This window comes from Chelon labrosus (genome assembly GCF_963514085.1).
Source record: "Chelon labrosus genome assembly, chromosome: 21".
In the NCBI taxonomy this organism is placed as follows: Eukaryota; Metazoa; Chordata; class Actinopteri; order Mugiliformes; family Mugilidae; genus Chelon; species Chelon labrosus.
The window spans coordinates 7,436,409-7,546,142 of NC_140354.1; the positions used below are offsets into that span (position 1 = coordinate 7,436,409).

At 43.4% G+C, this 109,734-nt stretch overlaps 5 protein-coding genes across 6 annotated transcripts; 3 read left to right on the forward strand and 2 right to left on the reverse strand.

Annotated features, from left to right (window-relative positions):
- Positions 1-25,493: 25,493 nt before the first annotated feature.
- On the forward strand, positions 25,494-52,094 carry notch3 (notch receptor 3). Its single transcript, XM_084571065.1, has 33 exons — positions 25,494-25,775; positions 26,617-26,683; positions 36,162-36,304; positions 36,405-36,740; positions 37,375-37,497; positions 37,607-37,840; positions 37,940-38,095; positions 38,199-38,384; positions 39,573-39,686; positions 40,735-40,848; positions 41,747-41,980; positions 42,082-42,192; positions 42,301-42,493; positions 42,654-42,799; positions 42,997-43,230; positions 43,341-43,493; positions 43,613-43,841; positions 43,935-44,136; positions 44,253-44,409; positions 44,502-44,686; positions 44,782-44,914; positions 45,014-45,271; positions 45,383-45,495; positions 45,601-46,130; positions 46,221-46,547; positions 46,638-46,780; positions 46,869-47,091; positions 47,198-47,288; positions 47,381-47,549; positions 47,649-47,953; positions 48,070-48,217; positions 48,324-48,421; positions 48,534-52,094. The coding sequence occupies exons 1-33, from the start codon at positions 25,715-25,717 to the stop codon at positions 50,040-50,042; spliced, it is 7,425 nt and encodes a 2,474-aa protein (XP_084427191.1). The 5' UTR covers positions 25,494-25,714; the 3' UTR covers positions 50,043-52,094.
- Positions 52,095-52,239: 145 nt separating this feature from the next.
- Positions 52,240-56,678, reverse strand: LOC311506921 (retinol dehydrogenase 8). Its single transcript, XM_084571066.1, has 7 exons — positions 56,455-56,678; positions 55,107-55,243; positions 54,844-55,005; positions 54,581-54,760; positions 54,384-54,477; positions 54,069-54,252; positions 52,240-53,977 (listed from the first exon to the last, which is right to left on the reverse strand). Exons 2-7 carry the CDS (start codon positions 55,201-55,203, stop codon positions 53,768-53,770), a joined length of 927 nt encoding a protein of 308 aa, XP_084427192.1. The 5' UTR covers positions 55,204-55,243; positions 56,455-56,678; the 3' UTR covers positions 52,240-53,767.
- Positions 56,679-57,400: 722 nt separating this feature from the next.
- LOC311506348 (uncharacterized protein) lies at positions 57,401-76,961 on the forward strand. Its single transcript, XM_084570267.1, has 22 exons — positions 57,401-57,598; positions 60,015-60,092; positions 60,202-60,267; positions 60,600-60,751; positions 60,844-60,928; positions 61,343-61,484; positions 63,081-63,270; positions 64,949-65,060; positions 68,312-68,410; positions 69,324-69,380; positions 69,513-69,581; positions 69,666-69,755; positions 69,847-69,956; positions 70,161-70,674; positions 71,192-71,284; positions 71,396-73,525; positions 73,987-74,134; positions 74,244-74,343; positions 74,617-74,776; positions 75,420-75,521; positions 75,911-75,997; positions 76,079-76,961. Exons 1-22 carry the CDS (start codon positions 57,473-57,475, stop codon positions 76,217-76,219), a joined length of 4,851 nt encoding a protein of 1,616 aa, XP_084426393.1. The 5' UTR covers positions 57,401-57,472; the 3' UTR covers positions 76,220-76,961.
- A 1,015-nt stretch (positions 76,962-77,976) lies between these two features.
- Positions 77,977-82,132, forward strand: LOC311507280 (uncharacterized protein). Of its 2 annotated transcripts, XM_084571572.1 has the most exons (5): positions 77,977-80,121; positions 80,332-80,425; positions 80,510-80,559; positions 81,413-81,475; positions 82,044-82,132. In XM_084571572.1, the coding sequence occupies exons 1-4, from the start codon at positions 78,169-78,171 to the stop codon at positions 81,446-81,448; spliced, it is 2,133 nt and encodes a 710-aa protein (XP_084427698.1). In that variant the 5' UTR covers positions 77,977-78,168; the 3' UTR covers positions 81,449-81,475; positions 82,044-82,132. The 2 variants fall into 2 exon arrangements, with proteins under 2 accessions (XP_084427698.1, XP_084427697.1); XM_084571571.1 differs by having other exon boundaries at positions 80,510-82,104.
- An 8,527-nt stretch (positions 82,133-90,659) lies between these two features.
- Positions 90,660-104,309, reverse strand: unm_sa1261 (un-named sa1261). Its single transcript, XM_084570628.1, has 4 exons — positions 104,174-104,309; positions 96,400-96,626; positions 93,387-93,589; positions 90,660-92,745 (listed from the first exon to the last, which is right to left on the reverse strand). Exons 2-4 carry the CDS (start codon positions 96,569-96,571, stop codon positions 91,924-91,926), a joined length of 1,197 nt encoding a protein of 398 aa, XP_084426754.1. The 5' UTR covers positions 96,572-96,626; positions 104,174-104,309; the 3' UTR covers positions 90,660-91,923.
- Between the last annotated feature and the right edge of the window lie 5,425 nt (positions 104,310-109,734).

Genomic DNA, 109,734 nt, shown 5'->3' on the forward strand with positions numbered 1-109,734 from the left:
TGCTGATACACAGTTTGCTCACAGTTTCTTGAGAAGAAAAAAAAAATACACCAGCGGCTGTTATTGCTTGAGCAGGGCGACAGGGTTTTTATTTGTTGTCATTTGTTATCATTTATTAACCCATTAAGTAAATTTGTTCACCGCGTGCAATCTGAGCAGTGCGAAGCCACATGTGCGGCGCCTGGGGAGCAGTTTAGGGTGTTTAGACGCTTCGTCAAGGTACCTCAGCCGCAAGCATTTACCTTCAAACCAATGAACGTAATCTGGTCCGAAAGCTGCCTCTCTAACCAAGTGTCCATAAGGTTTAAAATTATTTATACAAACAGGATGTGTCCATTTTTTTAATCATTTTTTAATTTATGATTTGCATTCAGAAGGTCAGAAACAGAATGCTGAATGCTTCAAAGCATTTCTCTGACTTATTTGTGAAGGCTCAGGGTGGAATGGAAGAGAAATGATCTCCAAATTAGCCATGCTATCTGCACTTTATTGTATATGTGTTGAAAGATATCCTCTATAACCTATTTATGCTGCACATGCAGTACAAATAGACCATACAGTACATTCTTTGCAGGTTCTGAGTTGAGACCCATCCCGAGACAATTGGGGTCTTTCTGTGTGGGGTATTCATGTTTCCTCTGTGTTCTCCCCGCTTTTTTTTTTTTCCTCTGGGCGCTCCGGTTTCCCACCACCCTCAAAAGATGTGTGTTAGGTAATATGAACACCACTGCCACTGGCAAGAGAACAGAAAGTGGTCCCTGGGCACTTTATAATAGCCGAAATGGGATAGATCCAATGCAGGGGGCAAACACGGCCAATAAAGTATAGATCATATAAGCAATGTAGCAAAGTGTAATAAAGTATAGCATCATATAAGCAATGTTTTTATTACGGTATTTATATAATTTATTATATTTTACAAAAACTAGCAAAAGAACATATGTTTTGGTCTTGTTTTCTTAAGGGTTAAGGGTTCATAATAGAAAGAAATCCAAAAGAATACACTACACATCTATAAATCTAAATTTACACTTGTAAATCTGGATCTTGAAATCGGCCACATCATAACTCGCTAATGTTAGTGTTGAAGTATGACTTGTCAAAAATGAAAATGTTATTGATGAAATGTGAACCGGTTGTATCTATGCCATGTCAACGAGGGCCAGACCTTTCTCCCAAATGGAGGCCCTCCCCATATTTCCCCTGACCTGTGGAGAATTGCCTGACTGTGGCGTCTGCTGAAGGTCAGGTCTGCCATGAGCGCAGGGCAGGTCCCCACTCATGTGATCGCCCACTTCCCTGGCTATTTGCCAGGAAAGAACAGAGTGATGTGTTTGGGTCGGGGTGGGAAAAGCATCCCTCGGAATGTGACTTTGAGAGGACTGTGTGGGACCGGCGAGAAGGTCTTCCCCTTTCTCAGTGAAAAGGCCTCTCCTCCTGAGGCTATGGGAAGGTCAGAGGTCAGATGTACCCTGTGCCCACTCTCTGCGGCGCACAGAACCCACAGCTGATTGTGCAGCTCCATCTAGAAACCCTCGGGGCAGCGATGGAAACAAGTGACCACACAGCTTTGGCCAAACAGTTCTTCTCGCTCTCAGTCTAAAAAAACATAAATGCACGTCTGTTTGAGTCCGTCACATGGAGCATTAGTGTGGGTATTACACAATCATCTTGACTGTAATGTGATAGCTCAACAATCAATAATGTCTGTCAATCACGTGAAACTTGGTGTTGGGACAACGCTGCTCTGATGACCAAGTAGGACATGATGTAAACTGGGAAATTTTTGCATGTCCATCTTTTGTCAGTGTGTCTTGCACTTCTCTTTTCAGTCCCTTGCTGCCTAGGTTTTATTTTTGCTTGCAACTAACCTTAAACCCCCCCCCCCCCCCGTATTGCAAGAGTCTTGACCGAAATTTGCTCCAGAGCATGTACTGTATGTTTCCCAATTCCCGACTGATCTATTTATGACTTGTCCACATTCAAAATCAAATCGCCCCACTCTCTAGAGGTATTGTCAATGAAAAATGGCAGAACTTTCCCTCCGACTTGACCTCCACCGCTCCCCCTTTCTCCTCTTACAACACAAGCCCTCACAGGAAAATAATAAACAGATGAGTAGGATGGGAACAGCTCCCAGTGAGAGCAGCCAGGCACTTAGGCAAGCAGGCATCGCAGCTCTGGTTCCCAGGCTGGAGGACAGAGGGCAGGCCTCGGCTTGACTGCTGTAGTCATTAAGGAGAACCTGAAAAACCTGACAGAATTCACCGTTATCTGTCACTGTCATCCCCCAATTTACTGGCGCTACACACCCCCTTGCACAAGTCTGGACACACAAACTGAGGCTGAGGGTTAAACTGTTATTTCCATATATCAAAAACTTCCTTGAGGATTTGTTGTTCTGTCGTGTGCACTAGGTGCAGTTTTTTGACAAGTAGCTCCAGATGATTGGATACTACGGTTGTTCCTAATGGGTTGTGCCCACAGTTGCTCGATTCTCCCAGGCTTGCGGGCACAGACCCATGCCAGCATAATCTGCAGACAAACACATACTATTAACCACTCAGTTTTGCCGTAACTCCCGCCAACACACCCACAGACAGAAACATACAACCACTCGCGCAGCTCTTTCAACCGTGTCGCTAAAAGTCTGAGACGGATCTGCCTGCCACAAACACGCATCGGAGAGATCTCCAGCCTCAGCTTCATCAGAGTTCAGAAACACATTCAGAAACACACAGACGTCCCTTCAACACTCGAGCGCACAGACAAAAGTTCTGGCTTCGTTTCCCTCACTTCCCTCTCCTTCATTCTCCCTCTGTATTCTGGCAAGGCCCTCTTTTGAAAATTAAACACAGATCTCCCATAGATGTTGGGCTGACAGTTCCAGCTACGTGCCAACACTGCTAAACGTCTGGAGGTCAGAGGGTCTAGAAACAGCGGATCCCCGCTGACTCTCTCGAGCCAGATGAGTATTTCAGTTGGCTCTGCGACTACACATACTTTTGTGTCTCTTGGATGTTTCTGTGGGCCACTGACAGATGAACGTGGCAGTCGTAGTCGGGTGGTGATGTTTGCGTAAGCGCTGCAGCAATAGAAATACTGAGCGAGTGACACAGTGCCTCATGGACATGCACGCACACGTACACACACTGTATGCACACAAAGTCAAACAGGTGGTAATACGGGTGGGTGAAATATCACCACGGCAAGACTGAAGTGATGAAAGCAAGGACGTCTGAACATGATCAGCGTGTACTTGTTTGTGTGACTATGAGTCAATCTATTGTCTCAAACGTCTGATTTGTGGGAGATGTAAAGTGCTCTTTCACTTCTGCTTTTGCAATGTTGAACAACTCCTCAAGTTACTCCTTAATCACTGACTCGTGGTATCACAAAACTAATGCCGTGTGCAACCTGCTGCTGCTCGTGTTTTTTTTTTTTTCTCTGTGTCTGTGTGCATGTGGAAAGAGGGACATCCCTCATCACAGCCAGTCCACCAGGAGCCACTTCAATCAGTGGAACCCGGGACTGTATAGCCCATATTGAATGCAGATACATGCATTTGAGGGAGCAGAAGAAACCTCTGAAGCCCCCTTAAATGTGGCTGCATGCGCGTTACGTATCCCCACAAACAAAGGAGAATGCAAAGGAACAAAGGCACAAAGAAAATGTGCAGCGGCGGCCTGGTTACCGTGGCGAGTGTGGTGCAGGGTTTCGGCGGGGATTTGGGTACAGAGAACAGGCCCATGTATGGTAAAAAAAAAACTTGCAGACCCTCATTCCTCCGGCGTTACAGGAGACTATTTTGGGGCATTTTGGAGTCTCCCACGCAAGCACAACAATTTTGGGGTTAGTTCATTTATTTATCTTTTATGTTTTTCCATCTAATGAAGCCCGAGAGACGGCCCCGTATAGTTGTTTTTGGCCTTTAAGTGAGGGAGAAGAGGAGGAGGAGGGGTGTGAGCGCGTCTGCATGCCTGAGTGTGTGACTGTACTCTGAACAACCGCTGCTGCTGCATTCTGCATTTTTTGAGCCTAACTCCAAACCATCACTGTGGCCGTGACTCAGTTTCATATCTACAACGTATTGCAAAAGGTGTGTCTCTTCTGCAATACCGCTGAGATGAGCCCAGCTAGACACGGAATGAGGCTAGCGAGGGAGCTGGTCAAAGCTGTGATTTATGGTTATTCTCATATACAGAGGAGGAACAGGGGGGAATGGGGGAGATGGCGTGGGAGAGACCCGGGGGAAAGAAACTTCGCTCTCACAACCCCACCGCACAGGGCCAAGAATGGGGTTATAACCTGAGTTTCTGTTCAGACTTTCTCTTTTTTATCTGAATGTGGGTGTGTTGCAAACACACACACGCACGCATGCAGACACAAGTACAGCATGAAAGGAATGGACCATAAAAACAAAAGCTGTTTTGCTTTTGCAAATCTTTGGACTTATCGCGGACATTAGTCTACTTTTTCAGACACGAGGAGCGCGCTATTATTCTTTAAGCATGGTCATACAGCTCCTCTCATCGAATGTATTGGCTGTCTTCAGACCGCGTGCCAGTTGTGGACGGTTTCAGTCTGACTCACCATCACTATACAGTTACTATAGCAGTGCATTTATGCGTAAGGTAAAGAGAAGAAAGGGTCACTAAGCGCCATTATGAACCATGAGAGACTTTATTGAATATTTCAGTTTGACCGAGACCCTCGTGGCGTTGCTGTGTTTTTTTTAACAGTCAGCTTGATGAAAGCAAGGGCTTTCCGCAGCAGTGGTGTGTCATATACCATTTTTAGTGCTGATGACAGTTCCGTGAAATCTACAGAAACTCATATCCCAGAATATATTATTAATTTGACTGGTAAACTTAAATGCCATGTCACTTTCATACATTTAGTGTAGTTAGATTCACAGAGGGTAAAATTGGATTATTCATATAACTAGCTTATAAGTTAAATTAAGCTATTCATTGTTGGTTTTGTGCCACTTTTACACCCATCTCCTCTTTATATTGTAGAAAACACAAGAACCAGTTATTTAAGTAAGACCGGCGTGCACTTTGGAGCATCTGACAACATTTAGAACATGGAATTATTTCAGTGGTGGAGAATGTATGAATTGTTGACTCACTTCCTTGTGAATTATAATAGAAGAATATTTGAGTGCTCTGAATACTTGAATCAAGTAAAAGAAGAAAGTATTTGAGTAAATGTGCATTCTTTTCTGACTACAACAATTATCCAGATGCACATTGACCTTGATATTAACCATGTAACCCTCCTCAGCTATGTAGTGTCTATACCACGGATGAGTACTCGTCCCCCCTCTCCCAGCCCGGCGTTTCTCGCGTGAAAGCTTGTACACACTTCCATGAACCCTGATGTGGGCCTACTACTACACAGTCCACATGAAGAGACTTTCGCTGCAGTGTACTCCTCCTGATGGCAGCTTTATCAGAGAGGCCCTATGAATGAGCCAGCATGGCTTTGCTGAAAGTGCAACAATAACACAGCGATCGGCACTCCGTTCCCCCTCTTTCTCTGCTGGGATGAGTGTGAAGGATAAACTGTCAGACTATCTCACAGAGATCAAGTTCCATACCTCGCCATCGAGCCTAAAAAGAAACCCTCTTTGCAAGATAAAGCTTGCGCTGTGGATACGTTTACAGAAGGGCAATAAAAAACGAGTCCATAATATTTGTGCAAAGTGCATTGACACACCAAGATTTACTGCTGTGGAAATAATAGACAATCTTTGCAAAATGTTTATTCAATCTTTGTATCACAAGCCACATACATAAAATCTCTCTCCTGCTGTGCCATGTTACTCAAGTTTTTACCACCATATAAACTGTCAAGAAGTGTTTTCGCTAAGTAGATCTATCTGATTTTGTGCAGGAGTCAGACTCAAGCATCCTCAAGGAACAGACTTTTGTGCAATCAGCCGGCATGTTCCGCATTTCCTCCTCCCTACACATTTTTTTTCACCGGAAGCTCAAACCCAGTATGCATCCCACAGAAAATCACTCATAGTTTAAAGTGTTACAGTGTTGCCAGTGGAGAGAGCTAATTTTTTCACTCGAGAAGTGAATTTCCCCTGTGTTTGGGACCCTCATCAGGATGTTAAGAACATGTGTGTGGGAGGAGGAGAAGAGAGACAGCTTATGGTTGCAATTTGAAGATGCTTTTTTTAGGCACCCTTAAATGTGGGAAGTCAAAGTCACTGAGCCCGGGGCGTCTGTGGGAAGGCAAGCTCGAGATCTGGGAGAGAGGGAAGTATAGAACTCCTGGAGGAATTCTCTCACTCTCAACCAAGTGGGGCTTTTGGTTTTTCGGGGGGCCATAGGTTTGTTGAAAGTTAGGAATGTTTATTTACATGAGATTGATTCAGTATGTCACAGTAAAGAGGGACCCATACAAAGTTAATCTACAGGAAACGGAACATGCAGCCCACACCACATGCAGTTCTCTGTAATGTGGGAATCTTAAACCACATGACGCTGTAAATGCTGGAAGGAGGCCTGGAACAGAACCACAGATTATAGTTTAACCAGGGGGTAAAAGTCAAGAAACTTTGGTGCGATCACGCTGTTTTTTGTCTGTGTCAGAGAAAAGCGAAAGAGAAAAGAGATGAAGAGAGGAGTGGGCATTAAAAGAAAATCCAGAGACCAGGACAGAGACCGTGCTCGCTTAATGGTAATGGTGTAAAGTGTATCTTAGCCTTTCTTGCTGGTTCCCAGAGTCTGAGCCAGCTGGATGGAAGCTGTCAAGCCTTTGCTACACAGCTGCCCTCCAAACTGATTAGAGAGAGCTGGCGCACTTCACCAGCAACCATTGTGCGCTTTTATCCAATCTGAACTTGAAGAAAAAAAAAAATGAAAACACAAGAAGGATTACTTTGGTGTTGTTTTCCACTCTCTGTTGTAACCTGAGGACATCGGATGTGGCCAGACACTCTGCCCTTGACATATGTGCGAGCGACTGAACTCTGTAAACAGAGTAGTTGATGTTCAAAATAATTCTGAAAGATAGGTTTTTAAACAGTCGCATTCTTTAAAAAAAAAAAAAAAAAAAAAAAAAAAAACTTCAAACAATGGTCGCGGACAGATGTGACAGCTGACCAATGGCACCGCTGAAAACATATCCGTTATGCGCATGGCTTTTTAAAAAGTGGCTGAAACGCAATCTGCCCATCTGCACGGGGACCGAGCAGTCTGTCCACGCTGGAGCACGGCACAATGAAAAAGAGCATCAAATCAGCGTGCTAATTCACAGTAAATCCTCTTAAAAGACTCTGTTCCTTCCTGTCACTCATGCGCGTACAGAGGTCACGACCTCCAGATGTATGGCTACAGAAGTTTAAAAAACCAGAATGAAAAAAAAAGAAAAATCGCAGTCCAGCCACGGGCCCCTGGCTGCAGCACAAGAAATAAGATACCCACAAAACCTGCCGCAGTAAAAAAAAATATATAAAAAAGGCAAGAAAAAGGGGGGCTTCAAAGACAAAGGCATGCAGATGAGGAGACTGAGAGGAGTCGCGTTGAGCGGGGAACATAAGATATGCTGATGTGGAGGTTGGACGGGCTTTGTCTTAGAGAGCAAACGTGGGCACAGCTGGGATGCAGCAGGTGGCTTGTAGATTTTGTTACCTGGTACAGAAAGTGGTCATGATTTCAAAGTGCAGTGGGGTCGTTGCCTCACTAAACAATAAAAAGAGTTCTCCCTTGCAAATAAACTATTAAATCCGCGAGGCTTTGTTTGTAATAACATGCGATTTTCTGTCTAGTGATAAAAGGAAACACAACAACAAATTTCAGGGACCACGCAACAGAAGGCCGTGCTGGGAAGTCAAATAGAAGATTGTGCTACTTTTTCGCGTTGCCCTTTGTTATGTAGCAAGAAAGTAAACACATTTTCTGTGCGTCATTATCTAATTTTAACCCGATGCCTTGAGTCTTTGCATGATTCTGTCCAGCGCTGCCACTATCAGCGCGCATGGTTGGTTTCAAGTTGGCTAATCAGATTCAGTATTGGTGGAGTTGTGTTATCTGGGCTGCTACGGTCCACCAGTCCGCCCATTCTGTGAGCTCTTAGCGGGAGTGCAGTTTCCATGCAGTCATGAACTATAAAGGAGAAGTCGTGTCGTCCCCCTGCTCTACTGTGGGAAAGTACAGCTCTCGCTTCCCCCTGCTTATTTGGACCAATCCTGTTATAAATGGACATTCACAAGCAGGCAGCGCTAGAAGGACAGCCCAGTGCCTTATAGCCACATTAGCCTCTTTAGTATTCCCTATCTCAAGAGACCGGAGTTCTGAGAAAGAGGTCCTGTAGGTCAGGATTTTTCCATTCAAAAGAATGGAAACAAATCCACTGGTATGTTTTGAGTGGTTTTTAACTTGGGCTGTTTACAATAATAATTCAGAGTCACTGTCTGAAACACTGTCCCAAGTCCCCAGAGACATGTGATTTATTGTGTTTTGTTTTTTTTAAGCAAATTGTCACCTTTGTGATAGTCTGTCTCCATTTTTATGTCTGCTACATGAAGAAAAGGAAGGTTGTGATAGAAACACATCAAAACAATCAGAAAGCGCTTACAACATGTGAGTGTTTTGACACATATCCTGCTTGGAACACACTTGCACAGCCTCAATCTGCAACTCCAGGAGACCTTTTTCGAAACCGAGCGCTCTTGTGCAAGTTGCATTCCGGGGCCTACTAGATCACCACAGACATATTCCATATCATTAGATTACAGGCCTGCCGAGGTCAAAGCACCCACAGAGTAGTTTCATTGTTATGCGCGGCGTTAGATCAGAAGCCAATCTGAGGGGAAGGAGAGGGTTCTGGCCTCCGTTACTGGCTGAGGTTCAGACTGGACCCACAGCTGCACGGTCAGGGCCCTGCAGAATCCCGGGCCGAAGCTGAGCACCAACAGGTGCTGCGTTAAAACCGCCCTGAAACCCCTAGATTAAGGTTGATCCACTCTTGCAGACGCCCAAGGAATGGCACTTTCTTTGGCATGCTGTTAAAACTCAATGCTGATCTGTGACCAAAGCAAAGGCCAGCGTAAGATCAGGCCTCCAGTGGGCCACTAAGGGAAAGAAGATTATACTGCAGAGGAAGAGAAGTGATAAATTGAAAAGAATAACACAACAGAAAAGAAGAAGAGCCATCCTACATTTTATTTTCGGATTCCAAATACACTATTTTATACCCATCTGATCTCTACTCTACGATTGTTCACAGTCTGATTCACTCATTCAATCACAAATCAACCAAGCAGCATTACAGCTTTGAAATGAGAAAAAGAACAAAGTACAGCTGCCCGGTCTTCTGGAGGATGTTTACCGTGTTCCTAGAATCCCTCGGTCGGGTGCAGCAGCAGCAGCTGCCAGTGTCGCTCCATCTAGCTGGCGTAGAGCAGCATTATACTTTTAATGGATGATTAGTGTCAGATATCTGGCTTTTGCTGCCTGGGCCTCGACTGTGGGAAATAGGCATGCTGGTTACACCTGATCCAGGGCCCAGTTTAGAGTTTCCTCCTGTCCAAAGAGCAATGAGCGGACCTAGCAAACACAAAAACCAAGTTAGAGTAGAAAACCGTCCCAAAAAAAATATTTCATTAAGGTAAGTAGAGCTCTGACATTCAACGGGAGCTTCTTCAAGGTGAAAAGACAGCTGTTAACCTGAACTAGCAAGACCTCTGTGAAACTGAAAAAGCAAGCTGAGAGTGATTGTGCAAATGTTTTTTTTTTGTTTTTTTTTTCTTGTCTGGGTGTGTGTATGAGAAGTCTGACCAAAAGAACAATGGCTCAATAATTCTGGTTCCACTTATGTCCCATGTAAGTTTACAGGATTTGGCTTTTTTTTTTTTTCCTTTTCTGTATTTTGCAAGGGTTTGCAAACTCAGTTTCCCCAGTGTCTCCCCCGCAGCAAAAGGCTGAGTCAATCGCATCGTTGGCGAGAGCCATGTGCAATCTGGAAAAGAATCAGCGCAGAATCACCTAAATGTTGCACAATATCCTCGTGCAGCTGTTTGGAGAACCCTGGCTGATGGAAACAAACACAGACATTAGCAGTTGGTCGCACAATGAAACCCTGTGCATGCGGATTGTTTTCTGCACTTATTCCTCTCTCAGTGTTTTCTCTTTCCCTGAGTCTGGCACGGCAGCATGTGAACGATGCCTCTCACCGCAGCTAGGAGCAGCGGGTAGACAGCAGTCTGTGTGACGGCTGTGGTGTCCTCTCTAAGACAAAAGCAACTTGGCAGGCTGCTGGGCTGCGGCTGGATCAAACGGGCCTTGTTTATTGGACCTCTCCCTCTTTGCGCTCATCAGTGGCTGAGTGTAGTCTGAAGTGTCTGAGGGATCGGTTCACTCCTCGAAGACGGGAACCACTCAGACCACACACAGGGCCTCTTCAGCCGCCACAAAGGAGGATCAGAACAGACGCTGACACACTCACTGCGCTTATGCTCTTATTGTGACTTTTTTCAAGTCGCTCAGTTTGTATCTGTATTGATTTAAAACCGCCTTAAGAAAGTATTTTCTTTTTTTTTTTCGGTTTTGACATGTTCATTACTTTTAGCCTAGTCTCGTTTTTTTCTCTCTCTGCTCCCTTTCTTTCTTTCTGTTAATATGCTCACTCTGAGAACAATGTACTGATCCTACTCTGAGCTTTCCCATGGTGCTAGCACTGGAATGTGCTCCTGTTAAAGGTGATATATATTTGCTTTTCGGCAGAGGAGAGAAGACCTTCATTAGCCTACTGCAGATAGAAGAGAAAAGCCAAGGCTGAAAACCTGTTCCCAGAGTCATTATTCAACCGGCTCTGCTCTGCATGCACCGATGACATCTGAGATTCAGACAGTTAAGATTCATAGTGGTAAATCTTATTACAACATGACACCAGCACGCAGTGGGTAGTGAGCAAGAGAGGGTTTGGGCATTTTGGCGAAAGTGATAAGCGAGAGATAATCATCAGTGTGATAAGTTTAAGTGTAAGATGCGAATAGAAGGTCGTGTATAGACAGGTTGCTATCTTATCTTCACATCAACCGTTGGGTTCCCAGAGACTGATTGGCACTCAAATCGTACACATGTACAGCGCACAAGATTTGTGAGTAAAGTTATGACCTTGGAGAAGAGAAAGAAGACGTTGGGATGTCTTCCCTATCTGAACCCCTTTCCTCTAGATGTTATGCGTATGGCTTGCAGAGAGTTCTTATTCTCCCACATCCTCCTATCTCTGCCCTTGATTCCCACGCTGAGCACCAGCGATTGTGGGAAAGCTCTAAAAAAACAGAATTCTTGTGGCGTGCACCCATCTGCCATGGCTTTTAAAAAAGAAAAGAAAGATGGTCAGAATTACAAACTTGCAACTGCTAATTTTTCTGTCTAAATATTTACTTTGATTTACTTTCAGAGAGTAAAATCTGACACGGCATCTCCGCAGTGTTGATATATGCCAAGTACAAGTTGTAAATTAGCAAATGTCTTTTAAAGGATGGAAATTTGTGTTGTTAATAACATGTACACCCTTAAAGAACTGCTATCATGGAATACCATCAAACTGGTATCCACATAAGAAAAGAATTTTCATGCATGTTCACCCAAGGCCACTAACCACTCTTATCTCGCCCTCATCGATCCGACCATGGAAAGCAGTTTTTCCCACACGCAGTCTCTGCACCCTGCAGCCTAAACAAACACACACAGCCCGCCATCTGCGAGTGGAACAGCAAATCTAAGATGTTACACACTGAGAGGTCATTCGCTGAAACATCACAACTACCGAAACCTCCATATACTGGCGTAGCCGTGAAACTGCACGCCTGGTGAGGAAAGAAAGTAGTAGTCGAGGGAAGATGGAGAGAGTTGGACGTGACTAAATGGCGGAAAATATTAGAGTGTGGTGGGTACCAGGCTGAGTCACTCAGCCATAAAGCCAGTCATTGGTCCCACAGAGCATGTGTTTCTGTCATCAGGAGGATTGTGTGTCCTGAGTGCCTGTCACTTTAGGAGTTCTTGTTGCTTTGAACATAACAGCGTTTAAGCCACAACCCTCATCAGAACAGAAAGATGAAACAGGTTTTAGCCTTGTTAAAGCAGGGGCACACACATGTGTGTAGAAAAGACCAAACATCCAAATAACTCAGTCCATAGTGTGTAACAATGAAACCCTCACCTGTCCCAAGGCTTCAGCTAACTTGGTCAAGGTCAAATATATTCCTTCCAAATACCACTGATCTTAAAAACTGACAGCAATTCTTGTGAACATTCAAATGCCAGGCTTGATGTTCCACCCAACCTTGCTTTGCTTCACATGAGCCATGAGATCATGGAAAATGTATTTGTGCCGAAAAGGAAATCCAGGTATTAGTCACCCAGCCTTCTTAAGTGCTGTCGCAGGAAGCCACATTTTGCCATCCTCTGATGTCTCTTTACTGAGTGTCAGATGTGACCATGATTTAAACAGTGCTTTGCATTCATTCAGTTAGTCTTGATTTTGTCAACCACAGGAGTGGTGGTGCCTGATTGTGGTGAGTGGAAAGTGATTGGTTTTGCTGGGGGATTTCACCAGCTCCGGAAACTGAGATCAGTGCATCTGTATATTATTCTTTATTGTGTTTGACGTTAAACTGACTCTGCTTCTTCAAGATCACTCCTACACACTGTCACTGGGATCAGTATCACACACGGAAACTAAAATTGTGGGTAAAACCAGTATGTTCTGAAGAATGTGATCTTAATCAGGGATTCAGGTTTCAGAGGAACTTCAAATGGCCTAGGCCTGAAGGCCAGTTTGTGTAAAACCACATAAAGAGGAGACCCCATGTGAAGGACAGAAATTCACTATATGAGGGCGTGGGCTACCCACTTCCCTTATTTGCAACCCCCTCACTCCTGCGCCTCCAGCCCACTGTGATTCCATTGACCCGCTTCCTCCTCGTGCCACCTGAGGCTGTTCTTATTGTAGCGATCTGGGGCTTCAGTGCTTCCTCGCTGCTAGTCCTGCAGGAGACAGGGGAATTAGAACAAGCTGTCGAAACAGCACTTCCATGGGAGTACAGGTCAAAAAGACTCCCAAGATGGCCCTTCTCATATGTGTGGGAAATCTACCTCCAAAGCCTACTGGTAAGCAGGAAGGAGTCTGTCCCATCTATTCAGTTTCTAAAAAGGAAAAGCAAAATAAATTATTGAATGAGTGAAACAATCTGTGCTGTTTACATTATGCTCATTTTTTTTACAGTAGCATGCCGGAATGCATGAATATGTAGGAGTGCATGCATGCCCATTGGGAACAAGGATAAGGAAAATAAATCAGCTGGCATCCACAAGTTGGTATCACAGACATATTCCTAGTAATTATGTCCCGTAAAGGAGCCAATAGTGTAATTAGAGGTTAGTACAGAGCAGAGTGTGGACCACATCTGGGATGCCCCGGGGACTTCATGTCTCAGCATGTTCACCAGAGTGTGAGAACCTCAGCCTATAAGCACACCTAAACACACAGCATTGCTCCAAAAACAGGACTGCATCATGATCTTACATCACATTACATCTGCAACAAATGATCCATTTTTTTTTTCTAAGTTTAAATCTTTAATCTAATTTTCTCTCATATACAATAAAAAAATCTCAGAAAGACTTTGACTATGTCTGGAGGACGCCATGGCAGTGTGAGAACCCTCTAAAGATGTGAGATCTCATGGCACACGGTGTAATCATCACTCTTTGCTTTGACTAAGGGAATAGCAAATTTAATCAACAGATTCCAAACCAAGGTCTCCCTGCAAAGAGCAGCAAGTCCCTGCTTTAGCCCCAACAACCTAGGAGGAGCCTAATGTGGCCCCTGAGCCATATATTGTTCGGTAATCTGTTTAAGTTTCTTGTATGCTGTCCGTATTGTTGCCATTGCCAGGCATATATTATTTTTTCTTAGATAGCAGTTATGGCATTAATGTTGTGTTAATCCCTTTTTTTCTGAGAACTATTTCATTGTTGCTCCCCTCATCCAGTGGACTGAACTGGGGGACATAACAAAGCCTTTAGGATCCAAGCAGCCATGAAACCTACACCACTTTCAAATCCTGCACTCTCTGTATTAGTTTGTTCATTCCTACAGTAATGCTGAGGTATTTGAAAGCGCTTTTCGGAAGACGTGTACTGTATTTCAAACACAAATGTTATTTACACCATGACTAAACCGTAATTTCTGTTTCTGTTCTGTTGTTGTTTCTGGAACAAATGTGAAAAAGTGGTAGTGATTGAAATCCTGCAAGTTGGACAAAAGGTCACAATTTTAGACATTATATTTGTTTTCTTGTTGATAAATCCTGCACGCATTCTGGTTCATAATTAAATGGAAAGAATAAGAAAGGTGGTGTCTAAAAGATACACTGTAGGCGCTTTTCCCTTTTAGGTACTATCAGCTAAATGACTTCTGTTTTCACTAGTGGGGCCTGCAGTGATACTACCCTATACTGTAATCTAGGGTCAACCTTAGTCAATGCCACAACCTAGGAAAGTGTGATAGGGGGCATCATCGCTCCTCCCACCCCACCCCCACCTCTTCACCCAGCTTTGATGGTGGTGGGTTTGCAGGGCCCGACAGCTGCTCCTAAATTAGAGAGTATGAGAGGACACAACAGGACCCAGGAATGTCTGGATTGCCTTTCTCTTCCGCAGAGTCCTGGGAAGATGGCTGCAGCTATGTCTAAGTTTTGTCAGAATGCTGGATTATCCAGTGCATCATATCAATGCATGATGCATTCCTGACCTCATTACATTCCTCTGGAAATGCCAGCTGGCTGAGAAACATCAGGAGGCACGTATGAAGGCGATGAATATTCTGAGATTAATATAAATGAACAGCGGGGACAGAGGAATTGAACGTGTCAGTTATTGTGACAAGCTGATGGTGTCTGCCCTGGGTCCATTAGTCAGGCCATCCTGAGGTGAAACCTCCTCTCTCATGCATTATCACACTTCCTTCATTAGTTGCTGGGGAGACAGTGACCAGGTCACTGGGGTTAGTGCGGCCAGGGGCATAGTTGTTAAATTGCCCAGACAATAAAGTCAGCCTCAATAATGGTGTAGTGGCCATTCAGCGGAGATTAGCACTACACAGCTTGGATCCACCCAGGAACACAACCTTTACCTAAAGCTGCAGGACACAAAGCAAAAAATAACAAAAAAGAAACGAAGGGGCGGAGGTTTTCCAGACCACAAAATATATGTGTGTCCCAGACTTGTGAAGGGCTCGCAAGACATGGTTGAGCATAGATAGCAAGTCTACGAGAGAGGAAATAGAGATGGAGGGAAAGAGAGAGAGGCAGAGTTGGCGATAGAGGATGGGTGTGTTAGGACAAGCGGAGGAAGACAGATTAAAGGAGAGGGCTGATTAGTGTTGGCTGGACAGCTGTTTGAAAAACAGTAGACGGAGGTGGAGAAGGAGGATGAGAAGAAAGGATGAAAAACAGGAGTGGGAATGACGGCACCAAGAGGAAAAGATGAAACGTTCATGGAAGCTTAGAGGCACATGCTTCCAGATTGCGAGAGGAGGCTGGATCCAGCCGTCATGCTGATTTCCTTCTCCTCCTGCCATAGACCAGCATGTTGTTTTTCTTCAGTATGTTTTAATAAAAGTGGACTTACTGCAAGCCCTCCTCTCCCCTCTGCCCCTGGGTGGTTTGGTGTGGAATGTCTGCTGCTATCAGCCACTCCTTCCACCCACTCTGAACCGCAGCCTAGCTTTTCTGAAAATGGCTACTTGTTGCGTCACACACTTGACCTGAGTGACCCCTGTCAAAGGAGCTCAATAATAACAGTAACAGGATAACAGTAAGCCGGACTTAAAATTTCCTTTCCTGACGTTTCATCTCGTCATATGAAAACAAATGCAATTACATTTTAATCCACTTATAAACAAAGAAGGATAAGAAGGCCCTGTCTCAACGATGTTCCGATGGGATGATCTATCAGGGCAGCTTCTGCCTGAGTGGGCATGCTTTGATTAAACTACAGTGTAGAACAATCCTCAGAGAGATTCTTTCTTAAAGCAGGACAGTTAGCCCTCGGGCACAGAGCACTCAAGCCACACCGACCCTCAACACTTAACTCCAGTCCCACCCCGTCTTATTTCAGTCATGCCTTCCTTATCATTCAAGTGTGTCCCCAGGCCAGCCACAGAGTGGGGAAGGAATGTGCGTGCACCTTTAAATGTCCGTCCAGTAAACCTGCCAACTTCCCAACTTCATCCCTTTTTCTTGACTTGGCCCTTCCTTTCACTCCCTAAGGCGATCTAAGAGAAGCAGCCGTCAGCTACTCTGCATGTGTAGAATAACATATTTGTTTGGAAGTGATTGAGCTGAGGATAGTGATGGTGCAGTAATGATGACACATGTAATCTCACACAGCTTCAGTGGGCTTAGACAAAAGGATCGAGGTCCTCCGTGAAGGACTTTGCGACATGAGTCGAACCGGTTAAAACCCAGCAAAGCTCATCATAACAAATAATTCTATTGTTTGGCTTCGTAAAGCAAAGCAGCAGCAGATGTGCCGCCTTAAAAAACAGAAAAAACATTTCAGATAAAGTTGTTTTTCTACTTGTGGTAAAAGCTCTTGTTTCAAACAATGTGTTTTTGTGTATGTATATGGTAGTGGTGAGGGGTCGGGAGGTGCACTGGGTGGGCAAGCTGGGTACAGGCTAATTATCCCATTCGTGGTCGCTTTGGTAGTAATTATACCTTAGTGGTAAACTAGCATTGTTACTCACTGGCTGTTTTGATTGCACACTAGACAGGTTTAGTGTTTTCTCCCTGTTCTTTTCTTAAGACAGATCCTGGCTCAGGAAGGCTCTGCTGGAACATGAAGAGGCACAGGTGGGGCCATGGGTGCAGCCTCTCTCACCTCACTGCGCGAGTGTGGGAACCACTCAGCTTCCAGTAGTGCATGAGTAACAAGGATCCTGAGGGAGTGTGGCGTAATCTCGCCTAACACTCTGGTCTCTTGCTTTCTCTCGCACGCTGGAACACACACATGGGCACACTCGTGCACTTATCACAGTATGCACACATTGGCAAACAGCAATCTTCAAATGAAAGCCCGTTCTGAAATCACCTACACACAGACATATTTGTATTGTAAATAGCGTTTCAAGAGGGTAAATATCACCTTGCATGGATTCCATTGTTGGAGAGAAATGAGCGAACTTTTCTGCAAATCGCCTCATACGATTGGCTGGTGAAATAAATACGTGATTTAACCCTTGTGTAGCGTTGGGGATGAAAACAGCCACTTGGAGTCACTTTTTGCTCTTAATTTGACCATAACTTTCACTCTATTGAAGCAAATGGAATGATTTTTGGCGAGGAACCTTAAGGAGGGTTCAGGGTTAAGGTAGTGACTGCAGGGAGTTCAAATTATGTGTGTGACCGTTGTGCACTGACATGATATAGCCAAAAAAAACTGCTCTCAGGACCTGTCCAGGGTGTGCCCCGCCTCTCACCCAATGTAAGCTGGGATAGGCTCCAGCCGACCACGTGACCCTTCACAGTAACAAGCGGTTACAGAAGATGAATGAATGAATGAAAACAGCTCTCAGAACAGAGTCTACATAAAGTAAACAAAAACAAAGTGTAAGTGTTTTTATGCACCTGCAGTCCTGCTGACCTTTTGATCTTGAGAAGAGTAGTCCTCGCACTCAGAACTACAGAGAGTCTACATAGAGTAAACGCAAACTAAGTAAGACTATATAAGGTCCCAGTGGCCATTTGCTCATGAGAAGAGCAAGAGGAAACATGAAGAGTCACTTCAGCGTCAGAGAAGCTCTCGAAATTATTGTGGAGACTGAATCCCCTTCCAGTGAGCTGCAGGATCCATCATCCTCTTCCGACTTCACCACCTCAGGAGAGTCTAATCCAGGCCAGCGTGTTGTCCTGGAGAAGACCGAGGGACTCCAGGGCGTGACTGTCACGTGTGACAGTTTTTTTACCGCCTACTTGCTCAGGAGTTCCTGAAGAGGAAAGTCGCCTTGGTTGGAACAGTCGGAAAGAATAAGCCGGAGCTGCCACCAACCCTTGTGCAAGATAAAGGCCGAGCTGCCCTCTCTTCCATATTTGCCTTCACCCGGAACACCACGGCTGCGAGCTATATTCCGAAACGGGGAAGGAATGTCATCCTGCTTAGCACGAGGCATGAGGCTGGCGTCTCCAGCAATTCTAAGGAGAAAGCGCCATCCTCGTGCACCAGTTGCTGCTGCACTGGTGAGAGAGATGCGGGCTGCTGCAACTTCCAGAGCCAGAGTCAAAGCCTGCAGCAGCCACTAGCAGCTCAGGAGGTAAGAGGGGAACCTGCACGTTGTGCAAATGACTGGAAAGGAGAACGGTCGCCACTTGCATCCGTTTTGGAGAACACACATGCAAAGCAAAGTGCACCAAAAGTTGATAATATACAATTACATGTTTCAGTAATATCCTGCAGGCCGTTGACAGTAATAACAGGCAAACTCCATTGGCTGCAGATGAACAGCATGTGATTAAAAACAAAAAACAATTAGATTAAACTTTCTTATCATTGGACATGTTCAGGTATAATGTTACAAAATGCAGTTAGCGTCCAACCAGCAGTGCAGAAGCAGTATGTATATATGTGCAATATGGATATAATAGATGGGAAGATTGAAATGAAACTTGATGGCTACGCATAAATAAATGATTACATACACAGCTCACCACACAAACCATGGTCTGCTAATCCTTGGTCATGCCACCCTCAGTGTATCCTTTACTCAACAAAGATTTGCCAGAGAGTTGAAGAAATTGGATGGAAAGAAAAACAGTGGGTCATGAAGCTTTGATTTCATCCAGTGAGGTTACTCAAGCAACTTCAGCTCTGGGAAGAGTACGGCAACATAACATCAAAACTACTAAAAAAAACAGCCACACACTTAAAGCAAAAATGCATAATTGATAGTTCAAGGCCTTGACAAAAATGGTTGACGATTCCCTAAATGAATAACATTTGCAAAACCATGTTCCACAGAAAATTACATACAAAATGTTTACCAAAGCATAAGTGAAAAGAAGTGAATACAATGTACAATGTGGCCATCTCTGTGTAGGAATGTGAAGGAATGACAATAAATTTCTGTTCTAATACAGATTTTATAGAGCTGTGTCGGAGGGGTGGTTGGGGGCAGTGGGCTGGCAGCTGTTGCTGCTGTGCGGGGGCCCTCAGGTCTCGGCCTACCCCTAATGGCCAGACCAGCTGTCGTAGTTCTGTCTGTAGGGGCGCGGGGCTTCAGGAGGCGGGGAGGGCATGAGAACTTCCACCCCCCTGTCCTGGGGGGCGGGTCCCCGCCTTGTCTGCCCTCCTCTGAAAGGGGGTGATTGATGGCGCAGGGTTGACACCATGCTTCCCCAACAATTGACTCAGGAGGGATAGAGGATGAACAGAGAGCAGGGGACCCCTCCTTGTCTTTCTCCTCCGGTTTTCAGAGGCAAATGTGGGATCAATCGCAGTTATAATTCAGTCATTTTTCTCAATATGTCTTTTATTTGACATTTTAGTGCAGCATATGCCACTCGAAACACTTTTCAAGGCCGTTACTGAGATAATTCTGTGCACCAACTCAAGCTGTTTTCTCGTTTTTATGTCAGATTACATAGGTGTAAACATTTGTTTATATATATGTATGTATATATATTGCTTTTTTGACCCTCTGCCTTGCCTCTGCTTTTCCACCAGTTCAATTAATCCTGATTCATGGTGACTCCGGGGTGGACGTCATCCTTGTCTTAAGCGTGTGTGTCAGGTCATCAGTGGGTATCAGCCCAGAGTCTCGGCACCAGGGCCTGCTAACACAGGCCTGACCTTTTGCACTAAACCCCAGTATCCTCCCTGGATCCCTTTCAGCAAGTAGCTAACACCTCCGTTCTCCTTTAAGATTTACAGCCTCATGGAGGGATAGAGGAGCTGGAAGAGGGGGTGGAAGAGAGGGGGAAGAGGGGCACTGTCCAGCAGCTGTTCACAGTGGTCTTAAGTAGCCATTTCACACGGAAACAAAGTCATAGCTCTCTGAATTCCTCCAGCTGGCCAGTCTCCAGCGTTGTCTGAAATACATTCCTGCACACAGATATCTGTTGCACTCTCTCACTACCGTGTGGATGCACATGCCTCCAGACCTTCCACTGAGTCTCGATCCTCTGTCCACCCTCCTGTAAATTTATATCCCAAAGGGAAGTGACAAAGCCACCCCCATCTTGATTAGTATCAGAGGATCCTGATGTTGGAGAGGATATTATTCCGATCAAATAAATCAAATAACACCTCGTCCCTCTACTTTCTGGGACAACAATTTAGCAAAAAATACAGGATTCAGGCTCATTCCTTCAGTCTGCCCTAGTGCTCTGCTGAAACAGGACATGTGTACACATACAGGATTTAATAGCCGTTTAGAGAGCTTGTGTGAAAGTCAAACACTTTTTCCCACAACCCAAAGAAAGATCCATCATCCACGTGTTTACTTTGGGCAAAAAGCTTCAGTCACTCTGTGTGTATATGTCAGAGAGTGGGTGGAAGGAAAAAGAAGAAAAGAATCACAGTGAATGAGGATACAGAAAGTATGAATACAAACACAGCCCCAGAAACCTTTTTTTTTTTTTTTTTTTTCATAGTGCCTGATGACAAATGATTTAATCGTGGAGGAAAGTTTAGTGTAAGCAAGCAGCATGTAGTGTACATGAAGCGAGCGCAACAACAAAACCGCACGGATGTGAAACTGTTTAAAATACGTTACATTAAAGCGGAGCGTCGTCGTCGAACGGTTTACTCAAAATGGTTTGATTTGACATCTCAATAAACACAACCAGGAGAAATATCAGATGATGTTTTTTTTACATAAATACATTTCACACTTTTCATAGAGGACGTAAATCCAAATACTGTACACTCTTGGGGCATTCAATCAGTCTCAAAAGATAAAAAAAGAGATGCTGCATGCTATTTATTTGCTGTGAAATCTCAGAATTTCCCGTGTAAGATCTTGGGAAAAGCAGAGGTGTTTCTTCCCCTGACCACATGAGAAACAAAGAGCGTTTATCTTATCACGCTAGGCTACATTGCTCATGGGGGCTGCTTGTGCCTTTGTCACACAGAGAGAGAAACACCAGGAGTGTCTTAACTATCTCTTCAAACCCCAGAAGCTTCAAGGTGGAGTGTTGCAAACCCTAAATGATAAAAGAGATCATTCAATTATGACAAAGTGATGAAATTTAAAAAAGAAAAAAGAAAAAAAAAACAGATCAACGGACTAAACGGTGTACTACAATTGGCCCCAACGTCTGCCCATAGGGGGTCTCTTCTGCTGATTGGCCGTGACCAGTTTTGTAGAGGGACTTCTAATCCTCTCCACACTCTCCGTTGGTGCTCTTCGGGCTTTTCCCACATAAATCAGTCTGGCCTGGGTGGTAAAGTCATCACGTCCGCTGTGTCCACACACACTGCCTGTTAGCACCCCTATCACACGGAGCGTGCTAGCCCTGAAAAGCCACCAAGCATGAAAAGAGGGTGCTGGCTGACCACAGCGCACCATGGCCAGAACAAGTCTCAAGTATAGACGATGAATAAATCCTCTAACCTTTCACTGCAGTGCAGGAAAGTGGACCTGTGGATTTAATAACCTGACCAAACCTGCTTTGGTTGCAATAACTTTAGACTCTCATATGTGTGAGTGGCTCTCTAGAAGTAATTCCACAGTGCTTCTGTTGCGTTAATGTCTGGGCTCTGGCTGGACCACTCCAGGTGAATTTACTTTAGTCATTCTGAGATGCCTCGACAAACCTTAAAATTAATTTCCTCCTCAGTGAAGGGGAGTTTAAGCAGAGTAGCCTCAGAGCAGCCCCAAATAATGGTGCTAAGTCTCCACTGAAGTTTATGGACACTATGTTTTTATACTGGTTTGCATGTCCTTTTGTAGACCATACAAGACTCAATCAAATGAGATTCGCTGTTCATTGTTTCACGAAGCATTTTTGCAGAAGGGTTATGGAGCCAGGGCGCTCTTTGTTGTGTTATCATTAGAAAGCAGCAGTGTCATCTTTGGGGCGTGTACCATGAACACTGTGCCCTGTGAAATTATGCACCAAGACTGAGTTTCATAGACGCATGAACGGAGATGTTAAGAGAGAGTAGCCAGGACGCTAAATCGTTTTCTGCGACCTGTTTATCGAGATTCTTTCAGATTACTGCCTCAGCCTTTCCACCTTTATGCAGCTTATCTTGACCGTATGCTAAAGTCTGCTGAGATCTCTTTAAAAAAATACAATGTTTTTTGGTGCAACCAACATCTCCAATAACAACTATTACTGAAACTCACACTATTGCATAGGTTTGCAAAACTACCACTGCATAATATTGCACAATCTTTTAAACAGCTGCAGTAATCCACCTTTACACTCCTTCTTGTGCTGTGTTTCTGTATTTCAAATGTTGTTAAATTATCATGTTTCTTTGTCTTTTATGGCTTTTAGTGCACTTTGTGCACCGATTGTCAAAACCCCAGGGTTTCAGGGTTTTATGCAGTGACAGTAAAGGAAAATCCATTTTGCTTCACTGATTGGACTACAATTATACAATGAACTGATATTCATTTAAATAAATTCTGGCTGTTCATTCGTATAACTCTGACGAAAATGTGGCCACATTTTAAGAGCTGCCACTATAAATGCAGGGTCTTATTGGCTACTCCACATCACGCTATTGTTAAAAAAAAACAAGCTGAAAGCCACCACAATCTTTGTCGCTCTCAAGAAAACTCTTTGCATTTGTCCACCTGATTTGTACGGACACACTCGCCTGCTGTGAGCAGAGCGCGGTTAAGAAAGGCGAAGCCAGCTTGAGAATATCATTTTACTTTTTTTTTTCTTTTTTTTTTTTTACACATGGGTGGTCTTCACTTAGCAGGCTTTGGTCAGCTTTCAGCTTTCCTGATACAGCAAACATACAGTATCATTCAGATGCATCTCTGAATAAAAGCTTCTCTGTTAGCAATGCGGCTGTTTCACAATAGTGCATGGTTACTCAAGCTGTTAGATGCTCAAAGTGAGGCGTAACTACAGAGTGGTGTGTACAGCTGGGTACACGCAAGCAGAAAGGTGCTGCTGAAGGCAGATTCTACAATAAACGTGTGTATTAATCCAGTATATCCCAAGTTCTTCAAATGTACCTCTGTCAACCATGAGCAACACTGTTCAAAGGGAGTGCTGCTCTCTTTCCAGCAGAGAACAGAGTTGTAAATCCTGACCTGTCAGATCTTTGTTTGTGTGATTGGAGAATCCCCCTGAGTCCTGCGCGAGAACTTTGTCGCCAGGCCTTCCACTCTCACAGTTTCCCTCCAGTGCAAACACAACACCAACTTGTTTGTTCTGCGTGTGTTTGTGGAGAGAGAGAGAGAGAGAGAGAGAGAGAGAGAGAGAGACAGACAGAAGAGATAACGAGACAAAGACGCAGCCTTACTAAGAATTCATTCAAATTACCGTTTGTAGAGCACCGCCAAGAAACCAAAGACTGTCAAGTTACAAATTGCTCAGATGAGAGTTAAATTATTGTCTTCTTTCATTTCTGAAATAATCAAGCCGAGGTCATATTTCCAGAGGGAGGGACAGGGGGATCCACTTCCATTAATTAGATGAGAGTGAGAAGATACATTTTCTTAATACATGCAATAAAATTCTTCAAAGCAAAGTTTCGGTACAGTAATATTCAAACTGATATGCTATCATATACCAATATGTGCGATGTATTTTGTAGCAAAAATATTGGTAGACATGAGGAAGCCAGCGGCTATTTCTCCCTGGAATGACCGAGGCCTTTGGTTCTTCCGAGGTATGAAACATCCGAGGTATTTGTAGACTTAGATAGCAGATAGCAACATGCTGTAAATACAACCGTCTGACCCTGAGCACAATGAGGAATCTCTCCCTGGGATGCCTTCCAACTAGAAGCCAGTCAAAATACTGCCAACACCTGCTACGGTGAGATGGGAGTGTGTCTACTACAAAACCCTAGGGGTGAAAGGCATAAATCACAGCCAGATGAAACACAACGGCATACCTTTTAATTTTTAACACCTACTTGTAATTTGCAAACTCTGTTATACCTTTCTCTGTGCTGCTGTCTAGTTTGCAAAAACTGCGCAAGCTTTCAATCAGTTGCAGTAATATGCAATTGCTAACAAAGAATACAGGACTAAGCACCCCGTGCTATTATGCACAAAAAGCTGAATCCAAGCTTTTGAAAACTTTGCACTGCCAAACTTTCATCACACGGTGGGTGCCAAATGAAGCAGGTGCCTGCGAGGCCTAACAAGCTCTTTTCACTGACCCCTATAGATGACGTCACACGCGCTAACGAACCTCACTCCAAACCAGCCTGCTACATTCATGGCCCTGCCCAGGCCTGTAATTTATTCAAGGCTAGGACCAGGAATAGTGTGATGGAGAGGAGGGAGGGGGGGCGACACTGGTGCAGGGGCAGTGTCCTTGAATATTAGTGTGCTGCCCTCCCCTGCCGAGAGAAACTGTGTCATAATGCTGGCCTGCTTTTATGATTCAAATCAAGGCTATTGTCTCTGGAAGCGACCGGCTCCGCTCTGTGCCACAGAACAACCGAGGTACTATACGGCGGCTGCAGAAAACGAGTCCGCAGCGATAGGCTGAGGAGCTGCCGGCTGAATTGAGGCTCCAGTTCGGCACACGGGCCGTGTGGGGGGGAAAAAAAACAGGGATGACTACTGTCTGGCCCTCTGCTACCGTGTAAACACACTCTCCTATCTGCAATTCATCAACTGTAAACACACAAACAAGCAATTAAGCGTGCATGGGATTGGACGCATTCCAGTCTGCCACCATAATACATAATAAACCTGAAAGATTTTTGTTGTTGTTGTTTAGATTTAGGATTCAGAGTAAATGACTGAATTAAAGTGTCAGTGCATTAACACCAGTTCCACAGTGCATCTCCCTAAGTGTGGTTGTAGGAAATGCACAAAGCAGCCAAACTTTCCAGCAGAGTCCATCAAAGAAGCTCACATGTGGTTTCGGATTTGCAGAAAAGAGTTAGAAATTAACACTTTTCCCACCAAATACTATCGTTTTTAAGTTTCTTTTTTATTTTCTGGGCTAATTTTTTGAACTTGTTGTTGCCTTCTTGGGTCCTTTGCATTTGCAAAACAGTGCTGTTGAAGTAATAGGCCGCACAACAAAAGCAACTTTTCAATTAGTGTCTCAGCAAAGTTCTTATTACGTTTTGTGGAACATGTCAAGAACTGAGCAGCTCTGATCAGCGTTTCCCTGCTTCCATACTCTCAGTGCGTGCGCGTGTGTGTGTGTGGGTGTGTGTGTGTGTGTGTGTGAGAGAGAGAGAGAGAGAGAGAGAGAGAGAGAGAGAGAGAGAGGACGGGGGAGGCGGAGTAACACCAGACGCTGGGACAGATCGGGAAGGAAAAGTTTTTCAAAAGTTTCTGGAGGTGAGAGGAGAATCACAGCAGCCGTGGCCGTGCTGCGGAGGATAATACGGGATTTGGGACCTAACGCTACGCTTTCCGGCTTACCCATCGACTTTGGAGGCTTTATTTTTGTGTGAACTCAACAAAGGATGTATTTTTACTAAAAAACCCAACTTGATACGCTGGAAACTTTTCCACCGAGATGGAAGGGAATATTCCATGGATTATTTTGTCATTTTTATTGTTTATGCACATTTGCGAAGGTAAGCCTGAGTGAACAACTGACACTAGATGTGTAGAAGTCTGCTTCGCATCCAAGGCATGTCTGGACAGACGACTTAAAAGAAGAAAAAAAAAAAAGAAAAAAATTAAGACTCATTTACTATCAAGACTACCATTGACTACTGTTGTCTGCAAAAGCTTTTATCTACTTAACTTTAATTTGCTCAATATATTTTGAAGTTTAAGTTGCAGGCATAAACGGGCAACCACTTTCCACATCCCTTTGTAGTAATTAGAGAGCAACAGTTAGTCTAATGGGAACAGATTCGAGTCTGCGCATCACGTGTCAAAATCTCACACGCATTGTTTTTTAGGAATGATTCTTCCTCTGCTGTATTTTTTTATTTTTTGTTTAATTTCATTTTTTGCTCCTAATGCACCATTTGCATCTCCAAGTTACCACAAGTGCAGGGGAGGATCTTTAAAGGCCGTTTTAATGACTTTTTAAATGGTCAGAACTGTGGAGTATCAGATAATGATGGATTATTGTCTCTGGGAAAACACCTTTCTTAACAGAGAGAATCACCTTAAATCAACATCTGCCTCTGTATCAGAGAAACACAAAAGTTTATCTGCTTTCGACAAAGTAAACACCAATCATGCGGGTGTGTCTGTAAGATATGCCACAAGTAGCAATCTAGACTTCACTATCAGTGAATTTGGATGAGATGTGTCGGATTGGCTATCTCCATGATATTTTTGCAAGTTTATACACACATACTTCCTCATTTCTGATGTTGCTGTATTGTTCTTAGTGGATGACATAAAGTTGTGTGATAAAATTGTGTGGTCCTCTTCACTGATCTCTTCAATTCCCCACAGGGTTCCGCTGCCTGGATAAATACAGACCCTGTGAAAATGGAGGGACTTGCTTAGATTCATCATGCATGTAAGTGCAACCTATGTTCAGATAAATGTGAGGAGCAGAGTTTCAGCAAAACCCCCAGCCTCCCTCTCGCTCGACACTTTCCAAGCTCTGCTCCTGAAATGCATTCAGAGTGCAGGCTTTGTGTGTAAATCGATTCACACACAACTTTTATCTGTCACTTGGTTCTTCTGAGGTTCAGGGAAAACACTGGTTTCTACTCTGATACTCTAACAATGAACTGAATGTGCCCTTGTTATATCCGGCTGCCTGTTAATTTTTAACATTCACTCTCGAGGCGGTGAAAGATAGGACAAATTGATTAGGCCCACACAGATGCCTCAAAAATGTTTGGCCGCCACACTCATCTCTTGCACCTGCTGAAGAGCTTAGTCAAACATAAATCACAGCATTCTATGAGTACTTTTTTCCTTTTCCATTTTTCTTTTTTCTTTTGTTATTTTCAGTGTGTACATTTTTTTCATTGTGTGGCGTACCTTTCATTAACAGTCAGTTTATTTCAAGCTTTTAAACAACTCTCTTTGTTTCCCGCCTGTGCCTGCATTTTTGAGCTCTTGCATCTTTTGACAATGATAAGGCTTTTGTTTTTCAAATTGGTGGGGGGGGGGGGGGGGGGGGCTGTGTGGGAGCCTATTACAATGGCCACGTTAAATTGCCTACAGTGTCTTGCCCGGGGGTCATTTGCCCTTTTTAAAAACTCTTTGGTTTAGGAAACATGCCTGAGTGTCTCCGATGGAGAACACAGATACAAAACCCTGTGGCTGCAAGCTGCTCCCCTCCAGAACAATAAATTTGTTATTTTATTGGTGAAGGCAGTTCACCCCACAGCTCAGGTCAGTGTGGAGCCAATACCACACATATACAGACTTTGTGTGTGTTGATGTGTATTTGCTTACAGTTCTGTAAGGGTGGTAGCCACCACACACTAAGCCAATGTGTAACTTGACTGCATGTCAAGCAAGTAACCACCACCCACATTTTTTCAATCATTACCTGTGGCTGAGATGGTTGTCATTAAGCGGGTAAATGTATAATTTGATGCAGCCAGATCTTTTTTTTTTTTCAACATATCTTACAGCGTTTCATGAGCAAATTACTTATTTTCAGCTCGCCACAGAAATCGCTCTACCTACCACGAGTGATAATTAACATAACTCTCTCAGTGTTTGATCTAGTGTGTACTTTCATCTCCACATTTATTTAGTGTAATCACATCACAGGGAATGTGTCATCATTTTTCTTCCGCTAGTCCTTTGTGCTGCGTACATGTACGCGTGCATGTGTTTGGGTTGTAGGGCTCAGGCATGTGCGATCACTAGTGATTGGAAAAGTGCCAAGGAAAAGAAGCAGTCAGAGTGCAAACGGAAAGGACTTTTAACGGAGGGGGACATCAAATGTCATACCACACAGTGTGGGAAGAGTCCCTTAGCAGGGCAGAGCGGTGGAACGGAGTGTGGCCGCATTAGAGTGGTCAGACCAGTCCTATGACTAGTGGAGCTACCCCACCCCTTCCCCTGGGAGCCGACAGAAACGGGAGATCCAAAACAGCAGAAAAGATCCTTTCTTCCACCAGATACCTGGCTGTAACCTGGCACCGCAGAACAGGTTGTGGGGAAGGAGAGAAGAAAGGCCACGGCAAAGTGAATGCAATATGGAGAAGAAAGAAAGGGCATACAGATACATGCTTTGGCGCTGGAAAAGAAATTGGAAAACCGGTGGATATCAGCCTTGTTAGAAAACATAACTGTTCCACGGACATTGTTTTATGGAAATAAGTCCATAGCAGCTTCATCTGTTCCTGCTTGTTGTCTAGCCACTCTGTTATTTCACTTTTCTAACAGGAAGGAGCTTCTCAAGTGACAGGAATAGTGTGTGTTTGGTAGGTGCCATTGTTAATGTCCCAGATACCTAAGTATCCTCTGTCCTATTGGCCCAAACCACATTATAACTCATAACTTCTAACTGTGGTGGCTTCCTGTTTGGTAAAGATTTCAGGCCATCTTCTTTATGATTGTTGATGTAGTGTTGACAAAGCTCTTAAAAACACCACTTAAGATGAAGAATCTAGTGTGTATGCGAATCATTTGCGGTGTTTTGACACACTTTTCAAATATGTCAGGCGCATTCTATATATGACATGGCCGAGAGGTTTGAACTTGACAGTGAAGGGCTGATAGTGTCACAGAGAGTGCGTCCTTCTAGGTGAGCAGTCAGGAAGTCCAGCTGAAGAGCCTGTGGCCCCTCGGCTCCGCCCTGCCGGCAGAATGTGCTGCGTGGCGAGGGCCACATCGCCACGGCCAGAGGAGAGATAATTAGGCAGATTGAGAGGGTGTCATTCAGAGAGGATCCAGCTGGAGGAATTGGACTGGGGGTAGGGAATGGGTAGAGGGAGGCTGGGTAGGAGGGAGGGAGTGTGTGTGTGTGTGTGTGGAGGGGGGGCTGCGTATAGGACAGCTGGTGGATGTTGTGATGGTAATCCAGTGAAGTCAGATCTTGACAAAGGGAAAGCATAGGGCCAGGTGCTGCCATTGAGCAGTCAGTCGCCCCCATACTGTGAGAGACAAGCTTGTGGAGGAATGAAGCCGGTAGCCCACAGTCCCTCTAGCACATGTTGCCTCTCTCACAGTGCAGCAGCGAGCGGGTCCAGCTCTTTCTCACAGCTCCCACAGCTCGTCGTCTGTCTTTTGACACAGTGGCAAATCGCAGATTACAACCAGCACTTTCCTCTCAGCTGAATGGAAATAAATGGTGGACCTTCTGGATACAGTGGTCCTCTTTAGGTTATAAATGCTTTGACTTTGGCCCCAGTAGCAGAGTTAGCATATAAATTGTGAGTGTTTTGTTATGACCCCGTGGCAACTCCCAGGCCCTTAAAACATGATGAAAGAGGACATCTTTGACTTTGATAGGGAGCAGGCTGTCCAGAGAGTGTGGGGTGCAGTATCTCTAGTAAAAACCTTCTTTTTAGAACCGCACATGTGCTTCAGAACAGACCATATAGAATCTCTTTCAAGGAATAAACTAGTCAGTTTTCAATCTCTTTCAAATAAGAACTGTGGCAGATACAAGGTTTAAAATATGTTTTTCCCCACTGGACAAGGCATATTTACTGACAGACTATAGTAAAGGGACAGATTATATTGTTGACTTAGTTCAGGGCACCTCGGGGCTAATGTTTTCTTTGGCATCTTTATGGTGGATTAGAAAGGAATGCTTAGTAAGATTCCTCGTCTCCCTCTGGTGCTTTCAGGTTATTGTCTCTACCTCCCATCCATTCACCCTGTTAGCCCCTCCAGGAATGCCTTTAACACAACTGTCAGACCAGCCATTGGAAGTTTGGAATGACTTGTTTGATTTGCAATTAGTTTCTTTGCAACTGTTTATTCTTTGTGCGCAACATACTGCCCATATCACTCATTCTGGCCTGACGGGCGGAGGGAGCCATTATCATGTCATTATCCGGGAAAACTGACGCACTGCAGGCCCAGTAGATTCAAATAACAGCTTTCGTGTCCATTAGGAGACGAGCACTGCCCGACAGAGATGTTACACCGCCACAGGGAGGAAGATTTGGGTTTGTTGCCTCTTCTTTTCTCCGGGTCAGGACTGGAGACTGGGAGCTGTGGTTCCCAGGCCCCGTCAAAGGAAGTGGTGCCTTCTGACCTCCCTGCTACACACATCCTGTCTTATCGGCTTACTCAGTGCACCCAGGTCTCCATGTTGGAAACTGTTCACCTCTTTTGTCTCATTTGTCTCATCATATGGCCCCATGGTAAATTGTGCAAACCTTCTAAAAACCGGCAAGTGCAAGTCCTTGCATATCATACATATACAGAAAAATCCGTTTTGTCATTGGTATAAGCAGCCACAGGATGATCCTTTTGGAATTTCTGTATTATTCCTCTTTGGAGTTGATATATGTCTGAACCCCATGCTTATGTGGGGATAAGCCTGCTTCTGAAGTCTCATCCCCTGGCTGTTTGTTCCTATCCAGTAGACAATAACTTCTGAGGAGACAATCAGGCACATCTGATTGGAATAGCTGAAGTCCGCCCAGCCAAATGTCCCTAGTCACTCCCTCCCTTTTCAGAAGAGGAAGGGATGGGTCCACCATTAAATGATTCAGGAAAAGGCATTCACTTTTCCACCAAGTAGAGCGAGCATTTTGGCAGTGTTTACCTTTTCCCAACAGGTTTTCGGATCTTTAATGCTTTCCCACATCGAAAGGAATCAAGCTTGCTTCTGTGCCGTAATTTGTTTCTGTTTTATGAAATAGTCTCATTAGGCATCACTGGCTCACACCCTTCGGGTTGGCAGAAGTTGAGATAATAAACAGAGTCTGTTTCCTATCATTCTCCTTAGCTTTTCGCTGCAAACATTTGCCATTATCCCCAAATCTTATTCTTTCGGGATTGTACACATGTGAGAGATGATGCTGGTCTCAGTCAATCTGTGGGACAGTTTCTGTCAACAATTTAAAGTGTGGAGAGTAGTTTATCAGATGACGTAGGTGGTTTAATTAACATTCATTATGCAAGAAGGTCTGCCAAGGAATGAATTGCAATACAGGTCATTAGTATGTTTAACATATCTAATTGTGTTGTGATTATGTTATCATGTTGTAGTTTTTTATTTGTTTTTTGTTAAACTTAAGAGAAAGCTCTGGATCTTTCATGCTCGGTTGGGGATGGGGTCTTTTCAGTTTCAAAGTTTTACAAAAATCTGGTTCAGTTTAGGTGATTGGGTGGGGTTTTGTGGTTGAGTTCAGTAGAGGCTGCTTTGAAAGACCTCGACTCTGGGATTCATGCAATGTGGTTATGGGCAAATGCATTGCTATTTGAAAAATGTGAGGGTGTATTCCTCCAGATTGACACTGGAAGCGAGTTTATTCAGATAGTGTGTGAACTGCAGGGAAAGTAGTAAAAAAAACTGTGAGCATGTGCCTGGCTCTTTTTATTGCAGCATTACTGAGAAGAGAACTAAGTAACAAGAGCACATTGGCAGTAGAACTGCACGGTTCCTACTGCCAAGGAAATGTCAGGTATTTCCTTCAGGATTTACATTCTTATACATGCAGATCGAAGCACTGAGAGCTATTGGAAGTGGGAAGCATTCACTTGCAGTCATCCAAGCTTTGTCAGATTTATAACTCATCTTTGTGATAAGTTAAATGTGCATTTCATCAGATGTTTAATATTCATGTTCAGGAGGTGCTCTGGAAAGCTTCTGGAGCTTTCAAAACTTTCTTTCTCCACCAAAATGCAATTAATCTGCGAAACACGCATCATTTGGACGTGGCTGTACTTAATTAACAGACTGAATTGGCCCAGCACAGCGGTCACAGCTACCTGCATATGTCGGGGGATCAGTCCGCTGAAGCGCTCCAACTGTCCTTATGAAACCCTGTCTCTCATCACCCCCTTTTTCTCACTCTGGCTCCGTCTCACCCTGGGTTACTGTTGCCAGGCTACAGCCCATGCCTGAAAGACTAGCTGTTTGGGTCACTGCTCCCCCCCGAACACTTTCATACAAAGGAGTTCTGACTACTTTAGCTCTTTTATTTGGGCCACAAAACATTCCCCAACCCCCAATCTGCCTCTTTGCTGAAAAAGAGAGCCGAGCCGAGGAGAGCAGAGCAGAAGAGTTCGCTGGAGGGAGGGGGTGTGTGGATAGGCTCCTGTTGGCAGTGTGGTGTCAGTAGGAGAAGAGCTGGTTCCTGCTTACTTGTGGAAAGAGGGGGGAGGGAAGGACGGCTCTGATGAGAAAATGAGACACTGTTTTCCAAAACAGGTTTTGAGCAACTATGGGTATAAAACCATTTCATTAGCCAATTTTTTAAGCGTCATAGAAGTTGAAATCTTGCCCCAAGGGAAATGCAGTGGTTCTGTTGTTGCCTTTCATCTCTGTTTGTCTTAGGAAATGCCATCTGAGATAGGAAGACTCCTTTATACTTGTTGCTTTGTGGAGCATGACTGTGTGTATGAACCGTGTCAGAGATTACAGCCTCTTTGTTCACAGGTGAGCCGCCCTCTGACCTCTGGCAGAGTAGCTGCTATTGTACTGAAGAGGATGAGCTCAGGTTACCCTGCTTCAGTGACCTAGAAAGCAGGAAAACTGGCATTGTGTTACACAAGTATAGATGACAGAACTTACTTACATAAATCAAACGGATCACACTTGAGAAATGACAGTGGAACTTCTACTTTAAATTATGAAATGTAGTATATTCTAATGATTTTAAAACTTATTTTCATAAAATGTTTGACAAAATTGCCATTTCCCTTTCTTTTTCTTTTATAATCTTCTCAGTGGATCCTCTCTTTTAAGCATATGGTTCATCAGAGGATGATGCTGGTTGTAAGTTTCTTTTCTTTGTGCTTGGGCGTGTAGTGATCGTTGCATGTGTTTGCTTTGTTGCTGTGGTGTCTTTGTGTAACGGCTTTAAAAGTGTGTGTGTGTGTGTGTGTGAAGAGGAGCAGCAGCTAATGCATGTGTTTGAAAAGGGTGACTGCATCTTTAGAGTTATGTGAAATCGTCCATGTGTGGGAGTGCGTATGTCAGTTACTGGGCTTATCCCATGGGCAAAACAGCGCAGTTGTTTTGGCTTAAAGTCTGGCAGGAGAGGTAAATGCCAACCACCCAGAGGTGCACTGACGGATGCGGACAGATGCGTCGCGGCAGGACGGCAGCTGGCAAAATCCCTCATATGTGTTGACATGGAGAGATTACCCAGTCTGGCTGTCCTTCGGCTTGCACTCCAAGACCTCATACTCATCTGCTGTACTCTCTTCCTCAAAGGTCAGAAGTCGACACTCACCAAGTATGACTCAGGGGCCCGTTGCACAATAGCGCCCTGCACCTGCTTTTCACATCCGCCACAAACAAAGTTGAGCTCAGGCAAAGGCACAGATCGTGCCCTGCTGTTCCCATAGGCAGTAAAATGCACAAGATTATAAAATGGCACCTGATAAGGAGACTTTCAGGAGAAGCGGGACAAAATTGCGTGTCTCACAGACTCCACACTGATAGCACTCTGATTTGTGTGTTATGGGAGTAGCACGTTGGCAATGAGTCAGGTCTAGACAAAAGAATGTGTGTTTTGGTTGCTCAGTCCACTGCACATTTGTAAGGGAGGACAATTAATTTATCAGGCACTACTACTATCGCTATTGTTACAAACCTAGCCGCGCATGGACGCTAATGCACAGAAAAATAAACACGTAGCTGACCACGCCTTTATTCCAAATACCTGATGTTTCGGTCTCTAAATTCACATGAATTTAGAGACGGAATGAGCTGTTAACTTATTTTCTGTCCACAGGGGGAGATAATGGCCTTTTGGAAAACAACAGACTGGTTTTGGTTTCTGTCTCAAGTAGCTCCAGATGAATGTTACTGTCATTCTGTTGGAATTTTCAGCTTTCCAAGCAACTTTCTTCGCGTGTCCGTTCAAAGACCTCTTTGTGCCGCATTTTCGTTTCATTTTTAGTGACACCCCAGATTCCAGACATAGTTAATTTGCCTCTAAATAAACCCAGCCAAGCCATGACAAATAGCCATGGGGACCAAGGGTGGGGTTAGGGCTGATTGCTTGGGTGTTGGGCTTACTTGTTCGTCTGTGAAGTTGCTATGGCAACAGGAATTGTGCAACAGGAGTGAGTGCTATGTTTTCAAAGCAAGGGACCGGGGGATTACAGGAAATATGACATGACATTCTTGCTGGACCAGACCCCTCTCTTCTCCTGTTTTTCCCCCTCTCCGCCAATTGCACCTTCTAAAGACATTCTCTCGTGCAGACCAGCCCCACCCCACCTCACACACTGCAGCCTGAGTGACATTATCATCACAATCAGACAGGGGACCTCTGACATCTGACCTCTCAGCGCGTGAGAGGAGGGAGTTGTTAGGGGAAAGCCAAGCTGGGAAGGCTGGCGTTCAGGGGGGCTTCAAGAGTAACTGTTGTACTGACTCTGTCTTTTAAAATGGGCAACCGGCTTTCCCTTTAACTTCCTAACCAGGGAACTCGGCGCCTTAATTCTGAGCTTGTATTGTTTGTCATAAATTCACTATTGTATTTATTATTTAGTAGTTTTACTACTACTTTAGCCAGAGCAGAACAGTTTGAAAATACAGCATATTTCAGTAAAAAAAAAATATATATATATATATATATATATATATATATATATATATATATATATATATATATATTGGTAGGTAAAAGTTGAACAAACACCAATATAGTGGTGATGCTCCTGTAAAAATGAACAAATGAAAACCCATTGTCAATCCTGGCCGGGGGTTCCTCTCCAGTGAAAGATAAGACAGAGCCCAAGGGCGGGCCAGAACCCAGCTGTCACTGCCCTGCCATCAGCATCAAAGTCTGTTTGAAGAGGGGGCTAGTCCCCAGCCAAGGGCTCCGCTGTGGGTGTAGAGTTACCAGCTTTCCAAACCTCGTCTGAACTCCCACAGGACCAGCGCAGAGAGCTATAGGAAACCCTGAAGATATATCTATATCTCAGCTTTGTGCATTGTTTAGGTCAGGTTTACACAATGTCTACTCAGCGTGCACAGTAAAAGCAGAGCTCCAGCAGAGCAGGGGCAGCTTCGGCCCTCCTCTGTCTACACAGAATGTGTTTAGGCGTACTATAGGTCACCCATGTTTTGGCAGCACTAAGAGCCCTATGCTCTGTGTAGCTGTGCGCATGAAACAAAAGAAAATGCACTTGGATCGTAAAAATACAGTTAGGGAATGATGAAGTGAGCAGTTACATAGTTTGTTCAGCTAAAATAAAAACATATTTAATTCATCAGAAGAACAACTGAAAAACTTGGCCGAGCAGTTTGATCAAATAGCGCACTGTTGCATCAGAATACCGGGAGGATGATGTGTGTTTTTCATTTAAACACCACAGCTGCTTCTATTCAGCTTATGTGTGCTGTGTGTAGATCTTGTTTTTCCTTATAACGTGATTCTCTTTGCAGTTGTTCAGTTTCCAGGCGGCTGCCTCTGGGTGTGTTCTTTCTCATATATACTGGAACCGAAACAAGAGTTAAAGTGCCGAAACACTGTGGAGGAATGTTAAATGTCAAGGAGAAAATAATTCTTTGGAGCTGGAAATAATAGTGTGTGCCTGGTAAAGCCTATATGACACAAAGGGATGGCTTTTCTCCATTTCTATGTTTTAATTTCTGTTTGTGGACGTATGTAAGCAATTGACTGAACAATGTATTGAATTTTCTTAATACTAATTCATTCCAGGCCCCAGAAGCATTACTCAAAGTGCTATGAGTCAGGCAGTAAGCCTTGGCAAGGTTTCACTTGGTCCTGATCGCCAAACCCAATGCATGATGGAAACTGGGCTACAATTCCCAACATTTAGCAACTCTGTCTTAAATACCTTAGCCTGTCAAGCTTGTGACCACTTGACCTGTTGTCCACATCCTATTGTATGTGTGATTATTTATTTTCTTTATCCAGATGTCGCCCTGGATTCATTGGACCTCTCTGTCAGCAACTGGATCCATGTCATAGATCACCGTGTCTCAATGGAGCAGCTTGCAAGGGCCATGTGATCAATAATATCCCGCAATTCAGCTGTGTGTGCCAGAGAGGGTTCAGAGGTATGTCCAGAGGAAGAATTCATTGGAATGGTCAGATAGAGACGTTAGATTGATTGTTTCAAGTGTTTTAACTTCATGCAATTCCCATTTTAATCCCCAGGCCAAGACTGCTCCCTCATTGATGCCTGTGCCACCAGTCCATGTGCCAATGGGGCCCGTTGTGTCAATTGGAATAACCACTACAACTGTTCCTGTCCACCTGGCTTCCAAGGAAAGAACTGCCGCAACGACATTGACGAGTGCCGCAAGCCTGGCGTGTGCCTCAATGCTGGCCTCTGCATTAACACCCATGGGTCCTTCCGTTGCCAGTGCCAGCCTGGATACACTGGGCGCACATGTGAGGTGTCCACCCTGCCCTGTGCCCCATCTCAGTGCCTTAATGGAGGAACTTGCCGGCAGACCAGTGACCATTCCTACGAGTGTGCTTGCCTACCAGGTGGAATAACTCTCCATTGGCATAGTAGAACACACACATAGTACTATTTTCCCAGGCCCCCACAGTGTTACAGGCTAATAGATATCCCCAGCATGATGACGTAGCTGTTAGTGCTTTTGCTGGGATTTTGTCCTGCGTCTTAGGTCAGCTTCCTGTCTGCTATTAATAGCTACTGGTGGGAGATGGGATGGTGGGAGAGTTGACGAGGCACTCAGGCTGCACTCTTCTCCACTCTGCTCTTCTCACAACAGAAGGAATTTACTTTATGAGCCTTCTGGTTTCCCACTGGGGAGCTGACAGGAAATGTCTCTTGCCAGAGAGGAAGTCATTGAAACTGTGAGAGATTATAAAACAAGCAAACATTGAGGGGAGTTCTGACCTCTGAAGCAGGCAGGAGTCACGGCTGTTGCTGGCACCGTGTGGGAACCCTCATATGAAGATGTAAACAGTCGGACACCTTCTGAACCTTTTTACTGCCCACGTTACCCCACACCGACTTTGCGTGGGAAGTATGACGAGGTGATGAGTAGACATGTTTAGGGTCTGGGATAAGGAGAGCTAAATATATAATAAAATCGTAGTAGTCTACTACCATGTTTGTGTATTGTAACTCATTCCTCTCTCTTCGTTTCAGGTTTTGAAGGTCACAACTGTGAAAATAATGTGGACGACTGTCCAGGCCACAAGTGTATGAATGGAGGAATATGTGTTGATGGAGTCAATACCTATAATTGCCAGTGCGCACCAGAATGGACAGGTACAGCTCTCAAAATAAATATATATATATGTGAATGTTCAACAAAATATTTATGTACTGCATATGATGGTGATTATGCATGAAACAATGTGTCATGTAACCACCCCAGGGCAATACTGTGCTGAGGATGTCAATGAGTGCCTCATGCAACCCAACGCCTGTCACAATGGAGGAACATGCTTCAACACCATCGGTGGCCACACCTGTGTCTGCGTTAACGGTTGGACCGGAGATGACTGTAGTGAGAACATCGATGACTGTGCAATAGCAGTCTGCTTCAATGGCGCCACCTGTCATGACCGTGTGGCTTCCTTCTTCTGCGAGTGTCCAGTTGGAAAGACTGGTAAGTGGGTTATGTCAAACTCCTTCAATGCCTCTCTTAACCCTGGCTGTTAAACTGTTAATAAGTGGCATATCTTTTCCTTCTGCGATATTGCAACAGGTTTGTTGTGCCACCTTGATGATGCGTGTGTGAGTAACCCCTGCAATGAGGGCGCAGTGTGTGACACCAACCCTCTCAATGGTCGCGCCATTTGCACCTGTCCTGCTGGCTTTGTAGGAGGCGCATGCAACCAAGACATGGATGAATGTTCCATTGGTGAGTCCTGTCTTGTTTTAAAAGTTTGTCAGCTTTGAGGTCATATACTTTCCGATTTCCTTGAGTATGGTCCCTATACTGATCCTCAGTCTTCTGCCGACAGGTGCAAATCCGTGTGAGCATTTTGGAAAATGTGTGAACACAGAGGGCTCCTTCCAGTGCCAGTGCGGGCGAGGGTATGCAGGCCCGAGATGTGAGATTGACATCAACGAATGCCTCTCGATGCCCTGCCAGAATGACGCCACTTGCCTGGACCGCATCGGAGAGTTCACCTGTATCTGCATGCCAGGTATGTGGGACTGTGAAAGGGCCTCTTCATTGAAAACCCCATGAGAAAAATTCTATCCTGCTTTTCTTTTGAAAGATTATTCTTTATATATAAGTGCAACGTGCAACGTAGGCTTTGTGGTAGTGCATCATATTTATTGTGTATGTTGGTTGCTGCTGTTACTGGCTTACAGTCTAGTTGTGGTGTTACAAATATTGCTTGCCGATACAAATCCTAAATAACTCTCTAGTGAACAAACATATTCCTGGACAGTGTCTATCAAATATAAACCAATAGAGAGTGGGACAACTGATTAAGAAACATTGTCTACAGTGCTGCCACACTGACTGCCAGTGTAGACTCTTATGTAATACATTCCCAGTAACATTGGGGGTATGGAGGCACCTCTCTACTCTCAGTGAACTATACAGCCAGACGGGGAATTAGTTTGGACAAAGTGATAGTTTGGACACTCACTGACAAAACCACAGTGAAACTCTCACACACAGTTCTACATGCATCCTGGGGTTTTGGGAGCTATACAAATTAGAGCTGGGAGTTGGGTCTATAGGGCTGGATGTGAGAGAGGGCGAGCAGTTAGCGGGAGGAGTGTGCTGTGAATACTAATGAGTGATAGAGTGGTGGGAATGGAGCAGAACAATAGGGCCCCTCTGTGCTCCACTTTGCACCCCTCATACACACAGAGAGGGAAAGAGGCTTTTTCCCAGAGCCTCTCCCCCTCCCCCTTCATTTCCAGAGACAGGCCCTTCCTCTTCACCCTCCTCATCATCAGTCAGCCTGGCAAAGCTCATGTGGAGCTGCTGATTATTACTGATTCCACGCTAGCCTCTCCCTCGGGGCAACGCTCTGATGCACATTCGGTCTCACCTCAATGAAGGAGTATTCCAAAGCTTGCTAACACAGAATGTATAACATGCATCTGGTGAGTGGGATACTGACCCAAGGAAGGCAGTAGGGTGTGGTGATTTCAGATCTGTAGAGTGGGAACACTGGCGATACTCTAGGGGTATTTTATTACATCTTGTGGTTCAGCAGTGACGAACGACAAAAAGTTAAAAGTTTCCCACAGATCCTCTTCCCGTTGCAAAGACTACACATGCATACCATGCTGACATATTCATTCATACAAAGTGAGCCTAGTGAATCAGCATTAGCTGTGGGAGTTCAGTTTGAACTTCTGTCTTTCAGGCTACATGGGGACCTATTGCGAAATTGACGTGGACGACTGTGAGAGCAACCCGTGCGTGAATGACGGCATCTGTCGGGACATGGTCAATGGCTTCACATGCACCTGTCAGCCAGGTAAGGCCTTTCGGAGTTACCTTTGTTCCTGTTCCCTGTGTTCACATCTGTGTGGCTTGTTAACAAATACAGTCAGAGGAGTAGTAAATATCGAAAGCCAAAGTTTAAATGTCCCCAGAACCAGAGGAGGGAGGGTCAGCCTCTCTACTTCTTCTGCCTGCTGGTGTGTAGAGCCACCACTCGTATAAAAAGGCAGGCCCTAAAGGCTGCCTATCCTCTTGCCTGAACAAAGGCACTATTGTGACCCCCGCTTCCCTCCTCTGTGGAATGTGGAAGGGACAGCAGTCTCCCTCATCCTGCCCTGGCGGTGGCGGTGGAGGGTGTGGAGGGTACAGCAGTCTGCTAATGAGATTCTTTTCCAGGTCCGCAATTTACATCTGGGACAGACGTCCTCCCTCCACCCCCCATCTAGCTATTGAGCCGGTGGAGCTGATGCAGGCTGCGGAGGAGGGGGGGTCCCCAAAAGAGAAAACAATCCCACAGTCTCCTCCGGCCCCCCCTTTAGCAGCCCAAGCACCAACACACAGACCATCCTGACACTGTTAATCAACTGAGCAGTGTGCTACCAATGCACCAATTCACCCCTGTCTGGGCACTGTGCCCATGATTTCAAGCCTGCTCAGTTTCACAAACTTCTCAAGCTTGTTTGCAAAAATTAGCTTTTTCTCCATTCATTAGAAATAACTACATCCTGTATACTACAGTATACTTCTAGTGTAGAACCACAACCAGATGGCCCTGTCCAGATATTCAATACCTCCTGATAGCAACTTTCAGATGTGTCTTAACTGTAAGTCCTTCCACTAAAACACTATAAAGGTCGCAGGCTTTCCATCTGATTTTGCAGTGGTCATCATCGGTCCAAGTGCACAGATGACATGTCCTTAACCAGCCGAGACGATCTTAAATGCTACCTTAGCCAGACGTCAGTAACCTAGCCAAAGACCTCTGCCTTTCTAAGAAGAGCAGAACTGCCCTCTGACCTCAACATGGACCCTACCACTGGACCTTCTTTCTGACCCTTAACCTCTGTGTTTGCATGTCCCAGGGTTTACTGGCACCATGTGTCAAATCGACATCGATGAGTGCGCCAGCACGCCGTGCCAGAACGGAGCAAAATGTTACGACCGACCCAATGGCTTTGAGTGCCGCTGTGCTGAAGGTAAGTGCTTCTGTATTTAATAGTTGTCAGTGGTTAGCTGTCGCACATCCCAAGCTGTCTCCCCAGACAGAAAACCAGATGAGCCTTTATCACTTGTTTTGGTCTTTGTTAAGCACTCGGTATTTTTGGGGGTGAGCTGTTTCTCTCTCAGTCTGCTGGCCAAGCAGACTGACTTGAGGCCCCTAATCCCCCTATTTCCCTCACTGGCTCTCAGGATCATGGGGTCACTGAGGACCAGCAGTTGCTAAGAATGGACCCTTGGTCATCACCCCGACATCTGTTCATCTTAAACCCCCATAGAACACCTTATGCCGCATCTTAACTTTCTTTAACTTTCATTCCTTCACATTCAGTCATGTGCACGTTTGAAAACAAAACTGCATACAGTTACCTATAAAGTTTTCTCACAAGGGCCGCATGCATATACTAGCTCCATGTGTACATAGATATTTAACAAGTTTATTTCGACCAATGCCTACAGAGGAGCCTGCTTCATTGTTTCAGTGGCCAGCTGCTTGGTATTCCCTGTGTTTGTGGGCCCCTTCTGTTGAGTGAAGTGGCCCTGTTTGACGTGGCGCAGTCTATTGTTCCTTCCACCACTGAGAACAAAAGCAAGACTGGGAGGCCTGTGTAGGGCCCTTCTTTACTGCTTTGCCCAACTCAGCATTGCGCTACACACATACCACACAAACCAACAGTTGCTTGCCTGACACACAGACACAGTTGGCATGGAAACCACAGTGGTCAAAATCTACATTTGTAGAAGCCTTTATGAAGAAAAGGGGGAAATAAATTTAGTCAATATAAGGGCAGGGGGTTCTGCTAGATTTACTAGAATGAGAGTCTTGTGTCTAGATGACCTTATCACTAATCTCTATTTCTGTTTTTTCCTGTTTAGGTTATGAAGGGACACTCTGCGAGAGCAATATAAACAACTGTCAGCCCGACCCATGCCACCATGGTACTTGCATGGATGGCATTGCCAGCTACACATGTAACTGTGATGCCGGTTACACCGGTTATCGCTGTGAGAATCAGCTCAACGAGTGCCACAGCAACCCCTGCCAGAACGGTGGCAAGTGTGTGGACCTGGTCAATAAGTACATCTGTCAGTGCCAACATGGAACCTCAGGTAAGAGGAAGGTTTCAATGCACATATTCTCTCCGGGCTCTGCTGAATTGCTTAGAATATTACTACAGGGCTAATTTAACCACTCTTTCTTTGTAACCCAGGCACCAACTGTGAGATAAACTTCGATGACTGTGCCAGCAACCCGTGTGACTATGGCGTCTGTAAAGATGGCATCAACCGTTATGACTGTGTTTGCAAACCTGGCTTCACCGGTAAGGCCTTTCGAAAATAAAAAGCACAATATTGAGCTGACAAATTAATCCACACTGGAAATGTTGCCAAACACGTTTTTTGACCATGTCTGTTGTCTGTCCCGCCAGGTCCCAAATGCAATGTTGAAATAGACGAGTGTGCGTCCAGCCCGTGTAGGAATGGAGGAACATGTGTGGATAAAGAGAACGGATTTCAGTGCCAGTGTCCAGAGGGCTTCAAGCCTCCTTACTGTTACTCTCAGGTGGATGAGTGCGGCAGCAGCCCATGTATCCATGGCTCATGCAGGGATGATATCAACGGGTATGACCAGTTATAGCTTTTGTCACAGTTTAAAGTGAGCCAATTTGCTATATAACAAGGAGAAACTTGACATGGCCGCCTTGCACAGGTCTACAAGTTTTAACTTGTATGACACAAACTGGTTTCTTTTGTTTTGTTAACTATATTCATGTATTTCCAGTTACCGCTGTGACTGTGAGCCTGGATGGGTGGGGAAGAACTGTGACTTGGACAGGAACGACTGTTTGCCAAGCCCCTGCCAGAACGCAGGCACATGCATCGACCAGCTCAATGGTTTCACCTGCAAGTGTCGTCAAGGCTTCAGAGGTGAGAGGGTGGTGTAGCAGGAAATACACATCTTAATGATCCCTCGGATGTCTTCTATCGTTTTCCTCCTCCTGAATGAGTGTCTGTCTCCCCCTAGTGCTGAAATAAAATATGCGGACTCATTCCCCAGTCACATTTTACTCCTTATTATCAGAATTGTTTTCTGTCGTGTGCTAATGTCTCCTTTGCTGTTTCAGGTAACCTCTGCCAAGTGAACATCAATGAGTGTTCATCCAGTCCCTGTCTGAACAAGGGCACATGTGTGGATGGTGTGGCCAGTTTCACCTGTATCTGTGAGCTGCCCTACAGTGGACCCACTTGTGCTGAGGTCCTCACCCCTTGCACCCCTAACCCATGTGCCAATCATGCTATCTGTACCCACACACCTGACTATTTGGGCTATCAGTGTAACTGTGAGTCAGGGTGGCAAGGTGAGCAAGTTTCATATTTAATCATCTTAGTGCCTACACGTGTATTGTTGATAATCTATTCTGCGAATTATAAACCATGTCTCACTGTGACCTTCTTGTGTGTTCTTCAGGTCAGTTGTGTAACATAGATGTAAATGAATGTGTCTCAAACCCCTGCAAAAACCGTGGGACCTGCACTAACACACTCGGAGGCTTCGTGTGCGCCTGCAGAGGAGGATACACTGGGCTGACCTGCGAAACAGACATCAACGACTGTGCTCCTAGTGAGTGGCCACATAACTTTTGTGCGCTGAGTTATTGTTATTGTCTGTTGCTGTCAAACGCAATGCCAGATCCATTGCTTTATTTTAACCAAAGTCGTCTTCTCCTGCTGTGCTATCAGATCCCTGCCTAAGTGGAGGCTCTTGCACAGATGATGTGAACTCCTTCCACTGTAACTGCCTGCCAGGATTCACGGGGCAACGCTGTGCCGTAGAGATCAATGAATGCCAGAGTTCCCCGTGCAAAAATGGAGGCACATGCACGGACTATGTTAACTCCTACACCTGCACCTGTAGGCCTGGCTTTACCGGCATCCACTGCGAAACCAATATCCCCGATTGCACTGAAAGGTGGGTGTTTTGTGTCATGTTCATACAAATTTTTATAAAAGTATGTGAATACAATTTATAAATTTAAATCCATTTTTGTGCTTTTCGACACAGTTCTTGCTTCAATGGAGGGACATGCACAGATAAAATCAATGGCTACTCCTGTAAGTGCCGTTCTGGCTTCACCGGCTCCCACTGCCAGTATGAAGTCAATGAGTGTGACTCCCAGCCCTGCCTCAATGGAGGCATCTGTCAAGATGCCCTGGAGTCCTTCAGGTGCTCCTGTCCCAAAGGCTACACCGGCAACCGCTGCCAGGTACACACACTCACCGTCACTCTTTAGTCACAATATAATTTATGAGCTTGACTTATCATACCTGTATGTATTTAGGCAAAATAAATTTAGTTTTCATCTTTCTCTTACCTACCCAGACACCAGTTGATTTGTGCAGGCGCTCATCTCCTTGCCAAAATGGAGGGCGATGTCGCCAAAAGGATGCTTCCTTCATTTGTGACTGTACTAATGGCTGGTCCGGGCGTTACTGTGACATCCCCAGAGTATCCTGTGAGACAGCTGCTCGCCAGAGAGGTATTTTTATGTTTTGCACGTACGGATATTTATCCCTTTCAGTCTGTTTGAGTGAGATTGAATGAACATTCTCCCAAATCATCTTCATTTAGGTCTCCAGACAGATGAGCTATGCCACCACGGTGGGCACTGTGTCAACACTGGGAATGCCCACTATTGTAAATGTCCCAGCGACTACACTGGAAGCTATTGCGAAAGTCAAGTGGATCACTGTGAAGACAAACCTTGCCGCAATGGCGCCACCTGCAGGGGATATGTGGGAGGGTACCAGTGTGACGTGAGTCCAAGTCTTTGTGTTTCGTCGTGCTTCTTTGTGGAGTTCATTGAAGTTGGTACTCAGATTGTAAATGTGTCATCTGCCTGTCATTACAGTGCATGCCAGGCTATACTGGACAGAACTGCGAGATAGAAATCAACGAGTGTCAGTCTCATCCGTGTCAGAATGGAGGCACTTGCATTGATCTCGTGGGACATTATATCTGCTCCTGTCCTCCTGGCACATTGGGTAAGCAGGCGCATATACACGGCAGATTGCTGCTTATTACTTCACCCTATATGACTTAGATGAATATACTGTAATTAATATTATTCCTTTCTTTTAAAGGTGTTCTCTGTGAGATCAATGAAGATGACTGTGCTCCGCCCTTGAGGGCGCGCAGTGCTCATCCCAAGTGCCTGAACAATGGCACCTGTGTGGATAGAGTGGGCGGATATCGCTGCAACTGTCCCCCTGGTTTCACAGGAGAAAGATGTGAGGGAGACATAAATGAGTGTCTCTCCAACCCCTGCAGTCTCTCCAACAGTCTTGACTGCATTCAGCTGCCGAATGACTACCAATGCGTCTGCAAGCCCGGCTTCACAGGTTAGAGAGCTACAAACTACTTCCCTTACCCCTGGTCTCTCAATGGGCGTTCTGTTTGTGTAAATGCTTTCCTGCAGTTACAGAGCTTTACCATCAATATGTTGTTTTTAGGGCGGAGGTGTCAGAGCAGGTTCAGCGTGTGTGAGTCTCAGCCTTGCCAGAATGGAGGAGCCTGTTCAGTAACCAGCAACTTGGCCCTAGGATACATCTGCACATGTCAACTTGTAAGTGTACATTCTGATATGTAGCTTAAACAGCTAAGCTTGTAGCTAAGTAGCTAAGCTTGGTTTTGTATTTTGAGTGACAGCATCTATGATGTTTATCTCTAGGGTTACACTGGGCAAAACTGTGAAAGAAGCATGTCCTGTCGTGAGCTGTCCTGCTACAATGGAGGTAGCTGTGCACTCACCACAAGGGGGGCTCGCTGCACCTGCCTGCCCGGTTATGGCGGGCCCCAGTGTCAGCATCGCAGCAACGAAGGGTGCTCCTCCCAGCCCTGCCGCAATGGAGGACTGTGCACTGAGGAGACCAGCTTTCCGTTCTTCCACTGCCAGTGTACCAGTGGTTGGACAGGTAAACGGTGTGAACAGAGCACCAGGTCCCCTGAGCTCCCAGCACCTTCATGCCCTCTGCCAGACTGTCAGGGCAAAGCCAATGACAGTGTCTGTGACAAGGAATGCAACACGTTCCTTTGTCGCTGGGACGGTGGCGACTGCTCTCTAGCAGTGAACCCCTGGGCTCGTTGCGCAGACCCTCGCTGCTGGCGCGTCTTCAACAACAGCCAGTGTGACAAGTCCTGCAACAACGCTGACTGTCTGTATGACAACTTTGACTGCAAAAGCAAGGAAAAAGTTTGCAAGTGAGTTTACTTCTACTATTAAAAAGATTCTTCTTAGTTTATCGTGACCTGGGATAACATGAGCTGATCTTATTTTTTTGTTGTCTCCAGTCCAATATATGAAACCTACTGCATCGACCACTATGCCGATGGACTGTGTGACCAAGGCTGCAACACAGAAGAGTGTGGGTGGGATGGCTTGGACTGCGCAAAGAAGGTTCCAGAAGACCTCGCTGATGGTGTTTTGGTTCTGGTAGTCTTACTGCCTCCAGAGGAGCTTCTCCGCACCCGCACTGCTTTTCTGCAGAAATTAAGTGCTATTCTTCACACTTCGGTGCGCTTCAGGCTGGACCGCAATGGGGAACCCATGATCCTCCGCTACACTCGCCAAGAAGCGCGCATGAAGCGGGAGCTGGAGCCTCAACAGGAGGTCATCGGGTCAGTTAACCATGCAGAAAATATAACCGCTAAAGCCTTTATTGTAAATTGTACATTGCACTAAACACCTGCTTCTGTGCTTTTCTGTAGATCTGTGGTGTATGTGGAAATAGACAACCGTTTGTGCTATCAGGAGGATTGCTTCCCTACAGCTGACAGCGCTGCAGAGTACCTGGGAGCCCTGTCAGCTGTAGAAATGCTCCGCTTCCCTTACCCCCTCAAAGAAGTCCGCAGTGAGTATGGATGCCTAAAGAACACCAAAAGGAAACATAAGATTAATGTGGCATGAATATGAGATTAATGCTTCTCTTCTCATACCAGGTGAAAAGCCCAGTGTCCCCGATGACCCGCAGTGGGCCATGATGTTGCTGGTGGCTATAGGTTTGCTTTTTCTGCTGGTCATCCTGGTCATAGGCATGTTAATTGCTCGTAGAAAGAGAGAACACAGCACCCTTTGGTTCCCCGAGGGTTTCTTCCCCAAGAAGGAACCCAGCAGTAACAAGAACCGCAGAGAACCTGTGGGACAGGATGCTCTGGGAATGAAGTAAGTCGTTAAAACTCATGATGTTTTGGGGATGCTTATTGCCTATGAAATTGAACGTGTTTCCTTGGGCGTATTTATTTATTTACACATATTCATCGGTAAACAGGCACATGCCAAAGACCGTGGAAGAATCTCTCCTCGGAGATCATAGCGACCAATGGATGGACTCGGACTGCCCCGAAGCAAAAAGGCTCAAGGTCGGTTGCGGAACGTTTTACGTATGTTCATTTTCATGAGCGTTTCAATTTGCATTTAGAATCTAATTAATTACTAATTTCTCTGAATTCAGGTTGAGGAACCTAGCATGCTCTCAGACAATGAAGACACAGTGGACTGCAGACAGTGGACACAGCATCACCTTGCAGCTGCAGACATCCGTGTGCCACCCACCATGGCCCTCACACCGCCTCAAGGAGAGTTCGAAAGCGACTGCATGGATGTTAATGTTCGAGGCCCAGGTTGGTTGTGAAATCAAGATTCAGACATAAAGTACATTGTATACTTTCTTCATATTTTGTGATGTTGACCGTTTTTTGCCTGTTTTCCTCTCCTACCAGATGGTTTCACACCTCTGATGCTGGCGTCTTTCTGCGGAGGCGGCTTAGAGCCTGAGTTACCCGAGGAGGAGGAGAACGAGGAGTGCTCTGCCAACATCATCTCTGACCTAATCTACCAGGGTGCATCCCTCGCTGCCCAAACAGACCGCACCGGCGAGACAGCGCTCCACCTGGCTGCTCGCTACGCCCGTGCTGATGCCGCTAAGAGGCTGCTGGATGCCGGGGCGGACGCCAATGCTCAAGACAACACAGGACGCACGCCGCTACATGCTGCGGTGGCTGCAGATGCACAGGGCGTCTTCCAGGTAATCAAACAATCGATACACACTGTTTACTGGCTACGTCAGTTGTAGAAATGCAAGTAACCTACATTAGCACATGTGTATGCTGTTATTAAGTATAAATCATAAATCTTTTCTAGATCCTTATCCGAAATCGAGCCACAGATCTTGACTCCCGTATGTATGATGGCTCCACTGCACTGATCCTGGCTGCACGGCTGGCAGTAGAGGGCATGGTAGAGGAGCTAATCACTTGTCATGCCGATGTCAATGCAGTTGATGAATTGGGTAAGTGCATGTGTAATTGACTACCCTATTGAAGAGACCTCTGATTTGTGATAATACGGTTATTGGAACAATGAATGTGTATTCTGATCAATTGTTTTGTTTTTAGGTAAATCTGCCTTGCACTGGGCTGCCGCCGTTAACAATGTGGACGCCACCATTGCCCTGCTGAAGAATGGAGCAAACAAAGATATGCAGGATCTCAAGGTATCTCATTCACTTATTCGGTTTTAACCACGTACTTGCCAAGGCGTGGCTTCAGTTGGCGATGCATATGTTCGTGTCTAACACAGGCTGTTTATTTTGCCGCTCTTTTCAGGAGGAGACCCCTCTGTTCCTCGCAGCTCGTGAGGGCAGTTGTGAGGCCGTGAAGGTGTTGCTGGCCCACTTTGCAAACAGAGAAATCACAGACCATATGGACAGGTTGCCAAGAGACATTGCTCAGGAGCGCATGCACCACGACATTGTGCAGCTTCTCGATGAATACAACACAGTGAGGAGTCCACAGGGCCACGGAGGGGCTGGACACCACCTCGCAGGGGGACACACTCTGTCTCCTCTCATGTGCCCTCCCAGTGCCTTCCTTCCTAGTCTGAAGAACACCCCCCAGGGAAAGAAGAACCGCCGGCCTGGGGCCAAGGGCTCTAACCTGGGAGGCCAGCATGCTAACAGTCTGAAGGAGTCGGTGAAGGCCCGCAACAAGAAGCTGACTCTGGACATGCAGAGTGCCTTACTGGAGAGCTCAGTTACTCTGTCCCCAGTTGACTCACTGGACTCACCGCACGGGGGAGCTAGCAATGCCGGCTACATCACCAATCCCACTTCCCCTGTTGCCATGCAGTCGCCAGGGCTTTTCCACTCCTCCATGTCTGTCCCAAACACCCCAATGGTACATAGTAGCATGTTGGAGGGAGGCGGCCCATTCGCCGTGTCTCTAGCTCAACTCAATGAGCTGGGAGCTGGAGGAATGTCCTTACAGGGTCATGTCTCTATGGCTTCAGATGTCAATCATGGCTATGTGCTGAGTTCAGGCCAGATGGGCATCAACATGGGCATGGTCAGTCCCGTCAGTGTGCCCTTTGATTGGCACAGCCGGATGCCCCCCTCCTCCCAGTGTGGTCAGCAGGTTGTGAATATTGTGCACAACAGCCAGGCAGGCATGCACCCCCAGAGTCCAGCCATGCAGCAGAGCATGCTGATGCACCAACAGCAGATCTACCGTAATACCATGCTGCAGCCCACACCTGTTACCTCCACGCCCACCATCAGCCCAGTAAAGTTGCCTTCCATTGCTGAGCAGCAGCACCAACAGCAGCAGCAGCAGCAGCAGCTCATGAATCACAGCATCGCCAGCCAGCAGAGCATGGCTCGCATGGGCACTTCTACCCCACCAACGCCTCAGACCTCACAGCCTGCCCCATCCTTCTTCCAGCAGCAGCAGCAGCAGCAGCAGATGCCTCAGCAACCCTCCCAGCCCCAAACTCCTGCTCAGCCCCCACAGGCAGCAACACCAGCAAGCCAGCCAGGTCAAGCTCTGCCCTCCCAGCCTAGTGGCAGCACTGCAGGAAAGGAGGATTACCCAACCCCTCCCTCCCAGCACAGCTATTCATCCGCACTAGATGCCACGCCCAAGCATTACCTCCGTCTGCCCAGTGAGCACCCCTACCTGACCCCCTCACCAGAGTCTCCTGAGCACTGGTCCAGTCCCTCGCCTCACTGCGTTTCCGATTGGTCAGATTCCACACCCAGTCCAGCAGTCGCAGTCCCTGCCCAGACCCAAATTACTCAAATGCCAGAGGCCAATGGGAAGATGCAGGTGTTCGCGTGAAGATCCTATGGCCTCTGCTTGAAAAGGGACCCGGGGTGAAAGAATTTGTGGACTGGCTCTTGGGCCTGTCAGAGTTTTTATGTGTCAGCCTGTTTCCAAGATTTTCATTGGATTTGGATTGACTGTGTTTATCACGAGGACCGTCTGCTAGTGATTGCTGCAGAGAGAAAAAAAAAAGTAAAGGGAAATGTGTTGTCTGGAAAAAAACAGCAGACAATTTAATGAAGTAATTCTGTCACAGATGGACTTGTTTTTTATTATTAAAAAAAAAAAAAGTATATGAAGAAAACCAAGTCTTTCATTTCAAAGACTTAGGGACACTCTCCTGAAAAACTAACAAACATTTTAAAAGTAGTAAAAGTAAAAGTGAAATGTTGAAGGGAATTCATTTATTTTTTATTTATTGTTTATATTTGAACTGCTTCTTAGGTGTTTCTTTCCCTGTCCTAGCTTCTTAAGTGCCACCCCAAGATGATGAGCCGGTTCTAGCAAATGCATTTCAAGAGTTGCTCTGCAGTAGTGATGTGTCTGATAAAATTGTGGCAAATATTTACTTTCCGTATGAGTATTATGAACAAGAATGTAGATAAGTGTCTCAGAAGCACTTCAAGCGACCAGCCTCATAAGGGCCAGTGTGGATCAAATACAGAACATTTGAATAGATATTTATAATATGGGTGGCGATCCATGGACATTTTCTTGACAACCTTTCAAAATGAATCAACAGGTCCCATGCCTCCATTTGTCTCCTCTCACTGACACAATAATTCTTACTGCCTGTTTTGCTTCCCAACCTTCAGATACCTTCAGTTTTTGTTATGTTTTAATTCACTTTAAGAAAATGTTGTGCCTATAAAACCAGCCATTCACTGCCCTTATGTTTTATTTTGTTTTGTTTTATACCCTGTATATTTGTGGGAACCCATGAATACCTTTTTAAACATCACTTCAGATGTACTAAGCTATGCTTATATCAGCTGCTATTTTGTATCACTCTTCCCTGTAAACATTCCTCCATTTTGCCTGTCCTGTCGAGTCTGGATGCTGTTCTCTGTCAGCAAGCTCCATCACAGAACAGACTGGTAGAACGTGATGAACCCATATCTTGTCATTGAGACATAATGGACTATCTGTAGCAGCTGGGACCTCGGTGGCACTCTCACCATGCCTCTGCGAGTATCCGCGGCGGAGTCGCGGTCAGTGCGAGGATGCGACTGCTGGACTGTGACTGCTTGTGCCCTGTCACTCCTCAGGGAGGTGTTTTATGGCATGCAGTGGGACGGTTCCTCTGCATCTACAGTAGCCTCCAGTCCAGGGGCCACGGAGTTGCATCTCAAGATGACTGTTAAAAGAGACTGAAGGAACAAAAACACTACCATGTAGTGCTGCACCCTTTGACTTTTTCCAAAATTCTGAGATGGCACGCTCTGTGTTAATGTCTGACCAACTCTTATTCCTCCTGACCTGATTGTGTATGATAGAGGTTAACCCTCTCCTTAACATTTGTGGGCATTTCGAAATAAAGTCAATATATAATAGTAGAAATTTGAAAAAGTAAACTTTTCATCTTATGACAGCACCAACAGAAATGAGTAGGCTGCCACTCCTAGCTACTACTTTTGTGGTGACTTAAACACTGTCCTAGTCGTGTCATAGTGTTTATCTTTAATTCATTGTTTTATCCTGTTCACTATAGAGTCGGCTATTGTTCTGTCAGACCTGAGAAACCTATTTTTGTTCACAGTTCATTTCACATCTTACTTACAAGGAAAATTTTGTTTGTTTTTTTGTTTTTTTAATTTTTTATATATAACTGGCCATGCATTTTCCCTACCAGGTCGCACTAAGTGTTTTGTACATTTCAACCTCCCGATTTCTGTTTGTAAATATATTTGTTCTGGGTAGATCATTGCTTGAGAAGTTTCTAAAATGATGTTGTGTACTAAAAAGGTCAAAAATAAAATGTACTTCATTTAGCATTATTTGAAGCTCTGACTGATATTTTATTGCTCTTATTTGCTATTAGAACAGTCATAGATATTTTATATCATTATTCATTCAAAACTTGTTTAAAAGTAGTTCAAAATCATTGTACATGCAACCTTTCTACAGTCAAAAGTTGTAAGATAAATTACTTATAATAAAACTGTAGGGGACTACACTTTTGTGTCTTCGTGTTCAGTAAGTGCTTTATGATTTATTTTATACCTTGGAGCATAACATCACAAAGGAGACAGAAAAGAGCAATATAATACATCTCATTCTAGCTCCCAGTAGGTAGTAGCCACTACACAATCCTAGTAAAATAACAAAACAAAGGCTCGTCACAGACTAAACTCCTGACTTCTTTTCTGACCTTTACCTTGCTTTCTACACTAAACCCATCTAAGATTATTTATGGTGCCGAATTGTTAGCAGATACCCCCATAAGGATTACCATAAAGTTGCTCTGCTTCAATAGAACAATAATGAGTTGATGCATGACTGATGCACTAGTTTGCACCAGTACGACCATTTTGTGACACTTCAGTGTTCTGCTGGGAAACTTTTGGACCTGGCATTCGTGAGATGTTACCTAGACCGGACCAAGCACCCCATAGCACTGGAACAAGCCTGATCCACAGAGGCCCCTCCCCTCAACCCATAGGATCCAAAGGCCCCAGCTAACAACATTCTGTTGCCAGACACCACAGGACACCCTAAGAAGGCCCATGTCCATTCTCTGATGAGTCACAACTGTTTTGGAGGCACAATATTAGGTCATAATGTTTTGCAGGATCGGTATGTTTTAATATCATTTATAATTAAAATAATGGTAATGACATCTTAATGCACAAATAACTAGAGTTTATTTAGACTGCATATCCATCGTAGGATATGTCATTGCATTTCTTGTATGTTATGTTTTGTTAAACCAGAGAAAAATGATCTGTAATTTTATCTGAGCTAATTCAGAACAGGTTACTTTTCAGTTGTAAAAGAGAAAAGAAAAAGGTCATGGTCCAAAGAAGAGATTCCTCTCCAGGTTATTCAGAGAGGGCATCGTTAACTTTGACATCCTTTATAAACGAGCCCAGTAAAGAACTGAATGCGGACAAGCATCTAGAGAATATTGGTTGGGCAAGAGCTGAGGTTGTTGGTGTTATTCCACAAATTTAGCATGCCGTACAACCACTGTGGTCGCTTGGGCTCCAGCACTATAAAAGGGAAAACCACTGACTTGGAATAGTCTTGTTATGGAACACAAAGTGCCTTTGTTCCATCATATATACTTTACAAGGTCTGGAGAACGTTCATCTTTTCACTCAGGAACAGCTAGAAACTGACAGACAGACATAAATGGAAGACAGGTAGTCTCAAATTGGCCACAGCAAGACCAAAGAGGAGAGGTAAATGATGCCACTTGTTGTCATCTGGGTGTCCACTGCAGTGAAGATAAAACCCAAATAACAAATACTTAATATCGAGAATGTATTTTGAGATAAAGTGCATTACCTATTCATTTGTTATTTGCCATTCTGCTTACCAAAAGAATAAATCACATACAGTATGCTGCTTTTGTTATTTACTTTACAAGTTTAGTATTTTTAATCATCTTGTTCATCCTTTAAATTAAGATTAAAACATGGAATTCTGTTACCAAGTTAAATGAGAAAATGGACGCAAAACAAGCAAGAAAGTCCATTTACAGTAAATCAAGAATAACTATTAAGAATAACACGTCATCATTTCTTCCCTGCCCTCTTCTGCAGCATGTTTAGAACCCCAAGAGTAGCATTGAACACCCTATCATGTTTGAAGATCATCTTATAGAAAGCGTCGAGGGGCAGTCGGCCAGTCGGATCTGCATGTTTCAGTGCAGTCATGGGCATGTACAGGCGGTTGGTCTGGTGGCGCAGAGGAGGCTCCTTGGTGGTGATCACTTTGAGTGTTTGCTAAATAAAAATTAAAAAAAAAGGTTATTTAACACTAGAGGGGGCTTCTTCATTATGCATTACTTGAGTTTAAACTGAAATAGAAACATGCCTCAGCCACTTCCTCTGGTGTCTGGCCTAGCGAGTTGAAGACCTTCTTAGAGTACGGCAGGTAAAGTTCTCGGAAGATCTTGGCAGTCTCTTCATCGGTCCCCGATAGATCCATCTTCTCAGCCTCTTCGTACACCTTCCTTTCAAACTCTGTCACCACGGGGCCGGGCTCAACAAGAGTCGTCCTAGCGACAGAGACAGAAAAACATAAATCTTTGACCTGCGTTCCATTACGGACGTTAAGCTGTAAAAATCTTACCAATGCAGGCTTACTGATAACTCATGATTTTAGCTGATGTATTTTTCATGTAATCACTTGATGTTAAACTTCAGCGCTTGCACTGCCAGGCTTTCACAGAATCCTTCCACGGCAAATTTGGAGGCGGCGTAGACATCATTGAACAGAAGCCCTGTGTGGACATATTAGGGAAGGAAATGCGTTAGGAAACTCTTGACTCTCCTTTATAGTTTCTTCTAAAACTTCACAAACCAAAAAACAAAAGAACAACACACCCTGTATTCCCATGACACTGCTCATCACCACGATATGGCCGCTCTGCCGCTTCTTCATGTCAGGCAGCACCTCTTTCACCAGCCGTGCCAGACCAAAGAAGTTTGTATCAAAGAGCTCCTTCATGTCAGTGATACTTTGGCACTCAAGTGGTCCAATCATGCCAACGCCAGCATTGTTCACTACAACAGAATAACTGTTTTATTATACTGTATACTTGTAGAGAACTCTTACGTCCATTTGGCTACGAGAAGGAGAGACAAACCAAGAACATCCACCCGTCTGTTGGGCAGGCTGTCGACGCACTCTTTGATGGAGGCTTCACAGCAGGCGTCCAGCTCTTTGATTTCCAGAGTTTTGTTCAAGGAGTCACCTGCTGCTTTCTCCAAAGGCCCCCGTTTTCCAAGGTCCCTCATTGTGGCAACCACTGCCTCACACAAACAACAAAAACATTGGCTGTCAGCGGCTATGCTCACTTCAGTTCTCTACCGGATGTCATGTTCTGGTTGAAGGGAGTGGGCGGCTGACCTTTAAACCGTCTAAACTCATCCTTGGCCAGCCGTGTGGCCACAGCCAAGCCGATTCCTGAGGAGCACCCGGTCACCAGCACCCTCCTGGTCCCCATGTTCTTCCACCTCTGACTTCAAGGCTCAAAGGGATCCTGACTGCTCAGTCAAAAAAAATAAAATAATGGAATTTTGTGAACTGATATGATCACTGAATGTTGCTGCAAAATGACAAGTCCTCTGAAAAGGCATTTATTACATGCACCGATACAGTTTAATAAGGTGATCTAACAAAAAAACTGAGCTTTTGCTAGCAGTGAGATGCAGCCATACGCCATCTTTGTCCCTGTTAGGCACCACTGAGGCCAAAGTCAGTTTGTTACGTGTGCCCTAATCGGCTTTATGCGTGCTGGAATGTTAAACTGCCTGCGACGGCCCAGTGCCCCTTTATTCAGGCTTGAACCAACATGCTCGCTCATCATGAGTGAATATATTTCAAGCAATAACACAGTAACAGGTCTGGAAATCTAGTCACCACACCGATCTGTGTGTCATGTGTTGGTATTGTAAAGAGAAGCAGGATGTTTAGCATGGTTTCTTTAGGTGTAATACTGCAGCCATGAACAGTGACAAAGGGTACTTTCATTTAAATAAATAATACATAAAAAGCACAGTGCCTAAATGCCTTAAAGGAGAAATACTAAATGCTTTATTTGGCGTGTACGAATGTGCACACATACAAGGAATTTGTTCTCTGCATTTAACTCATCCAAGCGAGCACGGGGCTCAGGGGAGTGGTTTGATCAAGGAAGCTAAGCCATGGACATAGAGGGGATTAAACCAGTGATCTAATATATATATATATATATATATACATTCAAGTATTAGCACACAGGCAATGATGCCAAAATCAAAGGCATAAGTACTCATATTGGCCTTAGTTTTACAGTATATAATGTTTTAGGATATTGTTTTATTATCACTTAAACCTTAGCAAAAGAAGGCTTAAATGTTTAATTCAGGCTGCATGTATCCAGACAGGGTTATCAGTGAAAAATATTCTAAAGTTATAAATGTTATGGCATTTAAAGAAAAAGAAATATCTGAATCAGGTAGGCTATGTTAAGAAAAAGCTGTTATAACAGTTTTTACAACTGGCTCCTAAATGCGGCAACGATCATGATAATAATGATGGTGACCATTTTAAAAAGCTTTAAATAAACTTTAGTCGAGCGCAGGGCTTTAAACGTAATTTAAAGTGACGCGACAGGATAAACTATCAGGATTAGATAGACTGTGAGTAGGTACTGCAGAGATTATAAATCCTCACAGGACTATTAACAAGTTTGTTTGTGTCGAGATCTACCAACCTGAGGAACGAGCGGGGTGTTCTTCAGCGACGAGAGACTGTAATAAATCAGCTGTTCGACGCTGCCTGTAGAATTCAATGAGCAGAGACACGACCGAGTCGCAACGGCACATACATTATGCAAAAACAGTAGCCGAGGTCGAAGAGTGGCTAATCGATTGTCGAGCCATGTGTGGTGCGCCACACTGAGGCCGGGCCGGGCATATACCGAGGCTGCTCCTGGCATATTGACTACTGAGCCGGGTATATTATTGACCCTCCCTCCCCCCCGTCCTGAGACCACAGCTGTTGTTGTTAGCCTAGCCACGGTAGCCAGTCTGACTAGCTGAAAAAGGAAATATCGATCTAGCCACCCGGCTGGGACCTCATACAGTCTGGTTGGGACGCGTGTGTTTTTTTCTCGCTTGTTCAATTTAGCCTTTTAACTGGAACACATAAAATCACACTGAACTGTAGCCAGGTATGCACAATGTATTTATTTTTATTTATTTATTTTTATTCACCATACACACATTTGGTGTAGGTGGGTGCTACATATAAGTTATCCTCATGAATGCCAGGTCCAAAAGTTTCCCAACAGAACATTGCGTCGTTACAAGATGGTCAGTGTTATTTACTTTACCTGTCAGTGGTCATAATGTTATGCCTGATGTGTACTTTGAATAAGTAATAGTTTGCTATCATGGTAGCACAATCAGTTTTTGGTATTTTAATGCAACCAACCACAGAGGCGGTGTCCTATACCTGCCAGGAGGTGGCAGTATGACACATTTAACAACTTCGCCCTGCGTCATCCAGACCAGGACCAAGTTGTTTTATTTTGTAGGTTGTGACCGGATGTGAAGCGGTGACATCACGCCAGAGGACTTGACCATGACGACGGCGTCAACAGACCAGTGTTTGACAGATGTTCGTTCAGGATCGACCTCCTCATTCAATGCCGAGTGCAGGAGGAGGACAGCGGGCTGTGTTCGGACTTTTTTTCCACCGCGGAGGAGAAGAGCTACGCTGACTGAAACATGTCCGGAGAAAAGGCTACGAGTCCCTGCAGCAAATTCCAAGCCAACATTTTTAATAAAAGTAAATGTCAGAACTGCTTCAAGTCCCGGGAACTTCATCTGCTGAGCGACCACGACATGGAGCAGGTAGGGCAGGTTCAACTTCAAATAATTTCAAACCTCAGTTTTACTGTTAAATCATGGAAATAAAACTTCTTTCACGGCGTGTTACTCTCAGTAAACATAGTTTCACAACTCGTTTTTGACGCCGTTATCCGTTTTTGTTTGACGTTAGCATCAGTTGAGATTAACTGACCGTTAGCTAGTTTTATCCGGTTAAAGAGTTAACTTGTAAAGTACCAGAATAAGTCCAAAAAGCACACAAACGAAAAGCAATTATGTTGAGTTTAAGGTTTAATTTGAGTTTATCTGTTAACAGATTAATACGTTGGTAGATATTTGTTTACAGCAGCCATTTTGGCAGGAAAACACAGGTGTTGCTAATGACATTGATGGTCATTTATTTATTTATTTTATTTGAGTAAATGCAATTGTTAACACAGTTCGTTCATATTTAACTCCTTTAATTAAATAAAAGTACTCAACGAAAGAGAGAAATATACTTAAAGTATAAGTAGAAGTAACGGTATAAACTTGTAAATGTGTGCTTTTCAAAGTAAAATCCTAATCCTCTAATTACCACTAATTGTCAAATAAATGTACTGGAGTAGAATAAAGTAAAATACCTCAAAATTGAAGCTGAATGCAATACTTGAATCATGAAACCTCATCTTGCTTGAGAGGTGTGGACATTTTTTATTTATTCATTTTTTTTTACCAATTCATCTACCAGTGATTCATTTTGTGTTCAAAATGTCCAAAATCAAGACAAATGTCTTCCACTATCCCACAAGCCAGAATCCGAGGTTTATGTCTACAAAATACATGTTTTATTTTGCTAAAGTTCGAATCATGAAAGTGTAGCTTTTTTCCGGATATATATGTATGCGCTGACTAAACTGCAGCTGCATGCACGAGTCAGTACTGTAAAATGAGTCTGACCTTGTTGCTGCAGCTCTTGTCATGTGGAGATGATGTAAGGGGACGATCCTGACAACTTCCTAGTTCCTACATGCCTCACATTGTTAAAATATGTTATCACTCTCTGCCTGGTTTCGCCGTGCCCTGTAATTTCAGCGTTGTTGCTCAACCTGCGAACACTACACATGGTATTACCCCGACGCTAGGCTCTCAAGAGAAAAGCTGTTTTTGCTGTAGACGTCGGGCTTCTTTTTAAAGCCTCTGCGTGCATACTAATTGGATACAAATGATCAGAATAGAGAAAGTCACATGTTTTTCTTGGTTTGTACGGGATCAGGAAGCACAGAGTGTGTGTGTGTTTTCATCTTTGTGTTCTCTTCAAGGCAATAACCAATAGTTAGTGGAACTGTTTTGTTGACTGAATACCACCTGAAGGCATTTTAAAACCAAATATGCTAAGAATTCCCTCCTTGCAGTTGCTCAAATGTGATTGCTTTCTTGATCTTATGTTAACCAGATAACCTCAAAAATACGTGTGGCAGTTTTCCTCAAAGAGGAAAGTTTTTTTTTTTTTTAGATTTTTCTTTAGTTCTGTTTTTGTGGCTTCAAGTTAAAAGTGTATAGAAAATTGGTTGAACAATTATAAAACATGGCTTAATTTGAAGTTAGTACTTAGTTAGTGCTTAATGAACAGCACTGGATGCTGTACGATGCTGTACATTGCAGTGAGTGTACCAAAAATAAGACAACTGTGAGGAGCATACGTATATGTCGAAGCCAGTTGATGATTTAACTACAGAGAGACCAACCTGATGTCTCCCTTATCATTCTACGAGACAAGTCACCCAATCACTGAGCTTGTATTTTAATTTGAGGGGTCTTGGCAAGATGTTGCAGACTTTGCTTGTAATTAGCTTCCCTTTCTGCCATCGCTGAATCATTAGTTTTGATGAGGATTTCTCCAGCCTCTAAGTATTCATGTTTTATGCACATAACCTGCACCATATTGTCGATAAGAGCAGATGAAACACAGCAGCAAAGCATAGTTGCAAGATTACGATTATTTTCTTTCTTTTTTTTAATGAAATCTGCAGGTCTGCTAAATTATGTCCTCAGATGTGTTGTTTTTAAAGCCTGACTGATGCTGGATTTTTGAGACTGATAGTTAGGAAAATCCCGACCAAGATATGAAGATGATTTGCAGATGCAAAATCTGCTCGTCAGACCTCTTTTGGCCATCCTGTGCTTCTTGTTAGTTTTTGGCCCCTACTGATGTATCTGTTTGAAGTTATTATCTGCAGATGATTTATCAGTCTCGCTCTAACTGTTATATCCAGTCGACAGTTTCAGATCCAGAGAATTAGTATTTATTATCATCATCAAATTCGAGTAGGGCATGAAGCAGGACTTTTTCGCTGGATAAAATCGTATTTCCAGTTGTGTTGACTAAGTGATTACTTGTCTGATTGTTTCAGCTCTAAACATTAGTTTTGTGAACACTAACTGTCTGGTTTCCTTCCAGGCGAAACCCATCTACGGCGGCTGGCTATGTTTGGCTCCCGAGGGCACGGATTTTGACAACCCGATGCAGAGGTCGAGGGTAGGACATGTTGAAACGGAGCAGACAGCATTCAGATATTCCATTTCTGCTTTGTGAGTTTTCCTTAAAGAAAAAAGGTGCTGTAGTGATTTTGCTTCCTGTCTTTCAGAAATGGCAGCGGCGCTTCTTTATCCTGTATGAACACGGCAGCCTCAGCTTTGCTCTGGATGAACTGGTGAGGAATAGTGAAACTATAAATGAATACTGTAACACAATTTGTACAGTAAGCCTTGCTCTGTATATGCATCTGCATCCACAGTATGTTGGGATCAAGCAGGCATCTTTAGGCCAGATGTTGTATACACAACCACAGCAGATGATTTGGGCTTAGTCTGTCCTTTAATGCACACGTCCCCAACCCCACCCCACCCCCCCGTCTCTGTGATCCCCTTAAATCTCATTCCCTCATCCTTTCATTCTACACTTAACACAGCAAACTGCTTTCTGTTCAGCTGCCATTCAGTTTCAGTAAACACGATTTGATTTAGATATTCTGATTCTCCCCAGCCCAGCACTTTGCCGCAGGGCACAGTGAACATGAATCTATGCAGCGACATCACTGACGCCGAGCCCAGAACAGGCCAAAAGAACGCCCTCTGCATCATCACCCCAGAGCAGGAAATATTCATCCGTGGTGACAATAAAGAGATCATTAATGGGTCAGTGTAAAACCGTAAAAGAATTACAGGAGCATTGAGAAAATGCAGAATCCTGCATTATGTAATGTTTTGTGTATGCGTGTCTTCTTCAGGTGGAGTGAACAGCTTGCAGTCTTTCTACGGACTAACAAGCAGAATCAGAAGAAAAAACGCAAAGTTGAACCTGTAGCCAGTCAAGTAAGCATCCTAAAAAGACTCTAACTACTAACTTCAGATTAACTGAAACAGTCAATTGATTATTAGATTAGTTGCAGACTGATCTATCATTTCAGCTCCTTATTGAAAAGTCTTTGATATTGGACTGAATAAATATAGTTGTCATTTTTGGGCACTTTAGGTTAATTGAGAAAAGAATGTCAGTATTAATCAGTTGAGATAATAAGTATTATTGCATCGCTTTACAGCAAGTGAGAGGCTGTAGATAATTAGTACCCATACGGACATTTATCTCTTCAGCGAGTCATAGTTTTAGACAAATACATCAATAAATTCATGTAGGACACCATATATTAAATGTTAATATGCTTAAAATGTAAGTGCAAATCAAAAGGTGTGTTTACACTAAATTTTGTTTCTCAAAACAAACTTTAGGAACCGAGTCCAGCGAAGATGGCAGCAACCGATCCCAGTTTTCCATCCTTGGCGGGGGAGGGTGCAGAGTCTGGACCAGATGTGGCCCCTGTCTGGAGTGTCATTGACACACGTCCCCCAGGCCCTGAGCGGACCCCTGCAGGTGCAGCAGAGGCAAAACACTCGCATACACACAGACCCAGACTTTCATGTCCGCCAGCTATTCACCGCCATTTCCTGTCCGCTTGCACTGTCCTAACGTCCTGCAGATGTTCACACACTGACAGCTTTTTATTTGTACATTTAATTTAACCCTTCTCTAACCAGGCATGTTGACCGAGCACTGGTTTGTAGTCGTGGGAATGGGCTGTAGTTTCTTTTCCTACAGGAAGTAGAGATACATAAACACACTGAGGGTTGTGTAGGAAAGCGTCTTTCTGACCTTCAGGCATCATAAAAGCCGAACAGCAGACATGATCCATAAAAGATCTCTTAAACAAGTCCTAATAGGCTGGATGATTAGCACAGGACATGACAAGTAACCCTCCCTACTGAAGGTTTGTGCTTCGGCAGACTTGACACCAGTACCCATCTGGCATCAGACTTATTGCAGGGTCTGGAAGCGTCCTGTAATGAAGGTCTGGATTAACTCCTGTTGACTGTGACTATAGGCTGCTTCGTTAGAGAGACCAAGGGTAAACACAAAGGTCCCTCTGTCTAATGAATGATGCTCTGTCAGGGTACTCGTGCTTCTTCTCGGAAAGTTGTGGAATTCTATGAGGAAAATTTCCCAAGTTTCAAACATGCACTGCATTTAATGTTGTTTAGTCTTTAATAAACACATATTGTACAGCCATATATTACGGTAGCTACAGCTAAAGCGTGGACAGTGGACAGAAAATTAACCAGATCTGTTTTGGTAATCAGTTTACTGAACAACTACCAAAAGATTCTCATTGTCATCTCTCGCATCCCTTTGTCACATTTAATCGATTAACTGATTAAATTCCTCTGTGGTTGAAATAACCAAGAAATGTCCTTTAACGGTTCCTCGGAAGAAAACTTCCAATTTACTGGCTTATCATACATCCTGCGTGTTGGTGTCGAAGTGTCACCTAAACAAAATGATTACGTAATTAGTCTCCGCACAGCTCACAGAGAGTGTGATTATGTGGATGCTACCATAGCTACTTCAGAGTGTTAACAGTGTCTGTGATATTCTAAGAACTAGTTTATTTACCTTTATATGTATTTCCCAAAGTGAAGTTTCGCACTCTTAATGTCACAGAAGTTACGACACTGCTTCTGGCCTTTATATCATAAGATAAGACTGCCTTTATTGAAAGATAAGATAACATATCATGATCTCTGTGCTGTAGGAGAAATTAAAACAACAGATTGTAAGAAGACAATAAAGTAAAAGGTGTCCTATATAAAAAATAAAAAGACTTACAGCAGAGATGTTGTGCATGTGCCCCATAAAAAGGCTTACATCTCTATGATGATGAGTATGTAGCGCAATAAAAACATAAAGCAACAGAAGCATAACTCATAATATTTAAATGTTGTTGTTAGTGAAAGGCCTCAGCGGTAGTTGGGATGAATGGCGTAACTAGTTTTGTATGAAAGTCACAATCTTGTGTGATTTAAAAATTAATGATGTCATTCAGTGTATTGGCTGCTTGACGTCTACAGAGAGACAATGAATACAGACGGTTTTCGTGCTCTGAAAGCTGTTTATGTTGATTTCCATCTCCAGGCAACACGCCCTCCTACCTGTGCCCGGTCTCCAGGGACTCTCTGACCTTGGATGGTACTAGCAGTTTCGGCAGCCCAGTTGGCTCCTTGGACTTGGCGGTCGGTGGAAGCACTAACACTGGCACTAACAACCAGCTGGCCGAGTCAAACAACATCCAAACATCAGCAAACAACCAGAGACCGAACAGAAGGTTAGAAAAGAGTTTTGAAAAATATGTTTTCTGTCCACTGTTTGGGACCAGTCTGGCTTTTATTTTCTTGTGTATGTTTCCATGTAGTCTGTGGCTAACATTTAAAGTGCGTTTGCAAAGGAAAATGGGTAAATGTGCAAGCAATTAGCACAAAGGACATCCAATGACTCCCTGCTTCCCCCCCAGTATAAAGTCGAACAGCCATCACACACCGCTAAACACCAGATCAAAGGCTCTACCCCTCCATTAGAGATCAGACTGCTGCATTTTTAAATTTAGCTTAAAGAAACCCTCCCAGTTTGTGCCCCAGCAGCATGTTCACTGGTCACGTGAAGAGAATACATGGCTCTTCACTTTTGTTGCCTTTTTGGGAAACAAAAACACAAAATACTTATCCCCGTCCAAATAAGGCCAGAAATTCCAAAAGCCTGCTGTAATTAGATATCTGTAGCATTGTTTCTCATGACCTCAATGCTGACAGTCTGCCTGCCTGTCAGAGAAAGTAGACTTCAGCTGGAGCTCAGGCTGCAGCCGTCAGAGGTAGAAAGGGCAGCAAAACATCACAGAAGTTACTCATTACTCACGCTGCCTTCACATGGAGTCGTGTTTTTTGTGTTTATGAGAAAAGTGTCCTCTCTTGTGGTATTCACAACCTCAAGTGGAAATGTTCGATAAAGTCCAAGTTCACGAGTGGTGAAGTGTGTTAGAGGTTGTGTGTAAGTTAATATATTGTAATTTAACCCTCTAATTTTCTTCATAATTTTTACAATATGTCTGAGAAACGTATGGCCTGATCCTTTTATTATGCCATTGCATTTCCCACAGTTACACAGTCATTGCTTTCGAAACTGTTAGACACAAACAGTTGCCTAGCAGCGGTGGTCTCACCACTTACAGTGGATGTTGCCACTTGAAACCCAAGCATTTTGTGTACATGACTTCCCATGATGTGACCATGGGCACTTGAGTTCCTTTTGAAGAGAGCATAAACCTGCCTCATTAAAAAGTCTCTTAATGTGCTGGAAAAAATAACATTCATGAACAACTAAAACTCTCGTCTTTATTTTTCATTGATACTTTTATATAAGAAGCTAGCAGGAACAAGGAAGACACAAATTATGAACTTTCATGGTTCTGACAGATAAACATGTTTTGGGTGGGGTTGGTGGAGGTGTGGCTGCCACGCTGATGCATCACTGCACATGAATGTGTTGTGTTTTCTTAAATCCAAAAAAGCTTAAACAAGGGCAACTGGACTTGTTGAGTTTCTTACGTTTCGTTCACTAACTTAAATAACTTCTTCAATTCTAAGAGACTGGTGGGGACACAATGTCTCTGAAGGAACTCTACAAGTCTGTCTGCAATTTGGAGTCCATTATCAAGTTGTCATGTATGTTACACTGTTGGTGATGATGTCCGAGCCCACCTGTTTGTTACCACAAGCCTGAACACCATTTTTTGCCCATCAGTTGTAATATATTTAGGGCTCCTCCTGATTGTCATTGGTCACAACTTAAAAACGTCTGATGTGGGTGATGATAGCATACTCAACCTGAGCAACGACAGTCCAGAAATTTAATTTAGTTTTCCTCTAGTGGAATTGTAAGTCTGCAAATTACGCTCCTCAAAAGGCTTTCTAGGTAAAATTGCATCTTAATCAGTTGTTCATGTTTTCCAGCCATGACAGGTCAGCAGAGAGGATGCTGGGAGTGGAGGCCACCAGGAAAGAGGGAGGGGACACAGCCATCTCCAGGGAAGGCAGGAGTGAGGCTCGCGCCAAGAAACGAGAGGTAAACACATTTTCTGATGATTGAGGTGTGCAACAGCTGACCTGTTTGTCTGCCTCAGAACCACTTCACGCTGTGAGTGGCCAGCTGTAAGGAAGTAGTCATGATTTGAACTTCTCTCTCCAGTTCTCCTTTTTTATTTTAGTCCCTCTCTCATATGAATGAATGCACTATGTACACAATGATTTTTTCTTGCCAGAAAGACTGTCTGAAAATGTGAGCCAATGTTTCCATTTTTAAAGTTGGCCAGCTTTTCACTACACCTTCTAGTGTTGTGGTTCGGACCCATTGTATGTCTATTCAAGTTCTACTTGAGCATAAACTGACCCTTAGAAAGTCAAGGTTTACCTTTTTTCGCAGCTTAAACCCTTTCAAGGCCATGGAGGATACTGTCAAAATCCTGTACATTGAACAGTGGCCTAGTCTGGCCCTGTCTAAAGGGAAAATAGTCCAAATAGACAAGAGGAATATGTTAGAATACCACAGTTTAAACATTTGTTCACACCTTGATGAGAGTGTCATCCTGGTGGACATTATATAACATAGTTTGACAATAACATTTCTTTAAAAGCTAAATATTGGTTGGGGTATCTGAAGATTTCTGCCATATCTCATGGCCTTCCTGGATACCTCCATCCGCTTAGGAAAGTCACGTGAAAGCTTCAGAAACCTGCAGATAACAGGGTTAACAATGAGCCTTCAGCCTGCGCTTCATATTTTGTAAGTGCTCAGGTAACGTGCATGTTCTGAAAAAACACTTGATATCACAATTAAGTTAGTAAATGTTGAAGAACCAGTTCAACATGTGAGTAAATACTCTGCTTTCTTACCAACATGAGAAGATCAATGCCACTTCCGTGTCTCTGCACACTGTAAATGAAGCTATGGCCTGTATGTTTCGATTTTTCTGTATGTGTTTTCATGCTCAGTGTAGCATGAAAACTGGAAATATTTGTATTTTGTGTACAGAATATTTTTTACATTTGGTTATTTTTTTTTAATCATATTTTATTAATTAACAGTTAATTAACTAACTTAGCTAGCAACTCATCTTAAAAATCTGTAATCACCTGAAGGGAAGAGGTACCCAATAGCAATCAGTGGTGATTAAATAGTGATGTATTTCGAACCGAAGAGAAAAGCAGAAAGGTTTTTATGTGAAAATACTTTTATTGTTGTAATTTCCTGCAGGATTGTTTCCTGCAGAACAAGGTAATAGGATTTTATGTATTCTTACGCTAGCATCCAACACTTACAAACCCACTTCCTGATTGTGGTTGCGTGCTACCATATGATAGTAATAATCCTGAATAGGCAAGACTGATTAATCCTAACGTGGGTTTGCCGTAATTAAGATCAGTCACTGTATCCAGCTGTAATTACCCTGTACTGGGCTGAACTGGTTAGACTAACGCCGCCAGGTGTTCTGCATGAAAGACGTCACCTTAACATTGGATTTCCCAACTAATGAAACAAATCTCCTAAATGCATTGGTGAGTCAGTGTGTTAACAAGATCCTGATTCATTCAAGTCCGTTGCGTCTTCATAGCCGTCATTTAGTCCAAGTTGAAAAGCAGGTGATGAGAGTTTGGCATCAAACGTGTGGGCAAGTCAATCCTGCCGTGTCGAGGCATGTGTCTGCAAGCGTGAGTGGCTGCATGTGTTGGCAGGTGGGAGAGCGGCGGTGAGTCAGCGCAGCATTTAGTTTGTGAACAGAACTGGTTTTAATGCCCTGAAGGTGTTCAGGCTGCATTCCTCTTGCTTACTTTTTTGCCAGGGATTCCTTGGAACCTAAACAAGATACAGTGTAATATCAGGAATGAGACTCTCAAGGACTCTTTACAAGACTCTCGAAACTCTGCTGACGAATGCAGAATCACATGATGTTTACTGAAAAATTCAGAGGTGGCTCACAAAAGGAGTGCCTCTTTTTTACAGTTTCCAAGTGCACATCTGTTTGTGAATGATAGTCACTGTGTGCTGTCAGACTAGACCATTGTGATTAAGAAGGTGAGTAAACCCTAGTAAGTGTCTGTGTGACAGTATCAACAAAACACAAACAGGACTGTTACATAAAGCAAGACTCGCTGTTAAGTCAGGCTCAGTTCACTACACTAGGCATATTTTTCCTGAAAGGTTTAAATAAGTCAGGCCTAAGTTGCCTTGATGAGCCTGAATGTTTCGGTCTGTTTAAAAGACTTGACCAGACTCCCCAGTTTTCAGAGCCATCATGATGAAACACCCTTCTGATGTAGAAAACTGTAAAATCACAGCAGTGCAACCCAGATGGTCGTCACAGTGGCAGCTGGTAATCTTTGATTAAACGCTCTCGCTCATGCCAGAGGATTTACCTTTTAAATACACCAGCAGCACATTTGAGCCCATGTGATGATTCATGTGTCTTTGGGTGCGTTTGTTTTGGTAGGCAGGATAAAGTCAAAAGAGTCTGTCCGGAGTTCATTTAGGCCTCAGAACTGGGATTCCCAAGACAGCCTCCTCCTCCCGCCCCTCAGCTTTGGGAGGCTTCTTCACTAAACAGAGGACGAGCTCTGTCTACAGTGGTCAGCGATTGTTTGGCAAGGAGAAAAAGATCAGTTCACTCTGCAGTCAGAGGCTGTGTTCCTCTGTGTGTCGTGGCCTTGGATCGTTTTCAATGTAAATGTCAGGAAAAAAAAGCACAAAGAAAGTTCTGTAGTGATTAAAGTGGTCACTTTTTCCCATTAAAGTGGTTATATAAGAGAGAAGAATGAATCTTTTGAAGAGCAGAGGCACAAATAAACAAAGGACATACCCTTTCGTCCTTTTTCATTTAATGCTACGTAGACTGAGACATGCTGTTGAAGCTGGCATGAAGCCTGAACATAAGAAGCATGCTTGAATCTCACTTTCAGTTTTGGAGCATCATTTTGAAATGTAAGACAAAAGCCGCAGAGTGTCCTGGATTATGTAGTCTCTAAAACCCTTTCATGCATTCCACAGCCAAGTCCAGTCATCCATGTGCAGTTCACTGGTGATGTGAGTAAGACTTTAACAGGCAGCGCAGAAAAGCCTGTTGGGCTCCCTGCAGTGCTCTACAGCAGGCCTAATCCTTACAGCTGACATCTCTGCCAAGCAGCAGGACTATCGGTTACTCTGGCTGATGGAATGTAGTCTGCACACACAAACTGTCCAATTCAGAAACCGTGTCACGTCTTGACAAAGCTTCCTGATAAAAATGTTAAAAATTTTTTTTATTTCATTTGGGTTTTTTGCAGAAACTACAGTCATGTGGAGACGTAGCTCAGCTCACTGCACCCCCTCCCCAGAGAAGATCCAAGTCACTGGACCGCAGAACGTCAGACACAGTCATGACGGTGAGACACCAATCCGATTCACTCATTAAAGACTACACTGTATATAATAATGGACAACATGACCACTCCTTTGGACGGAAGGAAATGGGCATTGCCATATTGTCATGATGGCATCATTAACAGCTAGCATATGTGTAGTAGTGAGTGGGGGTGGAGTTGTAATATCGGGTTCCTGCCATGTGTGGCTATCAAGAAAATAAAACAACCAATCTATGAGAGCACTTTTATGTAGAAATAAAAAGAAATTGTTTGCCATTCATCAAAGTCCAAGTTAAGATGGCTGCCACAGGCTGGTTGTAAATTATGTAACCAGCGTAAGATGGCTGAGCCCATTTCTGAAGCATTTCAGTTTCTCTTTTAGTCAGAAGTGGTCATGTGTGTCCATATTTACATACAATCCATAGTTTCATTGAAAAAAAAAAAAAACTAATAACCCTCTAATAATCATGCATCATCATACTTGTGCTCCAGCTGGCATCGAGAGAAACCTAGAATTGGTGGAGGTGGATGGTAAATTAAAATACTTTAATTTAGTCATATTCAGTTTTATTTGTAATCATGTGTCTTTCATTTAGTCTTTGCAACTCCTTCATTGAGTTATACAGTCAATAGCATACTAAACCGCTAGCCTCATTGGCTTCTAGTTGCCAGCAGCTGCCAGCAGTTGCCTTGCAGTGGCGACTTACCACCAACAAAATGTTGGCTACTGTCAACTCAAAACATCTTTTGCATTAAAAGCCCGTTATTGGTTAGAAATGTTTGTGATGCATTCTTCCAATATGTCCACGCTTATTATATATCCATTTCAAAGGCAATAAAACCTCAGTGTACAGAGTAAAGTGTAAGTTTCCTTTGTGCTTTTCATTGAACTATCTTTATTAATAATAAAATTACCCTATTTGTATCTTTACAGCCAGATTTATTGAACTTCAAAAAAGGCTGGATGGTCAAACTGGATGAAAATGATCAGGTAAACATTTTTTAATGTCTGAAACTAACCAGAAAATGGATCCATTAAAAAGTCTATTGACAATTTAAAGTATTTCCACACATTTAATCATTTTTTAACAATCTCTGTCGAATGTTCTTTGCTTCCATCTAGTGGAAGAAATATTGGTTTGTGCTATCAGCTGACAGTCTGAGATACTACAAGGACTCTGTAGCTGAGGAGGTATTTTTAAATATAGATTTTTCTTTTAAGTATCATTAACAGTCTTTGTGTGTCATTCATATATTTTCTGTTCTCTCCTCTCAGGCTTCAGCTTTCGAAGGAGAAATCGACTTAACAAAGTGTTTCAATGTGTCTGAGTATCAGGTTCAAAGAAACTACGGCTTTCAGATTCACGTAAGACTTCCCATCAGTTTCAACACCACACAGTTCATGTGCCATCTGCTACATTAAACAAGGGGTTTAATTAAATACTTATATGTTGCAGACCCAGGAAGGCATCTTCACACTGTCTGCCATGACTGCAGGGATACGCAAAAACTGGATCCAGGCACTAATGAAGAACGTTCATCCAGCCAACGCCCCTGATGTGGCTAGGTAGTCAGTCTAACTTTTGTCCAACCAGCTTCTAAAAGTCAGAGCTATTCAGTTTAAAATAGAGAACAGTAGCATCTCATAATTTTAAAACTGGAATATTAATGTTTGTTTTTTCCTTGGAAAAAAAAAATCTTAAATAATTTACATATTTTTTTTTTTTTATCTAATAAAAATCTTTAATCTTAAATCTTTTCCTGTTTTCAGTTTACTTGGCCACCACGTTCCTTGCAGTCCACCTGAAGTCCTACCCAAACCAGATGTGACTCCATCCATTGATGTCCCCACAGACAGAGACCCTCACTCCAAACCCAGGAGCGTGATGGAAAGGCGGCGGGAAGGCCGCTACAAAACCTTTGACTGGGCTGAGTTTAGACCTCAGAGCAAACCGGCAGTGACCACTGAACCTCAGAAGACTAAATCTCCCTGTTCCCTGGAACTGGGCGACCTGGAGAGGAAGAAGAGGCGAGAGGAGAGGAGGAGGAGGTATGAGAGTATGGTGGGCTTCTCTCTTGGTTTGAAAGAGATGGGAGATAAGACAGTGGATAGCGGTGTCCGAGCCCTGAGTCCAGAATCACAGCAAAGGATGGAGGAGAAGATAGAAGAGTGCTGGAGGATGGTGGAGACAACTGTGTTCAGACTGGAGAGGAAAGTCCCGTTGGTTACTGAAGCCAGAGATGCTGTGGAGATTGAGAAGCAGCTGCACAGCTATAGGCAGGCGGTAAGCAGAGAGACAGGATCACCATGCATGACAATATTATTTGAATTACATATTCTTAGATCTTATTGTTGGTGTTAAAAATAAATCAAATGTGCAATTAAAAGGAAATCTCAGTGGTGAATGAAAATGTCAGTTTAGCTTCATTCAGGCATTTTATTTTGCTCTAATGGTATTGTGTTTTATTTTTGTCTCAGTCTCCGTAATGTCATTAAATCGTTTTACAGAAGCATAATAAGCTCATCCTTTCCTGCACCAAAATGCAAACAAAATTGATAAAACTTTATTTATATGTCAGTTTTGTCTGGTTTCCTGCCCCACTCAAACATCACTAACTGCAGCATTTAATTGTCCAAGCTGCCTACAAATTTACATTTGTAACTGAAGGTGTATGTAATGTACCCGATCTGTTTATGATCACATTGGCTAAATGGAAATGAGAGCATAACCAGCTGGAGGCTTGTCTAGGATGTGACGCCTTTATGGTGTATGTTAACTCGTTTCCTTTGTGGTGTTTGAGGTTGAAGATCTGAAGGTCCAGCTGGCAGAGTCAGAGCGTCGCAGACTCAAGCTGGAGGCCCAGATCAGTACAGCCGGATTTCACCAGCAACAGGTCTGCAAAAATGTGACGTGATTGGCTGTGATTATCCCAGACAGTTTTTGTGCTTTAACATAAAGCAGTTAATCTTTCTTTTTCACCCTTTTTTCTATTGTTTTTCTTCAGCTGGACCATCCACTTTGTTCTGAAGCAGATTTCTGCCCACTAGACACGAATGAAAGGCAGCACAGCATTATCAGACGGGACATGCAGGAGCAGCTTAGCATTGAGCCGCCTTTATCAGCACCACAGCTGCCCAGCATCTGGCTGCATGACACAGAGGGGCATTTACAAGAAGTGGAGGATTTACTTCCTGAGACGGGTGCCACACCTTTACTATCACCTGCATCAGACAGCCTGGACGAACTGTCTCAGACTGATGGACAAATTTTAAACTTAAATAGCACAACAACCAACCATCACACTCTGCAGGACAGAGAAGACCATCAGCTTTTTCCCACCGCTGAAACACAAATAAATAACAATGACTTCAGTTTGCTGATGCTGGATAAGCCTGCAGGAGGAGATGATGCTTTCTTAAACTACCTAGCTCCAGACCAGGTGATGGTGAGGAGGCTTTCCCAAGAGGTGGAGCTGCTTACCACCCAGAACGAGGCACTAAATCAGCGCAACCAGGAGATGCTAAACCAACTGACGGAGGCAGACCGTGAGATTGAACGTCTGAAAGCAGAGCTCAGTGGCAGGTACACTGAGCCCCATCATCTCCCTGAAGTGGAACAACAGGGAAAGACAAGGTTAGAAAAATTGGAGACAGAGCTGAGCCTGAGGAACCAAGAGCTGCTGGATGCCCAGATGCTGATCACCTCCTTGGAGGAAAACCTGAGGGAGGCTGAGGCACTGCTGCAGCTGAACGACACGGCAGAAACCGAAGAAACAAAACAAGAGGATATTGAAAGTAAGAAAAGCGCTGAGAAAGCAGAGGGATACCTTCTTCGGTGCTTCGAAGCTACAGAGGCCAAGCTGACGGAGCTGGAGAGGCAGCTCGACCAATCAGAGCTGACCTGCAGAGAGCTTCAGCAGCAGAACACAGACCTGAAGGAGGCAGAGATACTTTACTGTCAAAGAGCGGCAGAGGCAGAGACTGACATCAGGAGGCTGAATGAAGAGTTAGAAAAGGAGAGGCTGAAAGAAGGAGACAGAAACAGAAGTGTTTCTGGTGAAGAAAAGATCCAGCAAGTGACAGAGGGGATGATCATGAGGCTGAGAGCTTTAGGGAAACTGTTAGAGGTGATCGACAAGTTAGACTTCATTAAAGAAAGTGAGCAGAGTCCTTCGGTGATGAGTCAGCTGAAATGGGAGGAAGAGTTCTGGAGTTTGGTGCACAACAAACTGAAGGACGATCACTCATATCTGAATGAGCCAGTGAAAGAGCTTCTAAATGAGGCAACAGAATGTATGATATTAGAGAAACAAATGCTGCTTGGAGGTCATGCTCTGCTTCTTGAGACAGAGGGAACATGTGAGAGCAAGACTTTAAAGGATTTGGATAATATCTGGTATAGTACAAGTGTTACAGCATCAGAAAATACAGAGGATCGCAGTGTGTTAGATTGTACTAACCAGCTGGAGCATTTTAAAGCCGTCACACGGATAAAACTTTCTTTGCTAAACCAGACTGCCTCCTCCTCGATCAGCACCTCTGTCCATGACAAACTCCAGCTGACTGCAGACAGACTGTACAACTTCCACTTTTCAGAGCGTCCCTGGTTCATTTCATTTATTCACTCTGCAGCCACTGAAGCACTGTACTGCTGTTATTTAAGCAGGCTTCAGTCAAAATATGAGAGGGGCTTCTGCTGTAGTTGCACTGACCTCATAGAGGAAAACACTGAGCTGAAAATCAGACTATCAAACTTAGAAGAACAACAAGTTTCCTCATTGGGCGCTAAGATAAACATGTACTGCCAGACAGATGAGGCTTACCCACATGACACTGAGCTAGAGAGTGAAGATGAAAGTACTGCAGAGGAAAGAGGGGAGCAAAGTGAATTTGAAGAGGAGATGGCTGAGAATGAGGCCTCGCTCAACGGGATGGAGATCCAGAAGACTGAAGATGAAAAAGAAAGTGATGAAGTGGATCTGAACATGGACATGGAGCTGATATCATCGCTGAGGGAAAGAGTTAAGGAGCTGGAGGAGCAGCTGTCTGCCCTAGCAGACGAGATGAAAGAAGAGTTTGATGGAAAAATGAGTTGTGTGCAGATGATGCATGAGAAAGAGTTGGAAAAACTGAAGGTAGGTGGCACTAGTGTGACTGATGTTCTTCCTCTTCTCATGACTCAGTGAACCTTGTGTTTGTGGTTTGTGTGGCCACACATACTTTTTTTTATCTTTTCATCTATCTCAGTGTTTTTTTTTTAGTCATGAAGATTTCATCTTATAGAGGGGTAGTATCTACGTTTTTAAGAACCTTTATAGTTTTGTTGTCACCCATTAAGGTAGAAATAGGTGAAATTAGAAGTTTATAAGTGCTGCTCTTGTTTTGTAATTAATACGTATGGCATTTCATCTCCCTTTAATATAAAATGATGTAATTAAACTATTACATTTATAATAATTAATAGAATTTATTTGATTATTGAGATTAAACTGACAGCTTAAAAATCACTCTCTACCACTTTGAAATATTTTCAGCATTAATGTAAAGTTAAAGTTGTGGTAAATATGTTTGAGCATCTTTTGTGACCTGTGTCCAGGCCACATGTGAGCGAGGGTTCGCCTCCATGGAAGAGTCTCACCTGAAGGTGATGGAGGAGCTAATGCGACGACAGCAACAGGAAGTGGAGCGCCTCCTCGTGGAGAGAGACAGGCTGCTGGAGGAGGAGAGTGCTGCTACTGCGACTGGTGAGGAGGCAGAGGGTGGAGGGGTCTGTGTGCGATTCATCACAATGAAGTTGTTATTATGAGTCATTTCAGCTACTGTTCTTAAGTTTTATACATCCTTGTTTCACAGCAATCAAAGCCATCAATAATGCACACCATCTGGAGCTGCAGAGGGAGATCCAGAGGAGACAGGGAAACACACACCAGGAAGACATTCACAGGCAGCACAGGTACAACTCATCACTGTCAGATTCTATAAGACACCTCCAGTAGTCTGAAGAGTCCAGGCGTGGTCAGGTCAGAGCTGTTTTAAGCAGAAGAGGTCATATATGTTTGGCTCATCAGAGTATTTTTAATCTCGGCATTAAAAAGTCTGCAAGATGTCCAATATACGTATCCTTAGGAAGGATTTAGATGTTTGGTTGGTTTGAGCTCACTTGGTTTCCCTAGATTATTTTGAAGAATCTGAAAATGTTTGTTTATTGTCTGTGTGTTTATTCAAGTGAGGAGTTGGCCTCCTTCCAGCGAGAGCTTGAAGTTTTGTCCCAGCAGTTCTCTCTGAAGTGTCTGGAGAACGGACATCTTGTTCAGGCTCTGGACGCAGAGAGGAAGGCCTTGTGTCAGTGCCAGCAGGAAAACCAGGACCTTAGGACCCGAAACCAGGTGATACACACACCTTAACCCATCCTCTGTGTGGTCCATGTGTACGGGTGTTATTATTATATACTGGTATTAAAATCTAAATTTTAGAGTTTGCTTTACTTTCATGTTATTCTGAAGATTTTTGTATGAAAAATACCAGTGGACATAGGTGGATTTAAGTTGTTTTCAACTCTGGTGCTTTTTATTATTACATCTAAACCTTAAGTCATCCTCTATATGGATAGGTTTTGTAACAGTATTCTTTGTTTTACATCTACAGTATTTGGGGATAATTATGCTAATTCATTTTTGCCTGGAAAAAGGAAATAACAAGTAGTAGTAATTTTGTTATTGACTTGATCTCCATTCAGGCAAAGAACCATTCAGATTGTTGAATTAGCTAGTAGCTATGTATTTATTTAATTATGCACATTTGCTCTTGAGTGATGGCACATATTACTTGTAGCTCTGAGAAGGAGAATGAACTTTGATTAATATTGCAGCCGTCTGTAGCCCAGGGCTTTAGAGTACCTTCACTCTCAGACATTCAGAAAGCATGAGGGCTGCATTAGCAGGCCTGCGTCTACACAAAGTTTAGAAAAGTTTGACTTGATCCTGCACATATACACAACTGAAACCAGTTTTTTTGTGTCATTGTGTCCAGGAGCTGAGTAGTCACCTGGCTGCAGAGATCACCAGACTGTGTTCACTAGCCAGACAGGACGCCCTGCCACTCAGTCATGGGATGGACGTGTACGAGATGGAGGTGAGTCTCTCCTCTGCAGCGACAGAAAGTAGCAGAGTGGATTTATGTGACTTTAGCGTTCTGCTGAACAACATTTCAGGGAGAATTTTTAGACTTCTTATCCACTACATTTATCTGAGTGAGTGAGATTTCACATCAAGGGTTCACAACAACACTCCCACTTTAAAGAAACCACACTTATTCTTTAATACGCATTTCATTACCCCCATGTTAATGGTTTTATTTAGTGATTTTTTTACTTTTATATCCGTTCCATCTGTTTCTGTCTACCTATTAGACATAGGGTTGTGGTGGCAATAGGCTAAATAAACTAGTGTGGACCACTAAATGTTTATATGTGTTCTTTTATTATGAAGATGCAGTTTGATTATGTGATGGTTTTATTCCAGATTACTTTGCGAGTGAAGGAGTCTGAGGTCCAGTGTCTGAAGCAGGAGCTCACATCTCTGAAGGACGAACTGCAGTCGGCACAAAGGGTGAGATTCTCACAAACACCAATGCAGTAATGATTAACTCTAGTAATGATCAACATGAAATAAACCTGATTTCTGTCACAGGACAAGAGGAACGCCACAAAGAAGTACAAGGACATGTACACGGAGCTGAGCATCGTGAGGGCGAAAGCAGAGCGAGAGGCGGACGAGTTGAGAGAGAACCTGCGGCTGACTCATCAGGCTCTGAGAGAAACTTCACCATGAGCCTTCAGCTGTAACATCGATCAGTATTAATCAGGATCAGTTGTTGGAACTGATGTGAGGATAAAGATATTTAAATTGTTCTGTTATTATTAACCTGTCCATCACTGAGTTCGTGTTCGTATTCACCAAATATTTCCATAAAATATACTTTGTGTGTTGTAATATATTTTACAGACGGTTTGTTATTGTTAATCTGTCAGTGTGTATTGTTGTTTTCTAAGTAAGTGTGTATTGGTTTTAAATGTTTTAAATTAAACTAATTACCCGGCAGAAAATGCTACACTGTAATATATCTTTATGTGTACATTATCACTTCAGTGTTATTAATATAAATGGATTATTATTTTTACCAAATGAATTTGGCTGATTACACCACCTGTGTCGTTGGATTTCATCGTGCTAAAAGTCTCTGCAAAGGGACATGTTTATTTATTTATGTATTAGTGTCACAAGGGATAAAAACACCCAGCAGCTTTTTTTACAGGCGATGTTTTTATATTTTGTCGAGATGCAGCAGAACATGTTCAAGCTCATGGACAAGGTTCAACCCTGATAAAGCTACCTGAAACATAAAGGTAACTTCCGAGTAAACATTTAGAAATAAAAGCCGTAAATGTCCTGATGACAATAATGAAACTTGTTTTAAATTTGCATCGTTTTAGATGTGTCATTATTGTAAAGGTTAAGCATAATATAAACACTAAATGGATTGTGTAAGGCTGCAAGTGTACACATTTCACATTAAATGTCACATTTCAGAACAAATGCGGTTGTCTTTTTTTGGTAGTATATTTGGCGCAAAGTTAGAAAGTCAAGGAAATTAATTTTAAGAACATTTAGTAATTTTAAATAATGTCCCACATAGGGACTAAACCTGAGAATTTGAGCCCTTTGTTATTGTGACGCCTTTCCAGTTGATTTTCCAGCTTTTACTTTGGAAGTGCCTCCTTCTTTTCCGGCGCCGTTCCTATTTATTCGGTCCGACTTGACTCTGCAGGAAGAAGGTGTCCATGATGACAAGTTTAAAATACCAGCAGTAGCCAGGAGGTCGAGATAACCTGCTGGATTCACTTCAGTAAAAAAAAATGTTGAAAAAACGCGTCGAGTGTCTTGTGCGTTTAGCTGTAGCCTAGCGGGCTAACGGTAGCTAACTAGCCAGCTAGCATGAACTCGGGCTGCCGCTGCTTTTGTTTACATCCAGTCCTGATGATGGGCCTGGAGAGGTGTGTTAGCTAACCCCGCTACCAGAGCTGCTCCGGGGAAGGTGTCATCCGCCTTGCCCGCACTTTCAGGACCGGGGAGGTCCGTCCACACCGCCGCCAGCTGAGGGGTAAGAACACCAACTTTTAATAAGTGATCAATAATTCACAGTTTGCATCACTCGTGGTTGGGTCACTGAACGGGCCTACCTGTTTGAAGAGGAGATGACACAACTTAAAGATTAGTTAATGGATAAAAAATAATTTTTGATAATAATTAATAACTAAATTTTTTGGAAAATTGTCTGATTTTATCTGTCTAATTTAATTGTAAAATTAATATTGTACCCACTCTGCGAATTAATTAAAATCAACCTGCTAATTGGGTAATTGATCAAAGAAATATTTTTTTGTTTTTTAAATATTTTTTATGTTGTTTTAAAGTCAAATTTATCCAGTGTTTGTTTATTAATGTCATTTCCTATATTATTTTCTGTATATCAATAACTAAATAAAGTGCCAGGAGTGATACTGATGTTTGGAAGTTAAAAAATATTTATAATCATCTGTATTTTTTTCAGCACGCATAAACTAACTAGATTTGAACGAGACATAAATACACATCTGATAGTAATTGTTTGGTTTACACGATGTACCAAGCATCACATCCTACTTCTGGATGAATACCCTTACTGTAACTATTTCACTTCTGAACTAACTAACTAACTCTGCTCTTGTGTGTCTGCAGTGATGGAAGTGTCCTCTCAGGATCCACCTCTCATGGCTATGGACCTGTCAAAGAGCTACAACCCCCTGACCCGCAGCCACCCTGAAGCCATGGACCTGGCCAAGAAGCCAGAGTGGTACCACAGACGCCCGCAGAGCTGCACCACAGACATCACTTCCTCGTACAGATCCAGGGCCTCCTCCTCATACAACTCTCATTCCACGCAGCCGGCTGCGCCCGTCCACTGCAGGGACATGGAGCAGAGCCCCGAGTCTTTGGGGAACTACGTGAACTCAACTCTCGCTCCAGGACTGGATCTGTATCACGACGGTGTCCACGGCAACCTGTGGCACTCGGGTTTTTACGGGCCCGACCAAAGCGGCGGCCCCGTTCCTGAAAGCAGTGGTGGAGACGAGAGCGACAGCGGCTCTGACGTTATTTTCCTCGTTTCCTCGGCGAAGGAGCCGCTCATATGCGGTTCTTTCATCCAGGACAGCGTGAGGCACATCGTGGAGCCCCTGTCTCCGGCTGTGTCCTCTCTGGATGAAACCAGAAGTTGCTATCACCTACCTCAGCCCCTGAGCTCACCCAGTCCTGACAGCTCGTACTCGGAGGAATCCTCAGACAGCTCGGTGGACATTCCCGTGCATCACACCAGGCCTGTAGTCCTCCTGTCAGACCTCAGCGCCGTTTACGGCAATCCCGCTGAGTCCGCTGTCGATATTTCAAGCGACGACAGCGATGTTATCGAAGTCTCAGTCACGAATGACAAGAAGAAAAGACTCTGTTGTAAGAAAACTCCTCCTCAGAGTGAGAGTAAAAAACCTCCACCCAGAGGAGTGCGGCGCAGCACGAGAATCAGAAAGTCTGTGTCTGAGCCGCCTCAGTTCACCTGCACCGGGTCCCGCCACAGTTTGAGGAGACAAGCCAAAAACGATGCGGTGGGTATATATAACGAAAGCTGTGACTCTGATGACGTGATGGAGTACGCGGCGAGGTTGTCCAGCTCGGACGAGTCGGCCTCGCAGCCAAATCTGTCACAAAGAGCGAGCAGCAATTCAGAGGAGTCTGATGCGGGCGCCCAGACGGACCGGAAGTCTCCGCAGAGGGAGCATCAGCAGCCTCGCCGCAAACCTTCATACGCAAAAAGCGTCAATCGTAAACGAAAGAAGGCGATCTCTGTGCCTAAAGCTAAGAAGTTGAGAAGAACGAAACAGAAACAGAACCACAGAATCCCACCACAGCAGATCCAGAAGGCCTCGGCCTGCAGGAGCTCAGCGGCGAATAAAAGAACTGTTGCAAGACGAAAGAGAAAAAGGCGACCCCAGACCGGTCCTTCTGCTCTGTTTTCTCCCAGAGAGCCAGAGATAAAGCTCAAATATTTAAACACTAAAGAGGAGAAGAAGGACAAGAAATCGCACGGCTTTTTCCCCTTTGTTCACATGGAGCAGAGGACGTGCACCGTGGTCAACTACCAGGAGGAGGAGACGACGGTCCGGAGCAGCAGAGCGGGATGGCAGCAGCAGCAGCAGCAGCAGCAGGCGGCCACCAGGTCTCGATCTGGGTTTGTTCCCAACACGTCCTGTTTCCAGCTGGGTCGGCTCGGCTCGGAAAGCAGGAGTCAGGCCTCGCTGCTGTGCTGCCTGTGCGGCCAGTCGGCCAACGCCATGGGCCTCGGGGACCTCCACGGGCCGTACCGTCCCATCAGCCCGTCAGCGGACCAGCAGAATAGCAAAACTGAGCATAAGGAGGAATTAAACGGACTCTCTAATAAGTGCTCGATGAACGGCTCGGACGGCGGCTGCGACGCCGATGAAAGTTCTCTGAAAAGCAACAACCACTCTCCTCCAAAGGTGCCTCTTCATCTGGACGAGTGCTGGATCCACGAGGACTGCGGCGTCTGGTCGGCCGGCGTCTTCCTAGTCAGAGGGAAGCTGTACGGGCTGGAGGAGGCGGCGCGGCTCGCTCAGGAAACGGTGAGAGTGAGGTCTTCTTGTTAAAGATTACAGCAGAATGACAGTCAAATTGATGATTCTGAGCCAAGAATAATTTTTACATCCACGTTATAGGCGTCATAAAAGTCGACTTTATGGAAGAACAGACTGCATTCGATTTTACTGGTTTTCCTGATAAAGTGGACACTGACTGTGTGTGACGAGAAGAATACTGATACTTTTTTTTTTCAGATTTGTTCAACCTGCCAACAAATGGGAGCAGTGATGGGTTGTTTCCAGAAGGGATGCCCCAGAAATTACCATTACAGATGTGCCATTCAGTCAGGTAAATCCTTGATTGGGGATCGGCCCGAAAGGAAAAAATGTTAAAATCTCAAAAGTTCATTACCTGTGTTGTTGTTTTTTTCAGACTGCGCTCTAAACGAAGAGAACTTCTCAATGAGATGTCCAGAGCACAAGGTAAGTTTCAGTCTCCAGTTTCTTGTTTTGCTTCATGAAGTTTGAGGAGCTGCACGGCCTGCAGGGGTCACTAGCGTAGCATTTAGCTTCCCAAACTCTTTCCAGGCATGAACATAGTGTGCCGGTGTGTGGCACAAAATATAAAATGAACAGTGGATCTTGTTCAGAGACACTTTGCAGACACTGCGCACACTTAGTAAATACGGGTTTTTATCAAACCTGTAAATGGTCTTGTATTTACATAGCACCTTTCTACCTACTTGTACTCAAAGTGCTTTACAGTCACAGTGGCGCATCTACCCACTCAATCACACGCATTCACACACCAGTTCCAATCACAGGGAGCAACCTGGGATTCTTTGGGACACTTCGGCACATGGTCCGTGCATCGTGGCCGTCTGTGGTACCACTCTTTCAGTTTATTGTTTAAGCTTTTAATTAAATGCAGTGCTTTTGGGGTAACTCTACACCTACATGTGTTCCCGGCATTACTGGCCCCAAATGTTGTCCCATAATCTGAGACTCAGCACCCTTTGCTGCAATGTTATACCCGCCCTCTCACCCCATGAGTCCCCTCTTTTAACTGTCACTATTAAAATTAAGGCGAAAGATGGACAGAAAAGATTCTAATTAATTAAACTGTGTGTAAAAGGACAGCTGAACTAAATCCCATACTGTGCTCAACCAGCTCATTTTCGGAAACACACCCCAAACCCATACCCGGCCATATACAGTAAGCCACCCCCCATTTATAAGGCTCTGATTAGACGCCTGTTGCTGCCAACACAGAGCAGAGCAAATGTCGTACCGTAGCAGAACTCCACACCAGCTGACGTGTGTTTGTATCCAACAGAATAAGACGTTCACAAGCAAACAACAGAAGAGATGACACCGAAGACGCGCGGAGGAACTGAAGGTACGCACTGCTGACACGCTCGCCGACTAATGAACACCTGAACGTGCTTCCTCTCCAGACGGCTGATCATAACCTCTTGAATACAGGCTTTTCGAATCAATACCTGGAGCTCATTAAGCTCCGTGCTGAGAATAAGGTCCTCCATTATTTAGCTGTGAAATCAGCATGCACCGGCTTTTACGCCAATCGGTATCGATCAGTGAGCAGTTCTTCTTCTCAGCACATTCTCAGGTTGGAGCTGCAGGTTGTTGACGTTAATTCTGCGTCTATAATTAGTGCTCCAGGTAAACACTGTAATATTTCTGTTTCTAGTTGAACGGCAGGTGATCTGATCTTTGAAAATCTCTGTTTTTATAGCTGAATATTCAAGAAATTCCATAAAATTCTCATGTATTTTATTGAGACTGGAACCTGCTCCAGTCTACATTGATGTCAACAGGCACTGTATTCATTTTCCTCCTAGTGGACAAACCTTATAATCCGCCAAATGTATAAACTCGTGAGCATGTGAACGGTCAAGAAGGAAGTTTCTGACGAGCTCCTCCTCTGTCTGTGTGTTTTGCTCCAGAACGATCCTCAGATCTCCTCAGGGTGCGACGAGCGCTGCCCGACTTCACCTCAGCTGTTTTGCAACACTAATTAATGTGTGTGTGTGTGTGTGTGTGTGTGTGTGTGTGTTGGAGCAGAGGGCAAACCTTCTGGTAAGATTTCACTCATCTCGACAGACCGATCGAACCGTGGGCCACTTTAGTTTTTTTTTTTTTTTTTTAATATGAGAAGTGTCTTTTGTTTTTGTTTCTGTCCTTTTGTAGGTCTTTAACACAGACAGTTGGAGCTGAGAGAGTGTGTGTGTGGGCGTGCGTGTGTGCGTGCGTATTTATTCTTCTCCGTGATGATCCACTCTTGGACTAGCCACGTCACAAAGACAGTTTATCATTTCAACATAGTTATTATATTTAAATGAACTTTATTGATGAGTTGTATAGGATATGATATCTTTATATGAGGCCACTTTTTTCTACAGTTTTTGTACTACTTTTTTATTCCCTGTAGTGCTTCTGTCATCACATAAGTTAATTTAATCAATAAGTTGCATGTAGGGTCGATGTTTGCTGCAACGCACTTTATTGTATAATTTTATTATATCCGCCATTATTTATGTATTCTTCCTTTTCTACTAAAATTATTTAAATTTAATATAAAGCTGCACTAAGCTTAGAGTTACATGTAAAAATGTCTGTCGGAAATCTCAAAACAACATCCCATCCTTTCTAACCGAGACCACGAACTGTACATTTGCCATATTTGGGCATAATCGTTTTCATCGCTGGTGTCGGGTTTAGAAGCTTCTCTGCTTGCAGGATGTGGAAACTTTAACGCGTTCAAAGAGTTGAATCCGGGAAGGATTTCAGGAAATGGAAAGTGAAAGAGTCAGTTCAGCCGAATCACAAAGCGGGTCATTCAGCTAAATCCTTTACGTTTTTGTTTTTAGAGCTGAAATGATGGATCAGTTTACAGAAAATCTTTTTTTTTTTTCTCCAGCTAAAATGCTCGTCTGAAGAACAGATTGCAGCTTCTCAAACGCGGGGATTTGCTCATTTCTCTTTGTAGATGGAATATTTTTGTCTAAAATATATCGTTTATTACCTCTGTTCATTAGTCTTCTTACTTTTTTAATGAATGAATTAAAAGTAAGTAAACATTGTCACAACTATTACAACTTTTAGCTTAAATTTGTTTACATGTTGTGATGATGACTGTGTCCATTTAAAAACTGCCCATGCTGAAATTCATGGCAATGGAGGGGCAGTGGTTTTTGTTGGCAGTAGAGAGCAATTCAGGCAAATACACCAGCAGTCTCAGTTTCTGAATGGTAACACCAGGCATAATGCAGACTTAAATTTTTGCGTTAAGTTGACGCGACAATGCAGACCCCTGCGCAGACCCTAGCACCGTAACTGACGTGCACCTCCCCTGAAATGTAACTATGCGCCGCAGCTCTAGAGTTTCCAGCTGCTTCTCCATCTCCGCAATTTTCGAATTAATTGTTTTGGATCAATACAGATGGAACACATCGAGGAAAGGTTAACTGAGGAGGTTCAGAGACACAAACATTTGTATGACTCGTGTTCGGCGAAATTTCAAAGTACAAAGTTTCAGTCGGCATTGTTGAAAGTGAAGCAGGAAGTGGAAAGTGAAGCAGGAAGTAGAAATAAAATTGAACCCAAATGGCAAAAAAGACACAGTGGCAACTAGCGTTTGGGTGGTGTTGTTACCGACCGTGCCAGACTGACGAGCGCACAAGTATAAATGGCTCGCACCGGCGCAGGCTGCGTGCGTAGGTTACGGCGTCTAGGTCCCGCAATAAAGAGCCTTAATGCCTCGAGCTGTCTCTACCACATTTATCTCTGCTACATAAAATAAATACCCTGGATGTCTACACAAGTCAGCCAATACTAAAAGTGAAATCCTCATGATATCCTCTGCATTCATATTAAAATATGCTATTGGTTGGAAATTAATCTAGTTTGCGTTATGAACAAGGGGCAGATTTTGAGTATCATGTAGAACACCTCCCTCCAATTCTGGGAGGCAGAGATTAGAAATCTAGAAAGAAAACTGGGCTGTAACAGCTGGTCAACATGATTGACGACTACACAAATCAATTTGCATTAGATACGTTGGCGCTTCGCACCGTTTTTCAATCATCCGAAATTATGGGGTGCAGAAAATAACCAGAAAAGACAAAACCCACATGTCAAATGTTGGAACACAGAGACCCAGCAAGTTGCACGCCTACTAAAACTATAACCGCCCACCACTGTAACACAGCCGCTATGCGGATAGACTAAACTTATAAAACTAAACAATATGTGCTACCATTTATGTTAAGCAGTAAGTGGGTGTAAGCTACTTTTTGCAAATAAATAATACGGCTGCAGGTGGTACGTACGGGGGTGCAGCGGTTCACCTCGCAGCCTGGAGTCTTAGGTTTACACTGGATGAACTTTAAAGTTGAATAGTATCATTAGTTGAAGTTAAAGTTTGAAACAGTTTTTTCTTCCATAGATATCATGTTAAAATATATTGTGATTATGCTTGAATAAAAGTTTAAAAGGGAAAGTTCTATTAATTATTTAGTGGTAACTAGCCAAAGGATTAATTCCCTACTCAGAAAACGGTTGATGGAGTAACTGCAAAAAAATAATCAATAGCTTTATCGACTCTCGACTGAAAAACGAATGGTTTGTTGCAGCCCAAGCTGTAGCCACTTATTTCCATAAATACAGAGATGAAAGCCGAGTCCTTTTTTAACTGCGTCTGTGAGAACAAGTTGTTCGTAAACAGCCACTACAGAGTAATTAACATCCTTTTGTTTTTGAAGCCGTCAGATCTCCTCAGCTCTCCTCGCTGCTCTGAATTTCACTGAAGATTATGTACCAAATTTAAATAGAACCCGAACGTTAATTATGCTCAGCGAATGAACACGCAGCTTGATGTAAGGACCCCCAGATTCATTTTAAAAACCCGCTTTTGTGATTTGGGTGAATCGGCCCTTCAGCTCATCTTGGGTCACGCCTCGCTGTCGTGCAGAGCTGAGGTCGCCTAGTGCAGCTTTTTAACCGTCTGTCGCTTGTGTTTCAGTTCACATGAGTTGTCACTGGACTGAATCGTTTAAGAAGAGAATGTTTTAAGTAAATGGTCTATTTCAGAGTTTGGTTTCATGCCTGCACTTTCTATTATTTGAGGAATAATTAAAAAATAAATAAAAAATAATAAAAGATGATTGATGTTATTTAATAAAAGTCAATAAAACTGAACCCTTGTCTTTCTCTTAAAATGGGTAAATGGATTTTGAGCATCTTTCTCAGCTCTTGTTTAGCAAAGCTCTCCAAAACCTCTCATAACTGTTATTTGTGCAGAAATTGGGTGCTACAATCATTACTGCTCCTACACAGGAACACAATGTTTTTATTTTTTTTATTGCTTTGCTGCAAGGAAGGCAGTGTGTTTGGCAAATCACCAGCCAAACGAAAGAACATATCTGCCTGGTTTTCACTGTACCCAAACTAGAAAACAAACAGAATGATATTCTTGTCCGCCTTTTTTTTTTATGTGTTTATTTTGACTATAAAAAGGGCAAAAAAATGTCCTGTGCCACCCGGAGCTTTCAATATCTGGCAGTTATTAACGATTTACTACATGTTATATGCGTGTAATAACCTTTGCAAGGTGCGCAAGTGAAATTACCGTAATGACACCATATAGGCTGTAAAGCGCAACGTCTCAGCTTTCAGAAACTGTTTGTATTTTTCTGATGGCGTGAACTGTGGTGTAATTACGGTAATTAAAGGTTCGCTTGTGCAGATGTGCCACCGGCGATGCGTTTGGTTTTAAAGGGTTGAATCAAATTAAGTCTTATGTTTTTGTGATTGTTTTAAGTTGCAGTCCTGCTTGAATTGCCAGGTTGTATTGTACCCAGTCTGGGTTATCTGGGTTTATTGCTGAATTGAACCCAGCCTGAAGCAGCCGCCATCTGTTCACCCAAACATCGACTGGTGCGAAAAAGAGCCAAAATTATCTTGTTTTTGTTGTGAAAAAAGTGAGGCCAAACAGCTGAACATGTGGGCTGCTGCGTTGCTAATGCAGTTCCATATCTCAGGTTTTTTTTTTTTTCCCCAGTTAACACAGACTTTCACACCGAGCTCTGCATTTGAGTCACAACGCCACTTCGATGGAAATATTCCTTATTCTATATTTGGAAGCCTCTCACATCATTATCGTGCCGCCGCGTTGACCTGCGGGGACATGTTGCAGTGTTTCTCACTTCCCTGTTTCACCTTGTTGAACTTAGAATAGACTTGCTGCTTTCACCCACTGAAAAAGCCTGGCAACTGGAGACAGCGTCAGCATATTGATGCTGTTCTCGTCACAGACGGCATCTCCTTAATGCAGCGTTTTTGGTGGTGAAGGTTACACCAGCTGGTGTTTGGATGGAGCTGAACATCAGTTTGATTCTTAAATAGATCAACATTAACGTTTATTAAAAGGAATTGAGTCTTTGTACATGTTTGAAAATCCTTGATTCAGGAGTCATGCTGTTTAGTTTGTGAGTTCATCCATCCATCCATCCATTTTCGTCTGAGGTCGGGTCGCAGTGCCAAAAGGCCAAACATGGAGATCCAGATGTCCCTCTCCTTGGAGTTCCTCAGCTGGCCGCTTACTCTGAGCTTCCTCTAGTTGTCAGAGCTTCTCACCCTAAAAGACTGAGCCCAGCCAGCCCATTTCAGCCTTTTGTATCTGCGATGCCATTCTTTCAGACACTACCCAAGGTTCAGTTCAGTTAATTTATTTAGTGAGTCTCCACAGGAGATTTAACATTTCAGTTCAAGAGTGTTTAGCCATGCTAGCATCCCTGTGGAGCGGTAACCTTGGTTCTGTGTCCTAAATGCTAATAATGGCATATTAGCACGCTAATGTGTGTAGTTGTGTGAATTGCAATGTCATTGTTTTTGCAGGTTTTTGGTCACAAACAAGTTGAATTCATAGCCTGAAGATGGTATGGGATTAAAAAATGTTAGGATGTATCCTCTTGGGACCTTGAACATTTGTTGCAACATATGTAATAGATGCTGAGATTCTTTCAACCTTAACCACATCATTAGATTCATTAGTTTGCGCTAGAGGAAAAAAACATTCAATCACTAGAAAGTCGGTAGGATACATCCTCTGAGGACCATGAAAATCCATCCAGAGATATTTAGGTCTGCACCAAAGTGCTGAACGGTCAGACAGCTGTAGAGCCACAGTCCTTACATGTGCGACTGAAAACGGGCATCAGGCATATATATTTAGATAGATATACGTTAACATTGTAGCTAAGGTGACCATGTTTAGTTTTAGTAGGAGTAAGTAAGGAGTAGGGTTTTCCTGCTGTAATGTGAATAGTGTTTTTTTTTTTCTTTTGAAAAATGAATTTCTACTTATTTCAACCTGGCATCTTATCCATTAATGTGTCTGTTACGGACATATTAATGGCAAATACAATAAGTTGAAGTAAACTCTACTTGTCCTTTTAATATGGGGCAGTTTTAGGTTAGTGACAAGAGTAGTACTGGTTCTGCTGCTTTTATAATATTTGTCTGGGTTAATTTTCTAGAAAAATCCAATACCTTACGTCATCTCATTACACCATTTTCACCTGCAGCTGCTCCTGAAACTCTCTTTTAGTGGCTTTCTTCCCATTTATTGTCCTCCTCCTCTCATTTCCCGTTATCTTTCTTACATTGAGTCTGCCTCTTCACCTCCTGCCTCAGAATATGCCGCGCTTTGCTCGGGCCTGCGGGCTTATCTCTGTTTTTAGGACTGACAGGCGCCTGCGATCACAATCCTCTTCGCTATCTCTGCAGAAACAGCTCTGCTGCTTCCGCAGGTGGCCCCGAACAAAACGCTGCTGCTGCTGAAACCGACACGAGTCAAACACGTGAGTAGCTGTCAGTTTTCTGCCTGGAGTCTTGTTTAGCTGAATATTATAAAAATACATCAGTACAGAGAAAACACGCAGTGGATGGGGAACATTGAGTACATGTGGTAGATCAGCTTTTATATGGAAGCAACGAGAGGCCATAATGGGTCTAGTTTCTTTACATCTTAATCTTGAATTTTTATTAAATGCATTTAAATTTGCAATTCATTTTTGCATTTTAAATGGCCCAATTTAAATGTAGGGAATTCAACGCACATTATTATGTTTTTTATTTGCATAGATATTCCGCCTACGTTTATAAGTATTTTACTGTTATAAATTCATTAAGTGTTTAAGTGACAGGATTCACTCAGGTTGCTTATTGAATTAAAATTGTAATGGCCTTTCTTGACTTCCATATTTAAGCCTCAGATTCTCTGAAAACCAGGACTGGTGCAGCTACCCGTCTACATTTCACATCATTAAACGTCGTTTAAATCTGAGCATTTGAATAATGAATGGTGGCCACGATTTTCAGCATTTGATTTCAGGACTGTAAAATCACTTTCATGTCTGTTTTAATGTAGGTTTAACATCTTTCAACGTGTAAGATTTGAGTTTTTGTGTCTATGGAATACTTTAACTTTCAAATAGTCTCTGGAACCACGGCTGTCAACAAAACAAGTTAAAAATCCAGTGTCAACAAAGATAATTTTCCTCTTGTTGTCAAAAGTATACTCAATGCAGAGGACATTTATAGTTATTGTGTGATAGCCTACAGAGTTGGATCTGGGTTTTAGAAAATGACTAGTTCGTACACCATGTTATTTGGGTACTTTGAAAAAAGGTTTCAATCGAAGCTGTAATGTGATGATCGTTTAAATGGGAGATAACGGTGCACAATTTCAGACAGACGTTCAGTTTTTGTTTTCTAATGGTTACAAAAATTGTTGGATGGCATAAAATAAAATGGCTGCCAATATTCACATAACTCCCTTCTACATGTCTCAAAAGGAGTGACTATGGATAATTAATGTCTAAGTTTGTCGCGTTTAATCGGATTTATGAGGGGTCAAAATCACTTAAGTGAGATGTCACTGCGCTGTATTTCTTTGATGAAACAAACTCCTCTTTTCTGTTGGTGAATAGTAAGCATGCTAGTGGGAGAAACAGTGAGAACACTGACTGCAGAGCTCGGCTGTAATTACTATGCTGAACATGCAGGGTTGCTCTGTGATTTGCTCTCCCGCTCAGCTGCACTTGGCTGATTTTATTTTTTCATTTATTTTTTATTTCCTTTATATCCGGGTAGATGGAGTTTGTATAACTGGACTGGCATTGGACGGCCTCATTCTTATCAGGGTCTAAAATGCTTCAGTTTGAATTGGCTGCTGTGCTCCATTAGAGGGCTTTTGTTGATGTATGGACATTTTATTTTCTCTGTGATGGCCAGGCCGTACCTGGATGGGAGTGTTATATAATTCATCTTTCAGCAGGGTTTTTGAGGCTGCTCATTACAGCCCAGCCTGAAACATGGCTCAGTGGTTTTACAGCTTTGTGGGGCATTGTAGGTTTATTGGGGCGTAATTATGTGACCGACATACAGTAAAGTTGATTTAATGCTCAGAATGAAATGAGTCTGTTTTTGTTGTAGGGTGGTTTGAGCAGGAATGTGGTTGTTGATAAGAGTTGATCTTGTGGCTTTAACCTCACACTTCAAAGAGTGCAGCTCCAGCTCTGACTGCCTTATTTCATTTTTAATGAGCGGAGAGAAAGTCTGAGCTGGAATAATGGCACACGGCTTTATTTCCTGTGGTGTTTCATCTCCTGACTGAGACTCAAACAACGTCATGTTAAATAAAACACAGGAACAGACTTCTCTTCTTTCACTGCTAACGCACGCTGACATGATTTTGTAGCTGCGAGTCTGTGTTAGCATTAGAGCTAATGTACAGCGTTGAAGGAATGTTGGGAAATCTGGAAACTTTTAGGACCAATTTTCCAAAAACTCTAAAACATCCTCAAAATGTCATGTCAGTCTTGTAATAGGGGTGTATAAAATGTATATATCCACTGTGCTTTTGAGCAGTATCATAATTTAGCAATTTACAACATATGGATTAAGGTTGGCTAACGTTGCATGTTTGACTAGAGTGAATGATTTTCTTATTAGGGGCATATGTTACCATTAGGAATGTCTTAAGGGGCTGATCAATCCCTTGAGATTAGACTATACCTGTAATTTGGTGTATTATCAAATCTTACACTTTTATACTAAATAGTTAATAATTGGCTAGCTAGCCCCTTTTCAACTAAGCTAAGTAACTGCACAGTTTCCTTGGCTAATTCTAAAAAAAAAAAAAAAACTCCCCAAATGTCTAACAAATCCTTGAAAAATAATAATAAAAAAATATCTTGTTTCTAGATTTCCAATTTCACACTCAAATTTAATAAGCAGGTTTTAGCACCGTTTTATTGTGCCAGCAACATTATATGCTAAGTTAAGCATAACATAACATAACATAAGTTAAGCTAACCATCCTAACCAGCCAAAATGTGTCCTTGTTTCTAGATTTTACATCACTTTTTTTGATCAAACAAGCAGAAACAGATTTGTTAGTGCCATTAATGTATTGGCTGGTTTGTAACCATTAGAAGCCAGGCTCGTTTTTCAGTCAAAGTTCTTGGCTAGGCTAACCAGCCGCTAGCGCTGTCTTAGAAACCATTTTTTGGAAAGATTTCCAATTATTCCTTTAATTAATAAGAACAACAACTAAAGTCACTTTGTTTTAAAATTCAGTGTTTTTATTTCAACAAATCTTCACCATAGTAACAATACGTCATGCAATACTTCTTTTAAACAAGAAAGGAGTGACTTGTTTCCAAATCCTAAGGAACTTCTTTTTCTACATTCGTCAATCCGGTCACATATTCAGGGTTAAGCCTTTTAATAAATAAAAATAAAAAACAAAAATGGAAAACAGTCAAAAGTGAATTTGCGGTGGGTATTTGGAATTAGAAATATTCAGTATTTTCCAAATTGTCAATACAGTGTGATAATGTAGTTGCTCAATTGTAGGATGTCTGATTTGTTTTCGATGTAAGCCATGCAAGTAAAAAAAAAAAAATTGTATGCTTTTCTCTTAATTGTTAGATTGCAAAGTAGTTATAAATCGTGACAACCTGGCATTTTATTTTTTACTTTTACTTTAAAAGGTATTTGAGATCATTAATTGGTCCCTGTATGCTGTAGTTTAATGGGAGGACTGGTTAGAAAGATAATTGCTACTGTACAATAGGTTTAGGCATCACAGGAAAACATGAAAATGACATTCTACTTTAATGGGAAATCACAACATGGTGGCGAGTGTTTAAAGAAAAATGTAAACCTGCAACTACAATCCTTTTATTTTCTCAGTAAATTAACTTTTTATATTTTTTTTTCTGAGAGAAAATAGATCAGATCGAATCTGTGGCGCTGCTCGATAAAACAATCATAAATATGTGCGTCTCACTTAAATAAATAATTTAACTCCAAATAAAAACACTTCACACAAACCTACCAAACATGAAAACCAAACACTATATTAAACACACAAGTCTGTTAATGCACAAAGTCGATCCTCCTTTTCTTTACAGATTACTTTTTTTGAACATATTGCTTGTAGATTGGGTCGTTTTTGTTTTCTTTTTTACAGGTTGTCCATTGTGTTCATGTACTATTCCAGTAACTGAAGTATAAACCACATACAAGATGCTACAGCGTGGGACTGTCTCTCGGGTCATTTCCTCAGAGTTTGTCTTCATCAGAAATGAGTAAATCTGCAGTGAAGCTACAACATATGTGAGGCTGTCGATCGTTTCCTGATGCTGAGCACCGGTCAGCGCACTTCCCTCCTTCCTTTCTCACATTGGGAGAAATCGTCAGCGCACCGCAGCGTACACGTTTGAGCAGGTAGCCCAGAGGCAGCATCGGCCGTCTCTACACACAGATCTCGATGGGCGTCGCCACAAGGATGCGTCCTCTTTCGTTGTTGTCTCTGTTGACTCGCTCGTAGCTGCCGGTAGAGGACGGTGAGCTGTTGGCGGACATGGAGGAGTAGTGAGTGTCCATCATGAGGCCTCCCTTCGCCAAAACGCAGGCGGGTGACAGGCTCTGCTGCTTCAGTTTGTCCACTAATATGTCCTCTTCAGATGAGGATGAGCTGATGTCCAGAGGAGGCGCGCTGCTCTCTAACCCCCCACTGGTGCCATTAGTATTCCCGTTCTCCGTGTCCAACATCCAGCACTGGTTGAAGTAGCTGAAGACTTCTTTGACGGAGCAGCGACGCTCCTGCTCGATGGATAAGAGCCTACGAAACATTCGTAGAGCTTCATCCGTGAAACGGCGCCACTGCGAGGGCACCGTGCCCGTCCGACGCCGCTGCCAGCGGACAAACTCCTCATAGAAGGCATCATTGGGCATGGCCTTCTCCCAGGGGAAGTTTCCTGTCAGCATGCAGAAGAGCAGCACGCCGAAGGCCCACACGTCCGTGCTGTAGTCCACGCAGAAGCCCTCGTGTCGTGAGGGGTCGCACAGCTCGGGCGCCGTGTACGGGATCGTGCCGCTCACGCGCTTCACTGGAGAGCCGGCGCGTCGTGTCATGCCGAAGTCTGACAGCTTGACCTTTCTGCACTCTTTGTCAAAAATGAGGACGTTCTCTGGCTTGATGTCCCGGTGGACCAACTTCTTGCAGTGCAGGTAGTCCAGGGCGATGGCCACCTGATGGACACAGCGCTTTGCCACCACCTCAGGAAGTCCCACCTAGACAGAGAGAGAGCAGGATAACAGGTCAAGAACATGAAGCAGACATACCCTGCATGAGGGGTAAATACAGTCACCTGAAAAGAGTCTCAGCACCGTAGATGGTTGCAGCTTAGATCTGAAGCACTGTACAGAAGACGCACCAAACTGGAAGCTGCAGTAAGCTTGACTTTAGCATAAGTTAAGTTCTGCATCACTTTGATGCCGTAGGAATGGTAGCTCCAGGCCCTACGCCGTAACCTGACGTGCACCTCCCCGGAATTGTTGCGGCGACACGGACCATAAGGGCTGTGATGGGTCTAAAATGAATTTCCTTGTTCACATGTCTCAGCCTCCTACTCACCATCTACTCACATGATTTGTGCTGTAGTGATTTCAGGGAAAGTAACTGTTCCACCGATCCACATTAATTAACTTGAACTCCAACATGAGCTGCTCAGTTCCAAATGCCATTCACAGAGTGAAACTCAAGGCTGGCCACTTGCCGCCTACTGTGTAGTGGTGTAATTACAGAAGTGGTCATAATGTTATGCCTGATCGGTGTACATTATATTTACAGAAACTCAACGCTTCACTGTTAAAAAACGGGAACAGTGCACAGCAGATGTGTTTTTGCGTACAGATGCAGAGTCGGCTCTCACCTGTGGAGGGATGATGTCGAACAGATCTCCTGCCAGCGCGTACTCCTGAGCGAAGATGTAGTACTCGTCCGTTTCGAAGGCGATGCCGTACATGTTTATGATGAATGGGCATGGCGACAGGTAGAGGGAGACGCTGTACTCCCTCAGGAAGCTCTTCAGCTTGGTGGTCTTCTTCCTCAGAAACTTCAGGGCCATTTTTGTTCCTGAAAACGAGGACACGAGGGGTTACGTCACTTCAAGTCTCATTCCTCTCTGAATGTTCTTTTCCACCTTATTATTAAGTGTTCGGGGATTTATTTCACAGCCGCCTAATTGTTTGAAAGCGCCTTAATTAAAATCATTTTATGAATAATTAAAATCTCCACAATAAATTAAAGCCTGGTGACTTTTTCCGCAGGAGATTTATGCTTCGAGTCTTTCAAATCCTCTGCTGGACTAGTTTCTGCATGTTCCCACAGCTGGACCAGGATGTTGATCTGCTTTCATGGATTTTGAGGTTTACAGCTGCAAACATGTCCTGGAAGAGAGCTGGTAATAAGATTAACTAACAAAAGACGAGGAAGTCTCCTGACTTGATAAAAGATGCACACAAAAAAAAAAAGCCTAGACTTGCCTCATCTCTCTTCAGCAGCCAAGAAGGAGAGAAGCAGCGAGAGGAGACAAATTACTGCCCTGAACTCTGGGAGAAATACCCCAGACAATAACCTGGAGAGCTGCCACGACTGACTTTAATTTCCCTGCACCAACAGTCAGCGGAGACGTTTCCAATAGCACTGGATCAGCTCTGCAAAGTGCTTTGTGCACTTTAGGAAAGGTCAAGAGGGGCTCACTGTGTCAGCTGTCCATGACACATTATAAGAGGGACATTAAGATAAACCAAATACAAATATTCTTCATGCAAATAAAGTTCATACACAAGGGGTTGCTTTGAGGAGATTTATAATACACTAGCCAGTTAATTGCAGTTCTCTTCACAAGCCTATATATTTGTTCACATTCTGTCAAACTGCAGCATTAAATTACTGAAAGTTTCTGTGTGCAGTATGTCCGTGAATGTGCGGACAGCTATCACTGAATTAGTAAGTAAGTCGTCAGCATAGCAGTAGTTTGGAACTACAGTTTCCACAAAGCTTTTCCGTTTTTTTAATCATAAAGAACGAAGACAATTCATATTTAAGGAGCTGAAACTACAGAACATTTTGTATTAAGTCCAAGTGACTGGTTTAAAGCTGCAACTAATGATTATTTTCAGAATCAACTGTTTAGTGCCATGTCATGTTCTGAGACGTGGCCTCATAAGATATTTTGTTGTGTCCCTGAATATTCAGTTTAAAGAATTTTGAATTAGTTAATAGCAGTACCTGTTTTAATTATATCATAATCTTTGTCCGACTTCGTGCACAGGCAACGACATCATTGTGTAAGCTCCCAAAGCACGTTCAAGTGGCCTTTGCATTTGCCAGCTATTTGTATTGTAGCTTAATGTCTACATGAAAAACGAGTTCCTTTGTTGGAGCGGCCTGCCGGCTAATATGAAAAGCAAAACACCATCTGTTCAAGAGAACTCTGACGTCTCTTGTACAACTACGGTTCAGTTATTTGGAGCGGAAAACCAGAACTAAACTGAACTTATAAAAGAATATCTGCCCCACTGACCTAGAACGTTACATTTGCAAAACATCTACAAAGCATGACTTATTTATAGCTTTTAAAATGAAAGGACACCACGATTTTGGAGCACCAAGAGATTCCAGCTGCCTCGTTGAAGTGCTTTTGGCATGAAGCTCAAACGTTCTTGTCGGAGATTTGATCCAAGTTTAGAATTTCCCTTCATAAGGAAGCATACTTTACACTTTATTAACATCAGGGGAATTAGACGGAACCGTACATACCTGTAGGCTGTATGCAAATTTAAATATCGACTAATTAACTAAAAAAAAAAAATTACAAAAAAGACGAAGAAATTGTGAAGATGCCGTTTTAAAAAACAGAAATGCAGTTAATGAATCAGTTTGGGCGTCTTTCTGAAACCTTTAACACTAAATCTAGATCATACTTTGCAATGTTTGTCTCCAAGTACATCTAAAGTGAAAAAACATCTATTGATTACTGCTGTAGAAAATGCAGGTTTAATTTAATTTGACTAAATTTAGTTTATTAAAAAGGATATATATTAGCATGACTCCAGGGATACAGTTTATCGAAAAATACAGGCTTTTACACAAATCAATCTGTAGCTGAAGCAGCTGCTGAAAAAGCATTTGCACACAATTATCATTCAAAAGGTTATAAAATCCTGCACTTTCAGCCCATTTATTTCCAGAGTTAATTTTCCAGCTTGGCTACGGAGGACGGGCGATTAAAGCTACACTCGTCCTCTGATGGGTCGGAGAGGATGGCGGCGGCACGGGAGCAAATAATGGAACCGCATCTCCACTTTGTTTTTCATGCATCCCCTAACTGCGCAACTCAGAGGCTGGAAAAGGTCAGAATTAGTCTCGGTGACAGACTGCAGCCACTCGAAATGGGCAGTGAAACTCAGACTTTGCTCCATAAAAGAGACTATTAAAAGGCTCCGAGCAGATGGGCGACATTTTGGCTTTTAATGTGAAGAGGTTGAACAGATTTCATATTAGTTAAGTGGTGAATTTAAGTCTGTCTGTGTTTCATTGGTGCAGAAAGGGATCATGCATTTCCTCTAATTTGGCCTTCAGAATTAATTTCTGAGATTAAAGTGTGAGTGCTCATCCCTTTGAATCACACTGTCTCACTTTCTGCAACTGCAACCTGCAAATTTGCTTGTTTTGTGGCCAAATGAGTTTTATGGAGGTGAAGATGAGAAACCTTCTCCACCCATGAGATGGGATAAACTGAAAGTTGAGACGTAATCTGTCTACATGGGAAGAAAACAGACTCATCAAGTGTGGTGGTTCACTGACTGCTGTGATAATAAATTGAAAATATTCGAGTTCTCGGCATAATTGAGGGAAGGCACATAACCTTCAGTTATTACCTCTGATTTTATGGATGACCAGGTCCACTTTCCCGTAGGTGCCCTTGCCCAGTTCGCGGACGACCTCATAGTATTTGTTGATGTCCAGTTTTTCCAGGTTCTGCGCAGCAATCAGCTGGAGTTCCTCCAGGATGTCAATGGAGGAGCGGGAGCCGTGGGGCGAGGAGTTCATTGTGGCGGAGGGACGGGGCCGGGGGGGCCGAGGGCTGGTCTGGAGACGATTGTTCCTGCGGAACAGGAGGAGCAGGAAGGAAAATAAGGTTCACTGTGAGGAAAAGGGATCCACCCATGTCTGCTTCCCACACCAACTCGGCTGTATACAGAACATATACAGTATATGAACCGGAATCATTGGGAAAAGCTTTGAATCCAGGCCAAATTAACTGAATGAAAGGTTGTGAAGTTTTTTCTTTTTCACTGTAAACCCTGCAAGCCACACAGTCACTCATACGGATCAATACTGGGTCAACAGCACAAAGAACCAAGAGGTGATTTTCCATCAACTATGTTAGCCACTTAGCATTAAAATACTAATTGTAAAGCACTCAGAACTATGGTGTCAATCTAACAGTGGCACTACTAGACAAGCACAACATTTCACACCATCCGATAGTTGGCTGAAAAAACTAAGGGGAAGATTTTTTTCTAATTTGTCATTATTCTCCTCAAACGTGATCAGCTCAATTAGCACTTTCAGCTCACAGCAACAACTTTCCATTTGCGTGATCTCCTCGTCCAAACACATGTAAATCAAAGAGACCCTGAAATAGCCTCGAGCGCGAGTGTGGGTGAGTCATAACTCCCGTTCGAGGTGTTATCGACCTTCCATGGAATGCAGATGAAGGAAGTGAATTAAATGATAAAACTGTATCTCAGAGGAGCAAAGCGCTGCTATTTGTGGAGCAGATCTTCTGCAGCTGATTAATGATCCCGCTGCAACTAACAAATGTCTAATTCTGATCCGAGCCTGCTGCCTAACACTCTCGGCAGATCTTTGCCACTTCCCTTCTGCTTACCAGAAGAAGCCAGCAACTGGTACGCCGAGAGATCTCTGAATGGCTAGAGAGCCTTCGCGGCCCTGATGGCGTAGCGGATTTGCTCCAGCTCTTGTTAACGGGGACGAGAAAGTGTTGGAAGAGACGGGATTCGAGCCACATCCTGCGCATCAGGTCCATCTGCGCTTTGCCTTGGCGACGGCTCCTGTCTGCTGTGTTAAGAGTGTGCAGGATGGGCAAATGTGTACACAAAACTCCAGTAGAGCGTGTGAAAACAATGAAGCCAAACAACAACATACAGTATGTTCCATCAGGGAGAACCACAGCGACAGTAAAGTTGAGATCTGGGGTCAGAAAATCCTATTTTAACTTCCGTCCGTCTTCTCCTTCGTGTCTTCTTCCTTCTCCGTCCTTTTCCCTCATCTTCCTTTTATTCTATTTATTCCATTAGTAAATTTACATGGGAATTATGGGAATTACGGAGGTGAAGTAGAATCAGATTATGGTGACTCATAGCATCTTGGAAAAAGGCTCAACAAGATTGCTTGGCAGCGCTATGAACAAACCGTACTATTAAACCTCACTTGTTACAACTTCCAGCTCTCTCTCCCATCCGGTGTTTGAGCACACTGAAAATGCAGAAATTACAAACAAAGCGTCCAGTAGTCACAGAGGAAATTGGACAATCTTGCAGAGGAGGGGAAACAGGACACAAGCAGCATGTGCTGAGCAGTGAAGTAGGACAAGCAGGAGAAAAAATAAATAAATAAAATGAGGAGTCAGCTGAACCCAAAGGAGCCAACTGGCTGTCTATCACCGGTCCACTCAGCATCCCCGTGACAAGGTCAATAAAGCAGGGTGCGGAGCAAACTGGGAAAAAGGAGCTGCTCGCAGAGGAACACGCACACAGCAGTTTCCTTTAACATGCTGCATTTGTGTCTATGTTTTAATTAAATTTCAGGTTCTTCTCTAAATAATGGCCGTTTTGTTGAGCTGTCCTGCAGGGCTGGCATCTATGTTCAGTATCAAAGTGCTTTTGTTATCGACAGAACAGCATCGAACATTGGAAGGACAAGGCTCAGTCAAATATTCATTCACGACAAGATACTCAATGTCCCCTTGGACCAAAAGTTTCCATTTTTTCTCCATACAAGAGTAAAAATGGCTTATTTTGCTACACACATATGGCTTCCGTCCACGCTTTATTGTAGATTTTACTTTTTATCTGATGTGGAATGACACTGCAAAATAAAAGACAAATAATCTAGATGTGCATGAAGCAAATGAATGCACGAACCAACTGGACTTTAACCTCCACTATAAAGAGTCAAGTGCTGCAAATACTTCACTCCCATTCACTGCATTGATGTCGGACTGCAACACGTTTAAAACAAAAAGCCATTTTTTATTTTTTTCTAAACCGAATCTTGTTTCCTGCCGTGTCGTTTTACCCTCACCTTCACTTATAAGCCTAAAGTATGTTTCACACTCTCTCAGCCGTGTAACCTCCCGAGCATCTCATCTCGTGTGCTGCCGTCATATCAAAGAGCCTGAAGATGAAAGAAGTCACAACCGGCGCTAATTAGGAGCATCTCCTGCTCGCTGCGGCTCCCAGAGCTCCTGCTCAGGGTAACCGCGCCACAGCTGCTCCCCCGGGGCTGTTAAGGAGACAAGAGGGGGCCGAGACCGCCTCGCTGTCTTTCTCTTCAGAGAAATTCAAGTCTGCACACAAAGCTTCCCTGGAACTCGGTCATCCTACTTTACGTCACTCCTGCTCGTCTTTACTCTGATGGTGTTACCTGTCTATTGCAGCACACAGGAGGAGAGGGAGTGCGGCCTGGCTGCGGGAGCACCTGTTGAGGGAGAGCAGCTTTGGCTGAGAGGTGACAACCTCAGTGTTGATCATCATTATTCATGTCCCTGCCTGTGACTGCAAGGTGTCACACCTGCCATGACTGCTTGCTGTGTGTACATGGACACTAATAATCAGAACGCCTCATGTAAGCGCCTCAATCAGAACTGGCCCGATTACAGATATTAGCTCCTAGTAACTATGTAAACACTTGATCTAATCGTTTCTCTCTGGTTGGAATAAATCCGTTCCTCCTGCACATGTTTGCTCCACGTGGGGCAAACATCAGGTGATGTGACGAGTTTCCAGGAGGGACGGAAACGTGGAGGGCGTAACAGTAGTTCTTCAAACAAGGTTTTGAAATGGCAAACAAAGCCAGAGTCCACGTGGACAGCAATGTTGAAAATGTGGCTCCATCTTGGCCTTCTTCTTCTTCTTCTACTGAATGAATTCAGTGTCAGCAGTAACGACTCCACAGTAGGCAGAAGCTTTTTGTCAATACCGCTGCGTTGTAATTGATGTTTTGAGGCATGTAAACATTTATCTTATATCAGTTTATTCATCCATATAAACCGTTGGAATCTCTGATCAGAATGATTTCTGTCAGGCTGAAGAAGTATTGTTCTGTGATTGTCAAAATGTTGTATTTCAGTTGTGTTCACTTTCTGGGACTAGAAAATGGGATCAGTTAAGGTCTTATTTTCGAGCAAGCTTCAGCCACTGCAGCACAGTCCTCTCTGGCCTCCCTCAAATGTCAGTAAATCAATTACAGCTCATGAGACGGCCAGAGTTTTAAACTGGAACGAAGAACATGGATCAGATTTCTGATGTTCCCTGCAGTTATTTTGGTCAGTTTCAGGGTACATTTTACACTCACAGTTCTTGTTCACACTTTACTCTCTGCATGGCCTCCGATCTACGCGCTGCTACACCGGAGAGACGAACGCGTCTTTTAACACAAACGCTGAGCAATCTGAGGAGAACAGTGTCGTTTATCACTGGTTATTATTCCTTCATGCGTCTGTGAGTAAATGTGACAAAGCTGACAAAAGTGCTGAGTAATGGTCTCTGCCCGGACTGCAGGAAAAACTGCCTCTGCCACCTTGTTTGTGTTCTGGGCCAACATCGACTTGTAAGACGCCGGCACCCAATTAATCATTTGTAATACCAAATCAATGCGTCACCCGACTGAAAAATACTTAATGAACAAACGCTGCCATCTTGTACGGGGCTTGGCTCCGAACAGAAATCTCCAAATGGCTCCAGAAAGAGGACAAATTGGTTATCTTGTTGTGCACTAGAGCAGAGAGAACGTAGGAGATGTATGCATATTTTCAGTTTGTTTCTATGCGGCATAGTTTTAGCCACGTGTCAGCAGCTTTGTGATGGATTGTCGTGAGATTTGTTGCAGATATCAGTGATGTTGGGAGGGTGATTTTGATGATCACTGGATCCGTCCCCTAGTGCCATCCTAAGGTTGATATTTGACTTAAATTTTTGTGAATAGCCCTATGATGCACACGATACCAGGAGATAACCAAAAACTGTTGTTCCTCTAACGGCCACTTGAGGCGCCAAAACCGAATGAATCTTTACGTACCTCACCTGTTTAAATCACATCAAGTTACGCATAATTAAGGGTGTGGCTACTTTGAGTGACAGGCAGGTATCCTTACAGGTTGCAAGCTGTCTTCCTCCGTGTCATCTGCCTGCCTCAGCTCCCCTTATGATCATTTTCAAATTTGGCGGGAATTTATCAATAACAAGTACGCAAACGTCAGACTTGCATACTCTGAAGGACACAATACAGCGGTGTACTTGATCGTGCCTGGGAAATGCATTCTGGGATGCATGCCTGTCCCAAGTCCCAAGCGACTGACAACAAGTCCATAAAAACAGACAAGAAAGCATATTGAGAATCGCCCACGGAGTCAAGCACTGCCAAGATGGCAAAGCCCGTAGACGCCATGCTGAGCTTCAAAACCCCACCTCAGGAAACATATGGATGAGGTCACAGGAAGCTGACAGTACAATAAAAAAATTAAGGTGCTGCTATTATGCAAAAGAATCCAATTCTACAGACTGATCCCAGAAGCCTTTTATCCCCTAAAAATACATATTCTGTGTCATTTCCTTTCAAAGTAAGAGTCACTGGTTCAACATATTTGGCAGTGCTGTACACTCCCTCAGATGTAGACCCTTCATGGTGCTTAAACCGAAAGAAACAGCCTTGTAAACACAGATTAAATCAGAGAACGGTGACTTCACTGGAGCAGACACCGGTTAGTCAGTCAATACATTATTCAGTCAGGGATATTTATAAAAAAAATGTGATTAATCATTCATTTTGAAAGCATTTTGCTGCTCTTCTTTGTCATATTCTATCATTAAGTTTTGTCGGCAGCCGTATTTAAGACGTCACCTTTGACGTGTACATCTGTTGAACATTACGGTTGACCTAAAGGTCACGAATGGTGCAAATATTAATTAGCTGCAGCCCCAGGTTTCCCTTCTTTTGCCCATATATGTCAACATGGCCACAAAATGGCTCCAGTCCTAGGTTCTTATCGCTCCTCCTGTGAACCTAGTGACCCGTCAGTCCCAATCACAGCTAACGATCAGCAGCCGAACAAAAAGATCGTTACCTGTCCGGTTTAATAAATTATTATCTTTTTCTGACGGGAAGTGAAAAGTCTCTGGACAGCTCTTCCCTTGAGAAATGCTCGTCAATTAATCGTTTGGGGAAACAAAAGGCCCAATAATCTCTGCTTTTAGCATCTCAAATGATACTGAGACACAAACTCCAAGACACTTTTCTGAGACATATGACTGGATTTTTCTCACTTTTAACATTTTATATGCCAAACAACTTCACTGGAGCGGTTTAGGTGGCACATGAAGAAACAACAGCATACGAGGCAGGTGGTCATAATGTTTTGTCTCATAAGTGTTAAGTCACAGGAGGAGACAAATGGTTGATTAGCATGTTTTGGCCTCCAGACGCACAAAAAGACCAAATTATCACAAGCTGAACAAAACACTCTGCCCGCACTGGTTTATGTCCTTGGCCCTCCTGTATGAGTCTCTGAAGGCCTCTCAGCTCCATCTTTTGTCATTCTTAAGTGTTCAACTCAGAGCCAGTGAGCTTATGTTAACGTGTGAAATGTTCTTTCTTCTGCCCGCCGAGATATAACAAACCCAGAGAGATTACTTCTGCCCCCTGAGCAGCTCTGTCCTCTGGAAATGTTTGTAGAAGTCAGGCTCCATCCCGCCAGCCGTCTCAGCGCTCCCTCATGGTCCCACTGCGAGCGCGGACATGCCTCCATGTGTGGCGGCCCGCGGCTCGACCCTCCTTTGGGGCCCCGGCCCGTCGGCTCCCACAGAGCTCATGGAGCTGTGGAGCACATCAAAGCAGCTGGCTTTTACTGGCCCGACCCACAGCGGCTGCGAACACTGAGGCTTTGTGCCTGCACGCTCGGCGGCACATCACTGGGCGTTCTGCTTTAATGCCAAGCCATTTCTGCTCCTGTGAAGCCCTCGCTATAGACGGCAACGTTATCCCCTTTGTCTGCTTTAATCTCACCCTCTTTCTTCTTCCCCAACTGTCTTTCCTGTGCGTGCAGGGCAAAATAAAGACATCTCAATGTGGGGCTTTATGACCAATTATTTTTCCAGTTAGTATAAGAAATAAAAGGCAACACATTAAAAAGTCAAGGCAAAGTCCAAACCGTAAAAGATAATGATGCTACAGTCTGCAACAGTCGAAAAATAATAACTGGCTTATTTATCAACTGTAGCTAGCTCACCAAAGCTAATGTTAGCAAAAGCTGCAACAAACTAGTATGATTATTATTGATTAATCTATAAAATGCCAAAAAAAATAAGTTTCCAAGTCATCTTTGCTTGTTTTTTTGTTCAGTCAAAACACAAAGACAAAGAAAAGCTGAACATTTTGACATTTTATAACATTTAGTCGTTTATTTCTTGACCTTCTCTGCTTGACAAATGACTGAAACAACTAACCAATAATCAATAAATATATTTTAGAGCCACAGAAAGAAGCTCCAAAGAGTCAGTTAATCGATGAACAGTATTTTCTAAAAAACTGTGTTGTTTTTAGAAAATGGCGACGAAAATAAACCCAGACTGCAGTGTCTCAAAAGAGAATTTATCATCCTCAAATATCACAATAAGCAGAACAAACAACAGACATAAAACCTCTTCTGGATTCGCGTCAGCCCTGAAGGTGACATTTTTGTCCAATCGAGTCATCTGAGACTCTGAAACTGGACATTTCTCACTACTTTTGCTCGGAAAATATTACTACTAGTACTATTAATATAAATAGTCGATTAACAGAAAATGAATCGACTGTTTACAATAGTAGTACTAGTCACTAATCAGTCTCCAAATCATTTTCCATTAATACCCCTGAATTCTGCATGTGTTTACTGTATGTAAAGTAACTGCAGCACAAAGACCTGAAGCGTGGATCAGCTCTGCAGACACAAAGCAGCACATCCATGACAGCATGCAGCACATGTGGACCGTGTGTGTGCACATACATGCAGAGTGTGAGTGACTGAAGCCAGTGACAGAAACACAGGCTTCAGATGGGACACAATAGCCTCAGAGCAGCTCTATTGTTCTGTCACATGCTGCACGTCCAACTTTGTCTGGAGGAAGGGAATTCAAAATAAGATGTGTGAAATGACAGCACTTTAGGGGGAACATAATTAACATTGTGCAGCCTTGTAAATATCACACACAAATATCACACACAGAGCAGCACAGACACACAGGAGGAAACGCAGCCAGGCTTCACTCAAAAGCAGGACCAGAGCTGAGAATGCATGAAAACACACCTGGAGCAGCGTTTAACGAGCAGTTAATTGGTTTGATTCGGTTAAAGAAGAAGTGATCTTACCTTCCTCTGTGTGCTGCAGCTGTCAGTCCATCCAGACGACGCTCTGCTAATTCTCTGACAGCAAATGTCCTCCAGCGGCTTTTGCTTACGTCTCGCAGTGCGGACTGGAGCCTGCAGCTCAAACCTCAGCGCGGAACCGGGATGTCTTCACCGCCGCTGACAATCACCTTCTCTCAGCCGCTGACTCTCCCTGGAGCCGCTCTCTATTGTCTCCGCACTCCGCCGGCGGACACGCCCACCACACCCCAACGGTCCAATCAGAGTGCAGAGCGACGGTGCGCTCCGCTGAGGTCATGACGCCTTCGCGGATTGCAAGAATCTATGCGTTCAACAAAGAACTGCTCAAATTATAAGGAGAACAAAAGAGGTAATGAGTTCATAAGGATTGTGATATGGTTTAAAATTTAGATGGCTATTGGAATTGATATTAGATGATAATTAGGCTGCGTTTAGACATTTAAGTTTCAAATTTAAATGTCAGCCTAGCGATAGCTGCAATGTTCTTTCTCCAGTCACTGTGTTTTAGTCTGATGTTACATTTGTCACATTTTTGTATTTTTACAATATATAGGATCATTAATGATAAATTATTTAAAAAAAAACTTACATAAAATGAGACTAAAAACAGTTTTTGTTGTTTGCATGTAGGGACAAGAAAAAGAAGATCACTACCATTTGGTATTTAAAGAAAATATTGAAATAGTTTTTAAATAGCTTTTAGATGAAGATGCTTTTATCAGTTAATAATTTAAGTGATAATATCCTGTATATGTTGCTTTGCAAGAGACATTTGTATGATACAAACTATAGCTGCAGTGTGTTTTCAAAATTTATTTAGGCTTATTTATTTGGCTTAATTTTCTTTGAGCTAACAGTACTGGCAGCAAAAAAATGATCTGTTTCCTGTAAGGAAATGTAGCATGAAGTTTCGTTTTTTTTCGCTGAATAAATATTAACAAATTTTTATCTTCATGTTGACAAACAAAGAAATGGCTACCAGTTTCCCCCTTGTTTCCCCGGTCAGTGAATGCAGCATGAAAGGAAAGCAAAGCACAGCGTGTACCTGGTGAAATGTGTGGCTGTGACTCAGTGGCATTTTGAAATCGATGGTTCGTATTGAGAAAAAAAATAATGATAAAAAAGAAAAAGAGGCAGAAACCTTGCAAGAGAGAAACACGTGGTGGAATTCAAACAGACTGAAGAGTGCTTTTCAAAAACACTGTGGTTTGTTGTATTGATTGAGCTCTATGGTACACTTAATGACCCCGGAGAGGAGGATGTGGTTTACAGTGAAAAGGCCTCAGGCTGGGATGTTGCTTGGGTTGGGTGTGGGACGTGTAATGGTAAGGAGGATGAATTATTACCTTGTTTTAAAAACCAAAGTGTCTCTAATGTTGTTGGGAAATATAATATGTAAATCCACTTCATTGTAAATTCATTCATATTGTTTTTTTCTGATGAACTAATCACAGCTTGTGCCAATTTCAAACCTCTATTGAGTAACAACAGCCAACAGCAGCTCCATTGAAGGAGTAACAAGTTCAAATGTTAATGAGTCTCAGATTTAAGTAAACTTATCTATCGTAATTTTGAAATTTGTACTGTTTCTGTGTCACAGCTACACTAATTCCAGCTGTTTTCAAGCTGTTTTAGGTTCACTGAAAAATCTACATAAAATGTGCTTAGTTAAACAGAATTGATTGGCGTTAAATTTCCCACAATGCAAAGGGAAGCAGAAGTGCTGTAGCTCAGTACATAACAAGCTAGCCATGCTAACATCCCTGTGAAGCCTTACGTTAGCACAGCATTGAGCTTTAAGCTAATTTATTAACACAAAATGCAAATGAAGATTATGGAAGTTAGTAATCAGTTTTGCAGGTATCTGGTCATAAAGTGTTGTAGAAAAAATATGACCTGACCGAGATGAAAAGTGATGAACCAGGGTTCATCCTCTGGGGAGCCTAAATGTCCAGCACTTTTAAAAATAACACCTAAAAATATAATAGATTAAATAAAGAATGTAGCCTAAATGTTATACAAGTTTGTAAAATTCTTTAAAAAGTAATAATCACTAATAAGTATAAACCATTTGACTCGAACTGACCTGGTCAAAGGATCAAGTCAAAGATTTGGGGTTATAGCTTCACAAAATTATAATTGTTTCTCAGTTTCCGAGACATGCAGACATCTCTGTGTGGACATGAAAATAGCATGGAGCTTTGTGAGGAGAATAAATGTCAGAGCAGCTTCATCGACCGGCAGCGGTTTGATTATTCTGCCAACGTCTTCACATGCGACGTCCCTCTCGCTCAGTAACATCATTTTAATTCACGGCGTCCTGACTCATCAGCTGCGTCACCACGGCTGATTGCTATTCTGCCAGCGAAGGAATTAGTCTCAGGGGAGACGGACGAATGGAGAGCCGGGACAAAGGGAAGCAAACACATTTTTTTTATTTTTTTCACACTGCGAAATTACTGCTGAATTAATCTCAGACTTTATTATTCCACCATTAACACCTATGCACTGTATGAGTCCGAAAGCTTCTCTCAGCAGCCCACATCTTAAATTACCTGCCACAGTGGTCCTTTTGCTATCTGAGAAAGCTCCTTTAAGAACTGACGAGCTGACAACACCTTAAATAAGACTGCAAGTCCCAGAGGAGGAGCAGAGGTGACTCTGGCATTTGTAAATTTCTCCAGGGACAGGTGTGTCCTCACACTTAGTGATAACAGGAGAGTGAAGAACATTAAAGGGATAGAGCGACATATTGGGGAGTAGTTTTATTCACCCTATCCTGCTGATTTAGATTATTAATGAAATCTATTTGCGCTATACTTTGTGAATTAAGGGCATCTTGATCACATAAAAGTAAATGAAATCCACAGGAGTCAGAGACTACTCTGCTAAGCTAGGCTAGTTAGCTTTTAGTAGGACGCTTCCTTCTACAAAAGTATAATTGAAAATCTAGCTTTTTTATGTGGAACAACAAACTCCATTTCTTGAATATTGCAACATCTATGAAACAGGAAAAAGTGGGTACATTTGGATTTTGACTTTTGACTTTTGTCTGGGTCTCAGTTTTGACCTTATGGGTTGTTGCTGTTTTTTGCTCTCTCTTTTTTGACTCTGTACCGACGGGCTGTCACTGCTGTTGTCACACAAATACTGTCCCGTCCTTTAAAGCCATCAGAGTCTGACATATCTGTTGCATGGTGTGAGAGGCAGCTTTAAAGCCGCCGCTGGCTGGGAGTGAAACTCAAACTGAGCTGGAGGACAGCGAGGATCAGCGCTGGGCCAGCTGAGGCAGTTTTCCTATAGGAGGTCTAAGAGCAGATAATTAGCTGACTGTTGGCTCATTATCATAGCAGCGTGTTTGACTGCATTGTTTGATCGATTCTCCTTGGGTAGGAATAATGAGATCCCAGGGCTGGGAGGAATTTACTGTACCTGCTGCTCAACGTTACATGCAGCAGAAACAAACACACATTCTGTTAGTAGGTGAAACAAATCTGGCATGTTTTCACGCAAAAGGGCAGCGTTAGTGATGATCAGGGATTGGTGCCTCACGTTTGTCCTCATTCGCTCCGGCTTTGTTTACCTCCACACAAAATAAAAATCTACCGAACAGCTGGGACTCCTTCAATCAAGGTTACGGCGGCATTTTCCCAGAATGCCACGCTGCACCATGAATCCCCCCTGGGCTGACATCCAGGGGTTTTAATCTCGCCAGGAGTCAGACACAGGGGAGCCAGTTACTGGCCTGTTTGTTAGAGCTTTCCTCAGATAACCAGACTCAATTTCCCAGCCTGATGGTAATCTCTATGAGCTCGGGCAGACCGAAGTAGAGGCAAAGATCAGGAAAAAGATTGCTGCTGTTATGCAATTAGTCTAAATGCTGCGTTTGCATAGCCAGAGGGACATCGACCATTTAAGAAAAACACCACTGCATAAAGCAGTCAAATCTGTTCACAGCTCTAATTAAAACTTAGGATGTTTATATGATAATAATCTAGAATATCTTTAGAGCTTCTAAGTGTGTGCTCAAACACAAACATCTCAGCAAATATTGTAATTATGTCCAATAAAGTCAGAAAATGAATCTCATTCATTCAGTTGATTCTCTGACTTTTCTTCAAGCGCAATCATCAAGGTCACACTTGTGTTTATTAGTTAAACATCTTGACAGCTAATGGACAGATTGTCGTGAAATGTCATGATGACCTGAAACAACGTCTGACTGCCCACGTAGTGCTATATTTTAGTTGTAATATAATTATATTACACCAACTAAACATCAGCATGTTAGCATTAAGCTCAAGGCAGTGCTGTGTCCAAGTACAGCCTCACAGAACTGCTCGCTCATGAACTCTGCACTCGAAATTCTTTTGATTGGTGACATTTTGCCTGTGAATCTCTCAGGTTGATGGGAAAAGATGTTTGCTAATCAAATACAATCAGAGTAGTGTAAGTTTAATTTTTGGATCAGAACCAAAAGTTTTCTGATGGAAAGGTTCCTGATGCTTTGGCTGCTTTCGGCAGATTGCCTCAGGAGGATAGTTCATCCACAATCTATAAGATTTTCAGTGACTAAAACTAACAAGACACAGCGTACATGTGTTGATTCTTTTATCTTGACGACGCAAAGGTAGCTGGCACAGATTTTAATTAACTTGACCTTTGCCGCAAATAATGCCCCAATGGGATTGATTAACATGTGATTTGAATGAACACAGTTTCCTAAATGGTTACCTCAAGGAAACCCTGTCCACGAATTTGGTTCCTACCACCAAATTCGACATGCTCATAGCAGGTCAGGTCAGGAGCATCAGGTGAATCCAGATGGAGTGTTGGTGGTATTTTCTGTTCAAATAGAGAGCGGTGACAACAAAAAAGAGCTTCGTTCACACACTGGCAGTACCTTTATGTTCTGCTCATTTCACTATACACTTGCACTTGGACTGGTTGTCTTATATTTTTGTATTTTGAATGTCATTGTACAGGGAAACATGTTTCTACACTGTGCACATGACATTAAAATCTTGAATCTTGAATCTTAAATATAGGGTTGCCTAGGCAACCACACCCCAAAATGTCCACAAGTGACCGACCAAATTGCTTTTAGGTGGCTTTAAGTGGATTTAATTTGAACTGAGGGTAACTGTTTCCACTTGTCTTTAGTCTTTATGCTAAGCCAAGTTAACTGAGGTGACATCATGTTTACCGTCCGGTCATGAGGGTCTCACCTAACACACACTAAGAATGCAAAATCATGGAAGGACGGATCCTCTCCATGTTCAAACGTCCGCCTAACCTGAACAGCTAACTAATTGATGAATGAATATTTCATCCCCCTCGCTGTCTTTCATATTCATCACATCCTCTCCTTTGATATGTTAGTGTCTCCGCTTTATTATGAAAAAAAGTTCTCCAAACTGGTTGGTCCTCGGCCTCCAAACCCTGCTGTTGCTACTGCACATGGACTTGCGCACAGGACACAAGTGGAAGCAGGTGAAGGGTGCTGGGATTTGCCACAGCGCACATCTGCCATGTGTCCTTTT

What these genes read in the sequence shown, in the direction of transcription:
- notch3 (XM_084571065.1), top strand. Translation starts at nt 25,715, where the DNA reads ATGGAAGGGAATATTCCATGGATTATTTTGTCATTTTTATTGTTTATG. An exon ending in GTGCCAACATGGAACCTCAG is followed by an intron (nt 41,981 to 42,081) that starts GTAAGAGGAAGG and finishes TTTGTAACCCAG; the next exon opens with GCACCAACTGTGAGATAAAC. An exon ending in ACACCGGCAACCGCTGCCAG is followed by an intron (nt 44,137 to 44,252) that starts GTACACACACTC and finishes TTACCTACCCAG; the next exon opens with ACACCAGTTGATTTGTGCAG.
- LOC311506921 (XM_084571066.1), bottom strand. Translation starts at nt 55,203, where the DNA reads ATGGGGACCAGGAGGGTGCTGGTGACCGGGTGCTCCTCAGGAATCGGC. An exon ending in CAGTGTCATGGGAATACAGG is followed by an intron (nt 54,478 to 54,580) that starts GTGTGTTGTTCT and finishes ATGTCCACACAG; the next exon opens with GGCTTCTGTTCAATGATGTC. An exon ending in CACCAGAGGAAGTGGCTGAG is followed by an intron (nt 53,978 to 54,068) that starts GCATGTTTCTAT and finishes ATTTTTATTTAG; the next exon opens with CAAACACTCAAAGTGATCAC.
- LOC311506348 (XM_084570267.1), top strand. Translation starts at nt 57,473, where the DNA reads ATGTCCGGAGAAAAGGCTACGAGTCCCTGCAGCAAATTCCAAGCCAAC. An exon ending in GCTTTGCTCTGGATGAACTG is followed by an intron (nt 60,268 to 60,599) that starts GTGAGGAATAGT and finishes GATTCTCCCCAG; the next exon opens with CCCAGCACTTTGCCGCAGGG. An exon ending in AATAAAGAGATCATTAATGG is followed by an intron (nt 60,752 to 60,843) that starts GTCAGTGTAAAA and finishes TGTCTTCTTCAG; the next exon opens with GTGGAGTGAACAGCTTGCAG.
- LOC311507280 (XM_084571571.1), top strand. Translation starts at nt 78,169, where the DNA reads ATGGAAGTGTCCTCTCAGGATCCACCTCTCATGGCTATGGACCTGTCA. An exon ending in CGCGGCTCGCTCAGGAAACG is followed by an intron (nt 80,122 to 80,331) that starts GTGAGAGTGAGG and finishes TTTTTTTTTCAG; the next exon opens with ATTTGTTCAACCTGCCAACA. An exon ending in CAGATGTGCCATTCAGTCAG is followed by an intron (nt 80,426 to 80,509) that starts GTAAATCCTTGA and finishes TGTTTTTTTCAG; the next exon opens with ACTGCGCTCTAAACGAAGAG.
- unm_sa1261 (XM_084570628.1), bottom strand. Translation starts at nt 96,571, where the DNA reads ATGAACTCCTCGCCCCACGGCTCCCGCTCCTCCATTGACATCCTGGAG. An exon ending in GGTCATCCATAAAATCAGAG is followed by an intron (nt 93,590 to 96,399) that starts GTAATAACTGAA and finishes CCTCGTTTTCAG; the next exon opens with GAACAAAAATGGCCCTGAAG. An exon ending in TCGACATCATCCCTCCACAG is followed by an intron (nt 92,746 to 93,386) that starts GTGAGAGCCGAC and finishes CTCTCTGTCTAG; the next exon opens with GTGGGACTTCCTGAGGTGGT.